Below are 144179 nucleotides of genomic sequence, written 5' to 3'. Positions count from 1 at the left end.
AAGTTTACCAGTCAAATGCTTTAAAAATACTTATTTCTCCAAGTTTTAAACTAATTGGAGCATGTTTTTATTGTTTGCATTATCTGAGTAACACTTAATCTAAAAAAGGATTGGTAACAATTTCCACATAGAAATTATTTATAATTTTTATTCTTACAATTCTCAAGTAAAGTTTATTTACCAGTAAGAAAAAAACAAAACATGCAGTTATCAGGCACAAACTAATAATGAACAACAACAAAGCAGAAACCGGTAAGAACAAGTTCAAGGGTTTTAATCAGAAACAGGTCGATACCTATAATCAGTTCAACAGGTAAAGGTATTCAAATGTGCAGGCAAAAGGTAGCTAACTGACAAGAGCAAAGGTCGAAACACACTAGGAACACAATACAAAAACAGTGGAACTCTCACACTAAGGGAAATTAGATCTGGCACCGAAGGATGGTCTGAATAAACTAGGAGAGGGAAGACGAGGAGACACAAGTGTAATACATTAGGATGGGACAGGCAATCACACAACTTGACAGGAAGTGCATCTGAAACAAGACAAGTGGTAAGTGACCAAAATAAAACAGGAAACACAACTAAATATTGAAAATAATATAACCTGACCTTATATGGCTGTACAGACTGACAGAAGTAACATACTTTTTAACAATAGCTGGTGCAAGAGGTGATAGGTGATTCAGTAGGTCAGACATATACAGTCTGGTTGGCACTGCCAGACTACATATTTCTAAATCAGTGTTGTCAAAAAGGAATTTTTAACAACTTTTAGTAAAACATTTGGCCCAATACCAAATCAGCCCCTGACCCCCCCCCCCTTCATTTGTGCGTTTATGTGGAGGTCCTCGATATTAAGGGCCGTCCCAGTCAAATTAGTGTTAAGTATAAGTGGACTGTATAACCCTGAAGTCATTCAGTCAGTCAATCAAGTCAAAGTTACCTCATATCACATCCTCATGGTTTTAGATGTTACATGTTTACAGGAAAAAGACAAGGCAGCTCATAAGGCTGTGTAAAATGTGTGAAAATAGCGAACACAGAATCTATCCATCGCCATGGTGACGGCTGCTTCCTTGTTCCAGTAGCGTGGCAAGGGCATCCCATAATTTGGCTATCCATTTACACCCTCCGCTTCATTAGAAGTGCCCTGCACAGCTGAACGTGTTAATTGAGTCCCATTTCCATTAAGGAAGTTCCAGGTAAAATTCAGCAGACAGGAACTTTACAGGAACGTCCTCTCACTCTGTCCTCTAAGCTGTTGTGTCTCCATTGCAGAGTAGGACCATATCAAGGTATTATTGGTGCAAAAGGGTTGAGCACCTGTAACAGTGGAATTTGTAGTTGTGTACAGTGATTGTGTATGTGTGTCAGTAAATTTGAGGTCACATACTCTATGAGTTGTGTACTTTCACTCTGCATGTAAACAAAAGCCCATCTCTGATTGGCTGTGGGACAAAAGCCCCTCTCCTCTCTGATTGGCTGTGGGATCAGTCGATCTAAGATCAGCACCCGCCTTTTGCTCCATAGACTGAATGCACAGATAGTTCTGCACCACATATCTCAGTGGAGGCTGATTTGTGATGTGTAGTTGAAGGAAACAGAATCTGTGACTCGTGTGGAAGATTCGAGCAGTTGTACTTATCAATTTGTGTTTGTGTTTTAAAAGAACACAAATATTTTAGTGAGAATTATTAGTGAGATTATTTTACATACATTGAATATTTATTGCACAAGTTCACATTCAGATTTGCACATATTCAAATTGTATCCACAACTTCACATTGTTTGATACAGGTACACAAATATGTTTTGCACCAAATATAAAAATAATATACAGTACTACAACAATAGGAGCAAAAATGTGAGCGTGTCAGTTTTTTAATCTGTGACTTGTAAAATAGGATTTGTGCACCTGTAATTAAGAATTTGTGAATGTGTAAGTGTTGTGTTGTATTTGTGGAGAAGTACACAACTCATAGAGTATGACTGACACACACATACACAATCACTGTACACAACTACAAATGTTTACAAGTGCTCAAACCTTTTGCACCAATAATACCTTCATACCTTTCTCTTGATGTCCTGCTTTGAGTATACCCAATCAGCACCGAACCAACCTCAAGCCCTACCCAGGAATTTTTCGTGGCCACATGGAGTACATACCCAGTCACTTTATTTTAGGTCTTTTAAACTCCTTCAACAATTGTATGTCACAATTTGTGTATTGCTTCAACCTGCAGTGCTTCAACGTTCCAGTTGGGCAACCATGACCATAACAGAATACACAAACCTGCAGCTGTACAATAGAGGTGTCCAAACTATTCCATAAAGGTTCATGTGGCTGCAGGTTTTCATTCCAATCAGCTGATCTCAGTCTTCACACAGTTGAATCATGTTTGCTCTTGATTGGTCGGAACAAAAACCTCCAATAGTTTGGACGTGCCTGATGTACAAAGTGGCCTCAGGCTCAACATTTGAACCACTTCTTCTTTAGCTTTTTCTCACCACCCACCGAGTGTTTCCTCTGAACTGCACCTGCAACACATTAAGTTTGTGCACAGACTGGATGTTCAGGACATTAAGCTTAAGAAAGAGCTTCTGAATTGCTTTATTTCAGCTTTGGGAGGTAACTCAAATTCATTTTAGATAAAGTCCATGAGTAGAAGGTAGACTGTAGAAGTCTTTACCACACTTCTACAGTTATCAAGAACCTTTTGTCCCTCAACGATGATTGACACATTGGCAGGGGTGAGGCCTTCCTGTTCTTGTGATCTTCAAAATATGATGAGCATAGTTGTCTTTCAGAAACATGTGAATTAGTGCTCAGAAGTCAATATTCAACATCATATTCTCTTTAAAGTTCCTGTATATGCAATAGGTGCTTCACTGGGTTGAAGAGGCTGCTATGTTTTGAGTTCAGTTTGGAGGGAGATTCATTTGGAGCAATGGGGGGTTCTTCACAATAAAATGAGCATTATTCCTGGACTATTGACCCACTAGACCTGTAAATATATGAATATACAAAGGTTAGAGTTAGGTTATTAGGTTGGAGAACAGATAAGTTTAATATGGTGAGAATAACCATCAGAAAATTACAAGTTTTCAAAATTACCTGGAGTTCCTCAGATGTTAACATAATAAAATAATAAATACTAATGTGAAGTTATCAATACTTAAACACTGACATTTGGCTGACGAGCCAATGGGAATGTACAGGGTTAATTAAGCATATAATCTATTTGCTCCACTTCCATGAACTTTCCCATTAGATGAGCGACTATCCCATCCAACAGTCAAAGTCTGCCATCTTTAAACAGGTCCTGCTGTTTCAGCGTGTCTCTGAAGGAAAAGAGCTAATTCTGCTCTGACGTCACCTGCTGAGCGTGCACAAGGTTGCCAGGTTCACTCCTATTACCCCAGTACATTTCGTCCAGGTCAGGTTGTACAGTCAATACAGCGCTTCAGTTTATATTACTTGGTGTGATGGATCAAATTTATATTGCCATGAGGATACATAATTACAAACACCAATACAAGGTGACATTTCAATGTAAAAGCACTGACATAATAATTTCTTGTAGAATTAAACAAATAATCAAGGCCTTAATTACAGGGCCAATAAAAAAACGGTAACATTTTTGATTTCGGTGTAGGCTGTGTTTGATATACTTGTGCTATTTAGAGTCCAAATCATTCATGTTATAATGTATCCATTTTAACACAGCACTAATTCCACATATAGCCAGTTATGTTCTCCAAATACTCCGAGGCTGATAAGTTCAGTGATATTTTCCTACCAGCTATAAGACACAAGATATGGTTCATGTTGAATTCAACAAACAGAGAACAGAGGCCTCGTGCCTTCAGCGATGTAGTCCAAATGTATACCTTCTAGAAAAGACAGTATTGATTTTCTTTTGAAATGAAAAACTCCTTCTAAACATCTGCAAATGTATCAGCATATGTTTCTGATGTCTGTAGTTCAGTTCTATCTTTACTATCTCATTTGGAATGACAGAAACATTAAAATACATCAGTGATTGTTTAATCCAGGTCATGGTGGCATGAGGTTGAGCAATGGAACCCAAACATCCTTCACCCAGTAATGCTCATCAGCTCCTCCTGGAGGATCCCAAGGCATTCCCAGGCCAGGAGAGACATGTAATCCCTCCAGTGTGTTCTGGGATGTCCTTCCAGTCAGACGTGCCTGGAACACCTCTAAAGGGAGGCATCCAGGAAGAATCCAGACCAGGTGCCCAAACTACATCAGCTGGCTCCTTTTGATGCAGAGGACCAGCAGCTCTACTCCTAGCCTCCTCTCTTAGGCTGAGCCCAGACACTCTCCGGAAGAAACTCATTTCAGCCGCTTGTATCCATGATCTCATTCTTTCGGCCACTACCCAAAGCTGGTGACTGTAGGTGAGGGTTGGGACGTAGATTGTTTGGTAAGATTCACCTTCAGGCTCAGCTCTTTCTTCACCAGAGTGGTCCGGTACAACACTTGCATCACTCCTGATGCTGCCCTGATCCGCCTGTCAACCTCACACTCCATCTTACCATCACTCGTGATTGTTAAATATGGCTGGTATTCATTGGGAGATATTTGAAAAGCATATGAGGGAATATGTTATGGATGAATGGTGTTCATCCATCCAGTAGAGCACTGGCAGCACATTACTAAGACACTTTCTGTTGGTTTTTCCTTTAATTCGTCCCCTGTCTGTATTTGTCCCTGCGATTAGCTTTAACTACTTTTATTAATCAAAAATGCATCAACAAAACAAGTCATTTTCAGCATTTTTTAATCATTGGATCAGTTTTAAGTATTGCATGGAATGATAAGATAACCAGTTTAACTGTGTGGAAAACTGCTCGTGCCATACACAGCATGAAATTGATCACAGTTTGATGGAAAATAGCTGATTACTGACTGACTTCTCTAATAAAACAACATGAGTCTGTTAGACTGCAAGGTATTTCTTCTTTTTCAATTATTTCCTTGAGCATTTTATGCATTTATTAGACAGTGATAATGGAAAAATGACAGGAACCAGAGAGAGATGTGACGGAGGAGCCAGGTTAGATTGGGCCCTGTGACGTTGAGGTGGATGATCATGTCTTTGATCCTACAGTTTATCTTGTCTTTCTGACAACAGTGTTCACTGCCCCAACAATTTTGGGACCAGTAGTATTAAACCCAATTTGCTGTTACCATGGCATCAGCCCTGCTAACTTTTTAGAGATTTTTTTCTAGGAGCAGAGATTTTTTTCATTGATGTATTTAGGGGGAACCCTTGGGTCTTGAACTGCCTGTACAACATTTGACCTAAAACGTCTCCTTGTTTCCTTTACCTGGATCACTTTTTTTCATTTTTGTTCCTGCACTGTAACATGCAAGGGAGAGATGCAAAGAAAAGAGGAAATCTGTTTCCTCTGAAGCCCTATGTGATGCCAGCGGAACAGCTGGATGAGCTGTCAGTCTGCAGGTGTGAAGAGCTCTTTCGTCAAATCAAATGTAACCTTGGTGGTGATGTAACACCTGAGTTGATAGTCATTTGCAGTTGCTTTAAATATGCTACATCAATAGACTTGATAAACTACGGTGTTATAAGAGAATTGAGATGCTGTTCATGATGGTGGAACAGAACCATTTCTGGGTTACCTGATGACAGAGAAGCAGCCCTAGCCTATTTAGTTTACCATGAAATAGGTTGGAAGTAACATTTTTGTTACCATTAGTGCCAGATGACCAGAAAATGTAGGAGGTGGTGCCATTTGTACCAGTTTTGTACCAGCTTACTGAAGACCCTGTACATGTAAGCCTGTCATGATAACTACTTTTGTTGGAAAACTAATGAATCAGAAATAATCGTGATAAACTCAGCTATCATGTCCTTGCAGGCTACGTGGGTACTGAGTGGGCATGGGCTTGAACTGGGCAAATTTTGCCGGTCACATGGTTTCAGTAACATGGGCCACACATGTGAAGCCTATGTGGGTTGACTGTATGAGCCCCATAAGGAAAGTAAGTGGGCTAAGTGGGCATGGGCATACACAGGGCAAATTGTATGGGCCCCATATTGTTTCAGAAACAAGGGCACTACATGCCAAACCCCTAATGGGCAAACACAGGTGGGGCCACGATGGAAACTGCAGACAAGCCCACTTTGCAGCCCAAATGTAAGCCTTATGGGGCCCACATGGTCATGCTGGCTGGGTAGCAACATATGCTGGTATATTACAATATATTTCACTTGAATCCAACACACATTAAATCTTTGTTAGTTAATGCTATGTAATTGATCCGGCTGCCATTTGGTTTTGGAAACGAGTATGTTTCAGCTACTTTAATTTTTGGTTTTCTTGAACTTTATTTACACGTCGAAAACAACATTGTGTTGTATAAATGTCAGTAAAGGTCTGCTTTCTCGTGTTTAATTGGCGTGAAATTGTTTCAATATATCAGAATTGACAACAGTTCAATCTCAGGCACCCTTTTAACTGATGGATGAATCTGTATTGATCCACTGTAGTCACGATTGAAAATCATAATAAGAGCTTTCATTGTCATGTAAATTCAATATTTCTGCCTAATAATCATTCACTGTTGATCTAATTGTATTTTACTATCTGGATGTTGTCTTGTTGTCTTGTTTTAATCATGCTCAGAGATAGAATCATACAGCTTTCTGACAGTCTGTCATTTCACTATTGAGGTGCAGGTCATTAATGCTAGCCTTATCATGCAATATTTTAAATCCACATTACACATCTTGTAATGTAATGTACACTCTAGGCCTGCGTCAAAGTTAATGAAGCAATTTTGATATGTTTCACAGCTGAATAAGCGCTACATTATGAAAATTCACCCTGCTAGGTTTTCTCTACTTTTATAATGTCCTGTAGTATTCTCTATAATATCAACAGATAGAGGATTTTGGATCCGTGGCAGAAACGTCTGGACAGGATTTAGTCAGACACCTCAACCACAGCATTAATGACATACTGATAGTTTTAGAGGTGTGATTCACTGTCATAATATCACTTAAACCAACACACAACTACTGCTCTGTTCACATCATTCACTGCCGCTCACTGTCATATAATTAACTGAACCTACTGACCGTGATTTTTATTTATTTATTGACAGCTGTCATTCTCCGGGCGAACATCTGGATCTATAGTCAGTGTATTTTTTATATTTTTATCAAAAATTGGATTGGTCCTGATCTTGATCAAGTGGGCATTTCATTACTTTGATTCCGTTTTTAGAATGCAGATTGTATCTTTTGTTTGACTAACTACATGACTGGAGTTGAGGACCCACTTGCACACGCAGTTGTGAGTTTCAAATTATGATATTTGCAAGGAACATAAGTAATTTGATAATAGAGAGCCAAGGTTAAAAAAGGAACCTCCGGACTCTGTTCCAGAAGTAGGAAAACCTCATTAAAAATCCCATTAAGACTTGTGGTGGGGCCATGTTTTGAGACACACACACATTGAGTGTTAGCTCCCTCTGAATTCAGTTGTGTTAAGTGCAACAAGTACAAGCACAGTGCTAGAGGGAAATATGAGTATATTAGTCTACAAAGAACATGGGAAGACAACAAGAATCTCAAAAATATGGATTTTAATTAGTCTCAAATCTGCACATATAAACGAGTGCACAGAACAGTATGTGTGAACAGAAAAGTATCCTCACATGGGAGTATTTCTGCTTCGTGTACATGTGGAGCCACAAGCACGGGGCTGTGGTGAGCTCTCACTCAACCCGCTGACAACCACTCAGATTTGTTGTTATTGTGGACCTACAAGCTAAGAACTACATATGTACAGGCTATTCCAACTGTTGATTACTCCAACCATGTACATCTGTGCTCCTCTCCATTTTTTCAACTGTTTACCACCATGTCCTGCATTGATGACGTCTTTTTTTCTGTTATGTCCTTGACGGGGACGCACCTGGACACATTAGTGTTTACACTACAGTACAAACGATATGTGGTCTAATGTGTCCCAGAAACACCTCGTCAAGTGGTTTGTTTGGCCCACAGCATCTAACCAGTATCATTCCTCCTCATCTTGGAAAATGAATCCCCTCTGTTAAAATCTCATACAAAAAAAACATGGTGTCATATTAGATTCAGGACTGACAACTTCAGATGATCCCAAAACTCAGATCATTTCTTTGCACTTCTGACCTGGAGAAAACCATTCAAGCCTTCATGTCATCATATCATTCATTATATCTCAGTTACACTTAGTCTAGTTTGTCCTGTCTTCGACTCATTCAGAATACAGCAGCAAGAGTTCTAACAAGATGGAAACAGAGGGATCACATTACTCCCATTGTTGCCTCCCTGCACTGGCTGCCTGTTAAGTACAGAATTGATTTTAAAATACTAACGATTGTTTATAAGGCTGTGAATGGACTTGCTCCCCTGTATTTAACAGAACTCCTGTCCCCAATCCACACTGGCAGAGAACTGAGGTCATCCGACTACGTCCATGCAGGTTACGTGCAAATACGTCCACAGGTGCAGGACTAAGTGTTATGGGGACAGGGCCTTCTCCACCAAAACTGTAGAATCCCCCCCCCTCCCCCATTTTAAGAACACATAAAAATTAAGTTTTACCCCCTGGCTTTTAACTGTTACTGTCACTATGTACTCTGTGACCATGTATTTCTATTATTGATGTTGTTGTAGTAACTTTTTTGTCATCATTCTGATATCTTTGACTGTGTTTTTAGTGTGTGTGTGTGTGTGTGTGTGTGTTCCCTCTGTGTGAAGCTGGTTGTTGATAAAATCATAATGCATCTTTAAGGTCATTTTTAGTTGTATTTATTGATCAGATGACCTGACACACAGGTTCATGTCAGGTCTAAACACAGTCTGAGAGTCAACTTGGAGACTGGAGTGAAAACATTCCCAATTCTTATGGAGGTGCTGCTGACTCCTCTGGACCTGCAGTGCAGATGAGTAAGATGGAAGCAGTCAGGTAACAGTGTATTGGAAATCTGTGCTACTTCTGTCAATGTTATTATGCAATATTTATTCCTTTATGAGACACACTTCAAACAGCTAATTACTCCAAGTCGTATATGTGAAAAATAATAATGGTTTAGAGGAGTGAATTACTACTGGACCCCCACCCCCACACACCATGATAAGACCCATCATATTGCTACAGTCTCATTAAAGGATTGTTTTTTCTCTATGGTTTGTATTTTGGATGGGAGAGTTAGAGGTCACTGCTCTCTGTCTATAATTCAACAGGAGCTGGGTACAATACTAGTAAACTACTACATTTTTCTGTTAAGAGTTCTTATATCCTTGATGTGTCTATTAAGCCCACATACGGGTATGCTATAAATCTAAAATAGTGATCAATTATTTTAATTGGAAAAAGGAATAGAGGGAAGAGGTGAGAAGGGGAATATGAGGTGGGAAGTTAAACTATAATGAAAATAATACTTTATGTCAAGTGTAGGTGTTTTTGCTACAATGTTAAAAGAATTAAACACACCATAAAAACAAAAAAGACTAGTGGTTAGTTGAAAACAGTAAATTGCTCAATAGTTTTATTATTATAGGAAACCCACTAGAGTGATGCTGAACACAAGAAATGAAGAAGAGAATGGGTTGAGCAGGTGTTCTGTGCTTTTTGTCCAAAGAAAGAGAAGAGCTGATTTCTGATCAGCTGTGCAGGACAGAATGAAGTAAAAGATAAAGGGTCTGATTTATTAAAGGTTAGCATGTGTAAAAACATGTAAACTTAACATCACCTGTATAAAACATGCAGCTGATCTACTAACACAGCGCAGTGAGGGTTGTGTCTTTCAAATGTGTAAGATAATACACACTGTTCATTTAGTATGTTAGCCATAATGAAAATGTAATATAGAGTGTGTAAAATAGAGGGAGGAGAAAATGTAAATATGTTATTTAACTGTGATTTACCAAAGCTGAAGGTAATTTTGCTGATGGTGACTGTGTCTATGAATAATAAGTTTGAAGGGCAGGTATTAACTATGGAGAGGAGAGACGGAGGCACAATGACAGAATACACAGAGAATTGATTTAATAATACTAACAGCATTAACTTTGTCACAAATACTCTGGTAATGTTTTTTTGCTGTTAACCTCTTCCACTAGAACCTCTAATTCCATGGATCACATTACATTTTGTGCTTGCAGGCTTTCTGCTCTCCATTAAGACACAAAACCCTCATTTAAATACTGCTGTCTGTACCTGTTGCACCGGTTGTCATTTATGCAGTTATTTTTAGTAGATCACCCGCAAAACGCACTGCTCACGCAATTTAGTACCCTTTATTTGTGATCTTAGTAAATCAGAACCAAAAAAGAGAAGATAGTAGTCATAGGTACAACAGGTGTGGTTGATCTGACCATCATCAATATCTGTACTACAAATGAGGATAATCCCACTTTTTAAAAACATACCCAGTCAGCATGTCCATGTGGGCCCCACACGGGTTAAATGTGGGCTATGTGCATACTGAGTGGGCATGGGCTTGAACTGGGCAAATTGTATGGGCCCCATGTTGTTTCAGAAACATGGGCACTTGTGTACCTCACCCAGTTGGGCCCCATCTGAAACCCAGTCAGAACCCACACTGCAGACAAACCCACTTGGGACATGCTGGTTGGGTAGCATCCACAAGGGAAGATAAAGATACCATAATTCTACGTACGTGGACTTTATATATGAAACTAGACATACTGCCCTTAGTAAGAAATCCAAAGCCTTCAATGCTTTTTAGTTTAGATACAGTGAAAACATGTGACAGGGTAAACTGGTGACATTTAAATTACACTATGAAACCAATGGAATTCAACTAAATGAATAATACTTTAAACAAAAATCCTTTATCTAGAGTTAGGGTGAATGGCTGCTGCTCTGAATTTGTTCAGTAAGGTCATTGGGCCTCACTTATTCTGTTCACTTTATGTATCGAACCATTAGCTGAGTTGATGGGGCGCTCATTTTACACAAAACAGCATAGCTGTTGGAGAGGGTGTAGCTCTGTAAGAGACTTTTCACACACTTTTTTGATTAGATTTTTATTAAGCCAAAAGTTTATTGAGAAAAGGTAAAAAAGGAACCAGGAGAAATTCTGAACTTTGAACCACATCAGTTAACTCTTGGTGATGTATCTCTAAGGGGGTTGGGGGAAAAACAAATTATATGTAGCTCTTGTGTAAACAGACCATAAAATGATTACAATAAACTGGTTTAAGCCCCACCCACCTACTTTGGACCAATGGACCCAAAGACTTAAGGCTGTGAAATGTAAATAGACTGCACCTCCTTCTTCTTCTTCTTGTTATATTGTATCTAGCAATGTGAACATACTGTCAACATTTAATTGGATAAGTTGGGGTGAATGTGAAAGTAAGCATATCCTGTCTTATCTTTTTCTAATATTATTTAATTATTATACCAATTGTGTATTTTAAGTTGTGTGAGTTTTAAATTGTACCTATAATACGTAGAAATCCACCTTGTAACGTAACCTTTCTCATCATTATGTCATCTGCCTTGCGTTAAAACTTAATGTTTTAATTAAGTTTATTTATTATTATCCTTCTTTGTATTTTATGTCATATTTTATATTTGTTTGCAGCCTTTAATGAGCATTCATTATTTCCCTAGTGGCAGCAGGCTAAACATCATGGCTTGACAGAAGAGATGAGTCCATGCATGACTGGAAGGGTCACAGCGAGTTTAGACCTGTCTGTAATAACAGCAGCTTTACACAGCACAGACTACTGATTACAATGACTTTAAAGGAGAGCACTGTAGAACTGCACTTGTAGTCCTTTTAATGGGGACTGTAGTTTTTTCCCTTTGCACAGAGAAAATGGTGTTTAACTTTGTTTAAATAATAAAGGTTTAAATGTCTATATAGTAACTGGTGAAGTGGAGCTGACATTTTGTTAGGAGTGTCATCGTTGTGTCAATTTTGAATTTCCCCCCAGGGTGATCAATAGAGTTTACCTCACTTATAGTGTATGTGGCATTGTATATGCAGGTCCAGGCAGTAATGTTGTCAGTGTGACATTATCATGAGCTGCCTTGGAATTGTGTTACAGGAATCATTTGTGTGTTCATGTCCATTCAATTGGTGACCTAATCAGATGTCGATGCAGACATACTGCAGACATACAGAGAAACTCTACTGAGGAAAAAGAAAAACATCTTTGACTTACAAGTGAGACTTACAGAGCAAAAACACCATATGTGCCTTTTACCGAAGACTAAAAAAAGGTGGGGGGGAGCCCAGCAGTGAGTGCTTTGTACCTATAACGTCTTTAGTTAGCTACCATATGACATGCTAATCCCTTTTTCCAGTTCTTCTTATCTATACGTGAGGTGGTGGAGAAGAATAAACACCTAAAAAGGGAAATAAGAATCCTTTAAAATACAACACAAGCTAAATATCCAAATATACAACCTGCACATGTGCAGCATGTATAGATAGATGACTTATAAAATACAATCACAAAGAAAAAGACAGTAATATAAGTGTAATTAAACAGGGATAAAACCGACTTACTGTGAAAAACAGGAGCATCACATAAAACATTGTCCAACAGAATTTAGAAATATTTAGAAATAAAATAGTGTCTAATTAAGGGAGTCCTGAAGTTTATAGTACATATATGGAGCACACTAGGTGAATGCAGTCAGTTCTGTATTTCTATATGGGATATCATAGGTAATGGGTGTGGTATCCCATATTTCTAAGTCTTAGAAGTGATGATAAATAAAATGGTAGTAAATTAAGGATGTCTTTATAAATAAAAAGAAGGCAGTGTTGTTCCCTATGAGTATTAAGTGATGTCCACCCCATCACCATTCTCATAGAGGATACAATGATGGTTCTAAAACTGTCACCTGTAATAAATCTAAAAAGGGAACAGTGATACGGGCAGCAGCATGCACGTAAATTACATCTGCATATAGTGAAGTTGAGAGGAGCCAGATGAGGTGGCTCTGGCATTTAGTTAGGATGCCTCCCGGACGCCTCCCTGGTGAGGTGTTCAGGGCACGTCCCATCGGTAGGAGACCCCGGGGAAGACCCAGGACACACTGGAGAGACTATGTCTCTCCGCTGGCCTGGGAACGCCTCGGGATCCCTCGGTAAGAGCTGGACGAAGTGGCTGGGGAGAGGGAAGTCTGGGCTTCCTGCTTAGGCTGCTGCCCCCGAGACCCTACCCCGGATAACCAGTAGAAGACGGACGGATGGATGGATGGATGGATATAGTCAAGCACTGGTAAAAAAAAATGTTGCCTATACAAACTGTGGCCTATTGGTTATTTCTAAAAAAGAAACCCAATTTAAATTTGAGCTTCTTTGTCAGTTACTCAACATGAGTTTTAAAGTGTAATTTTTAATCAAAGAAGATAAAAAGTTACCCCTTATAACATGGGATCAGATATTGTACTAATAGTAAAAGGTTTGAGTTTAATCAGGGTCTTTTGAAGAGCCAAAAAATCTGCCTTTAAATTAGACAATGCTTTGTCAATAGATTACGCCGATGAGTAATTAACTGTATTGTCAGCATAATAATGAACAGAGCTGTTACAAATCAATGAGGTCATTTATGTATAATGTGAAGAGAATCACACCTATTATTGAGTCCTGTGGCAGGCCTTTTATAACCTCAAGGAAGTGATATTGATGTCAGTAAGATGAAGGTGAAACCACAGCATTTGTGTCAAAACCAATTGATATAAACCTATCCAAAAGAAGAGTATGATCCACTGTGTCAAATGCTTCTGACAATCAATGAACGGGGCAACACAACGCTCCTTCTTTACATAGAAAAGATTATGTCATTTACTACCTTACATGCTGCTGTCAGTGTTCTCCGTCCAGGTCTGAAACCAGACTGGTGGGGGTTTAAAATGCAATGTTCAGATAAGAAAGTGACACATTTGATCATTGATTACCTTTCGCAAAGATTTTAGCCAATCTTGGCAGTTTGGCGATTGGGCGGTAATTGTTTGGATCGTTGGTGTCATCACCTTTAGGAACATTACCGGATACAAGAGTTAGATTAAAAATATGTGTTGAAGGATACGTCATTATATCACCTCTACCCTGTAGACCTAGTATTATATCATATAGCCACCTATTATGGGTGCAGACAGTGTTTGGAGTCTTGTATTTAAGAGTTCTGCTCCAGTAGACATTTTTGGGTAAATTGAGGCCAGGACACTGAATACCTCCTCAACAGAGAACTGTCTAAGGGGAACTCTTTCCAAAGAGGTGTTGCTATAATAACATCTATCTGCAACTACGGTAATTGTCAACAGATTAGGATTTAGAAAGGTGCTTGGGTAGTGAAGGTACCACTACAATCTGGGTATCAACAATATAACCTGATTTAGCATTTCTAATTGTCCTGTCACTGTCTGAAGGTGTGCCACTCTGTAGAGGACTCTGAGCCTTGTGCTTTTGTCCACACTTAACCTTAACATCTCTAAGATTCCAGGTGTGGACCAAGGATTTGATCTATTTTTTTTTGTATTTCTTAAAGGGAGCAAGTTTATTTGCTAAGTAGTCAAAATCATCTGTGAAATGGCTTCTGGGGCTAATTCAGGGTCAGGAGTAGCTCATAATCACTGAGAACTAAATCACGTAGAAAAACCTGCTCAGCAAAAATGTTTAACCTCTCTCTCTTAATATTATGTGAAGGATTCTTTTTGTCTGGAATCTCTAAGGCAGAAAATTGATCACTTAAATAGAGTTCAAACACACCGCTGGCTGTGAATTTATGTGGTTTGTTGGTTGGGATTATATCTATCAGGGTTGACTTTCCTGGATTTCTGGTGTCTGGCTGAGTAGGTGAAGAGATTAGCTGAGTTAAATTGAATTCAATACAATGATTTCTTTTTTTGCCTTTCAGAGAGAGAAGATAACCAGTCAAGGTTAAGGTCACCCATGAGCAAAACTTCAGAACCGTCAGATATAAGATTTACCAATTTATCAAAGGCCCTTTGATGAGCTGATGGTGGGGGTGATGGGCCCCAATCTCCATGGTATTGTTAGAATTTAGAGGGACATTTAATGTTAGGAGTGCAACACAGAGACAGAAAAAGAGTTTCTACCCGCCTTGTTGTTCAGTCCACCCTATATGTATTGTAACTGTCAAGTTAATCCTTAATTTTATGAGGCAACCATGTTTCTGTTAGTATTAAAACATCTGGATTTGTTTTTTGGACCCAGATTCCAAGGGAGGACAGTTTTGATACCACGCTTCTCACATTCACATGAATTAATCCAAGAAGTCAGCGGTTTAGGAGGTCAAGAAGAGTCAAAACTTGATTAGTAGTCTCATTTCTCAAGCCAGGTCCTTCGTCGCACAATGAGTCACAGTGAATTAGCTTTAGATTCTGAGTATTTACTTCTTTTTGGCCATGCTGGGTATGTGAGAAGCTTGTGTTCATCCCTGTCTCCCTCCCTCCCTCTCACTGTGTGGTGTGTTGATGATCAGTCTGACACACGGAGGCTAATTCATCCAGGTGATAAGGCGTGTCATTGGCTCTTTGTGCTTCGCGACTGTCGCTACTGTGCTTAATTTGACCTGCTGCATGTCGCCGAGCGCGCCGGTCAATATTAGCTCTGCAGCCACTCACTCAAAAGGACATGTTTGCTCACCCTGTACCCCCACCCCCTTCCACCGCAGAAAACAAACACACACTTCCAACACACACTCACTGGCAGGTACACACACAGGGGTGGTGATTGCCCTGATAGTAGCATGGAACAGTCACTCAGCAAAGCCTAGAGCCAACAACAAAACGCAGGAGCAGCAGATGTTTGATAAAGAAGTGCTCTATTGGTTGGAGGCAGGTTGTCACATGTTTTTTATGGCTTACATGCGTGCTTATGATTTTCTACATTCATACAATATTCCTCATCAAACATTTTCATAACATGTCTTAACTGATGGATGGACACTTTCTCTCTATGATTCTATATTTCACTCATCAAATAAAAATAAGCGTTTCAACCAATAGAAGTTAAACACTAATATACACAAATATTACAAGTGAACAAATACATAGAGAATAAAGTGCAAATTCAAGAGCATCATAGAAATTAATTACATTATGATGTAAGAAATGTAATCATCTCTCAGTGGAAAAATACATAGCAGAATCATATTAATCCCATAGCCCCTATATGAAATGAATACCAGTGTCTATCAACCCTCAGTAGAGTGTCAGTGTTATTAGGCATTTTTATGATGATGATTAATTATTACTACTGGTCCAATAACTGGGAATAATGTGCATGTGCCTCCCAAAAAATATGAGCCTAATCAGCCAGATGGTGGCGCTGTAATTAAAGCAAAAAAATTCAATTTTGGAAATGTGGCGGCCCTCACACTGTAACTTCACTTGACTTGAAACTTTATACACAAATCCAGCTCAGTGTTCTATACAAAAGGCATCTTGGACCATGAAAGTTGTGATAGATGTTTGCTAATTTGCATAATGTGAAAAACAGTAATGTGACATCTACTTTTTGGATTATTACTCAATCAGCATCAAATCTGGCACATAGCCAGATACACATCTTTCGATCATAAATGAGTAAGGTTGGTTGAAAAACACGGCTGCCATCAATTAAAACATCTTTGCGGATGGCAGGGCTTAAAGGATATTGACCATAACTCCTTAACCATTTGTCCAATCGTCATAAATCTTGGTACATAAATTCAGTCCGTGTTTGGTAATGGGTCAACCAAAGCATTTCAAGACCAACCCATAGGGGGCGTGTATTTGTATCTGGTGAACAGAATTTCACCAAAATTGGTGCTCAAGCTCTGGAGGCGAGTAAGGTGTTGCAAGTGAGCACATATATATAAATATGTATGTATATATACACACACACACACACACATATATATATATATATATATATATATATATATATATATATATATATATATATATATATATCACGTTTGCTCATAACTCAAGATGCTTCAGGCTTTTTAATGATGAAAAGTGTGTGATCGTTCACAGGCCTTCCTTAAATGAATGAAGCTAACTGAAGTGACTTCAGTTAGCTTCATTCACTTTGTGAAGCCTTCCTTCACTCATCTTTGTGAAGCCTGAAACCTGATTGTGTTTGCTTACAGCTCTAATTTTCTACAATTGAGCTTTTTCCTTCTGTTGAGAGCAAAAAAGGTTTGAACTTGTGAAATTGCTGCTTGCGGCATTAAGTTTTATATTATGTTTAATCGAATTTTGATATTGATATTCAAAGAACGCCTGATGCCTTGAAAATGTATGTTTCCCACACAAACAACAGAAAAAAGGATTATAAATCCTTTTTTCTCTAAAAAAAAATTGTTGTAATTGTTATATTGTTATATTTATTTCAAACATAATACAGCAATCAGAAATCAATCAAACTTGAACATGATATGGCACCACAGTGGCCCGAGTCCTCTACACACTCATACACATACAGAGGTAAACAATAATTTGGTGGTTGTCGTTACATGGCTCTCATATGTGTTAAAGTGTCTAAATCCTATATGAGGATTTATGGTGGGCGGGCGGGGGCGGACTATGTGAGTGTTTTAGCTCATATCCTGTTTGTTTAGACTGTGCCGCTCTGTGAGGGCAGCAAGGTAGCGGCTCACTGGGTTTAGATTGTTTGTCATTTGGCATTTCAAGTGGAACTAACAAGCCTATAAAATGGTAACGAGAGGAGGACGGGGAGGAGGCGGAGTGCAACCTGGAGGGACGAGAGAGACATTCAGAGGAGAGGGGAAGAAAGAGAGAGAGAGCAGGAGAGGAAGGTGGGAAGAGGTGAGCAAGGGAACGAGAGATGGATGGGTAGAGACAAAGGGTATGGGAGAAAATGTGAGGTGTAGATATGAGAGACAGGAAGAGGTTGAGTGGGAGAAATTTCATGTGAAATTGTTTGAGATTTGGTAACAATATCTGGTTATTTCATGCTTGCGTGGATCTGCAACTCCTCCTCTAGCTCCTCTCTGATTATTTCTCCTTTTTCAACTGAACAGCAGTGATAGAATGCAGAAATAACTAGTGTGCTGAAGCCAGCTCATACAGCAGATAGGGTCAGTGGAGATTCACTGTGATACATTCCTAGAAGCAAAAACCAGCAGGTATGACGATAGCAAGGCCATTGTCCGGCAGGTCAGACACTGGGTCAAATCCATAAAGATTTTGACATAACAACATTATATCATTAAATGGCATTAAATAATAACATTAAATTAAACACTTGTACAATGAGAAAGGTCAAGTACCATCACATATACAAACTCTATGCACTTTTTAGCTGATTTTAGCCAATCCAGTCTCACAGTGGTTTGTTAAATATTTACAAAACCAATCTGTAGATTTGTGTACATTGACACAATTTTCCATTATTTTCATGGCACCTCTATTAACAGGACGTCATTTGTCTATGCTTTCAAAAGCTGTCAGAAATCAGTGTTGGCAACCTTTGTTGTCATGGCAACAGTAAACATGACAATCATATTCACTTTTTAAAAAGAAAAGCTGCCCTGACTTAAGGTTGGAAACAGTCTCCACTTCTTCTTCCATCAGTTTGGATCTTATCGGCCATCCAACCTGTAAACGTTATGCTAATTGTCATGAAAAAAGGAAAGGAAAATTCACATCAATGTATACAGGTTTGATGTTTTAGAAAACTTTTTATCACATGAATTCCACAGTTTGAATGGCTGAGGAGATTACATTCAGTGAACTTGCTGCTGACATAACCATTGCTCCTCTGGACGCTCTGCAGTAGAGAAAAACACACTTCAGAAATGCCAAAACCAAGAAACAAGGAAATACTTTCATATGCAAGTAGTTATTACATCACACTCTACTGTCACCAGCATGTTTAACTGAATAGCCATGTTAAGTGGCTAATAATATCTGCAGTATGACTTTCTATTGTGAATTTATAGCTTCCGTGCTTATTATTATTATTTATTATCCCATTTGTTGACAGCAAACCTGGATATAGTGCAAAGTTTGAGTGTTTGTTTTCTACAATATAAGAAATGACCTGCAGCAAAAAAAAAAGACAAACTTTCAATCAAAATACAAAACAGTTTTTAACAGGTACCCACATGCTAACAGGCTAATAAACAGAGTCCACTGTACAGGCAACAAGTAGTCTACTGTCTACATGCTAACAGGCTAATAAACAGAGTCCACTGTACAGGCAACAAGTAGTCTACTGTCTACATGCTAACAAGCAGAGTCTACACAAACACTACTGTGAAGCATGTTGACATGCACTGACATTTGACATCTTTGACAGTTATTTTTAAAAATGCATTGTCTCTATTCTATGTTATTTAAATAATCATAGTAGCCACATAACATAACTTTTAATTAGACAGAAGTATTTTAGCATGGCAACTATTCATTTTGATCGACAAACTATTCTGTATTACGCATAAATGTCTAGAATTTTATGAACCCAAACTGCAGGAAAGTTGACAATTAAGTGAGTTACAGCTGTGAGACACAGTATATATGTATGTAGAGGGGCGACTACACCAGATCATAATCTATACATCAATACAATGACTAGCAGCACCCAGTGTGGTATCTATGTGTATATATCATACAGAGCAAGACATCTAACTACAGCATGTTATGTAAATGACAAACTCATGTTACTAGATAATGAATATCTGCAGCAGATTTTGTGCCAATAAATTCAGTAGAGATTTGAGATTTTGCTTTCCGAATTTGTTGCTGGAAAGGCCATGATTTCACAACCGACTGCAGCCTTTGTTTGCATTCCAGTAAAGTTGATGGGAGACATCTGGTACTGGAGTTATGAGCCAACCAGCAACACAAGGATTGGGACAAACCAGTCTGACTGCTTCTATACTCATTTCAGAAAATGGTTGGAACAGCTACAAGGTGTGAAAAATAAAATACTGTTGTTATTGCATCCCTAGTCTTTGGCTTGTGCTGAATCCCAAAATATATCAACCTTTTTCTTGAACACACAATGTATTTGTATAATATTATTGTCTTAATACTCAAATGATGAGTTTATTGCCTCAATATTACATTTTTCTCTCAGAATACTGACTTAATTCTTTAAAGCTGCAATGAGTTCAACATCAGCAGAAGTTGAATATGTCTGAAAAGTAGTGTAGAGATGGAACTCAATAGTTTTGGTTTGGATTTTATAATTTTATTGTTATCAATCCTCTGCAAGCCGAACCAGAAAGAGAAAAAACAAACAAAAGAGAAATGAAAATATGTCAAACAGTAGGAATAATTCAGATATAGAATAAAAAAGCTGCTCCATGGGCTAAGCAACAATGTGCCACACCAAATGTACTTCACACAGTTACAATTACTTGTCTACCCAGTGAGCAATCTTCCATTTGTGCCTTTGCTGTCAACTTTGTCACAGCCATAATTCTCTACATCAACTGACCTACAGCGCTGTGGGAATGTTATACGTATTTATTGACTACAAGAAATAACTGTCCTACATTGTGAGTCAAGCACAAGCCAATTATTGTAATTATTGTACTCATGCCACCAGCTGAAAATTTCCAGCTCCTTCATGGCCTTGAACTATGATCTGTTGTCCACATAAGAGACCATGAGAAACATGCCAAATTAAACATGTAGCCTAGAAAACAGATATGCAAGGTTGAAGTGATAACATGGTTTTAATCAGTGGTGAACTGCAACCATTAGAGCTGGACAATTTCTTTCATAAGATAAAATTCATTGATATTACCATGAGTATAAATAACAACAACATAAGGCTACTGTTTCAAAATCAAAGAATATTTTATTAATCAGAGCAATCACAAAAATCAGTCAGAATCAGCAGGTGGAGGTGTATAGAAACAGCTGTTTGCAGCTTGCAGCACTCTCTCTCTCTCTCTCTCTGACAAACAATTCTGCAAACAGCCGTGTGTGCTGTTATTATTAATGCATACAATAAAAGAATGTCTCCAAATATACGTAGTCTGCTGTGTAGAGCTTTAACAAATGCACTAATATTTGCAAATAGGTTTCCAGGTGGACTGGCTGACAGGACAGTAAGCCTTGCTGAGCATGATGCTAACAGCATATACATGATGGGAAATCCCATAGAAAAATGTCTCAGCCAGCAGTTAGTGTTACACTATTTAACTTAAAACAAATAGATGTGAACACAAGCCAGTCTTTATGAACTTTTAAGATGTATCAGGATTAGGCATGGGATGATAACCGTGTTCAAGGTATACCGCGATTTGAAAAACCACAATAACCGAAACCGACAAATTTTCTGTCATACCGTTCCTAAGTTATGAGCGATTTTTTTGTCTGGTCAAAGACAGAAAGTGCTGGTCAAAGACAAGAAGTGCTGGTCAAAGACAAGAAGTGCTGGTCAAAGACAGGAAGTGCTGGTCAGTAATCCCTCAAGTGGTGCAGCTGCAGCGTAGACTATCACAACCCCTCACACTGTCATTACAGTGTATATTCAGATTAAATTAACATGTCTGTCTTTATTTTTCTTACTTTTAGGAACTTTTTAGAGCTGTAATCGCAATACCGCCATACCGTGAAACCGTGATATTTTTTCTTATGGTTATCATACCGCCAGAATCTCATACCGGCCCATGCCTAATCAGGATCATGCCCAAACAAACTACATGACAAGGAAGCCTAGACATGAAGAACAGAACTACAACATGTGCTGTGTGCTAAATGACAGGTGAGCAGTGTTGCCAACTCCTCAGTAAGGAAAGTAGCTATTGGCTGTCCTAAAAGTCGCTAGAAGTCGCTAAATGACGTCATCGTCTAATTTGCATAATTATCATGTGCATGTTATTGTAATGGACGATGTAGGAGAGAGGAATAACGTCTTGGGAGAGACAAAAAGTGAGTTAAAAAACCCTAAATATGTTAAAAACTACAAATGAGCTTTCTTATTTTGATTCTTGGTTTGTTTGTTTTTTAAAATGTAAATACATTTTGATATTTATTGTTAAATGTTAGAATATCAAATTGAATCAAAAGACTGTTATGCAGGGTGGATGTGGAGTGGTGTGGGTCTCCTCTCTGCTCTGACTGCAGCTGTGTGAGGCTACAGTGAACCTGACCGCCTGTGAGTGCTTTGGGACAGGGGAGGGGCTCAGGGCAGCACCCACTACTCGTTGAGGACAGTAACGATACGTGCTTTCACTTCAAAGTCTCCAATAACACCAGAAAAAGTCGCTAGATTTGTCGCTAGTCGCTTTTGAGGAAAAAAGTCGCTATGAGGGTTTGGAAAGTCGCCAGATTTAGCGAGAAAGTCGCCAAGTTGGCAACACTGCAGGTGAGATACCTCTGACCGTTGGGAAGTCAGAGAGGGATGATTTTTGGTCCCACACTCTATAAATCAAAATGTGATTGGTTAATTCATCTGTCACAAACACACATGGGTATGACTTTATGGTTTAAGGACAGTAGCTCTCTTATTTCAGAAGCAAATCTAATAGAAAATTTGATAAAATTAGAATGAGAAGATACTAATTATCAAATGAAAGAGATTAAATATAACATTTAATGTGCTGTTTGTGTTAATGTATGTTTAACCTTCTCTGAAGGCATAGAAGGCACTAAAGGTTCCCCTCTGGTTTTTTGGATTCATGCAGAGATAAGCCAATGTCAGCCTTTAGTTTAGACTCAGCTATAATTTCTTTGGAAAAAGTCTGCGAGGCAAAGTTCCAACCTAGAAAGCTTTAGAACCTCACTGAATGGAAGATATCACGGTTTTATCTGAGTGTCCACTGTTGCCTTGGTTTTACAAAACATTGACTAAAAATGGCTGAAAGTCCACATTTCATATCCCTCGATCCACTACATACTGATCACTTGATTAGTGATCTACTTTGGTGTTGCGATTCATGCATAAAGCCCAGACATATGATGTCATGTGGTATTTACCAAGTGATTGTCATTTCATAATTAACCTGGACGTCTACAAGGTTTTTGGTAAATGCTCATTAAGAGTTGAAGTGAAATGTCATAACTTAACTCAACTCATGGATGTATCATGTATCGTAGAACTTGGCCAAGCTGACAACAAATATTCACCACTTCTGTTGGACATTTGTGGACAACCTCTTGGCTATGAAAACATAATAGTAATATTAACATAATAATTTGATGAAGAATGTCCAAACACACCATTGGTTCTGGTCTCTGTGAGGTGGAGGCAGAAGTTTGAGATGATTCTGTAGTGAATACTCTGTTGTATGTCTTATGAAGGAAGGTTTTGCAAACCTGCCAAAAAAAAAACAAACAAGAGTTGGTATGTTGTATGAATATTCAACTGCTGAACTGGAACACTTTGCTTTCATTCAGTGAACTTGTCCTGAACCAAAGACTCTGAGAAGCAACAGACATGCAGATACATGCAAAGGTTTGGAGTGACAGGCTTATGTATAAAGGTTAAACCTATACATGGAGCTTCATCACTTCATCAGACTCTATTGTGGACAATGCTTTTACCCAGTGTTTGTATTAATGATGTGCTGCTCATAGCTCATAATCTGTTTTATTGTGCTTGACTAAGTTGTTGACCTGCCCAGGGACTTCAGGTGAAAACTAGCCACACATTTACATTGTGGCATTAACTAAAATGTTGCCTGGCACTGCTGAACCTAAAAAGGTTCACCTACATTTCTTCAACCAAACCCCTTCTAAGTGCTAATCTTGATAAAGCTTCATCCTTGTTTTCCATGACCTGTCACAGACTCCCATTTTAGAGAGAGAAAAAAAGACCAAATGAAAAACAACACAGTGTAGTTGGTGTTGATAAGTTTATCAGGCTAATTCTCTCTACCAGAAGCTCCCACATTAGATCAGAATCATCAAACATAAAGCTTGACTGGGGACTGAGAACAAGACGCCATGAAGCGATGTCACAGTAGAGGAGGGAGATTCCTGTTGGGAATGTTTTATTTGTTTAGAAGTTTTGAGAGGACAGCATGTTTTATAGATGAACCACATGAAATAACTGAATATTAGCACACTCGTTACATAACTTGTCATTCAGTGACCCAGCTGATGTTCCTCATACTGTAGATGTGGAACATTTTCACTTTGATGTTTCCCAATCAGGGTCATTGAGTTGCATTCATTCCAATGGCAATCCAAGCTGCCGTATCCTGGAACCAACCCAATGACTCGCTCTCCTCCCCGTCCAAGTCGTATTTGCTTTAGCTTATCAAGGGAAAATTGGATGAATTTATTCATACTGTACACAGTGTGTGGTTTCCATTCAGCAGGCTACATATGTCTAATTAGACTGTATCATATGATTAAACATGTAGCAAAGCCTCTGTCAAGTTATGGTTAATCAGTACCAGCCTAAGAGATGAACAATGATTGATTGGACAGTCAGGCAGATTGTCTTATAGTGCATGTGTATACTTGGTTTTTAAAGGGTTAAGCTGTAAAAGCCAGACACAGTCAAACAATCAAATACCTCAAATTTTATTCATGTCAGCGTTTTAATAAACCTTTTTTTTTTTTTTTTTTTTACACGTTGGGACCTTTGTATTTTGCTGGTGGAATTGCACCCCACCACTGAATCATCCACCTTTATTTTCTTTGCTCAAAACTAAGCCTGTCCAATATCCTGCTGACTGTTGACTGTCAAAGTCCATAATGTCTTTTACTACTCAGCTGCAGAACCATTTATTTTTACAGTGTAGAATGATAAAGCACTAAAAGTCGCTTCCTGTATGGTTTACAATCAGCAGATTTAATAGATTTTGAATTTATGCAAAAATCACATCATTTATTGCTAAATACAGTGGTTGGTCCGCTTGGAAAGGGTCAAAATCCCCCTATAGAGATAGTCTTTGTCCGGTTATTTAGTCCACGTCAGAGACTACACACAGCATATGTGTGCTTTGTCATGGTTATTGTCATGGTCTGGGGTCTGTCTGTCTGTCTGGGCATGGCACTGCATTCTCCTGGCTGTTAATCAACCTGTGCACCTGTGACCAATCCACTAATGAAGCACCTCTGCAGCATCTGTACCCCAGCTCTCCTCTTCAATCTTCACCATATTGTTGAGTCTGGTACTGCCAAATTTGGCCAAATTCTGCTCACTCTTCAGCCTTTCACACCACTCTCTCAATCTACCCAGCTTCACCGGCTCCAGACTCCCTCTCTCCACTAACTTCGAGCCCCCTACTCAACTCTGCAACAAACTGCTTCAGTTACTTCAGCTGTTAGAGTCCAACTTCTGCTTTTTGGGTCAAATATGGGAACCTCACAGGAATGCATCCGTGTGCACAGCCTAATACGTATAGAAGTGTGTGTATGTTTGTGTGCAGGTCAGCAGCTGTTCATGTACATATTAGAATGTGAACCAAGCTTTCTTGTCTCCTTCCAATTTAATTTGATATCAAAAAATCATATGTCTGGCTCACAGTCCCTTTGATTTGCAAGGTCCATCTGAACCAGAGTGCAGACTGAGATCTGCTGGTGGATATTTGTCATTTTCAGGATGAGGCTTATTTATTATTCAAAGGAAATGAGGCAAGCTATTTATCTTTTTCTTTTTTCTTTCTCAAGTCTATTTCAAAACCTAACATTTTAGGCTTGCTTTATTTCTCTCTGTTGTTTTTTCGCTCAGGTTTGTTAATATTGTGTTCTTTGTTATTTTACTTTGAAATATGCATTCACTGATTCTTGATTTTAAGTACATTTGAGAAGCAAAGTACAGCTTATTTTTGAAAAGCAGAGTTCAATAGAAAATAATTATTTTATCAGTAGTGTTAAATACTTTGGTAAAGTGGTGCTAAGTGAAGGTCCAACTGTTTGTCACCAATGTGATGAAATGAGGGAACAACAAGTCCATACAATATATGCTAAAAAATGTTCTGGTTTGAACTGTTTCATCAGTATTTATTTATTTATTTTATTTAATAGGTTTGATGAATTCACTGAAATGTTTTTTTCACAAGTCACCGGTGTGCAGCCGGGCTAAATATAGCCGCTAGTTATTTGTTGAGAAACGCAAACATCATCAGAATTCATAAATATGGACAAATTCATTAAAATAATTACATTACAATGATTGCAGATAATTGTATCCTTTGTGTCAGTGGTTGCTTTGTTACACTGAGTATCTGCTGCTTTAAAGAGAACACTGAATAACAAAGGCCATTAGCATGAGATAACCCTGACACATGCACTGATTGGACTGGCAGGATTGCATTAGAGACTTGAGTTAAGGTCAACACGGTTCAACGTGTGTCAGAATACAAAAGCTGATATTAAAATTGTAATTAATTTTGAAAAAAAAATCTATTTTGTCATTTTTACATAACGCCATAGAAGTTAGAAACATAACTCACCCTGCCACTGTAGTCTAAAGTCTGTCTCACTCACTCTTTGTCTGTTGTAAACACACAAGATCAAAAACAAAAGAAAGAACAAAGAGGATGAATAGTCAAAAATTACAGGTACGGTAGGTTTTCTTTTGGTGGAGGCAAGCAAGAAATGCTGAGTATTTAAAATGTAAGAGGGATTAACAGCTTTGTTGTGAACTGAGTGCAACAATAACTCAAACATTTTATACACTGTCTGTACTCAGTTAATTTGAACAGTGCCTTTGTTAATAACTGATTGACTGCTGATACTTGTTTATGTTTTTATGGGGAAAAAACAACAACCCCAAAACAACAAAAGACAGCAGATTTTCAGAAAATATGTCAATAACAGTTTCCTCAATAAAACTCATACATTTTGATATGATGATGTCACTAGATGAAAAATACAGGTTCATCTAAGTAATACAGTAAATTTAGTCTGAGGGGAACATGAATGTCCAACCAAATTTCATGACAAGCCATCCAGTAGTTGTTTAGACATTTTAAACCATACATTTCAATGGTGGTACCAGATGAAAAGTTAGGACATTCATCTTCAGGGGATCATGAATGCCTGTATTCAATGTCAGCATTCTATCCAATAGCTGTCAAGATGTTTCACTAAAAAAAGCAACCTGTTGGTAGTGCTTGAAATAAAGTCATGGAACCAAGTCTGTAGCGTCCATCCTCTGGGGACCATGAATGTCTGACAAAATTTCACAACATTCCATCCTGTATAGTTGGTGAAATATTTCAGTTTGGACCATGGCTGAGAGGGGCCCTCGATGATAGGAGAAAAAAAGTGCACTAGGGTTAGAGGTTATGGTTATGGTTTTTTGAGGGGGTTTTTTGGTCAGGCTCTACAGAAATATTACACAAGGCTTGACCCATTCTCTTGATGTTGATAATTATGGTCACTGTCAGAAACCTAGTATATATGGAGTTTAATGGTTTCAGCAGCAGCGTTACCTAATCAGAATAAAATAAAAGTTGTTTTGGGGGCCCCTGAGGGTACTAATGCAGCCTTGATTTGGACCAAGGTCATTTCAGAATCGATAACAATAACCTGAAATTAAATTAAATTAAATTTTCTTACTTATCAGCCAATAATATACTGGTCTTTGTTTCATTGTACATCTCTATATGTGACACTGTACGATACAGTCATAAGGCCTGTGAACCAAATTAGTAATGGGTGTTAGAATATGAGGAAAGGTCTTTTAGCGGCTTGTGGTACATGACATCATCGCCATCACCTCCAACATGTCTTATCTACACCATCATCGGCACATGTTCTCTCCAGCTTGCTGACCTTACAGCCAGTTTGGCAGTAGACCTCCATGGTGGAGCCAGATGTGGTCACAAAGAAATGCTGTAACTCCACAGCCTCTATTGTGATGTCACAGCAGTGGTTATTTGTTGTGATGTCACAGTGCTCTTCACCATATGTCCCTCCCTGGAGAGAGAAGGCTCTCTGCTGATTAGCTGAACAGCTTGTTACCCAACAGGCCATGAGGTTAAATGACCTCTGGGGGTGAACAGAGAGGCATGTAATTTGCTTGATGGGACAAGGTTGTAACACTTCTGTGTGTGTGTGTGTGTGTGTGTGTGTGTGTGTGTGTGTGTGTGTGTGTGTATACATATGCATATAATCATTAAAATGGACTCCCTGATTGCAGTTTACGATTTGTACCTGACACTGAAAAAGCTGTTAAGACATGAACAAAAGCATCGGGCCTGTCATTGTTTCTCTAACCTCGTCGTTGCTCTGATGTGTTCAGAGCCGGCTGATCTCATGCTTATGATTCTGTGTAAAACAAAACCAGATAGTGTGGTTGAAAATTCTAATTCTATTATCTTGTTCCTCCTGTTTGTACTGAGACTAATCTGTGACACCCAGACATTCGTGTTTCGCAAGATGCTCACCCATATAAACTGTGTGCCAACTCGGCTGCTTCCGTCACTAATTATGGACTGTTTACAAGTGGTCCAAAAGGCTGCTGCTGCTAAACTCTTGACCAGGCCCTCCAAAAGGTCTCATGTGACACTTCGATTCTGATGCCATCCCATCAAATTCAGAATCAGTCTTGTGATCCCTATGAAGCTCTGCATGGTCGGGCCCATGCCTGTCTACTGCAACTCTACATTACCAGCAGGGCTCTAAGGTCCTCTGATCAGGGTTTGCTGGTTCTATAGGCTTAAACCTTACATAGTGTTCCCATTTTTACTTTTGGGAGCTGTACAAACCCTATAAACATTTCTTTTAACCAGACTTTTCCTAATGTGATGGAAATAACATGCTTTTCTTTTTTTCCCTGCAGCTGATACACAATTTATGCAAATGTACAAATTTGAACATGTTATATTCATCATATTCTATAAAATGTTCTCCTGGACCATAAAACAGAAACTGTCTTTTTCTAATACAATGCAGAATGCAAACCAGTGCAATACTCTCTTTATTTTTCTTCTTCTTTTTTAAAAATAACTGAATTATTGAAAGATTGATTTTATATGGCAACGATAATTTATTATGACTATTTTAGGGCAATTATTTATTTTAGGACACTTATTGATTTTAAGACATTATTTTTTATTTTAAGACAATTCGGATGCTGCTATATGGAATGCTGCTGAACTATATATATATATATATATATATATGTATATATATATATATATGTATATATACATATATATATATATATATATATGTATATATATATATATATATATATATATATATATGTATGAAGTATATATTCTGCTCTACTTTTTTCACACGAGTATTAATCAAACATGTATGTTGGGGCATTTGTGAATGTGAATTGGTGTAGAGACTAATTATGACTCAGAATATGAACAGTATGTAGTTCAAACTAAAGGAGACGGTGCTTGTTTGTGGCTCCTGAACTTTGGAGCTATCTCCCTCTGGACTTAAAATCTGTGGATACCTTTAAAAAGCTCAAGACCCATTTGTTCAGACTTTATGAATGTTCATTCTTCACTTCTTTTGTGAAGCACTCTGAGATGTCTCTACCATTGAAAGGTCCAATGTAAATAAAGTTACAGAAATTGGGTGTGAGAAAATTCAGAGTGGTGTCAGTGTGCGTGTGGATTTTTGTGAGTGCTGTGTGTGTGTGTGTGTGTGTGCGTGTGTGTGTGTGTGCGTGTGTGTGCGTGTGCTTGCGGCATGCTTCTTTGTCACTGCTATTTATGGTCGGCCAGCCATAAAAGTGTCTCCTCCAGCTCCTCTCTCCTCCATTTATACAATCATCCAGTGGAGCAGTGCACCTAACGGCCCACACCGCAGCGCTGTGTGTGAGGAGCAGCGCTGCCACGGAGCTCCTCTCCTCACCTGCACCTCTGCAACAAATCCAAACGCCAGCTATACACTTCCAGCAGTAATCACACTACAAATAACACACACTCTGAGCAACAGAATCTCACAAAATGTCTCATACACACTCATTCAATTTAAAGACTGCTCCTCTACAATTACATGATACATGAAATGTTATTTATTACTTGTAAAGGTTAGAAAATAAATAAGTTAATTGAAGCTATTTTAAAAAACATAGGTTATAGTTGAGGTTGGATAGGGTAAGGGGTTATTTTATATTAATTATAATAAGCATTACAGGATGATATCAAGTTTCTAAGCAAAAAGTGCATGTATCATACAAAAACTGATCATCTGAAAATAAAGAAACTTCTTTTTGCAAGTTTTAAATCACAGCTACATTCATCTATTTCAGTACATTACTTCCCAAAGCTTTCATAATGCTGTACATTATTGCTGTGTGTTTCAGGCCTCACAAACAGCTATTGGTATCCATTCATTTCAGTGCTGTATAAAAAAAATCACTTCACACAGATGTTTTATGGTCATGCCAACCCACGTCTCCTACACATAACACTAGTTTTTCAAATACATTTAGTAGAAAATGTAGTTCCTGTTCACTGGCAACAAGTGTTTTCATACAGAAGTCAGTCTGCTTCAATAGCTGGTTATAGACAATGTAGGGAAATTAAATACACTGACAGTCAAAAGGTTTTGTGGTGCATTCAATATGAATATGTATTTGGTCCTTAGATATATATGCAGTTTTAAAAAGTCAGGTGTGTCTTTCTAAATGTATTCGTCATTGCAAATTTGTAGACTGATTTCATTCTCATGTCATGTTTGTTAAGTACAGGGCTATAGTCAGGATGTGGTGAACTTAGTTTAGTACAACAGCTTGCTAGTTTCATCCATACATAAACAGAAAAACAACATTTTGTGGACTAAGGGGTAGGGATGTCCCGATCCGATATTGATATCGGAAATCAGTCCGATATCAGCCAAAAAAGTGAATATCGGATTTTATCGGACTGAATCTAAAAACTCCGATATAAACGCTCCGATATAAGCTGTCCATTTACCGCTCCAGCACTTCTATAATAATAGGTGACTCTGGTCCAACACAGTAGGTAGCGGTAATGCCCCTTAATTAACGTTGGTGCCGGCCGCGGAAGAAGAGCGTCTCTGATCCAGCATGCACAGCCCACGTGATCACAACAACGACAACGTGTGTGCCTGCAGCAAGGTGTAGTGATGTCGGCTGTGTGGAAGTATTTTACTGTAAACTCGGACAAAGACGTTGCAGCTAAATGCAACATTTGTCAGGCGCAAGTGTCCCGTGGAGGGACAGAACCGGAAAGGTTCAATACAACCAACCTCATCGCACATTTGAAAAAACACCACAAAAAAGAACATGAGGATTTTCGCGTGAAAAAAAAAATCTCCACATTATGCTCGGACTGCAGAAAGTGGAGGAGGAGGAGGAGTAGTAAGGGTAGTCAGCACTGACTGATTATTATTTGTTTTATGCTCTTGTTATTAGAGTGATATGTTTATTGTGTTTACACTCTATTCTTCAGTGAAGACTAAGAGTAATTACTACATTGTTTTGGGCACAGTCAGTCAGTGAAACTGGAGCTGTGTGAACTCTTAACTTAGAGCAGTTGGACAGTGGACAATATTGTGTTGTTGTTGTTGTTTTTGTCCCTGCCCACAGTTGTTTCCAACATATGCTGACAGTAAAAAAAATAACTGGAGTGAACTTGAATTGTTTGCACTTTAAAATTTAATTTATTCTATTCAATTGTATAATGATGTTGGTAACCAGTGGTTATTTTGCACTTTAAATATAACATTTTGTTTTTATTGGATTTGTTGAGGTAATACTCTTTTATTTATGTTGAAGGTTAAAATTTATGTAACCAATTGGTTAATAATAAATGGGTCAGTTTTTCCTATACCTACTGTTGCTGACTATTGTTTTCTGTTATATCACTACAACATCAGTAACAGTAACATAACTTTATCAAGCCTTTTCTAACATTCCACACAACAAAATAAGGAATAAATATATGTATGATTCGTGCCTATATCGTATCGTATTGATATCGGTATCGGCCAATACTCAAGGCTACAATATCGGTATCGTATCGGAAGTGAAAAAGTCATATCGGGACATCCCTACTAAGGGGTAGACTTTATGCCGATCTGATCGGCTATATCGGATCGGCCGATGTTTAGCATTTTATGCAATTTGTGAGATCGGCTGTAATATCTGTCCGATTAATGTCGTCACGTTGAAACTTTTTGCAGATGCTCCCGTTGCATAGATTGCAGATGGCTTGTGTTTTATCTGTCTTATTTACTCTGAAGAAGTTCCACACCACCAACATGTTTGTTTGAATCCGACAGCTAGTTTTGAGCCCTGTCACGATGTGACGGACAATAAAGTTGTTTGAATCTTGAATCATTAGCTGTCGGATTCAAACAAACGTGGGTGTTGTCGGCAGACAGATAAAACACTAAAGAACCTTGTAGGAAAGCATCTGCAAAATGTTTCAACACCACAAATGTACCTGGATAGGGAACACGAGGAGGAGCATGCCCAGTTTAAGAAACGGAGCGTGGACAAAGAAGACGTGATCGGATCGGTGATCGCTTTATTTAAACTCACTGATCGGTCCCAAAAATCCTGATCGTGTAAAGCCTATTAAGGGGGTAACGTGATGGGACTATTTCTTGGTGAACAAGAGCTGGCCACAGTGAGGTTGTCAGGTAGGCCTGCAATGGATCATCATTGGTCCGTGATCCGTTCGGACCATCTATTTCGGTTCGGCACACGCATGATACGCGGATTGATTTATGAAAAAAAAAAAAAAAAAATGTGCGCATGTTCAGTCCACACACAGCTGTAACCATTCCTGCTAGTTCCAGGGACAGAGCTACTTAACACGCTCTGGGTAAAAGTCTGCAACAGTTCCCTTTTCAATAAGCAAACTATGGCTCGTTGTGATTTATTGTCCTCAGTGTACAACATGTAGAACAGCATGTAGAACAGTGGGCATGGAAAATAAAAGTAGGCTAGACTTCGGTGACTACTGTAACGATAACTGCTGCCTCTAGTGCTACGTCTTTTTCCTTATACTCGCGCTCGTCTATTTTTTTTTGGCTGATCCGAAAAATGATCCGATCCGTGACTCTGATCCGAGGAACGATCCGAACCGTGAGTTTTTTGATTCGTTGCACCCCTATTGTCAGGTTTGGTACCATTGTGCCTGTACAGAGACCAACACCAAAACTTGTATTTACTGACTGTATCCAGCAGCCTGCACCACAGCTGGAGCTGCTCCACTCAAGTGCTGAAAAAATCTATCCGATGTCCAAAACTGTTGTTTTTATCCAAAGTCCAAAACTGTTGTTTTGGACTTTGGATAGATCCAAGCTTTCTGTTTACCTCTGCTTCCAATCTTTATGCTGATAGACAAATTATCTTATCTCACTCTCACAAACACATCAAATAAGCATATTTCCAAAAATGTTGCACAAAAACACAGATGTTTTTGAATGTCTACAGAAGAACTTAAAGATACTTCTTTATTTACGTTATTTTTCTGGAGTCTGCAGCAGGTCCTACAGATTTTAAAACGTCAAGAACTTCACGACAGACAAGAGAAACATTATCATACTGCAGGCAGCGAGAGTCTCATTGCATTATGATTCTGTTGTGGTCTATACGTGCAAATGAATGAGATGGAAGTGATGCTACAGTGGTTTAACAGGTGGAGCCCCTGCAGCCCACTAAATGACCCCACTTTGTAATCCACTGCTTTAAAGAGACAAAATAACTCTCAGGCTATATGTGGGGAAAGTGGTTCATTATTGCTTTATACTTCCAAAGTTGCCTCCTTTTATAGGTTCGACCTCACGCTATTACCACCTGAGGCCTTTAGAATGACTATAACGGTTCCCATATAACTGCATGCATATTTTGCCTATATTACTATGATATTCCTTTGGGAGTTCATAATATTTCTCTGCAGTCACTGGAAAAATGGAGGACGCATCTGTTGAATAAATTAAACTGAATCACATCTGGTCAACAATTAATTGTTACGGCATATAGATCATTATGTTGCGAGATAAAGTGAAATTTTATGTAACAGGCAAGAAATAGTTGTATTGTGATCAAGCAGCGACTACCACAGCATGAGGCTTTAGCCAGAGTGAAAGTACCCTAAAGTGCAATACCATAAATGGCCACTAGATGCTCCAACTGACCCCAACTCAAAAAGCATCAACTTCTCTCTAGAAATATGAAGTCAATGATTTATTCAGTCATTATAGTCTCAATAACAGTGTGCTAGTGGTCATTTTGGAAATTACTAGTCACACTGAGCCAGATTATTATCACAATATTCCATGTGTATTAGTTTAAAAGGCAGAAACATGGCAGTGCAACATGGCAGACTCTGTGGAGGAGGACTTGCTCCCTATGTAGATACAAAGTGCTCATTCTAAGGTAATGAAGATACAACGATTCTTATTTTCATGGGATTATACAGTAATTAAAACTAGGGCTGGAAGATTAATTGAATTTTAATCGCAATATCGATTTTGGCCTCCCATGATTATAAAAACATAACAATCGACATACAACGATTATTGTTCTGCCCGGCGCGGCACACCTGTGACATAAATCCAGCACCCAGTCTTTCCCAGCAAGTTCTGTGTCCCGCGCCTTATGTTAGACCCGCTGGAGGAACGGTGTGTTTCTGCAGATCTGGGAGATTTAAAATGACAGAAAGGCCTTTGGTTGACAAGAAGAAAGGTAGGACTGGGACATCTTCAGTGCTCTCAAGTTTCATGAAAAGTTTGGCGTGAGATCACACAGCTATCAGGACGCTGCGCTCTCACATGCGCTGCATTGATAGTCACACACACAAGCGCCCGCAGTCACTCTCTAGCGCGCGCTCTTGCTCGTTCGCTCCAGACTCCGGAAGATTGTGTCTCATTTGCTAGCATTAGCTTGGATGTGAGGTAGCGGGACTTGTTTCAGGAGCACAAAAGGCAAAACCTTGCACTTCTTACTATGAAGGACCTGACTCCAAACAGAAAAGATGGTGTGGACCATAAACTACAACTCTGAGCTTCAAACTGGCTACAAAGCAAACCATAGTTCTGCACTTGTCCATTAATTATTAACTCATACCAACACCAATACTCTTACATTACATAATACTTAATGATTAAACAAAACTGACAAACTGACTAAAATCACAGCAATTACCATTGTTCCTCCTACCAATGTGTGTATATTTACATGGTAACAACAGAGTACAGTCCACACCCTGTCCTGTTTTTACTCTGTACAGTGTAAGATTGAGAGAACAGCACATTATTATGGTTATGGTTTATGGCTTCTGCATAATATGCATATGCATATCAGGACATTACTGTATTGATAGTATTTTGTCCTCAGATGACAATACAAGCCTTCCATAGTTGTGCACTTTAGAGAGATAAGTTGGTGTGTTATGAGCTGGAGCAAATTTTCAAAATTACAGACACACTTCTTGACTTGCTCTTATAATGAAGAGCAAGTCAATACAATGAAGTAGAAGGCACAAGTATTATAAATCCCTTGAGTGTGAGTGAAGCCTGCCTGCCAAACTCGTATGCATAACAAATGTTTGGCAGAAGTGCCATGAGCAAAGGGCAAAAGTATTTGTTTTTATTGCACTTCATCCATATCTATACTGATTCATACAAGGAAGTTACACTGTAAGTTCCAGGAAAAATATTTCACATGTACAGATAAGGAAGCAAAACTGAAAGTGTATGGAATGTACACTGTAAATGACTGGATGACACTGTTAAACATGGGCTGTATTATAAAGTCTTACCAAGAATACTGCATGTAGGCCTCTTGACATAATACATGGAGCTCAGGCTTGCAGGACAGGAGGACACAGTATGATCATTGGCAATTGGGACAGCAGTCACCAGCTATGCTCAGCTCAGGTGTGGTGACAAAATCATCTCAAGAGTCCACTGATGACCTAACCCTTTCAGAGGAAAAATAACCTACCTGACAATCACATGCAGTCAATATTGTTACAATCTGTAATCCAGTCTATGTGTAGAGAAATGAAATTTAACATGAACCCATCTGTTTATTTTAAAAATATTCCCATGTTCTGATTTATATTGAAATGTGGTGATATTTGTACATATGAGGAGCCCAAAGTCCACACAGGCAGCGCTGCTCTTCTGTCCAATCAAAACATGAAACTTCACTTTATCTTCAGTCAAACACGTGCAGCGCCAACAAATATTAGATCTCATCTCTGAGACCAAATTATATCTTCCCAAGGAATTATATCTCATATCAAGACAGTATGGAGACACCAGAGTCACAGCACTACATTATGAAAGAGATGAGACTGTTCTCCACAGAATGTTGACAGAGTTTGACCGGCAAGTCCTCCCATCTCTCTTAGTTAATTTCTAAACAGGCATTATTTGGGTCAACTGATGCTATTGGAAATCTAAATGGATATTTTCTCACCTTAAAAAGCATCAAAACTCAACAAAGAGACATAATAGCAGTCATATAGTGGACATTATAACAGCTTTGCACCTTAAAATCTCAGCCATTGCTGCTGGTTGGTATGAAATACATTCTGACATACTTTGAATAGTTAAGACGCGTTTTAAGTCCATGCAAGTCAGATCCAGATATATCCTTGATTTAATGGACAGAGCAAGAACACCTCTTGTGATTTGGACTATACTTGGCTAGATGTTGACTTTGAATTGGAACAGTAGTTGGGCTGCGACTGATGATGTTTCATGAGAACACAAGTGCAGGTAAGAACGCGGACTGAGAAAGACCCTGTGGTTCTTGAGCTGCTAATGCTCAACTATGACCACAAGATAGTCTCTAACTTTGTCTGCTTTTTCTGTCTCGACAGGTAGTGTAGCTACAGTGGGTTTATCAGAGCATTAGTATAAGTATTTTTAATTAGTGTTTAATCACCTGAAAATAAGAATCTTTGTGCTTTTGTTACCTTAGAATGAGTATTTGTATCTATATAAGGAGCAGGCCCTGCCATGTTACTACAGTAGCCCAGAATGGACAAACCAAACACTGGGTCTACAGAAGACCTTTTGCATTTTTACTGAGTTTCATGGACACCATATTTTCTTCTACACACTGAGAAGGGGAGGGGAAGGGGTATCTAATTTGGTTCTACGATCTGACCACTAGATCCCAGCCGGCATGTCCATGTGGGCCCCATAAGGGTTAAATTTGGACTGCAAATATGGGTCCCAAGTGGGTTTGTCTGGAGTTTCCTTGGTGGCCCCACCTGTGTTTGCTGATTAGGGGGTTTGGCCAAAGTCCTTCTAAGGCAAGTCATCTCACTCAGCGGCAAAATTGGCCACGCCTCCGGGCAGCTATTTGGCCATAGGAAGACCAACCGGCTATCTAAATGAATAGGGAGAGAGCTGTATCTCCATGTCCCGAGGTCTAAGGGACATAAAAAACATATGTTTTGAAATCATGATGAAAATCAAACTATAATCACTGAAAGGGTTTGATGGTTTGGTATCAAATTAACGTTTTAAAAGCCTTTTTCCTTACAGGCATCTTGGACTGCGCATGCGCAATACTTCACGACAGTCTTCATTTACAGCAGGCACTGACAGCAAGACGTCATCTTACGCTCACAGCAGAGACAGGAGTTTGCTCACAGTCAACTTTCCCAGATCATGCCACAATTTTGGATAAAGCATTACAAAATATATGTACACAAAGTAGTATAAACTGCTGATCATGTGTTTTAAAATGTCGCTGTTGAAAATGACTTCCAAGTGTCGCAAAAACGTGACCGCGTAGGCCCAGCAAAATGATTTGAGCAACGGCACCAGAAGAGGCGGGACATGTGCAAACACCGGCCATCTTGGCGTTACGTAGTTTCCCTATGCATTTCAATGGGAGTGATATGTCTCCTCTTATTATAATGTCTCTGGTTTGGCATGCAAGGCTCATGTTTCTGAAACAATATGGGGCCCATACAATTTGCCCTGTTTATGCCCATGCCCACTTAGCCCACTTATGGCGCTTTTCCACTACACCAGAGGTCTTTCAGTCAGCAGTGCACACATTCAGCGACACACAGGAGCTCTTTCAAGCTGGGCACCGGTTCATTCACAACACCTGTCCCGCCAACGAGGAGGACGCGCCCCCATAGCTGCTGTGCCAATCACGAGGTCGTACCTTGCACATGCTTAAAATAAAAACATGAATATATGAACCTGTGTATAACAGACATTCCAACTCCCCCGGAAGTTCTGGGAGTCTCCCGCATATTGATAGCGGCTCCCTGACGCCCGCAAATGAGACACAATCTCCCGGAATCTGGAGAGAGCAAGAGCGCGCACTAGAAAGTGACTGCGTGCGCATGTGTGTGTTGGGTGACTATAAATGCAGCGCGTGTGAGAGCAAAGCGTCCTTATCAGAGACGTGCACATGATTATAGAGGGGCAGGGGCTCAAAGTCAGAAAAGGGCAACATGTGTGTGCGGAAACGTGCGCCGGATTTTTTGGCATTGTGCTGCAGGCATAATCAACATGAATCAAGTTTAAATACACATGGTAATATATAATAATAATAATAAGGTACATTTATACATGGCGCTATAGGACCGGTTTAATATAAAACACCATTTTATACAATATATAAAAGTAGGGGGTCCCCGCGCCATCTCTCTATCAGTTTGGGGGTCCTTGGCCTGGAAAACGTTGAAGACCCCTGCACTACACAGTTCCAGCACGACTTGACTCGCCTCGGCTCGCCTCGACTCGGTTTTTCTTGTGTTTCCACTAGGGATAGTACCTAGTACCTGCTCTGCTGAGGTTCCAAGCGAGCCGAGCCGATACTAAAATGTGACGTTGACAGACTGCTGGCCGCTGATTGGTCAGAAGAGTTGTCGCTGGAAGAGTCATGAGCCGTCCCACACAAGAATCAAACCCGGCATTTTTAAATACCGGCAACAGCGTAACAGCCATACGACTGTTACTGTTTTGTTGCTTTGTGCGTGACAGAAAGTCACATACAGCAGCAAGTACACCATCGCCTCCATGTCCTCCATTGTTTATGTGTCAGTTTCGCGGAGCCGTGCTATGACGACCCTGCCCACGTTGAGTAGGTACTTCTTTGTAATGGAAAAGGTCGTTCCTGGAACCAAGGCGAGGCGAGCCGAGTCGAGTCGTGCTGGAACTGTGTAGTGGAAAAGTGCCATTACATCCCTTATGTGGCTCATACAGTCAGCCCACGTTGACTTCACATGCGGGGTCCATGTTACTGAAACCATGTGGGACCACGTAGCCCACATTTAACCCATGTGGGGCCCACATGAACATGCTGACTGGGATCTTGTTGGTCTTACACAATGCACCTTTAAAATAACAAGTGTTTGTATATTAGATATTTAAAACAATTCATTTTACGACAGTACAATATATTAAGATAACACCAGTAGGGTGCGGTGGTGTTTCAGACAGGGCCAGCACCAAAATCCAACTCCCCCCCGGCCCAAAAGAAAGTATTGTATGCAAACAGAGCAGCCGCACACAAATAGGCCTATGTCCTTCAATACATACACATTGCAAATCCAATGTAAGGTCACTATTATGCAACAGTACAAGACCCCACTGTGCAGCATCCATCAGATCATGTGACAACATCAAAAACAGCACATACTGCTCGACTGCTCTGCACTCTTAGAGGAAACTTCTAAATCACTTCAAAAATAAAATCCATTTCGATAACAGACACAAACATGCTCCAAACACGGTTCTAAATTTACTTCACAAAAAAAGAGAGAGAGAGAGAGAGAGAGAGAGAGAGAGAGAGAGAGAGAGAGAGAGAGAGATTTGCCCAACAGCAGCGTCAATCTGGTCCAGAGAAAGTTAAAAAAAAAAAAAAAAAACACTCACCGATTACGTGTAGATTAGATGAAATCCATCCTGCATCCTTCATGATGAATCGCTTTATGACGTCCTTCAAATGTACCACAGACCTGATGTTTGACAGCAGCCCTGGTGAAGCTGTTAAGGCTGCTAAAATCACTTCTATTCCATGTACCTGGGCTTGTACTGAAGAGCAGACATGGCCAGCAGAACAGCTTATTGTGCGCTGAGCTAGCTGTCAACCAGTCATACCGCTGCTAGTTTCCCGCCGTAAAATGCAGCACAAATCCTTTGTTGGATTGAGTGAGTGAGTCCATTTTAGGCGTTGGTCTTCCTCTACCAATAATTTCCATTTTTTGCAGGTCCGCAATCATATCTTTATCTACCGATCTTGCTGTTAACAGTGGGCCATCACACACCTGTCCATGGGCCAATCAGCCGAGCTCATTTGAATGACAACGCCCAGAGACCAGCACTCTGCTTGACATAGGGCGTTCTGTCAATAGCACATCAAAATTTGATTGGCTGAAGATACGGTCACTCAACGTTACGCACCCAATAGCAGCGTCCAGCTCGATCAGAGGCGAGCAATGCAACTACTGCTGACCCAACGCGCTGTGATGCCTTTATAGGACATAGGAGATTTGAGCTCCACAAAATATAACCATTCGTTTTCTGGATAAAGTTGCATACTGAACAAGTAATTGACTCCAGATACATTTCAGAATGACCTTTTAATTATAGAAAAAAACTGAAAAAAACATTTTTCACAGGGCTAGCAGTGCTAGCCTTGCTGCCGCTGACTGCACACCAGTGGATAACACTCATATGTGGCAACAACACTGCTGTAGGCTATAAGTTGCAGTTAGGGAGCGACTCATGACCTTGATTTTATTTATACAATAATATTATTTAAGAGACTTCCTAACATAAAGCATCAAGTCTACAGATGTATGAAGGCTGCCTGATGTTTCCGCACAGAAAATCTGAAGACACAAAAAGCACTTTATCATGGAGTTTTAAAACAATTCATAAAGAACTCTTATCTGTAAGAGACTTCATTGATTTTGTTGGGAGTAGAAGGATTTTCTAAAGCGTTCAAACCATTAAACATGTTATTTAAATAGACTACAGCTGGATGGAAGTCATGCTTGAGAAGAATCAATTTAATCTTTGGGGAAATTATATTCAGTTACAACATAATACAATTTGTATCAATACAAATAGTTTATTTTTTAAAATTAATAAACATGTTGCCATTGGGTGCAATTTTCAAAAGGCTCATCAAATGCTTCAAAGGCTTCAAAAGAGTCTTTTGGGGTAACAGGAATTAAATTAACTAAAAAAAACTTACAATATCTACACACTTATAAAGAACACAAAACACAGTAGGGCTATTTTTCCCTTGGTAGCAATAGTCTACTATCCCTAAAGGTGGTGATGATGATGGTGATGATGATGATGATGATGATGATGATGATGATGATGATGATCTGAGAAGGAGGAGGAGGAAGAGTAGGAGGAGGGATATCACCAGTTAATAACCCCAGCCTCCTCTGCCTGTCAGCATCATGATCGCAGAATGTACCGGGACCCCTTCACCAGCGGAGCCGCGTCGTGATGACTGTCCGCGGGCAGAGCTGAGCCGCAGCCGGTGACGCTTTGACATTTCCTCCATCCAGTTAGTTGATTTCTCCAAAGCAGCTCGGTGTGAACAAGCTGGAGCCTTGGCACAAACAAAAACACATACACACACTCTCACACACACTCACAGAGGTTTGCCTCTCCGGCGCGTAATTTGCTCCGACACATTCCTCCGAGGCTTCTCCTTCCTTCCATCGAGGGATTTGAAACTTGAGGGGGACTTTACCGTCGCAGGCAGAGAACAAAAGACGGACAGACAGGACCGAGAGTGCCGGTGTGGTGAATGTAGCGGCAGGCTGGGTGTCTGTCTGCGGGGCGCAAAGTGGTGCTGCTGGACCAGCCGAGAACGCACCAAGTCCCGTCACACATCCCGGTTTCCCCCTCCTGCTGTCCCGAACACGGCAAACATGATCCTCCTGTGGACTGTGCTTGGTCTTTTCTTCACAGGTAGGTCCAAATTTTTTTGTTTTTTTATAGAAATGAACTGAAAGATTGAATGTTTGGTGAAAGTGTTATATCACACTCTTTGTCTGGATGGAACGCAACTTAAACGGAGATGATGATGATGATGATGGAGAGTGGGAATTGTTTCATTTGCTGCACATTTCACCCTCAAAGTAAACAGAGATATTTCTGCTTTCTTTTTTATTATCTGAGGTGCAGCTCTTTTGTTCGTTTGGATGTGGAGAGGTGTTTCTTTTTCCTCTCAACTTTCCAGCAGAGTGAAACATGTTTCGTACGGCTGCTTAAATCCTCCAGTAGGATTTATGTTTTGTTTAACAATAGTAATTCAGCTGTTTTCTGTAGTTCTGTGTTTTTAGTTAAAGGAAGATAATACTGTATATGTGAGACATTTTTCGTCACAAACGCCACTAGGCTACGCCCTTCCAGCTCCAAGCACTCAAACTTTAAACATGATGACAGATAGGTGTCAAGACCTCTGTGAGGATACGTGCTGGTCCCTTTTAAAAACATTTTTTTTATTGTTACTGAATATTGAATTCTCTTTTAATGAAGCGTGTGGCTTGATATGGAGCTTTAAAGGTCAAAGAATCCAGTGATTTATGAGAATAAAATACAGTTTCATACATACAGTGTTTTAAAGTAAGTGTGTTTAAAATCAGTTCTTGTTTTTTTTTAATATTGTGATTACTAAGTGACATATTTATGACACATTTGCACATTTGTAAAATCCAGAGAGGAAATTCAATGTTTTAAAAACCAAAAAGTTCATTTTTTAGGAGCAAAAAATGTATAAAATCTGATAAAATGAGTAAACACAAATGTTAGAATGTTTTAATCGTACACCTTAAAATATTCATATTAAATATGTCATGTAGATTAAGAGGAACATAGATGTGGTACGTCCTCAAATAAACAAACACAAAATTTGTATATTTGATCCTCCGTATTTAAAGACAAACCCTGAATGTAGCTCCTCCATCTGCTCTAATAATCACTGTGCTCATCCACTTTATTTCAGGTGCATTTGTTCCGTGTCTCTTGCGCACCAAGGGAAGACTCAGACATGAAATTGAGCAGGCACATCAGGCACGGTGGATTAAGAGACAATTAAAGCATAATTAATCTTTTTAGGGGATATTTGTCCCCTTCATACGCCTTCACAGATCCCCACAGAGACGCCTTTGCATTTGTCTTTACACAACTTCACAGTAAATGTAAATACAGCTGAACTACTCTTGACCCCAGACATTCTTTTTTTAAATGCCTTTTTTTCTCATTTCTAATGACTACGAGTCGTGACTATGTGTGGATGATGGGAGAACATTTCAATTCAAACAGCACTGAGAATGTGATTCTTGATGGTTTTAAAGTCCATCATAATTCTATAAATAATATCTTGTATTAGTTTGTGATTCACACACTGAGACACTTTGGTTGAAATCTCAAACCAAACAGAAATTGAACCTTTGCAGAGCTTGTGTCTCTCTAAGGCGGCTTCATGGTGATCATTTTGTAATCAGTGGACTTGCTGTTGTGTGTATGATGAGGATTACCTTTATTATAGGACCTTTCTTTATCTGTTTGCGTGTGTGCATGTGTGCATGTGTGCCTGTGTGTGTGTGCGCGCGCGTGCGTGTGTGTGTGTGGCCACTAAAAGCTTGTAAATGAAAAACCAAAAGAAAGACTTTTTATTTTATTTTACAGCACCATAACGTCTTTCAAAGGGTTGTTTACAGCACATTCAGCTGTGGTCAAACCTCCAACCATAAATGAAAAGGTCAGTGTGTGAAAAATATCTCTTATCACCCGCAATAAAGAGTTTATGCAAATCCTTCCAATGGATGTAAGATAAGATAAAAGCAGTAGATTGGTCAACACATGCTGGTTGTGGGGGCAGATATGGAAGTTTATTAATGACAAAAGCACAAGGCTCATTTTATGTCTTTTTTCATGAGATTTGGAGGGCTTGACAATGTGAGAGAGCACCTACCAACAATTTATGACAGACAGGACACGCCCATGTCTGGCTATTAGCATGTTTTCTTACTTCAACTCTGATGCGATGCCAAAAAAAAAAAAAAGTCACCTGACATGATTTCGGTGGAGGAGTTTAAACAGGATGATGCTTCAGTTTTAGTTAGTTGTGCATCCATACTGTTAAATCATTAAGGTAGGATATGTACAAGGCATTTTAATCTTTCATTGTCTTATTTTTGTGTTATAAGAGTTACATTGGTGGTGTGCCCTGTATATTATATCAGTGATTATAGTGTTACGATGGCTCAGGTTGATTCTTGACTTATGACGATCCTGGAATTGTTTGTCTCTTTATTTTCTTTTTGTCAGTAACTGCGGTCCAGTTTCTATTCATGTTACAAGCTTTTGGAGTAGCAGACACTGAACATTTATCCAGTTTTATCCAGCTTTTTGCTTTTTGTCAGATTTTTTCCTAACTGGTTTTTATGAGGTTTCAATGGCAGCGCTTGTTATTACGGAGGTTGTTGTGTGACTGCGGTCTTATTGTGCAGTCAACCAACCACAGCCTGTCATACCATTACATTAACCCTTACATACAGTACTGTCAAATTAGACCCTTTTTTACATTTGAGAGCTGTAAAAACACCATATACACATTTCTTTTAGCTCGACTTTTTTTACCCACAGTACACAAAAATGGAAATGAAGTACATCTTTTTTTTTTAAATTCTGTGCAGCTGATACACATCTGTATATATGCAAATGTATAAATTTAACCTGTGTTTATTTAAAAAAAATCAGCATTCAAACATGTTGTATTCATTATATTCTATAAAATGTTCTCCTGGACCATAAAATAGTATTTTTTCACATTATTAATCAAACAGGAAGATTATTTTAACATATAATAATGATTGATGAGGAATTAATGCATGTGAATTGGTCTAGAGACTAATTAGGAGTCAGAATATGAACAGTATATAAGGATTAAATATACTTTCAATTAGCGTCACTGCAATTTGAAATCATATTTGTGTGTTTATTTCCTTCCTAAACACACATATGTGGATATATTCTTTATAATAAGATCATTATTTCTACTTTTCAAGTCATCTGAGCTCTTCCACAGCAGAAGAACCCTCTGGGGTAAAAGCACCGTACCCCTGGATAGGAGTTGGTGAATTATATCAGTGCTGCTGTTGTAGCACTAATGAAATTCCCCCACAGTGGCTTTATGTGAGCGTGGTCTGTACGCCAGCGTGGCCCCGCTGTGTTCATTAGCTGTGTTAATGATTGTCCAGCTTGTAGTGACACTGTAATGTTGAGTGACAGGCTCATATATCTTGCTGTCTCTTTGCCTCAGGTTTGCCCAGCCTTCTCTAACCCCCCCCCCCCCATTCCTCCTCCTTCTTCCACTCCCACAAGGCTTTCAGGTCGTGTCTGATTTTCCTTTTTTTTTTCAATCTCAATCTAAATTCCCCCTCGGATTCAGCGGCGCGTCAGAATAAATTGTTCAAGTCGTTCAATGAGGAAGTGCAGTCAACCGACGCCGGTGTGCAAACACATTTGGAACGGCGGTGGTTGACGTCTTATCGGTGCAGAGGCAGGTGTGCGTGGTTGTGTGTATTTTTGGGGGTGGGAGGGTGCGTGACAGGGCTCATTTTGCGTAGACGGCACTTGTGGGTTTTTGAAGGCCTATACTGATACCGATACTTTGGAAGCTGCCCACAGGGAATATTTACTTTCTCCTAAAAACATCTTGTTCCTCCTGAAGTTGCTTCATGGCTGTTAAAATGACCTTAAACCACACCGTCTGACCGTATCATATAAAAATCAGCTGGTCCAGCTCCTAACTGCAGCTGGATGATGTTTCTACTGAAACATATAGAAGTATGGAAGTATAACATTCTTCATGTGTTGGTCATTATTTTATACACATTTACCAGTCTGATATATGTTGGTGTCTTAGGACAATTTGGGATGTTTCAACTTGACTCATTTATTGGCAAGAAAAAAAAATGCTATCAGTGTTTGTTCCAGAGTTCTGAAAGATCTAAAAAGCATTTATACTACAAGACGCTGTATTCCTCTTTTGAAATCAGGGAAGTAGTGGAGCAAGTTTGCAACATGTAAGCTGCAATTTGTAACATGACATGATATTTTCTAGTTGTGTGTAGGTCTGTCACGATATCTACTCTTATTGAATATTATATTATATTGTCTCAGAAATAATCACGATAAAAGATATTATTGTCATTTGAAGATCTGTAAAAACACAGACTGTCATTATGTTTGGAGGGTTATTTACCTTTAATTCTTCTACAGTCTCCACTCAGGATGTACACAGTGAGGAATAGAGGACACTACTAGCTTAAACAATGTGACATGAATAGCCTCTTAGCTGCTAATGTGAAGTGTGGCAATACTGAGGTCAAACAAAATGATCAAGGTCATGTCCATGTATGATATGATAAGTCCATATATAGACATGATGATGCTGATAATTATGTTATTGTAACATAAGTCGATAATGTCATTATGGTGACAGGCCTGGGTGTGTAACTCATTGATGAGCATGCAGATGTTTGAAGCACTCAGTACATTTATCGGTAATTAGCAAACAATCATTTGTGGAATGTGTTGGTGTAACCATTTTGCGATTTGCATGTAAGCACCGTTCTTGAATTACTTTGTGAAAGAATAAAGGTGCACTCCAACGATTTAGAGTTACACTTCCAATAAAGTAAAGTTGGTCAAAGGAGGAGTCAAAATCAAAGAAGCAGAAGTTGAGATGTCCTGACTTTTAAGCTCCTTTCAAACCTGAAATGTTCCGGACATTACACGGAGGAGCTGTATGTGTGAATGCAAATGTCTTAAATCAGTCAGAGCAGACTTTCAACAGACTTTACTCTGCCAGCTCCTGAGCACAAAGTCAATCAGACAGTGCATGTGAGCAAATGAGCTACAACTGCTCGCTGAACATAAGTGCTACAAAATCCAGCAGTGAGAGAGAAGGTACCAACACTTGCTGAACAAACAGAACATAAACTTAAATATATATAATATATTTTATTTCCAGGAGTCAACTCCCTTCTCATCCACAGCTGCTTCAGATACATATATATATATATATATATATATATATATATATATATATATATATATATATATATATATATATGTATCTATATATATATATATATATGTATATATATATACATCACATGCAACATGCAACTTGTGCACCAGACAGGCTAAGCTACATTGTTTCAACTGGACCTGAACGCTCGGTTGTGAAGCTAGTGCTAATAGGACAGAAGACTTCATGTAATTTTAGGTGAAATACATTATTTTTTATTTCTGATGACACTGTATTACACCCACACTGTACTTTTTGCATCATGTCTTGCCTCTTGCACCCTTCACTTAAACCAAACAGAGTATTTCCAGTAGGTGAGAACACGTCTGACATGAACAACCACCTGCTGTGTGTTATATGTGTGAAAGGGCAACTCTCATTGACACTGTCTAGAGTTCATGTGTGAAAATAGTTTATGATCTGAACATACTGGATCCTACATTTCCTATATCATCTTTACATTAGACTCTTAGAGTTCAGTTTGTAACCTGGACTTTTTTATTAAAGCGATAATTCAACATTGTGTGCTGAATATGAAGCTTAGCTTAGCACAAACAGCTCATCTGGCTGAGTCTGACGTTTAAAAATGATATAAATCCACCTTCCGGCTACTGTAAAGCTAACTAACATGTTATAGCTCATTTGTTTCATCTGTTCAAAAAACCCAAGTGAGAAAACATCAATTCGCTACACATGTGCCTGACTATTTCTTGGCTGGGAACAGTGTCTAAACAACTAATGGAGACTCCAGGAAGAAAACTGTAGCTTTGTATTGAACGGACAGATTCGAGCTTGGTGTTGATTCTTTCATCTCACTGTTAGTCAGACATCAAATACCCAAGATTTCAAGCTATGTTTTGAAAAATACTCTGTCTACAAACTCATGCTGAGATAATCCTTGATGACATCACTCTGACATCATCTGAGCTACTTTCTTAGCCTATAGCCAGAATCTCCCCCAGAGCAAAGAGGATATTATACTGTTAACTGCGTTCACAGGTTGAGTTGTAGTCTTCATGATGTGCAAACTGACCTTTATGTGAAAAATCTGTGGAGTTGAAATAAAAGAAAAACTATAGGCAGATGATATAATGATGTGACATAGTGGTCTATCCTTAGACATTACCTCATCTAAACGCACAAGCTCCATTTAGAGAAAATAGAACACACACACACACACACATTCACACGCACACACACAGAGACAGGTGTCAGGTGTTTCAAAGTATAGGCTGGTTGTGTGCCTATCTCACCGTGCTAACACACCTATTACTGCTGATTCCACGGCACTGCAGGGGTTTGTGCTTTGAACAACAGGAGTCCTTCCAGTAGGTAGGCACAGAGAGAGAGAGAGAGAGAGAGAGAGAGAGAGAGAGAGAGAGAGAAAGAGAGAGAGAGAGAGAAAGAGAGCGTCTTATCTGTATTGATCTCCAGTGACAGACGATGACGTCTATGAAGAGCAATGAGGCCAGAGAAATGAGCATCATAAACCTGCTTTGATGATAAGTGTAAAAAAACTGCTCGGAATAGGAGAGGCCATCATCCTGGGTCAGAGAGAGGGAACGAGAGGAAGAGATGAAGAGGATTAGAAGTGTGTGAGGTGAATGAACTTGGTAAAAGAAGTGAGGGAAATCCGTCTTTTTTCTTCTGTCACATTTAATGAAAAATGAGCAACTTACCTGGCCTCCATCCACCTGGTTTCATCTGATCTGAATGCAAAGGTGTATATGTGTGTGTGGTGCGTGTGTGTGTGTGTGTGTGTGTGTGTGTGTGTGTGTGTGTGTGTGTGTGTGATAGCATTCTTCTCAAAGGGAATGGTGTATCCAACGGGGTAGTTTGGAGGTCTTCTGTGTGTTTTGTTGATAACTGGGATTTGGAACTCAAACACAGGGGCGGCAGATGGTGTGTTGGCTTATGCTTCCTTGGCTATGTGTGAGTGTGTGTGTGCTAAGTGTGTGAACAAGCCTTAGATTGAGTGCTGCTTGTGTGTGTGTGTGTGTGTGTGTGTGCGTGTGTGTGAGAAAGTACGTGTGTGTGTGAAAGTACGTGTGTTTGTCCTCACCCAAACCTCAGTGTCGGACACGATTCAGAGGTCCCCGGAGGTACGGCTGCTCTCTGTGGTCAGAGCCTGGGCTGATCCCAGGTCAGCCGCGGCCTGACCTCAGGCCCATCTGCTATCATGATGACAGATGTGTCAGAAACTGGCTTCAGATCTGTGGTTGGACCCACAATCCCCAGTTTGTCTTTCCGACAGACCGCCCTCACTGTTGGCAGGAGGACCCCTGCCAGACATTTAGTTTAGCTTAGGTTGGGACAAGACTCTTTAAATCCTAAATATGTACAGAAACACACTGTATACTCTTTATATGGAGAGTTTGGCATTATCATAAATTTAAAAAGCACATTGCAGCACAGGATCACACAGGAATTCTGTGCTAAAACAAGGGGGAAAATATACATTTAACCCATTTCTAAAATAAACATAACTGAAATACATAAAGTTATACATAAATAATAAACAGCTCAGAAAAGATAAGGTTAAAGGTACTTTATTTGTCACACATACAGTTGTACAGTGAGATTCAGTCTCTGCATTTAACCCATCCTAAGTACTAGGAGCAGTGGAGCATCCTGGGACCAACTCTAGATCTATGTCAGTGCCTTCGTCACAATTAATCCATCAAACATGTTTTTTGACAATGGGAGGAAACTGGAGCACCCAGAGGAAACACATGCAAGCATGGCGAGAACATGCAGACTCAACCACATAGAAAGGCCCCAGTCAGGTATTGAGCCCAACACCTTCTTGCTGTGAGGCAACAGTGCTAACCATTGAGCCACTATGCCCAAGTAGAAAAATATATACATCTTGGATATTGCTAAAACTTTCAAAAACATGTTTTGAATGAATAAAAAAATGTTTGTCTTTCTTTGCCAACAAAAAATATATGTACACACATTTTCTTTCTTTCATGCCAGATGCACATTTTAGAGCTGGAGCCAAAGTGAGGAGTAAACACTTCCAGCCTGAGTATAGCTTAGAACCAAATCTAGATTAAAAATGTATTTGTTGTTATGTGGACAAGACTCAAGGTTTAAAGCTCTGCTTGGGGCTGCAATATTCATTACAACCCATAATAAACTGTTAGATGAAATGAACAACACACTGGCATTTTGCTGTTCTTATAGCAGTACCAACCATAAAGGTGGTGCTAGTAGAAGCCATGGGGTCATTTTAATCAAATATGCATGTATGTGTGTTTATTCTGTTGATGATCTGCAAATTTCATGACAATCATTACTTAATTTTGCCTGAAGGTGGCTTATTTAATGGAAATGTACTGTAGATGTTTCAGTTATACAAGAGTAAACTCAACCCTTATAGTGACATTAGAGGAAAGGTCAGAACCACTAAATCTTTAGGATTCCTCCGTTGAATATTTGCAGCTGGTCATTCTATCCAGTATGTTAGTGTAAGTAGCAAATAGAAACTGTCCTACCAAGAAAAACGACACACTAGATGTCAGTCGCCCAAAAACAACATATAATTACGTTTGAGCGACAGGTGCCATCTAGTGGCCGAAGTAGTTATGACCCAATGCAGTGGTGCAGTTCAGATGACGTCTATATACGTGTATTGATTTCCACATCCAGAGGAGGAGGGATGGATTTGATTCAGGTTTCCAACTGCAAGTTAGGACATTAAAACAAAAGAAATACTGAACAACGATCATCCTCTAACCTTAACCCTGTGGTTATTACTGTAGCCGTGACTACAAAGGTATCCTAAGAAGTAATAACTTTGAACCACGCCACGTGTCTCAAACCAAGTCATCATTTGAACCCAAACCATGGTCTATCCTTAAGTGTTTTTTGTGCCTTAACTTAACCAGACCTTAACCACAGTGTTGTCACGTCATAAAACATTACTTTTTAACAATGATCTATAATGCTTCAGAAAGCACAGATAAATGATGTCCTGATTACTGCTGACAGGGGCACAAGATTAGTAAAAACGCTCCTATGTGTTGTTCTGGAGTCACCTGATCAAACCACGTCAGTCTGGAGGTTTATTTTGTAGAACTTCAGTAGATAGCTTGCCCTGGTGGATAATGGACAGGATGCCGTCTAATACTCACATTAAGATTACTTTCCCCTGACTCAGCTACTGGTGTGCTGAAGTCAAACTTGACCAAAACAAATCCTTTTGACTTAGTTTAGATGTGTCCTCCACTGATATTAAACATCGCAGTCTGTTCCCAGGTGTTACAGGAACTGTGGTAATAGGTCATTTGTGGAAAGTCTGGCAGACCCCCACCTGCTGGAAAACAGTGTCACTGAGTAATTGAGAAGATAATGACTTGTTATGCCATATTAAAAACAACCTATTGTATCAAGCCACTGACCACAAATATTGGAATAATTATAAAAAACAGCAGCAACCAAGTATTTTATGTCATTCATGAACTGCTATGTGGAGACAGAGACACTCTCATAACTAGGCCTGTCAAGATAACTGCTTTTGTTGGACAATATATTGTCTCAGAAATAATCGCGATAAACAATATTATTGTCATTTGAAGATAATTTTATATTACTGATATAATCATATAAACACAGACTGTCATTATGTTTTAATTCTTCTACAGTCTCCACTCAGGATGTACACAGTGAGGAATGGAGGACACTACTTGCTTAGCCAATGTGACATGAATAGCCTCTTAGATGTGAAATGTGGAAATATTGAGGTAAAAAAAAGATCAAGGTCAAGTCCATGTATCATATGATAAGTCCACATATAGACATGATGATGTTGATAATTATGTGATTGTCCAATAAGTCGATAACGTCATTATTGTGACTCATAACATCAAATGCTTTGAGTACAGGAAAACAGCAATACATATACCCAAAGCCTTTGGCAATAAAAGCAGGTGGCATAATCTTGAAGCCACATGGGGCTTAGTGGAAGTTATGCTGGAAAGTAACTGCCATCATGAATGAAGTGGATTGTCTTTTAGAAAACAAATTTGAAACTCTGATTTTTGAAGGAAAGCTACTCAAACTGACAGCACATACAAACAGCAGCTACAGGATTTTAACAGTCGTCATTGTAAAGATGCTCGGAGGAAGAATGACCATGCAAGTTTTGAATTGGTGAGGGAAAGAATTAAAGTTTATATTGCTGTTAAAGCATGGCATGTATGTGTAATGTGATTCCATCAGGTCATTTCTCTAATAGTCGTGGTTGGATTTTATGGTGAATCAAAGGCTTGGTGCAAAACTCACTGCTGCTGAACTGTTAAATCCTGTGAATACTTATTTGCCTTTACTCATGCGGGTGTCTACCCCTGTTTCCCTCTTACTCCAGTCATCTTCTGCATTTCCTTCCTACAGTACATTTCCTTAAAACATATGTTCCCGAACAAATGCCCCTCCCTTCCTTCTCTTAACCTAACCTAACCCTCACATTGCCATAGTTTATCTCGATCTGTAGTGTCCTGTGTACGCTGTAGAAAAGTCTAAATATCATTATGTATAGAGGGGGAATATGAGGCATTATATCAAATTGTGAAATCATATAATTTTCTGGTCATGCCTGTGTCCAAAGCACTTGTTTCCACATAAAGACACCACTATGCAAGAGTACTGCTGCATGTATCATTATATCAGTGGTATAAAATGATCTTCAAATGAAAATAATATTGTTTATCGCGATTATTTCGGAGACAATTTATTGTCCATTAAAAGTAGTTATCATGACAGGTCTAGCTGCATACTGTACATGATAAAAGTGGGTCTAGAGGGAACTAAGATAAAAGTCGTGTGTTGGATGTTCCTGATCTTATTGTAATCTTGGCTGCCTTCAGCTAACAATGTGTCTCTACTGTCGTCACTGTCAGCTGGCTCTCATTTGTGGTCTGTGTTGTGGATGTTCAAGATGCCAGGTTGTAAATATTGAAGTCTTCCGAGTTCTGATATGTAGCCACCAATACGACTGGAGTTCTTGGGGATTTTCATGTGTTTCTTGCATTAGTGGAAGGCTTAACACTCGTGGTGGTTACTGTCTGTCTTAAAGAATGATCATGACCCCCACCAACTGTTAAAAAATGACCGGCTGGCTGTCTGACTGTGCGAGAGCCCTTTTTTCGTCATGATTGAATGTAATTTGTAAAAAAAAACCCACAAGCTGACGAGATCCCTTGCCAAAACACGGGGGAACAGAGGCAGCAACAGCTTTACTGTAACCCACATCGACACAACAGGAGTTCCTCTGCAAAATGTAAAGAAAATAGGAGGCATTTATCACTGTCTGAGACCTTTGCAACCATTCAGACAGTATCCATTATTGTGCTCTTTGATCATAATTACACTAATTATGCCTCCTCTATTACCTCAGTTTTTCATAAACAAGGAAGCGAGGGAAATGAGAATGTAGAGACTTGGTGGTTCAGTCTCTGATTGTCTGTGAAATGTGATTAGAAATTTGCAGGTGACACACTGACTGTTGTGTGAATTATTCTGGTTAATTTAGGCGAGGGAGGGAAGAGCACTGGGTTGCAGGCAGAAAGTAGCAGAGGGGGTGAACCAAAGCTCTGCTTGCATCGGTCATTTTCTGCAAACTGCTCCACATGCTCTCACTCCCACTGCTTTTTTAAAAAAAATATTAGATTGGTTGACCTACCCTGGTGCTGCAGAACTAATTTTACCAATATGATGAAGTTTTTTGCTCTGTTAAAAGGTCAGACTCCCAATTATTGGCTCTCAACTTAAGCTTTTACTATGGCGGCACAGAATAGAGAGTCAGAGTTCATGCTGTGATCCTGAGATGTCCTCTAATCACAGGCTGCCTCCACTCGGCTTCAGTTTCTACTAACTCCTGCCATCAACCATGAAGGGAAACCATCTCTTGACATCAATGAGTTGTTTTTCTAATTTATTGCTCTGTCAAACTATTATATAATTGGAGTTCGAATTAACAGGAACACAACCCTAATCCTACAACACCCCAGCCAGCATGTCCATGTGGACCCCATAACGGTTAAATTTGGGCTGCAAATATGGGTCCCAAGTGGGTTTGTCCACAGTTTCCATGGTGGCCCCACCTGTGTTTGTCCATTTGGGCTTCAAGTGGGTTCTGACTGGGCTCAACTGGGTGAGTTATACATGTGGTGCCCATGTTTTCGAAACAATATGGGGCCGATAAAATCTGCCCTGTTTATGCCCATGCCCGCTTAGTCCACTTACATCCCTTTCATACAGTCAACCCACGTGGGTTTCACGTGGGTTTCCATATGGGACCTGCAAAATTTGCACAGTTCAAGCCCACTCAGTACCCACGTAGCCCACATTTAACCCATGTGGGGCCCACATGGACATGCTGGCTGGGACATGGTAGAATCGTCTCGTTCTGTTGATTCGTGATGCCTCATTTGCCTGAATTTTAGATTTGTCATGGTTACGTCCATCATGAGAACCACTTTTGTTGAACAATATATTGTCTCAGAAATAATCGCAATAAACAATATTATTGTCATTTTATACCACTGATATAATGATAATATAGCCTCTTAGCTGCTAATGTGAAGTGTGGCAATATTGAGGTAAAGAAAGCATCAAGCTCATGTCCATGTATCATAAAAATTAGTCCATATATAGACATGATGATGTTGATAATTATGTTACTGTACAATAAGTCGATAATGTAGTTCTTGTGACAGGCCTAGTCATGGTAATGTTAATGCAGGAAGTTGATATTTTAAATGGCAGCAAAAACCCCTATGGCGTTGAAACCAAACTGTTTGCACCCTCCACAACATGATGTCATGATTATTTCATCAGCGTGACCTGCTGGTTTCCTCCATTTTGTTTTAGCAAAGATATAAAGAATGAAAGTTAATTCCTTAAACCTTAAAGTTATTACTTTTACCAAACAATCCCACTCAAGGTCCACTGATGAGCTTTTTGCTGACGACGACGGTGCTGACTCACTCCAGCGTTACCCACAGAATCAGGTTCTATTCGTGGTGGAGGGTGGTGGAGGTTAGTTTGCTGATGACAATCCGATAAGATTGTTTTAATAGAATTTTTAAAATGTGCTATGTAGAAATGGAATGTTGTTATGATTTTAGCATCTAATTATTAAAAAATGCTGCGAAACAACATGACGAATTATCACAGAGATACCTAGAGGCTCGTACAATAATATTCTGGGGTTTGCTGATAACTGCTGCTGCTAACAATTTGATTTGATTATTTTTATGCAATTTTGAGGAATGGAATCTGCTTTGCTATGTGATTATTACACATGCTAGAGTGAAAGAACAAGAAAATAATGACAGATATATGTATTTTAAGAAAGACCACCACCCTTGTTTCTACAGTCTATGACGGCTCCTTATAAAGTGATGTAGAGGCACAGTCCATCTTTAAGTGTTTACATTTTTAAGTGGAGATACCTCTCAGGTGTAGCTTCTGTGATGTGACTGCAGGGTAAGAACTCAGAGGAGGGTGTTTCTGCGCAGCAGGGTGGAGGTGAGTCATGACGCAGGTGTGTTTGCTTCTTTTTGGGAATATATTAGACAGAGAAGGCGTGGGAGAGCTGGGGTACTCAAAAATAGAACATCAGTTTGTGGCTGGCAAAGTTTTATTGTGGCGGAAGACACTGCACACTTGAATTACAAACTATAGCTAGTTTCAGATTGTGCTCATTATGAACTTCAACTGTTAATGGGGATAGTGTGATATAGTAAAAAAAAATGTTGATACCATAGAAAACATGCTAGTAGAAGGTGAAGGTAGAAGAGCTTGAGTTGGTATTATATTGCTCAGTTTATTGACAGGGGCAATAGGGCAAAACATAATCCATATGTAGTAGTGTAATAGTAATGGATTCAGACAGATCATTACAGATTGAATGTTACATTTGTTTCTATATTTCAGCTGTAGTTTGATTTGCTGAATATTTTTCAATATAACAATTCTAAAGAACAGAAAATAGTTGGTTACTACACTAGTTTGTGGTTGAATTGTATTAATTTCGAGTTCTGTGTGCACACAATGATTTTATAGCATAGTAATATCTAAGACAACTGGAATTGCTGTACACTCTTGAAGGCGTCTGACATTTTTATTGATGAGAAGTGAAATGTCCAGCTGCATCTGACTCAACATATTTAGATACCGAAGCTCTAATTTAGCAAGTGACAATAATATCATTTATCGTGATTATTTTTGAGACAATATATTGTCCAACAAAAGTAGTTATCATGACAGATCTAACGCTGGTCACTACTCTGGTATCTTTTCCTGGGTTTTTTTGTCTTGGATTCTTAATGGAAGTTTTTTTTTTTTTTTTTTTTTTTACAGATGGCTGTCTTTGTCTGTTCACTGAACTGCGGTTGCCACCACTTCTCATTCTAACCAACCAGTTATTCCTTTCTCTCATCCAAACAAACCTGCAATGTGAAACGCATCACTTCCATTTCTCATCACAGTGCTGGGAATACTTTCACCCAGAGACATCCCCCCCCCCCCCCGATTCTTCACCACAGTCTTTCTGTGAGAGGAAGATGTTGATACAGTGAGAAGGATAAGAGCTGATAACTGCATGTGATAACAGCCAGTAGACAGTATATTCAGACTAGGTAACGATAGAAGTGGAATCACATTGTGGATTAGGTGCAGTCATGCTTTATATTATAAATTAATCCAGAAGCTTTCACATTCAATCTAACCCTGTGGCACACGGTGTAAACACTGTGTAGAGGCCGGGAGGAGTTGGTGTGGTTTGTTTATGGTAATTATATTAGCAGCTCAGAATGAATGCGGTAATGATTTATTGATGTTGAAGTCCATCATTATGAGTTGACGAGCTGGTGTTTCAACTGCTGCCTGAAGTGGCCGCAGGTGTTGTATTGACCTCTGAATCACACTGATTGATTTGTTTGTATGTATTTATATTTGTTTAACTGGACTTCACACATTATCGGCTGTGTCAAAAGTCAGGGTTTCTGTTCTGGTGGTTGGTATTTTTAAAGAGAAAGAAATGTATTTTGAGATTATAGACTAAAATATGTTACACATGTAGTGCAGCTCCTGTAAGGAATAGCTCAGTGCATATACAAGTGTGTGATTGAGAGAGAGAGAGAGAGAGAGAGAGAGAGAGAGAGAGAGAGAGAGAGAGAGAGAGAGAGCGAGAGAGTGTGTGTGTGTGTGTGATAGTGAGGCTGTGGTGACACTGGTCTGCAGCACGTAGAGACGGGAGGATGAGGAAGAGGTCGACCAACGCTTAGAATAAGAACGGGAACAACCTGCCTGCCACACTGAGACACACTGAGAGCAGGCAGAGAGCTTCTACCGAAAATAAGCACTGAGACATGAGAGCAGCTGCCCGTTAACAGCTCTGTGTATTTACAGCAGAGAGCAGGAGAAAGGACAGATATCTCACTCTCCTGCGTTGCTGCTGTGGACAGTCATGGAGCTTCCAACTAAGTATTGATAACACGCTCAGTATTTCATAAATTCAAGTTTTTTTATTTGTCGAACATTGGTACTGATAGGTGAAAATGACCTGAATGGGCTTTATTTCTATTTAAAAAAGCAAAAAGATGGTGGGGGTGGTGCCTGAACACCATTGGCACTTTTCCACTATACAGTTCCAGCACTACTTGGCTCGACTCAACTTGGTTTGGTTTTGGTTTGGTACCAGGAACGACCTTTCCCATTACTATAGTACCTACTCAACGTGGGCGGGGTCGTCATAGCACGGCTGCGTGAAACTGCTGTGACTTAGTTTTATACGTGACACAAACACTTAAACAATGGAGGACATGGAGGCGATGGTGTACTTGCTGCTGTATGTGTCTTTCTGTCACACACAAAGCAAGAGAAGAGAGCTGAATCGCTTTAACACTGTTGGCCCGTATTAAAAAATGGCTGGTTTGATTCTTGTGTGGGACGGCTCATGACTCTTCCAGTGAAGACTCTCTGAAAAAAAAGCGCCTAACAACTTTTCTGATGGAACATTCCGATTTCAAATAGAATAATAAAGAAACATGGGGAAATTATATTAAACCCTATTTTCATAATTACACTGACCTAAAGCTGGCACAACAACTCGAAACAAGGTGACATATGAATATTATCATTTATGTTAGTGACATTTAGTGACAGAACTTGCACGGATGTGTCTGAACAGTGTTCACTTCAAATTGCCTAGTTCCGTTTTATTCCTAAACAGCCAATGTACCAAGTGTACAGATGTTCGATGTAACTTTGCCTGTAACTTAACTAACATCTGTAGCTAACATCTGTACACAAATACCTATATACCTATACATACTTCAGTTTCTCTCCTTTCACCTCTTGTCTCTCTGTGTCAGTCAACTAAATAGACTCATTTTCACCCAAGCTGAAACATTTGCAGCCTACGCCTTTATTTTGTGTTTGTGCTGCCAGCTAGCATGGTGCTATTTAAAGGCAACAATATCCAGCCACCAGCAACTCTAAGGCTCAATAATTAGCATGTTATATCTCATTTGCTTAAGTACAAAAAAGCCAATTTGCAGTTTTATGAAGGGGTGGGGGTTGGGCAGGGGACTTCCAGGAGTCTTGTCACCACAGGGGTTGTCAGGCACCCGGCCAAGAACTTGTCAGGCATACATGACCGTTTTGCTGGAAGTCTTGGTAGGAAACGTGACCCGTGCTTGCTGGATTGAGTCGGTGTTAAACAAACACGCTCCATCTGAATGGACGTGTTCCTCGAAAGCAGCCCTCCAGATTCTTCTGTGTATTCACCACAGCGCTGGTGTGCAGCAGATGGCAACACTGGATGTTCATTGTATTCAATATAGGAAAACAATGACAAACTCCACCAGCACTGATGGAGAGTGCTGCCTGCCGCCTGCAGACACAGTGTGGCAACAAAAGTTTAATCTTCCCTTCTGCCGTCTACTCTACTGGCTTTTTTTGGGGGGGGGTTTGGAAATTCAACCTAAATGGAGGCACGTACATTTATTTATCAATGTGTACCTCTTGTTCTTTTCCTGTGAAGATAAATTAGTGAAAAGCTTTCTGCCTCTGACTGAACATTTTGGAGTCTTGGAGGAAAATGGCGTACTGCCAAAGCTAGGTTTAGCTAAACAATTTCACTTTCATGCTTGGCCCTCTTTGTAGTCAGTCTGGCCCTCCTGACTTGGCAACTTGGGCACCGTGGCTTGGACTTCCTGTGGGAACACCTCTTGAGAAATAGTCCTCGGGCTCACATCGACAATAGCGAGGCAGCAAAATAACAAGGGCCACCTCTTTCATTTCAGTGAGGCTTACTTCGGTGCAGTGGGGGGTCCTGTTAAAAATGCTTTAGCCAAAAAGTCTAGAAGAGTAGTGCATCATAGAAGTTGATTCTGCTTCATGTAGACAACATAAGATAAGATCATTTAAGACAAGATAAGACAATACAAGATCATTTAAGACAAGAAAAGATATTCCTTTATTAGTCCTTAGTAGACTATATTATTAGTCTTATTATAACATAGTCTGATATTGTTATTGCACATATTTTAAAGTGAAAAAAAAGAAAACATCATTCAAAATCACCTTCTTTGCATTTCCATCCACCGGTTTTTATTCTCATTTTGTGTGTAATGTTATACACGTTATACACGTTATACGTTTAAGTCAACAATTACATCATGACTTAAACGTTCCCCTTCACTGAGTAGACAAAAACATCAGTGTAACTGGAAAATGAGCTCAGCCAGCTGTTTATCTCACAACCCAACTACTAATATTTGAAAAGAACATTCATTTTTGGGATATTTTTATTTGGTGACTATATGGTTGAAAACTACTGTAAATGACTAAAATCCAGCTTTATAGAGCATGATTGTACTCAACAGTATGTTGTATGGATCACTCCATCTGTCGAGATAATGATAAAATATTGTTCATTTAAAGTCCGCCTCAAGTCAAAAATATGTTTTTCTTCTTGTTGCTTCAAATGGATGTTGTTCTGTTCTCTGTGCAGAATGATGTATGCTCACAGTTAGTTTTCACATGAGTCTGATGTACGAGGAAAGTTGCTCTGAAAATCTGAAATCTGAGTTTAAGGAGGGAACCTACATTCATGATTTGTGATGTCACGTCTACTTAGAGCCAATTATGGGCGAGTATGCAGCATACAGAAATGTGATGTGCATTGTCACCTTTCTTGATACACTTTTAACACCTTATTTAAACTTTTTTTTTTAAAGTTTTTGTTTAGTGTTTGTATGTATTTGTCTGTATTTGTCTACTCTTAAGTTGTTATGTTGTATGTCTCACAATAGAAGGGCCACCTGCTGAGCCCTGATGGCCTTTATTGGCTCCTTCTGCACATTGCTCTTTTGTTAGTTATTCTTTTCTTTTCATAATCTCAAAAATCTGTATGCATTATTTTTTTTTGTATTATTTATTTCTTTTTCTTTTATGTGCAATAAAAATAAATAATACATAAAATAATGATGCAGAATTTTGAAACCTCCAGTGCACAAACACAGAATGGACTTTATGATAGACTTTACATTTGAAGAATTTTAACATAATAATGTTAATAACTTTTTTTGTGAAAAAAAACATATCAGAGAGAAATTATTATTCAAAGTAGAATATTTTATATACATCTCAAACATGTCTGCAGGGAGTCTTTAATACTTTAAACACTCAAGACCAGAAAAAAGACTAAATCAAATCACCAGCTTGACATTGTTGCTGTGATGGAATAATAATACAAATACAAGCACATACTGTACAGTACTCTGTGTCTTCATAGTGATAAACCTTCAAACTAGACTGTCTGAGACTAGATGTTGTTCACCTGGACCCTGCAGCTACATGACTCACACCAACATCTCTCTGCTGTTTGGTTTTTTCTGTACAGAAGCAAATTAAAGACAAAACTGAGAAAACAAGATGAGTTTCTACCCTTAGCAACAAATCTACCAAAAACTAAACTGACAGTATGTATTGCTTGTAATTGTCTTCCGAAATGATCCACATGTATAATTTCACCTTATCAAACACTCACAAATCACAATTATAAAACAATTCATATTAATGTCCTCTGATCTGTCTCTGTTATGGCAAATGATTCCTTTAATTGTCTGTTTTAGTATCATTCTTTGGCTCACAAAAGAGCTTGGCAGTCTCAGTGAGGAGTACCTGCTTAAATAAAGGTTATTAATAATGATTTTTCTAGAGGAAGATCACGGTTTGGGTAAAAATAAGTAAAATAAATAACATGGGTCTTAAAGAATGAACTGCTCGGTAAAGGTTAAGGAAAGATCACAGTGTCACGATCACGATTGGTATGAAAGTGGAAGAGAGTCCCACGCTTTGTGCATTATAATAAAACACAAATACATTCCTCTTTCACTTCTGACAGACATGAGTCATAATTAACATTAAAATCTGTGCAATTCTGCTGAATATTTTTTGCTTGTAATGTGATAGACAATATTCATTTAACCCTCACATACTGTTCATATTCTGACTGGTCACAGTATTTCCTCACATAATGAGTCTCTATAACAAACGTCTGAACCACAAATCATTCATAAAGAGCTCATCAGTCACACAGAAACATGATTTATCCTTAATGAAGCTCTCAGAGAGCACAGAGAGTTTATTCTTTAGTTTTTATGATAAAAAATAACTATATAAAAGAGACTATATCATGATCCAATGTTACATTAACCTTGAGAGCTATTTCAGCCAATTATATTAAATGTGAGATTTCCTTTTTTGTATATTGTGGGTTACATTAAGGGAAGATAACACATTTCAGATTAGAAGAAACAAGTTTTTTTTTTTTTTTTTTACAGCTCTCTGATGTAAAAATGAACAGTATGTAAAGGTTAAGATAACAACAATTGTTTTAAATGAATCTCAGCTCAGCCACATACTGTAGTTTTGCCCTCTGATATCAAAACACATATTTCCTCCTGTTAGCTCCTATGACTCACATATAGTGAAGCGTGGTTTTATACAATATGTCCAGTGTGTTCAGCTAATTACACAAAGTCACATTTGATTAGCTGAACTTTTGAAACTATTTTACAGAAAGAGAGAAGATGTTAAGATGTTAAAATACTGATTTTATGACATATTTGGCTACATTAGAGCAGTTAGGATGATTTATTTCACTGGATCTTAATATTCAGTTTTATAAGCAGCATTGTTATTAGTGGAAAACATTCTGCAGGTGTAAATTACATGTGGGCCTGGTTATCAGATAGCATTTAACAGTTATTTCTATACCTGTCACATCCTGTAGCTTCAAAATAAAATACGTGATTCATGTTCAACTACTGATCCTCTTGATTTGGGCAACACCTTACTTTGGTTGCTTTTTTTTACAGTGAAGGTTGTAGATGTGTCCTCTTCCATCTCTTTTTACCTTCTTCTATGTATTCTAGCAGAAGTTGAGTGAAGTCCAGCTGTTTTGATGTTTTGATGTGGTATTAGCTGACACAGTCACCGACCGCTCTCCTCTTTTCCTGCTTTTGGTCTGAATATGCTGGATCGGCTCGTCTCTTTACTGTAGAATAAATCTGTTTGATTAGTGTCATAATACAGAAATATAAATATCAAAGTAGTCACGATGTGTTGAGGAGAAACCTGTGAATGTATGACAGCGTGAGACTACTTTCTTTTCTCATCTCTCTACTTGGAAAATGTATCTTTTTATTCTTTTTTATTGTTCTTGAAGGTTTCTCATTCAACCATGACTGATGTGTGTTTGTGACTCTCAAACACATCAAGTTCAAATATAGCGATTCATTTGACTCCTACAGTAAAATCAAACACTTATTTGTCTGAAATCTAAATGTCAAAAACTCCACACAAAAAGGTTCAAAGGTTATGATATGATAAAACATATACATATATTTAGATTTCAAGCAGAATTGAACTTGCTAAAATGGTGTTGTCTGTGTTAGATTGTTTCCCACTAACAATTTAGGCTCAGTTTATATGTATGAGTTTATCTGCTCATTAAACACACAAAACATCATCATATATTTGTGAAAATGTGTGTGAAAATATTCAGAGTAGCTCAGTGGGCGATGTCGTATGATCTTTCTTTAAAAGTGTGGAAGTTGGAGTGGAAAGAGTCTTAGAGAAGAATATTCACCAAAAACGTGTCTCATGACTCATTTAATCATATTTATTTTAAGAAGAATACATATGCTGGTGACAGTGACACAAAACTTAAAAGCTGCTATTTGGGAATGTAAGCAGGTTGAGGGTGTGTACATAAACAGTATGCAGATATGTGTGTGTGTGTGTGTGTGTGTGTGTGTGTATGTAAGTAGATGTGCATGTGTATATGTGTATATATATATATATGTGTGTATGCATGGATATGTGCAGTGCATCCAAAAAGTATTCACCCCCCTTCACTGCCCCCACATGTTATGTTACAGCCTTATTCCAAAACAGATTCAATTCCTTTTTTTCTCATCAATCTACACACAATACTCCATCATGACAAAGTGAAAAGGCTTTTTTTTTTTTTTAGAAATTCTTGTAAATGTATTAAAAAATAAAAAACTGAAATATAGCATTGATGAGAAAAAAAAGGAATTGAATCTATTTTGGAATAAGGCTGTAACATAACAACATGTGGGGGAAGTGAAGGGGGTGAATACTTTCTGGATGCACTGTACATATTATTAGTTCTTTATTTCTTTTCTCTGTTTCTCTCTCTTCTCTCTTAGATCATTTATGTGGTTCTAATTGGTGCATTCAACATGGGCCTGTGATATACAATGAAAAGATTGTGATGATGAAAATGAAAATGAATAAAACGACAAAAAAAACAAAAAACTGAAAAGCTCTTTTGGCCATTCTCTTCTCATGCACTTTTGACATGATCCTTATCATTTAAAAAAAATCTGTTTTTGGTTACCTTTAGGCAGATCTACACTAGATATGATGACACAGATATAAATAAGAACATAAACTGGCTGGATCTCAACTCAGGAAATACTGAGAACCCCCCCCCCCCCCCCCCCCCCCCACCTCATCTCTCTCTCTCTTCTAACCATTGTCTGTCTGTCTGCTACCAATACTCCCAGAGGACATTACACTGTATGTGACCTGAGCATGACATGACCCCTTAGTAGAAGGAGCTGCTCACATCAGAAGGGTTTGTGTGTGTTTAAAGGGGGAAAACACAGTGTTTCCTGTGTGGGAGATTTGGGTTTTTTTGGTAAGTTAGATAATGTGATAAACGGCATGAGAGAGAGAGAGAGATAGAGAGAGAGAGAGAGAGAGAGAGGGAGAGAGAGAGAGAGAGGGGGGGGGGAGAGAGAGAGAGGGGGAGAGAGAGAGAGAGCCGGCGGCCATAGAGGCGGTCAGGATCGGGGGGCCGACTGGGGTTGATGTGTGTGGACAAAGTGAGTTGTGGCCGAGTGTGAGGATGCAGCGCTCCACAAAGGCTGTTTGTTCAACCCAACAATGTTTTATGTATGTGGTTAGTCTTTCATCAGCACACTCAGTATTCAATTTACATACTGTCTACTGATCCGGCACTGAATGTTAAGCTGTTTATGCTCTCTCAGCCACTTTATTCTGACACCGCGATGTTTGTGTGTGTGTGTGGAAGTCAATGCCTACGTGTGTGTGTTTGTGTGTGTGTGTGTGTGTCTTAGACAGATTGCTTTGCCCCCTCCGCCCCCTCCCCTGTGGTTGTGCAGTATTGTGTTCTGGTAATAATGATGGGTTCTGTGCCTCCCAGTCTCCCTCCCAGCAGGACACACACATAAAAGGGTCCTTCTCAGGGCAGCCATGCACGCGCCTATGTGTGTGTGTATGTGTACGTGTTGTTCTTTCGCTGGTGTGTGTGTGTGTGGCCGTGTGTGTGTTTGTGCGATTGGTACATGCGCGTCTTCGTGTGATTCTAAGAACATCATTTTCGGCGGTGCATGCTGATTGTGCCTCATACTGCGCGCGTGTCCAACCCATCAAGGTTCACATTGGTACGCTCGCTCTCTCCGTCTCTTCCTCTATCTCTCTCGCTCTCACACCTCTCCCCTTTTCCATCTATCTTTCTGCTCCCCTATTTCTCCTCAACATATGACATTTCTGCTGTCCTCACACAACTTCTCTGCACTTCCCCTGTGCGTATCAGCTATTGGATTTTTTTTTTTACCAGGGGATTCTCTCCTTTGGCTGCTGCAAATTGAAGCAGCCACACTTCAGAAAACAACAGTTCCTCTTGAAGAAACTTTGGGCTCCACCATCCAAACGCTGTAACACATAAATAAATCAATAAAAAAAACGAGCGTTCAGCTGTGAGCGTCTTGGCTGAAGATCTACTGCGGGTTTGCTAGAGAAAGAAAAAAGGTGATGGAAAGAGTAAGAATAGGATGTCGCTGATTGAAAGTTGGAACTCAGTTCATGTCTGTATAGGTGTGAAGTGTGGTCCTCACTGTTTTCTAACCTGTTAAGGTGCTGTCACACCTTACAGCGGTTCAAATTAATTTTTGGTACATTTCCCTGTTAAATTCAGCTGGTTTATGCTGGTGTGAAAGTTGTCACTCAAACTCTGGTGCAAAAAAAAAGAAAAAAAAACATCTTGAGAATACTTAAAAAGCTGCCTTTCTGTCAGCTTTGATCAGAACTCTGCTGAGCTTATTCTGTGTGTAAAACGGTTAGAAAACGACACTCCATAAACTACAGACGCAAACCTAATAATAATTCAGCTTTGTCCATTTCGCTCGTGCCTGTTCCTCCTCATTCATGACATGTGAGGTCCAGTTGCTGGCTCGAGTCATTATCAATTATATCTTGGTGAGCTCTTTGTGACACCAGAGAATATAAATAAACACATTAGTTTCAGGAAATTGCAGCTGTCAGTCGCCCAATTCAATTTCCCTGTGTGAGTCCGCGTAGCGCCGGTGATGCAGATGCTCACGACATCACCAAAACTGTCCAATGAATGACTTACCTGGCAGCCCACATGACTTCATGCTTGTTTTATTTGTAATAAGTCAGTACGCAGAGTAGACAAAGGTTCTGATATTTAGTTCCCAGGGTTTATGAGTCATCATCAGAGTACAACACAACAGTTAGTCATACAGTGAGAAAAACAAGACTCTGCATACATGTGGATCATATATTGTGTGTGTGTGTGAAAGTCTTTTTGCACTTGTCTGACAAATGAGTCATTCAGAAGTGACGTCTAATACATACACTGTGTGTGTCTGGGACGGATGTTGTGTTTTAAATCACTTGTGTGTAGTACACTGTGTGCACTCTGTACTTGTGTAGTGTGCATATATTGACAGGTTAGTGTCTCAAATCAAACACTGCTGTTGCACACTTATCAGAAATGATGATTAGCGCATTAGCAAGCTAGCGTTTATAGTCTCCATAATTCCATATCCATAAATGTACATTTACAGGTAAGAAACCATGCTTTATCATATTTAGCATTTTTTTTATTTATGTATTTATTATTTTAATGGATTTATAAAGGGACCATGTACAATATTAAACATAAATGTTGCCATTTGCTGTATTGTACCAGAGTTAGTTCAAAGCTTTACATCTGCAGTCCCTTGGCACGTCACAAGTACAACATAACATAATCACACAGAGCAGTACATTACATAGCTACATACACACACACACACACACACACACACACACACACACACACACACACACACACAATGAGATCAAATAATACATTAATTAAATGCAATCCTCCCTAAAACCAATAGCAATTCAAACTGTACCACATTGTGCTATGTTAAATCCACCTAGCATTCATTTAGAGTCGAGTTGTACATTTATTTTACATGGACATTTATTTTTTCTTTCCATTTGTTATATATACCCAGAATGTATACAGTTTTGTACATTGTGTACATATAAAGGTTTTTTTCCCTTCTTTTTTGTCAATAAAGAAAGCAAGCTAGTGGTAGCAGACTACGTTAGCAAGCTAGCGTTTGCATTTGCGCTATTGTTCATGGTACCAAGTCATTACAGACTGGCTTATATGTGACAACAGTATGGTAACTTTTTGACCTTTTTGAGTGCACCATACACGTCCATTTTTCCATACTTCTAAAAATATTAAGTTTAAGTACAGAAGTACGAGATTTGAGACACAACAACAATGTTTTTCAGGTGCTAACGCTTCAGAAAATCAGGCCCTCAGTGAGGTATCAGGCACAATGAAGCTCACTTGCTGTGTCTAACCCAAATAAATAATTCTATAAATGATATGATGTAAGAAGAGACACCTACAGTATATTGCCTGGAAAGCAGGGGAATTGAAATAGATCATTTCCTTTACCAAATACCTTAAGCAAACTGAAGAAAAATGAACAATACAATATGTAATCCTGATGAAAACAAAGCAAAAACTCTGTCTGTCAACTACTTTTAAGTGACCTTGTTTTCTTTCAGAGGATCTTTCCATGCGCAGTGTACCGCACATTCTTTTGAAACTAATTGTATAATTTGAATTTGCATTCAATCAGTTAGAGCTCATCACCTCAGGAATAGTAGAGATATTATGTTAAAGTGCGCAACGTAATGAGATTGAACTGTGAATTCAGCCCAGTCACGCGCTAAATGCTCTTCTATAGTTTCACAGTGAGGAAGAAGAAGTGCTAAAGGTTCAAATGAGGAAAATGTGTTTCATCAGCATCATATGCAAGCCTGGAGGTAAACGTAGAATGAGATATATAAAGTCACGCTGCATAAGCTCATACACACACACACACACACACACACACACTTAGATGCATACAGAAACACAATGCATTCAGAGACAAACAGTAGACCTTATCTATTATCAATTACAAATTCTATACTTAATAAAACTTAACTTAATTATGACTTATTATCTCACAATAATGAAATCCAATAACAGGTGTTATGGTGTATTATGTATCCTGTCAGATTCTGTGAGCTGAGTGTCATTATGTTTCCTCTGTGAATGTTTGTATAGTTTATAGCATACAGTATCTTGATAGCTGTTACCAAACATATTGCCAGCTTGAATGCAGGACTTTATACCCATAATGCATCAGTCCCTAAACTGACAGAGTGACTTGATATGCGTCATAGTGTTTTCCACTTGAACAGGCCCAAGGACTTTACATCCCTGCACAGTATTGACACAATAACTATTAATACCATCCACATCACTTTTCCCTAATAATGACAAGATCCAGGTCCCATCTTCACTTTTCTTGTAATGATGACATTGTTTGATTCATTTGTTTTGTGCATATATAAGACACAACAATGGCCATCCTGATATTTAACAATAACTTTCTATTTTATAACCTGTCTGCTGTCTGAGCAGATTTTATTGACCTTTTTAATCTCCTCAGTAGTTGTGGAAAAAACACCATCATCTCCGGACCAATCCCCACACTGGGTTATGGTTCTTTATCTTCATACCTGGCTCCAGTCTGTTTGCACAGCACATCATTTTGGTTTGATTCACAACTTTGACCTATTCTGAGAACTCCTCTCTGTGTGTACATACACATAGTATCCAACAACACCCCCTCATTCACTGTATATTCATTTGACTGTTATCATTCTATTAAATAGGTGTAATCAAAATTTCAGTGATCATATCTTAGTATTTTAGTTTTATAGTAGTAGTTGCTCTATCATAAGCAATGCATTAAGATTTCAGGCAGTGAATCATCATCCTGTATGAAGGTGTGGAGTCACACATCACTAATGTTTGCATCAAATGCAGAGTATTGTATTGTGCTATTGTACAGTACCATGAATTCTACCAATAATCAGGGGCAGCTGTGGCTCAGAAGGTAGAGCAAGCTGTCCACTAATCAGAAGATTGTAGGTTTGATTCCTGGCTCCTTCAGTACACATGTCGATGTGTCCTTGGGCAAGATACTTAACCTCAAATTGATCCCGATGGCTGCGTCAATGGTGTGTGAATGTTAGTTTCCTCCTGATGAGCAGGTTGGTACACGGTGTGGTAGCTCCTGTCATCAGTGTATGAATGTGTGTGAATGGGTGAATGTGACATGTAATGTAAAGCGCTTTGAGTGGTAAAAAGAGCTATATAAGTACAGTCTATTTACCATTTAACACTATAAATAGATACACCTTAACCTTATTTCACACTCAACATTCTGACACATTAAGGTGTAAATACAGTTCATACTGTATACTAGGGCTGTGTGATATGATGATATATAAAATGTCTATCGTTATATATTTTGCTCTATTGTCTATATCACTATGATGCAAATCACATTGTTAAATTACTCTTCTTTGTAATATGTTTAACTGTTAGCTGTTAACAGGGTGAGTGTTTTGGTCATATTCAGATGTCTATGATGTTAATCTCTTCAATTAAATCAAGTCTGTCATAAAAGAAGAAATAGAACAGTCATTATCTTGAGGATTAAGAAATCAAAAACATCCTTGCTGATTGTAATAGTCTGAGTCTGATATGAGCAGTTTATGATTTCTAATGTTTGCTGATATCAGCTAATAATAGATAGATATTGCAGTGTATCTGACATGACTGAGAAGCCTCATATTACTCACTCACATTTTACATGCTGTGTTTATTTGCTCCAAATATCCAGAGTGCCCACTGAATAAACATCAGCTCTACACAACTACCATGTTAAGCAGCAGCTCTATACAGTATGTGTGGAGTGGGGTTTTTGTTCAGTTATATCTGTTATTTTCTTCTAGTATCTCTCCATCTTTCCTGATCTCTCTATGTTCATGTAGTTCAGTGAAGCCCTGTGACACTAGCTCCAGTCTTGCTCCACATTCTCTACTTTCCACCTCAGTTTTGGCTGCAGAGAGAGAATTTCAGCACTTTTATCTTTCCGTTGATTTTGTATGGAGTTGTATGTACATCATCTAAAATCTGCATGTCATGAATTGTATTGATTGTTTTCCTGTAATCGTCACTTATGTCCACAATGGCAGCTGTTCAGGTAGTTACACTGGGCCGCTCAATGATTCAAAAAGTGAAAAAGGAAAGAAAGGAGAAAGGAAAATGATGATTCCATCCAGACACCATTTTTTGCTTGATGATGTACATTTTTGACTGTCTTAAGTGTTGTTTTTTGTTCCTACCACAGTAATATGGTCTATCTGATCACATTTCCTTCAACACATCTCCCTCCATCTCTTTTCTCCTGTCTTAGGTGCGTCGCCATTCTCAGCGCCCATCTTCCCCTTCCCTCCCTCCCCCACCGACTGTGTCGAGGCTCATCGGGTGTGCTCCATCGACCCCCAGTGCGAGGCGTTGTACCGGGGCTTGGAGCTGTGCGCGGCCGACGCGGCGGTGTCCCCTCTGGGGGAGCAAGCAGCGGCCGAGTGTCTGGAGAGACAGGACGCTCTGCTGTCCAAACACAGCTCTCTGTTGGCATGCAAGTGTCAGCGTGGCTTCCGTAAAGAGGAACAGTGTCTACGCATATACTGGAGGGTTCGCCTGCTGCCAGGTCAGTCACAGCTCTGGGGGGGTGGGGGGCGGGGTGGGGTGGTGAAAGCAGGTCTGTGTCATGTATAGCAGAGAGGCTTAATGTGAACAATGCAACATGATTGGTTTTCACATTGTGATTTAGGTTTAAGTGATTATCCACATTAATTCATATTAAGCTCCTTTTCTTTTTTATTTACAAAATTATGAGATATCAAGTCTTTTTAATTTTTTTTTTAACAAATTCTAATCATTGGATTCACTCAAGAATTTTCATTTTCCACCCATCCATGCATTACCAGTATCTATCCTGTGGGGTTGGAGTATGTATTTAGTGAGTGGTGGGTTACAGTAAGTATGTAAAGTAAACTTTATGTATGGAGTTCTTTTCACAGTCACAAGTCACAACATGCTTTACATAGGCAAAATAAAACTACACAAACCACACAATCCACACTTACACAAAATATATGCTTCTATGTAAATATACACAAATTCATACACTAAAATAATGTATACATAGAATAATAATGTTAAGTAAAAGTAATAAAAAATAAATGCTGAAGCTTGGTGTTGACAGATTACCCAATTTAATAATAATAAATGTATTTTTAGCAGTTTTTCAAATGAATAAAGAGAGTCAGAATCGGTACACTCTGGATAGGCTGCTAGTTTATCACATGCTGCATTAAGTAATTTCCTCAAGCTGTGTACTGTAGTTTTTAGAAAATGTCACTGAAACAGGAGGAAATAGTACATTTGTTGGGTACTATTTTCAGCAGCGGATGAATCCACATTTATGCTCTAGTGAGTATTTCTGGCAGCAGTTATGTGTGCGGGACTGAGTCAAAATAAACTTCAGTGTGTGTGTTCATGGTAATGAAGGAAGGATGCCAACCAGTGCAACTGTATTACTCACTGGTGTGTTTCAATAGATTTTGGACAACAAACCATGTGGAGCAGATGAATATCAGGCTCTCATACTGTACACACACAGTACATGTCAGTAGGATACATTAATAGTTGGTTTTCATAGGATTTGGGACCTGAAACACCTTACAGACAAATAAGTTGTCAGAGTACAGAGGAGCATATGTGATAAAGTAGGTGGAGCATTGATAAAAATATCCAGACACATTGACAAGATCCCACTTCTGTGTGCACTTACATAACAAACTATTTATTCAGGTGTTTTAAGGCACATCTTAAGCTGTCTGGGTGGTTATCAACTTCCCATTACTGTGGTTACAGATAGAAACATTGTCTGTGTGCTGAATCTTTCTCACTTTCATGCTTAACTAATTGTACATTCATTCCCTAAATCCAGAAACATTGTTACCCAACCTCATTTCCATTTTAAATTTAAACTTGTTTCCTTACCCCAACCAACCCTCGAGTAGAGGTGAAGGCTAGTTGGCACACACACACACACACACACACACACACACACACACACACACACACACACACACACACACACACACACACACACGGTAGCATATCCAGAATGCTGGTGTGATGTGTGCATCAGTAAGTGAGCTAACACTAGCCGGCGGACTCCTCCTCCCCTGTGGCCTATTAGTCAGCGGAGCATTAGTGTAATTACACACTCTTCAGTTTCTAACGCTGCTAGGCTGCTCTAGCGTGTCATTACCATAAATATATAGCCTGGAATAGGATTTACATACATAAACACTTTTCATGCCATTACATTCTTGATTGAGTTTGTACTTTGGAGTGTGTTTAAATAATTTGCAGGAACAAACGTCCACTAGTCAATCAAGACTGTTGTTAATGGGTTCCACAACTGGACAAAAGCTGCCCTCAAAAACATTAGCTCATGATCACTTTGGGCGTGTCGTAATACCATTTTTATGTTAGACCTCATTTTGTCCACGTTGATGAGATTTCCTGTAAATGACTGATGAGAGATTGAGGTAATGGATGATGAAGGTTGTTTTATATAGTTGTACTGCATGGATATAAAGCTTTCAGTGCAAATGTGTATTCAGGTTATTAAAAGGAAAGAAAAACAGAAGAGAACATTTTAAGAGTAACAAAAGTGAAATGAAAAATTACAGCAGTAAGAAAGGAAATTACACACATCATTTCTTCATAACTTAAATAACAATGTAATGAATAGATCAACATGTTGGGAACACACTTATTTCTCTTCTAAAGTTACATAAGAAGACTGATGTCATTCTCTTGTCTGTGGGTCAAGCACAAAGCTGGAGGTAAGAGGTGGTTAGCCTAGATCTGTGGTTCTAGGTACACTAAACTGACACAAATTAGACCACGGATAAGATTTTGGCCCAGGTCCCCCGTCTGATAAGATTAGGGCTGGGTATCAGTACCCAATACCTTTAAAGTATCGACCGAAATAAATTTATACCAAGTAGTATCGAAACGTCTCCTGTCAAATGATACCTGCAATGGATCCTTTTTGCACCCAGAACTAGACAATATGACTATTAGTATGGACTTACTCACAGCCAATCAACTCAAGTGTTGGCTCACTACTACAGCAGCTACAACCCGTCTGTGGTGAATTTGAGTTAGCCTGCTTAGCAGTTCAGCAGCCAGGATACCACCTAAAGGCTCTGAAGTGTAGCTACACTACATGCCTGTTACACTAAATGTGTAATGGGTGTCAAATTAAGTACTCAATTGGTATCAGAATCACTTTACGGGTACTTGGATTGGTACTGGTATTGTGTGGTCAGAGCTGGCTTGTCTGCCCTGGTTAGCCTGACTTTTAGTTCACCCTTCTTCATCTCAAAGTATTTTCAATGTGTTTAGTCAAAGTAGCTCTGGATGGCATACCAAACTAGAGCTTTCAGTTCCTCGCCCTCTGCCACACTGACTGGCAGCATATCAGTCTCAATCTTTCGGCACACCAACTGGGTGAGGACCAAATAACAAAGTAACATCTTCTCGGTGAGAAGCTCGTGAGAAAGTTACTTTTAATCAAGTTTTGGGACACATTTTTGGGACACATTGAGCCAACAACAACAGCCTACATGGGACCGAAGAAGACCATAGCAGTGGAGGAGGTCGAGGATATTAGGAAGTCGCTTGATTTTCTCACGGAGGAGATTTCTGCTGTCAGGCTGCAGTAGAAAAGTATCCTGGATCTGGTCGAGGAGGTGAAGGCTTTATGCATCCAAAATGCGGAAAAGGACAAGCGGATTGCCTACGTGGAGAGCAGAGTTGAAGACCTGGAGCAGTACACCCGGATGAATGATGTGATCATTACTGGGCTCCACGTGAAACCCCGGTCATACGCGAGGGTGACCGCTGACAACGGGGGGAACCTGGTGAACTGGACATCAGTTCAATGGAGCAACAAGTGGCTGCCTTCATGCAGACAAAGGGGATAAAAGTGATCTGTGATGACATTGAGGCATGCCACCCTCTGCACAGGAGAAATGCTGCCGACAAACCAACCATCATCATCAAGTTTGTCAACAGGAAAAGCAAAACTGCACTGCTAAAACAGGGAAGGAAGCTTAAGGGAACCAATGTCTTCTTGAATGAGCACCTGACCAAATAAAATGCTGACATAGCCAGGAAGGCACGCTACCTACGAAAGCAGGGAAAAATCCAAAACACTTGGTCTACTAACTGTAAAATCTTCATTAAGCTGAACGGAACACCTGAGGAGGCCAAAGTATTAGTTGTCAGAAATATGGAGGAGCTGGAAAAATAGCAATGATCAACATGAACTGGACAATAAGGTAACAAGTAACTGGTTTACACAGAACCATGACATACACTGAAAAAAATCGTTTTTCTGCATCTGGATGTATTAACCACATGACACAGAGAATTAGTGAACATGATCATCTGGAAATGAACACTTTTGAATACACTGATCATAATACATGGGATTTGGAATATGATATTGACCCGGACAACAATTTCTTCTCTTCTATCAACAATAACTGTGACTATTATACTGATGAACAGTTCAACAGGAGAATTAAGACAGATAGCAAACTATCCATCATCCACTTGAATAGCAGAAGTCTTTATGCAAATTTCATTCAAATCAAGGAGTATCTACATCAGTTCACAAAACCATTCAGCATCATTGCCATATCTGAGACATGGATTACTGCAAATAAAGGCTTAGACTTAGAGCTTGAAGGCTATGAATTTAGATATATAAATAGACAAATTAAAGGGGGAGGAGGAGTTGCTATGTATGTGGATAAAACTCTGAAATTCAAGGTGTTGGACAATATGTCTGCAGCAGTGGATAATATTTTGGAATGCATCACAGTTGAAATTTATAAGGAAAAAAATAAAACTGTAATCATTAGTTGTATATACAGAGCACCAGGCTCTAGTATTGATAGGTTTAAAAACTGGGTGGAGGAAACCTTTGCAAAAATGAGACACAAAACTATTTTCATTTGTGGCAATTTCAATATCGACCTGTTCAATCAAAAGAAACATACAATGACAGATGAATTTATCAACACTATGTTTAGTATGAGCTTATTCCCGAAAATTACCAGACCCAGCAGAATTACATCTCATTGTTCCACTCTCATAGACAATATATCCACCAATGACATACAAAATAATACAGTTAGTGGGCTGTTAATAAATGATATCAGTGATCACGTACCAGTTTTTACAGACAGAAACTATAGGATTAATAAGTCGGATGAGAAAAAAGAATATAGGAGTCTGAGAACAGAGGAAACAATAAATGCTTTTAAAAATGACTTACTGGCGCAGAACTGGGATGATGTATATCAAAATAAAGATGTTGATAGTGCTTATGAGGAATTTCCATACTATATAATAAAAACTGTCCCATAATGCAATATAGCAGGAAACTAAAATATGCGGAATGTCCATGGATAATAATGGGTTTGCAAAATGCATGCAAAAAGAAAAATACGCTGTACAGAGACTTCTTACGACAGAAAACTAAAGAATCCAAGAATAAAAGAATAATGTTATAAGAAATAGCAAGAAAGAATACTACAGGAAAATATTAGATAATAATAAAAACAATATTAAAGGAATGTGGAGCATACTGAACAATATTATAAAAAATGAATCTAAACAAATTGATTTCCCAGAGTATTTTATTGTGAAGGATCAAGAAGAATATCATATGGATGTTGTGGCAAATAGCGTTAATACATTCTTTGTAAATGTTGGACCTGATCTGGCAGCTGAAATAAATCTAGATAAGTTAATAAATAAAAATCCCCCTCCATGTTCCTCCAAGCAGTAGATGAAAGGGAAATTACTAATACTGTCATGAACTGCAAGAACAAAAAGTCAGTGGATTGTAATGATATAGATATGAGTGTCATAAAAAAGGTAATTGAGGGGATTTCTAAACCATCATACATCTGTAACTTATCATTCCAGACAGGCACATTCCCTAATAAAATGAAAACGGCAAAAGTCATACCACTATACAAAACTGGCAGCAGACACCTCTTCACAAACTACAGACCCGTTTCTTTACTTCCACAATTCTCTAAAACTTTTCAACAACCAACTGGACAAATTCATAGAAAAAAACAAACTCCTCACTGACAGCCAATACGGATTCCGGGCAAACTGATCAACATCACTGGCATTAATAGACTTAATTGAAGATATCACAAACTCTATAGACCATAAAAATATGCAGTTGGGTTATTCATTGATCTTAAGAAAGCATTTCACACAGTAAATCATGACATATTAATAAAAAAACTGGAACGTTATGGTATCAGGGGGTAGTTCTTAATTGTGTCAAAAGTTAAGCAACAAGCAACAGTTTGTGAAGCTGGGTGACAGTTGCGCCACATGTCTGGACATTTCTTGTGGCGTCCCCCAGGGGTCAGTGCTGGGCCCCAAACTTTTCATTATGTATATCAATGATATAAGCAATATATCAAAGATATTGAAGCTTATTTTGTTTGCAGATGACACAAATATCTTCTGTACTGGTGTTATTGGATGAGATTTCCTCTGAATTATGCAAACTAAAGATATGGTTTGACATAAACAAGTCATCACTGAACTTGAACAAAACTAAAATAATGATATTTGGTAACTGTAGAATGAATTCACAAGTTAAGATACAGATTGATGGGCTTATTATTGAAAGAGTTGCCGTAAATACATTTCTTGGGGTTATAATAGATGAAACACTCAGCTGGAAACCACATATACATATACATTCTAAAGTATCAAGAAGCATTGCAGTATTAAACAAAGCAAAGCAGTTCCTAGGTAATAAATCATTCTGCATTCTCTACGGTTCATTAGTCTCTCCTTACTTAAGTTACTGTGCAGAGGTTTGGGGTAATAATTTCAAAAGTACATTACATTTATTCTACAGAAGAGAGCAATTCCAATAATTCACAACGCTGGTTTTCAGGAACATACAAACACACTATTCTTACAGTCAAAAATACTAAAACTTGCAGAACAGGTAGAATTACAAACTGTACAAATTATGTTTCGGGCAAAAAATAAACAACTACCAGAAAATATTCAAAGATTGTTCACTGAAAGAGAGGGTTGCTGTAACTTAAGGGCATTGTTTAAATGTAACTGTGTTAGGGTAGCGTACGATGAGGAGAAGTTTTTGTATTCCTGTCTGTGGGGTGAGATTATGGAACAGTCTGAATCTAAAGCTCAAGGAATGTCCAAACATAATACAGTTTAAAAATAGGTATAAAGAAATGATTTTTATGAGGTACAGGGATGGAGGGGTTTAAGTGACTCAGGTGCCCGTTGTTTGTATGTGTGTGTATGTATGTTGTATGTATGTAAGTATATCTATTTATGTATGTATGTATATATGTATATAGCTATTTTTGATGGGAAAAAAATGGAAAATTTAGCAATGATTTATATATTGATAACAGTAAATATAGATGTAAATATTAACATTACATATAATTGTAGGATGTTATGAATTAGTAATTAAATTAGGAGCTAGCAAGCATTGATTTAAGAAGTAGGGGTGGTATTCAATAATGTGGTTGACAGTGCATTGCATCATATTTTTTTGTTAGGTGTAAGTTCACTGTTTTCAGTGAGAACATTGTGCTTTCTTTTTTATACGTTGTTTTTTGTTTTGTTTCTTTAGTTTTTTTCTTCTTTCACACATTCGAAATAAAATAATCTAATCTAATCTAAAATTATTACAGATAGACTGTCAGTTTAGCATGCCAGGCTAACTATGAACTGTGTGACTTTATAGCCATGGTGTGAAGTCTTTCGGAGCACACCAGAAACACCATAAACCCACCTGTCACCTGCCAGCAGCATGGCACGGCTACGCTAACCAGCCATGCTAACTACCTGCTAGTCACCATGCAGGCTGGTAAAATAGATCCGTTGGATCTCCTTGTATCTGCTGACTGGTTCTCCTTTCAATGTCAGGCCCTCCTTTTGGGGGTTGTCTGTCTCAGTACCCAACCCTAGTATGCACATTAACCTGTACACCTACATGTGTACCAGGTTAAAAATATTCTTGGTGGTGATAAACTGATAAACAGTTAATCACTGACATTCCTAATTTGAATGCTGAGCAGGAAATGTTTTCCAAGATTAATTGCTTAGCCTACCTGAGCAAGTTGAGTAGCTCTTATCAAATGTGAGGCACTGCAGGGTGACTGATCTCTGCTGGAGACTTGGCATGCAGAATACTGACTGATAGGGAAAATAAACATGGTCTTCTTATCCACTTTCTTATTCAGCTTTTAATATTTTTGCTTCATACAGACGTACACAGCTCAGTCTTTGAAGTGACAGTGACAGCCACCAATCAATGTCAGCATTCAGTCCAGTTGCAGTGGGCTGACTCAGACACAAATTGTCTGTTTTAAGCCTCAACACTATCTGTGTAGCTCTAGGGATGCCAGTGTTAGTCGGTTGGTCCACCACTGTGGTTCAAACTGTAAACTAAATACAGACACTCATGTTCCCCAGAGAATGAATCCTAACAGTGAACCTTTCACTTTCATTTTGTCCCACCAACAGGTTGACATTCTTGGGTTTAGAGTAAAATATCTCAACTTTGAGTTGACTGCCCTGAAACTTTCATGTATTGGTGTAAAATTGGGTACAGACATTTATGGTCTCCAGACTTCATATAGCACCATCCTGAGGTCAAAAGTGTCCAGTACTTTGGTTAATGACCTGCAAATCAGCCTCAGCTATACTTTGTGTTTAGTATTAATCAGGACATATTAGCACATTAAACTGAAATGGTGATGAACATAGTAAACATTACAAAAGTCAAAGTCTCAGACCAGTCATCTTTTGCTTTTTGATCTAGCAAAGCCATCACTGCAAACCCTCTGCTTTCTGTGGCTGGAATGAAAGAACATAAATATGACCCTAGCACTGTCACTCAATCAGAAAGTGATGGAAAAGATGTAAACACAAATATCATGGGGAATTTCATTAAAGCACTACAACCTGATCATGTACCATACAGCTTCTCTGGTGTTGCTATGGTGCAATCAGAAGGTGAAGTAAAGAGGCTGGAATATTCGAATGAGCAAAGGGATGGTTTTCCTTCAGGGACCCTTCTGCACTGCAGGGGAAGCAGGAGGGAGGCCTTTTGTTCTCCTAATTATCTTTTTGAAGTAAATGTCAATTTGACACAGTGAACTGTCTGAAAATACACAGAACGACTTCATTTCGACCTAGACTCAGCCTAGACACACCAAATAACCTGCTACACACACAGAGCAACATGCTAGTGGCCATAGTTAACTATGTTTGATTTGTTATCAAAGAGCATACTGTATATGTTGATGGTGCAGATGACGCATGCTCACATTGGTCCTCTTATCATTGAAGGAGTTTCCACCACTGTCATATCTCTTTCCTAAATCAGTGTGTCTCATAATTGTATTTACTCTCCTGTGTGTCATCTCTTACTACTTCCTCCCACCTTTATAAAGTGTTCACTTGAAGAAAGAAAGAAAGAAAGAAAGAAAGAAAGAAAGAAAGAAAGAAAGAAAGAAAGAAAGAAAGAAAGAAAGAAAGAAAGAAAGAAAGAAAGAAAGAAAGAAAGAAAGAAATATACTATATAGTTTTTAGTGGGCAGTCATGAGTCTGTACATGTTTCTGTGTGTGTATGTGTGTAAGAGAAGATGGAGAAGTTATAGATTAAGTAAAGAAGGTTAAATAAACTAAAGATATTACAAATGAAAATATGTTAAAAAATAAAAAAAAGAAGAATTGAGTGAAGGAAGGAAAACAGACTTATTCTTGTGGGAGTGAGGAGTTATGATTGGTGGGTTAGAGAGCCTGAGCCTGGGAGACTCTGCCCAGTCATAGGTGACCTGTCCTGAAGAGGGTTATTCTGTGGATTCTGTGGTTATATTACACAGGAAGTTAGAGCTGGGTATCATTTTTTTTAAAATTAAGGTACCAGTACCAATCCAAGTACCCTTAAAGTGATACTGATACCAACTGAGTACTTCATTCTATACCCATCATGTGAATAGAAGCATTACATTGCCACCACTCCTCCACATCTAAATGATTCAATTTTTACACAAATACATTTGAAAGGCTTATTAATATTTAACGCTTGCGTTGATTGGCTGTGAGCGAGTCCGTACAAATAGTCATATTTTCTAGCTCTGGGTGCAAAAAGAATTGATTGCAGGTATCGTTTGATGGGAGATGTTTTTAATACCACTAGGTATCGATTTTTTCGGTCAATTCTTCACAGGTATTGAGTACTGATACCCAGCCCAAATCTTATCAGAGGGGGGACATGGGCCAAAATCTTATCAAATGGGGGTCCATGGTATAATTTGTGTCAGTTTAGTGTACCTAAGAACCACTGATCTAAGCTAACCACCTCTTACCTCCAGCTTTGTGCTTGACCCACAACAATGGCAATAGTCATTATAATAATTACAATAAAATTATTCATGCACATTTGTTCCAATGAAATTAGTTAATATTGGTGGAGTGCCTCAAGGTTCAGTCCTGGGCCCCATTCTTGGTCATAATAAACACATAATAAACATTTCATGATTACACTGGTATTACTGCATTTGAAGGAGGTCACATTTAGTTTTATTGTTGTTTTTCCATTTTGATTTGCTTTCTTTTCCTCATTATTTCCCAAGCTAATTCCAATGTTTCTGTGTTTCTTTTCTCTAGAGGACTATGAGCTGGAAATATCTCCTTATGACAACACACTAATGGATACTCGTATGGCCTCGTTAGTGGCAGGTAAAACACACTCTGACATGTGTCACTCAAGCAGTCTTTGTTATGATTCAGTTGTTGAAGTCATTGTACATCACTGTCACACATCAACTATTTAATGGCAGCTCCATAGCTTCATCGCTGAATCAATAAGTTATGTATTATGGTCTGTTTAGACCAGGGGTTAAAGTGGGATATGGCAAGTGAGGGAGTCTGATGTAACCTCAAAATAACTCCTAAATTAATTTGTACTGTGAGCTCCGGTGTACTAGTTATCATTGTGCGTTGAGTGTGGGGGCGTGGTAACATTAGGAACAAGGAACAAGGAGTGCCAGGCTGCAGCACATGAAAAATGAGCCCGCTTGACATTATTATGTATAAAACTGCCAATCAGGTTTATCTGCTTATTAATCAAATGTATTGGACTTCTATTCTGGATCGTTCCATCCCACTAAGCCAGTTTCGCCATGCATTATTGACCACTAGATTATTTGTGTTTACTCGCCCCAGTCAAAATATGTTAATGTACAATAGTGTCTGATGGAGTGTGTCCAGTTCTTTCTCCTGTTAACCTCTCCTCTCTGTACATTCATAAAGCACCACAATACAGACAGCTGTTTCACTCAATTTAAAACAGTTTAATCTCATACTGTAATGTATTTGCATTGCCTGGTATAAATTCACATCTACTCATGTCTTTACAATGACTTTCTATGTGATTGCGCCACACCAAAAATTCCCTTTGTGTTTGGTCTGGACACACCATCAGTCAATATGTATCAATCAATACAGATTTAGTTACTAGTGACTGAGTCTCTTTTAATTTGTCTTCTCCAAAGTCTCTGTATATTAGAGAGTTACAACATGTTTTCGCCCTGCTGGCCTTGGGGGCAAGGAATTGGGTTGTCAGTCTTTCAGTCGTTCCATCCAACATTTGGTGCAGAGAAAATATTGACAGCTGCTGGCCAGATTGCAGTAATGTTTGAACACCCGAGGATGATTCCTAAATATTTGTACAGCCCCTAGATCTTTCCTCCAGAGCCACAGCCACTCCTAAAGTTCCCCTTGACCAATATTTCTAGCTTAGCAAGCAATGCAGTTCCTTTTGATATATTCTACATATGTGTTCATGGACACCAGAGAAAGAATTCATGCAGCCCAGAGGATGCTTTGACACTGAGTCTTCCTTCAGGACAAAGTCAACTTCTTTAAAACTACAAACTATAGATGCACTTTTTGCACACACCGGTGTTTTATGTTTATTAATTAAACATCTCCTCATCCCCTCAGCATCACCTTCCAAGCAACTAGATGGTGAGAACCAATGCTTGAAAGCAGCTCAGGACTGTGGTCTGTATGAGAAGTGTGGTTCCCTGCGTTCAGAGTATGTCCTGGCCTGCACCAAGCGGGTGCCTCAAACCAACCGATGCAATCAACACAAGTGTCACCGAGCCCTGCGCCGCTTCCTGGAGCGGGTGCCTGAGGAGTACAGTTTGGGCGTCCTGTTCTGCCCCTGCACTAACACCATGTGTGGTGAGAGGAGGAGGAAAACCATTGTACCCTCCTGCTCCTACCAGGAGATGGATGGCATTCAACCCAACTGCCTCCACCAGCAGAACTTCTGCCGCCGAGACGACCTCTGCAGGTTAGACATGAGGCCCAGACAATATATGGGCTACCACATATACACATTTGTATTGTTTTATTATGAAATTGTAACATTGCATGCATGTGTTTGGATATATATTTTATTAAAACATTTTTTTAGGTACATTATATCCACTCTCCCAAATCCTCCAATTTCCTTGCAACTCACTGTTGATTTAAACTCAACATTTTATTTTTGGTCCTACTGGGTCCTATAAAATACGTATTATTTACTGTAAATGGTGTTGCTTTGTTTACTAAATTGTTTGTTAAATTATTATTATGGTTAAGCTCTCGTCACATCATAAGTGCTGCAGCAAAAGTTACGTAGTAGGTGGTGCTGTAAACTACTAGCTAGCTGTCAAGGTACTGTAGCTGTCAAGCTAACCAGTAACATGGTAATTAGCTAGGAAATTGCTTGAGCTAGCTGGCCACAATAGCTCTCCAAGGGAGCTCACTCACAAGCTAGGTCGCTCACTCTTCATTAAAGCAATGTAAGCTTTTTGTATCATTGGCTCCTGTCTCAGAAAACCACGTCTTATTTATGAAGCTGCTTACATTCTGCCAGATGAAGGATTAAATAGAATTGGATGACTAATCTGATCGCTTCTATTTTGGACCCTGTGTCTCCCTGTTCCTTACTATCAGGACGGTCTTTAGGTGATAATTATGATGATGCGATAAGGAAGAAGAGACAACTATTCATTTTACCATCCCACAAATGTTTAAGTGCTTTTCCAGTCTAATATGTTTAATGTATGGGGTAAATAGTGAATACTTGGCACAAAATATGAACTCATTCATTCTGGTACTGATGAAAAAGGCAAAAGGCCCTCTCTAGAGGCAGTGTTTGGTTTTTCCATTCTGGGCTACTGTAGAAACATGGCGGTCTCCATAGAAGAGGACCTGCTCCCTATGTAGATATTAAAAGGTTCATTTTAAGGTAACAAAAAAAGCAACAATTCTTATTCCAGGTGATTATGTTCCATTTAAAACATACTTATGAATATTATATTCAGTTTCTCCCAAGTCTGTTAATCTAAATGCCACTAAATTCTACACACTGCACCTTTTAATAAAATAGGAGTGAAAAGGACTGTAGGAACAGTGAATCAGAGCAGATATAAAAAGAAGATGGAAATCATGAAAGGACAGAGAAAAAGGCAAAAATGTGTCAGTACTAAATAAGAAAAAGGTTTTGGATTTACAACCCCCATATCCTTTGAGCTTAAATTTACAGGCTCGCACACACACCCCAACATACCCACCCAAATTTCCTTCCCACTTATTGTGTTTGATGTTGAGTTGTTGTTCTGTTTTTGCCAGGTCCAGACTTGCTGATTTCCTTCAAAACTGCCAGCCGTCTCCTCTGAAGGCCAGCGGCTGTCTGAGAGACTCAGCTGGCCTCTGCCTCCGAGCCTACACCGGACTCATCGGTACGGGGAGGGGGAGCTGTTGGGTGGGGGGTTGTTATGGAGAAAAGATGGAGTAAGAAGTTGAATTACATAGCTTAGGTCACTGAACAATTTGGCGTTGATTTTGAATTTATTTAATCTACTCGTCAGCCGGTTGATTTCTGTTATTTGTATGTATAAAGCAGGCTACATTGTTTTTTACTTTTTCATGTATGGAAAACCATTAGGAAAAAAAAACGGATCATTTTTTATTAGGTAACTAACTGTATATCTGTACTTTTATGCCCTACACTATACCCATTTTAAACTGATTTGTAGATAACTATCTAGGTAGCTTAGTAGCTTATCTCATCAAATATTTAATTATAATAACAGATGCTCCTTCACATAATAGTATATTCGAAAATGTTATGGGAATAAATCTAGAACCGTCTCTCCTTTCTCAAAAATTAAGATAATACTACACATACCAAATTATTTGAGTTGGAGGTAGTAATACAAAAACTTTATTTCTTAAAAAATTGAAGATGTGAATAAATAGTTTACTTGGATGCTTTTAAAAAAACCCGAGAAGCTTTACTTCAATTGTGAAACACTTAACTACTCTTAATCATTTGCTCAGCATCATAAAATGCTAAATGGGGCAGTCACATGGAAGCTGTGTACGTAGATTAATTAATGACCAAATTAGACTGATTAACGTTCATTAGGGCACTTTGATTTTAATTGACTTTTGTCATTAATATACTTCCGTACATGAGCTTGTCTTTAATACAACAACAGCACAAACATGCTGGCTGGCATGAAGAGAGGGACTGAGATGAAAAGAAAAGAAGTGATGGTTAAACCTACAATTGTTACAAATGAGTAACAACTACATGAAAGACCTGGCAGCATGTTAAATATGATGTGTTTTCTGTAACAGAGCTATAATGCACAGATGTCAGAATCCTGTGAATGGATGGGTGGAAGGATATATGGCTGGAGTGGAGAGGCAGGAAGTGTAGGTAACGGGGTGATCAGAAGAAGTGGAGGAGGAGAAGCAGGAAGATATAGAAAGTGAGGACACACGACAGCTGACAAGAGATGTGGATCGAGAAGCGTTGAGTGGCTATCTGCTCGCTCTGACAATGATGGATGACTTTTCTATAAGGCTCATAGCTTTCTTAAAGGCACAACCTGCATAATCCACATATTTACAACAGAGTAGTCTGCAGGTAGTTTCATTTTTTTGTGTTTGGCAGTCCTCATGAGTTCCTCTACCACTGATGGTTAGAAGATGTTGAGCGTTCATAAAGCCTTATGAGATACAGGCTGTAAAACTACATTATATCTGTAACATAATGCTGACCTAAAGCTTCACTATTTCCTATTCTAAGAAGGTTTATCCAAGCATTATTTGACTATTTATGGTTCCGCACTTACTCATTTTGGTAAGATTGTGTTCTTGGTTTAATAAAGAAGTCTACAGTGATTGTGTTTACTCTATTAGCATGCTACTATAGCAACAACCTTGAACACACTGAACTTGAACCTTAACTTTATGCACTAGAAAAAAAACTTTTCCTGTGAATGTATTCCAGACAGCAATAATGTTTTCAGACACAACATAATAGAGAAAACAAATTGATATTATATAAATGTAATGTCTAGGAGACTGGGAAGGTCTGCATGGTAGAAAAATGCATTCAGTCAGTCATGCTGTTTTCTCACTGACTGCAGCTCAAGATACACAAAAACAGTTATTCTGAGTGGAAATACACACAGAAGCAGTATTCTTCATATCTGTTCATATTTCACTGTTTCTGCTCGTAAATGACTTATGGCTTTATTTATTTCATTATTAGTTATTGTGTGTCTGAAATATTTGTTTGGTTTTTATTTTAGGTATGATAATTAAAATGACAATTGAGTGAATCTTGAACCTTGAACTTCCTGCCACAGTCTGGGCATTGAGCTGAAAAAGACAAACTCCAGTTCCTTCAGCACGTTTTTTTTCTTCTTCAGCTCAGTTTGAAGTAAAAGGACAGTAACCTCCTTCTTTTTTGTGCCATAAAGCAATTTATCTGATTTCCTGCCAAGCTGCTCAAAGTAAAATCCGGTGTAGAAGCTCATACTGTAGAGTCTGCCAGTCTTATTGGCCATGATAACATTTGTTTCTATCATGTTTACATCTCTGAAACATACTGCTTCTTTGACTTGTCTAAAGCTAACTTTTCTACTCCTGACTCCTGACATGCAGGTACCATCATGACCCCCAACTACATCAGTAACAGCTCTGCAGATGTGTCGCTGTGGTGCAACTGTGAAGGCAGCGGCAACCAGTGGCAGGACTGTCTGAGACTGCAGCACATGTTCACCCACAACAGCTGTCTGCGTGAGTCTACACTGAACAAGTCACACATATATTTATTGTCTATCATCTCTGAATCTGTGACAGTTTGATCAGATTCCATGCACAAGTTTATCATGTTTCTTGGTTGCTTGTTAGTTTTGGAATACAGAGACATGATGATGAGGCTAATCCACTCTTGATTTCAGTCAAACAGTTATTGTCAAGACTGAATTACCAACTGGTCAAAGTTACCAACTGCCCCAGGGCCCCAGACCTCCAGGGGCCCCCAAAGACTTCAGTCCACAGTGTGTCAGTTGGATTCATTTTATTAATTGCACATTTGTTTGGGAGTATGCATCACTATAGCACACTATTAAAAAAAGGTGCAAATTCCCAAATGAATATGTTCTTATATATACATCGGTAACCACATTTGTTTCCTCCGATCAGTAGTCTAGTTCCCGGTAAAATTTAGGAGGCGGGAACTTTACAGCTGTTGTGTCTCCATTGCAGAGTAGGACCTTGATAGGACCCACCAGACTCTGGAGGTGATGTAATCATTCTACAACAGTTTATTTTGGCACTTTCTGTTGATGTCACATCCTGTTTTGAGTATACTCAGTTGGCACCGAGTCAACCTCAAGCCCCTACTATGAATACGAAAGGAGATTTTCCTTCAGTGCTGCTTCCTGACACCAATGGTCATGGCCCTGTAAAATGACCCCAAAGTTCCTGCAATGGAGACGGCCCTATTGAGGGCCCCTTTCTGCTCACTTGCCTGTTAGGTAGATCTAGCCTAGAGAAGAGCAATAAATCGATATTACATTGATATTGTGATATTTTATAGATATCACCTTAGATTTTGAATATGGTAATATGGTGATACGGAATAAGTCCTACTTTTAAAGGCTGTATTACTATTACTATTTGGTCAAAAATATAGTGATATCTGGTTCTGACCATATCACCCAGCCCTAATCCAGCCATGTGCTGACTGCAAACATATTTCTATGCATATTGTTTCAAATAAATATTTCAAATAAAGCATCAGAGGAACAGATGTATTAAAAAAACTGAATTAATGTGTCACCATCAGCGTCAAACATACTGCGGGGAACAATTCAAAGAGAATTAATGAAAGAAAAATGACTTTGACAGAATGTCTGTAGAATCTTGTGGGGTGGTTGGCTCCTGCAGAGATGTTCACAGCATGAACTGAACTCTATCTCTTTATATGTCAGCTACAGTACATCCTACATCCTCAGCATTCATAAGAGTCTTACGGTCTGTATCTACAGCGTGAGCCGGCGGCAAAAAGCTCGAGAGGTGTGAAGAGAGGGAGCCCAAAGCGTAACCCCCCCCCCCCCCCCCCCCCTCCAGCTGTCACTCAATCACAGCAGCTGTCAATAAGGCCGTCGATACACACTGAGCCTGTATGTCCAAACACTAAAGCCAGGATCGATGCGTCGATGCACTTCCCATAAAGCTCGGTGATTTATCAAGCTGCTGACAACTCAAACAATAAAGCTGCCAAATAGATATGTAGGTTCACGCCTACTGGAGATGCAGCGTTGCAGCGCGCACACACACACACACACACACACACACACACACACACACACACACACACACACACACACACACACACACACACAGAGGCAGTGACGGGGCCTTGTGTCTCCATGCAGGTAACTCTATCAGTTGGATGGAGAACCCCTCCTCCCTGCCCGCAGACATCACCCCCCCTCCCGCTCCCAGACCCTCCCCGCTGGTTCAGGAGGACGAGCTGCTGAGCAACAACCACCTGCCCGAACACAACGACATCGTGAGTACACTCCAGCTCATCACTGCACGTTTTTAGATTACCTTTCACACTTTTTATCCTGAGGCCTTTTCTATTATCTTTTAAGGTTGGAGCTCATCTCGTCACTGTCACACTGAGCCTTGTTTATTTATTCTGTTTGTTTTATCTGCACTGCTGGGGCTTTTTTAAATCTTTTGACTATATTCTTTAATTTATTTTTCCTTCAGTTTTAATTTTTTGCGAGCTCATACTCGTATCATCTTTCAGCACTGAGTTAAGGGTTAGATGTAATGTTTAGATATTTGCCATAATGTGACCATCATCTGTCTGACCCATACTGACCAATATTTATATGTTTATTTACATGTTACGGCCTCAAATCTGATCAATTTTAAAACAGAATACAGTAGGATGTAAGGAAAGAGTTAAAATAAGAACGTGTGACATATTCTTAGAGTAATTGATATTTACATATTTTGTTATATTTGGTGAAGATTACAAAGTAATTGCAGTTATTAATGAAGTTATATTAATTTTTTGACATTCAAATGAAATATAAAAGGGACTTAATTATTATCTTATATTAATAAAAATATGTCATATTAATATTACATATTATATTATATAATATAGTTATAGTATTTTATTTTGGTCATTAAATTCAATTACACATGTGTAAATAAAGTAAATAATCATATGTCCTTTACCCTTTTTACATGAGTCATTCAATAGATCCTGATGTACATAACAAACACAACACATTTATAATAATAGGCTAATAATGATAATTATTATTATATATAAAATACAATACAATAAAACAGCAGCAGATAAACACATAAAAATGAATAAATAACATAATAAAAGTTTGTAATTAAAAGCCAGATGTTAAATATTATTATTTAACATTGGGAGAGAAGAAAAAAGCAGGAATAAGAGCAAATGCTAAAACACAGTGTAACAGTAGCAGCAGTAGAGAAGTGCTATAAAGTCAGTAAAGTGTATTATTATGCAATACTTGATTGATATATAATTATAATTGATAACATTACTCACTATAAAGTCATACCAGAACATGAACATCTGTAGCACAAGGAATGAAACACAGTAGGATTTGTTACACTGATTCATTTTTAAGAGGAAGAATGTGCTATTTGTTCTGTGAGAAGTTACATAGCACTAATCAATTAACATGATATTGATCATGTATAATGTCAAAGGAGTCACTACCAACAGTGACTTAGCAGCTGACTGCAGTATGAAGTCTTTTGGTGCCTTCCAGCTCATTGTTTTAGTTAGACAGCCTGTTACTGTCCTAACCCCATATTGAATTTATTGTTGTGTGTTGTGTCATGCACCAGAAGTGCCCAGCCCAAATGGGCTTACAAGACACTGAAACAAAAGAAGAAAAGCACAAATAATAACAAATGAAAACCAGATAACCAGATAACGGTTTATAGCAACTGAACATATAGACCGTCCTGATGCTTTTTCCAGGCTTCAGATTCATATTTAGGCAACTTAAAAACATTAGAGTTAAACAGCCAGTCCATTCTGTCATCATCAGAGCACCAGAACATTTCTGGGTATTTAACACACATTTCAGTAAATAAAGGAGTTCTCAGTTCATCATACAAAGGACAGTATAAAAGAAAATGATTCATTTTCAACTTCATTGAGTTCACATAATTCACATAACCTTTCATCTTCCAGCATATTTTTAAATCTACTGACTTCAAGGTTCAGAGGGAGGATTCCTGTTCTCAGCTGAGCCACTAAGGACCTTTGATTTCTTGATAAGTTTGCTTTAACATGAGGTTCAGGGCCATAATTATGCTTAATTTGGATATATGTTCGTAATTTGGGTTTTAATAAAATATCATTTAACCATTTTGTCTCAAATAAAGCAAATACTTTCTCACTAAATAGTTAGATAACTACCTAAGGTAGTAATATGTAGATAAATACTGTATGAGTACATTTACTTTCACTCAAGGAATGGGCTTCCTCAGAGAAACTTGCTTCCACTGCTTACTGTAAATCCATCTATATTATTATGGAATTATTATTATACTGTAGAGGTTTAGTTGATTTACTCTTTCAACTGTATCAGCACTAGAATATACTGCTTCCTTACTTTTTTTGTGTGTGTGTGTGTGTGTGTTTGTGTGTGTCAGAGCAGACTGACAGCACAGTGACAGATAGAGAGCAGCTTTTCCTCCCATCATCACCAATGTGTCTCAATCTTCAAGTCAAAAGTTCAGGCTAGAAACCAACCACATATTTAGACTCTACTCCTAAACAGAAAGTTGGGTTCACAATCCATTTAACTTGTATCATTTATGCAGCCGGTAATGCTTTTTGGTGGGTCAGAAAGCCTGTCAGTGACGCTTGTCATAAAAGGTCATACCTCTTAACGGTGGAACACAATAGTGAGTCAGCATTTGATTTGAAGATCAAAGGAGTCGCTCTCGGGCAGAAGTTCTCCGAGCACTTTGGCGAGCCTTCAAAAGATTAACAGTGTGATCCAACAGCTCCTGAGGCCATGATGACAGCACTGACTTCATGAATACAAGTTGACTTATCCACAACTCAACAACTATCTGATTTGAAACATTAAAACATGAATTGAAAGAGATGATGAATCCCAGCATGTAGATAAATGAAGCAGAATAAAGGAGAAAAAGTGCTTAGCAATGTGTCCTGATTAATATGACGGTTGGCTCAGACCTTAATCAAGTGTTGAAGCTGTTTTTGTTAATTGATATGTTTGTTTACTGCTTGTGAAGTGATGTGTAATTCAGACTCACAGCCTAACAAATAATAGATTATTTAGGCCAATACAATCATGACATTTGCTAAAATTAGATAATGATATATTGTATGATATTCTTTCTTCTTTTTTTTTTTTTTTTTTACATTTCTGATTAACCCCTTAAAGTTTAAATCCTTAAAGGGGACCTATCATGCTATTCCTTATTTTCACCATATTTTTACCATAATTACTGTAGTAGCAGCACAACTAAACAGCCCAATTTGAAGTCTCTTATATTGAAAATAGATTTATATGTGTGTTTATAGCGCAGCGTAGTGGACAGTCACTTCTGAAACGTGCCACATCGTGACCCGGTAGAATCAATCAGTTACAATGTTGGATGTTCACATTAAACGTAGCCAGTACTGTCAAATAGTGAGATAAACGTAGAAGTGATCAGTGTGAGGAAGAATCACCAGCTGCTTTGAATGCTCAGTTTCCATCAGTTTTTTCTACTCTCAACCCGAGCTGATGTCAGCTTGTGACTGATTTCTTTATATGGTCATCTGTACTAACATTATGGCATTATGGGTAGTCACACTGAGCCATGACTCCATTACACAGCAGGGCAAAGTATAATAAGTAATTTACCTGCAGCTCTTCATCAAACATCATCATCATCATCATCATCATCATCATCATCACTGTGGCTGTACCTGCTAGTACTGTTCCTCCCTGGAATATTTCTAACTGACCTGCAGAACTAACCCAGAGCTCTAAATATATCAATACTTTTTTTCAGCACTGCTAATGCTCTGCTAATTCAGTGTGTGTGTGTGGGCTCATCAGGAGGTTGGTCTTAAAGAGACAGGAGCTTAAACTGCCTGTTATAGACAGAGGCTGAACTGAGGGACTGCATGAAGTGCCAGTATGTGAGTCCTGGAATGAAAATATAGAGCTGGAAATGAGCAATAATAGAGCTCCCCTTTATGATTTGGCAACATTTGTGGTCAATAGCAGAAACTCTAAGTGGAGTTTAACAGTAGAGCAAACACTCTACTGGCTATGAGCAGCTGCTTTGACAGGAATATAAGAGCAGAGCAGCTGGTGTATGTGTTCACATCGCTGCCAAACTAATGTGGACGAGGAAAACAGAAATGATGGAGAATAATCACCTAACTGACAGAACATGAAGCAAATTTTCATTTGCTCCAAACTGCCAAAGTACAAACTGTACATTAGCAGTAAGCTAGTTAGCAACGGACGGAATAGCTGTGCCTGAGGGAGTGTGTCTGGAGTGTTTGTGCTCAGTTTAGTCTGTGACTGAACTCACAACTCAGCAGAGACTCCACTTCTTTCTTTCATTTCCTTCCAGTCTCCCTCCTTTTCCCTCTAGTTTTAGTATTCATCATGGATAAAAAGCTCTTAATGAATATGAGTGTCGTTTTTTTTTTGTTGTTGTTGTTTTTCAAAGTAAAACTGGTGGTGAAGGTCAGACCTTAATTTAAACCAAAGAAATGTTCAAACTGTTTCATTTCTCCGTAGCAATTAATCAGGCGTCACATGTGACACGCAGACAAGCCTCGGCCCTGCAGTGTTTTCATTTCACTCGTATCGGATCATGTGTGAGTCTGCCAGCCCAGTAATGTGCACACAGTAACACACACACACACACACACACACACAGACATGCAGAAATGTGCTGCAAACACACTCCTGGCTGCCCTTGTCCCACACACTGACCATTAAATGTGGTCCAATCCAATCGCAGTGCTGGCTACTGTAACCTTGGCCAGACCACAATCTGCCATGGCTGAGGCTCTCTGGCTCCCAGCATGCCTCACTGCCAGAGATAATCTGGGCCGCCAGACAAGAGGGGATTCCAACTCTCTCTCTCTCTTCCTCGGTTGCCCTCCTCCGCTCGCTCGCTCGCTCGCTCGCTCGCTCTCCCTCTCTGTGTCCGTCTGTGTCTCTCTCCCAGTGAGCGGATTAGATGAGGTGTTGGTTGGAAGCAGTGCATCAGTCAGGCTTCATTAGTATGAATTTATTCATGCCCATATGTCTCCCCCCACCCTCTTTCTCCTCTTTCCCCAAATCCCCTCCTTCCTCCTCTTTTTACTTCCTTCTGTACTTTTCTTAGTCTTCCCTTCTCTTCTTTTACTCATTTTTTCTCTCTGTTCTAAGTTGCTTCAATCTCGCATCCCCGAAGCCTTCCCTGCACCTTCTCCTTCGCCAACACCCCCTCCACCCCTCCACCACCCACACCTACTCCACATCCACTCATCCGTCCGTCATTCAGCTGCTTGTCTTGTCTCTACGAGGAGCTTTCGCTTGTTTCTCTAAAGTGATTTTTCCAGAAATTGAAAGGTTTCACTTCAAAAAGCGGAGTATCCGCTCTGGCAGCGAGAGAGGGAAAAAAAAAAAAAAAAAAAAGGATAAAAAAAGAGTCACCTGATGTTCACAGCTTAGCATTTAGAAGCACAGATGACTGGTCCTTATTTTTAAATGTTACATTTCCACAAGGAATGCAATCAAATATGTATTGACCTGAGGTTTTGATGTCATGATGGATACCAGTAGTCTATTTATTTTGTCATTTACAGAGATGTGCATTCTTGTTTTATATAACTAAAAGCTTAAGTGACTGCATAAGATAATTACATAACTTAGAGTTTTAAAAAAAGCATTGAGGATCTCTGAAGTCAAACTGGAAACAACACACACATTTAAGAATAAATGGACAGATGGTATGTATATATATATATATATATATATATATATATAATTTTTTCTTTTTTTTTCTGCCATTTAACCCTTCCATACTGTTCATATTGTACAGCAGTGGTCACCAGCCCTGCTCCTGGAGAGCTACTGCCCTGCATGTTTTGGGTACCACTATAACACAACTGATTCTCATAATGAACTCGTTATCAAGCAGCTGAAGCTTGTCAAGGGCTTGATAATGAGTTCATTATGACAATCAGGTGTGTTATAGTGTGAAGGGGGGGGGGGGGGGGGGTTCCTAAAACATGCAGGGCAGTAGCTCTCCAGGAGCAGGGCTGGTGATCACTGTCCTACACCCTCACTGTATGTTCTGAGTCAATTTGAATCCCCTTGTCTAAGAATCTGCTCCAGTCCATACCAAATGTTGAAGCACATGTGTTTAGAAAGCAGTCTTCACTAACCCTAACCCTAACCCTACATCATAAAAAGAAATCATTATTAAAACTATTAACTATTCATTTCACTAAAACACATGGATATAGATATGGAGATCATTTGACAAGTCACAATTAGTAGCACCTATACAAAAGTATAACATTTTGAAATATTTTCATTTTTGGGTCAAAAAGTCATCAAATTTCACGTTAAACACTTTTTTTTCTCCTTTTTTTCTTACAGCTGTCACATGTCAGAATAAGTCAAATTTGACTCAAACAGTATGTAAGGGTTAAAAATACAGTAATGTGTCTTTTCTTATCCAGATAACATATTCAGATATAGCTGGCATGTTAATATCAGGTGGGTCTAAAGAAGAATACAGTACTAAACAACAGCAACACACACTACATTAAACATGAGTACACAGTATGTATAAGTTCTCTGGACATGCGCTCATCCTAAAAAGAACCAACCGCTCTCTTTCACTCCAATTATCTTCAAAGAAATATTAACGATGTTCTTCAGGCTCTTTCTGTCCCTCACCAATAAGTTATAAAAGCAGCAGATCAAAGGAAAAGGTCACAAGACTCTCAATAAAAGATAGTGACTAAGAATAGCTGTGCAGACTGGAGGAAGTTAAGCTGAGACAGAAGGTGTTATCTCTGCTGGTCATGTCCCACCTAAACTGTTTGTTACGTACAATCTATTTGAACTTAAATGAACAGAATCCTGAAGGAGATACAAATGTAACCGAGGTAAGTGTCTTGTTTACAGCCTGGGCAGCTGTCAGACTGGATGATGGAAAGCTAAAAATGAGTCAAAAACACCAGTCAAAAAAATCCCCCAAACTAAAGTCCTTAAACAAGCAGGTATCACAAGCAGTATCTCAATGAAAGGATAGGAACAATCTACACACACTAACCTAGCATGGGCCTTGGGCTTCTCCAGATGTTGATGCATATTATTGAGGAGGAACAGCTGGGCGTCTTCAACACTTTTAACACTGCAGTGAATCAGACTTGCAACAGCTTTAAAGTTTTTAACAAAGACCGCTTTTGATTAAATTTTAATATATGAACTCGGAAATCAAAACACAACCAAGTGACATATAAAAAGAAAAGAATGACTCACTTATATGTAATAAAATACATGATTCAGCGGTTCAATACCCGGCTCCTCCAGTCCACATGTTGATGTGTCCTTGGGTAAGATACTTAACCCCAAAATGTTTCCGATGGCTGGGCCAATGGTGTGTGAATGTGTGTATGAATGTGTTGGTTTCTCTCTGATGCAGGTTGGTACTCTGTGTGCTAGCTCCTGTCATCAGTGTATGAATGTGTGTGAATGGGTGAATGTGACATGTAATGTAAAAGAGCTTTGAGTGGTTGAAAGACTAGAAAAGTGCTATATAAGTACTATTCTAGTCTATTTACCATTAAGGGTTTTTTAAAAAGTATGTTATGGTCTGATCTCCTGCAACCTCCACATCCTTACTTAAAGGACATTGTTTCAGACAGAGCACTGAAATCAGGTTTGCATGAAGTCACAAGCTGCTTTATTTCTGCTTTACCATCACTGACTTATTTGACTACCAGCTGAATAGTAATGTTCAATGTTTATAACTTGTAACGCAAGATTGTTCTATTCAATTCAAAACTGTATTAAGGATGCAGCTCATGGAGGGGTCCATATCACAATAAAACACAAAATAATATGAAAGAGAGAGAATAAATGAATATACAGACAATATCTAAGAACACCAATAGTTCCACATTGTAGGCGAGAACGTGGCAAAACTCAGCTCAGGGTTGCTTAAAGCCAAAATAATACCATCAGCAGAATCACATTATCTGCATATACATCTGTATATAAGATTTCATATTACAGCAGAGCAGGTAGGTACACAAACAAACAATAAAACAATACAACCATGTGCTGCTCTGATATGCACATAATGCTATATGAATATCATTTCTAGTGATACTGGTCTGGATAGTCTATATTCAGGGACTACCATCTTATTTTAAACCAGTCATAGTAGGAAAATCTCAATCCTGACTTGAAATATAAGGTAACTAAACATCTGCCCACAAACAAACACATTAAAAGTGTGAAGTCATTTGCTGTGATTCACAATGTTTTAAAATTGATTTTTCATAATAGACTTCCCATTTTTCTTCATCAGGAGAAGAGGTTATGTCAGGGGTCTAATACATTTTTTATTAGGGCTATACAAATACTACCAGTCCTGGAAATCAGCTGTATACCATCCAGGTCAGGGTCTGTGTAATGTGGATTTGATGGGTCAGATTGGATTGGTTCAATCTGTCCTTGTTTGTTTAGTCCTTCAATGTTGTGTGTTGGAAGTCGAGGATCTTAGATTGGCTGCTTTACCTGAATTTTATTTGACTTCTCCAGCTTTTTAAACTTTGTACAATGTATAAATATCCTGAATTAATAGCTGAGAAAAGGCCTGACAAATTTCGTTCACACTGTCTCCTCCTTGTCAGGTGGAGGAGACGGAGGAAGAGGAGGAATTACGGACGCAGATGGAGGAGGAGACTGATGAAGGTGGGCAGTTTGACGTCATCCCTCAGTACTCGGAGAGGGCTACCATCTCTAACCTGGGCTCCTCTGTGGCTGGAGGGGCTGCGTCCCTCACCGCTCGCCCCCCTAAACCCATCCTACTGCTGCTCCTGCTTCTATCTGCCTGCCTCAGCTGGGGGTAGAACAGAGGATACAGAGAAGACACACACACACAGAGATGCACACACACACACACACACTGGACCTGCCAACGATCCTGGACTGACTGCTGTAAAATTATAAGAAACATAGTGAAGAAACGGACTTCACCTTTTGTCAGTAGCATCCCCGTTGATTCCCCTCTCCTTTCCTTCGCTTCTCTCCCTCCCTCTTTAATTGAAAATGGCACTTTGTTTAACATCTGAGTGCAGCTGCAGTGGTGCGTCTCTGTCAGGAGTAGAGGAGAGCCGCTCGTATTAAAGTGTTCACATGCTGCCATCGACCAATGAGCATAATGTAGCTGTTAATCTCATAGGTCTGGAGAAATGTCTTGGTTTGAGTGGTTTGCACATAAATACTAGTTGGCTAAAACATCCAGGCGTGGAATGGAGAAAATGTTGCCTGCTAGCTGTTATTATGATTATAATCATATCAATTTCTGACAGGTGCAATAACTCCCAAAAATAAAATAACAAAGTATGAATAATATTGAATTAATAAATATTAACGGTACAAAATGATGCAACTATTGAGAAACTATAGTTTGTACACAGTTTGTCTGGTTTAACTAGGAACTAGAACTACCTGCTACAAATATTTAGCATAACAATGGAAGCTCATTTAGGCTACATTTTGGTTTATCTGACGTTCACCAAGGCTAGCAGTGGAAGTCTTAGAGGAAGTGTTAGCAAGTCATAACAACTGGAAGTTTTCTGTTCTTCCCATTCTGAACATACTGAGAACTCATTATTTTGAGTAGCTTGTACCGTTGTTAGTGCATAAGTACTAGTTGGCCCACGTGGGTTAGCATAAACACATACAGAGGTGAAATGGAGAAACTGTTCATACTTGTAGCTGTTATTATGAGTAGCATCATCAATTTCTGACAGCAAAATCAACTCCCTAGAGGCAACAATAAAAAAAACATTTTAACACTAAAAAATGATGATGCAACTATTGAAAAAGTGACTACAGCTTACACAGTTAATAACTAGCTGCTACAAATATGTAGCATAACAGTGGAAGCTAATTTAGGCTACATCTCAGCTAGCATGAACACACTTGGAGGAAGTGTTGGCAAGTCAAAACAACTGGTTTGATTTGTTTCATGTTCTTTCTATTCTAAACATGCTGAGGACTTATCACTTTAGAATAGCATACTTTAGCGTGCTAAAATATTAGCGTGCAAACAAACGTAGCAAACATTTTAGGAAACAAATATTAGCCTATTAGTAACAAACAAACACAGCTAGTATGTTTACTGCTAGAATCTTTTATATCAGTTCATTCATCACTTTGAAAATGGCTGCTTTTTGTGTAAAAAAATCTTTTTCACTCAGAATAATAAACATTTTTCAAGCTGACTAGCTAGCCATACAGTTGTGCTACATGTTCCAGGCTCTTCATTTGGCTCACAACATAGAGGAAAACTGAAATGGTTGCTACTTTATGCTGCCAAAGAGCAAACAAATGTAATATGGAAGGCTACAAATATTTTACTTTGCCTTCAAGTTAGGATAATAAAGATATGCTATATAGAAAAATAAAACTTGATATAGACTGTTAGTTATGGCTACGCTGATATTGTCCAGTACTTTTAAAGGTAAAATACTAAAATGAAAATAATGAACATTTCCAAACACTGAATACTACACTGAATTTAGCACTTTAAGCTCTTTCATTTGACCAATGGAGCAAAAGCAGCACATATCATATTGCTAGCCTACGTGTCGTCATAGTGACTAATGAGTCAGAAGACGCTTAAAGAAAGGACATGAGTGGTAGTCCTGTGCTCTCATGTGAACACCTTATACAGATGTGCTCCACCACCGCGGCTGCAGTCAGACCTTCTTGTGCGTCTGTGTTTCTTTTAACTTATTGACGGATGATGATTTGTCCCGCTGGTTGTGACTTACCTGTCCATGGGTCATCCTAACTATGACTGAAGGGGGGGAAAGGGTGTTGATATATGAGGCATCAGTCAAACTTTATCACCGTGATGTATGGAGCAATCCACCTGTCCCTGCCACCGCCCCTATTCTACAGCCACGCTGAAATGACAAATTACACACTTGTCTCTCATTGTTTAATGAACATCAAGTGCCAAATGTGTGATGTGTGTGTTTGTGTGAGCGCACGCAGGGATCTGGCAGAAAGACTGCAAAGGAAATTGTGTAAAGCTTTTTGTTATAATTTGAGTCTTGCATCGTTTCATCGTTCCCACCCACGTCAGCACAGCCACACATACGGTACCGATTTCACACACACACACACACACACACACACACACATACATTTACACACATACTGCCTGCCACGTATTGAGCCGATGCAGCTCTTTCTTGCTTTATTGCTCTATCCCTGTCCCTATCGCCCTCCCCGGTGACTCAGGGCCGGGACCCAAGCTGCCACAGGCAGCCATATGAATAAAGCCGTCATAATAAAAACAACACACCAGAAACAATATGAGCTCTAAAACGGCAGAACAAATCAAATAGCTCCCCAGCAGGCGAAAAACACACGCTACTTCTGACACCGACACAGAGACAAAATGAAAAGAGTTAGAGAACGAGTGGGAGAGAGAAAGAGCGAGGGAGAGATGTATAGAGGACAAATTAAGAAAAAAAATAAGGCCAAGTCCCTGTGTGGTCTTTGTGCGTTTGATGTTTTACTTGTTTTTAGTTGGGAGGCTGATAATCAGTCCCTGACAACATCTCTTTATCATCTGACAGGCTCCTGGGGGAAGGTGTGTGTGTGTGTGTGTGTGTGTGTGTGTGTAAAATGTATGTGTGTGTGTGTGTGTGTGTGTGTGTGTTTGGGGAGGGGGGGGGGGGGTAACAGGCAGTGATAGAAATAGTGCGCTATTGCAAGAACAAAAAGGACCCTGGAGCACAAACATAGCAGAGAGAATCGCCAGCTCTTGATTTTCTATGTCTTATAAATCTTTTGCTGACACTAATTTTTTTCCTCGTTTCTTTCCTATTTCTGGAGAACATGTAAAATTAACTTCCATCTGCAGGGGCGCCAGTGATGGTGGTGGAGGGCAAGGAGACGGAGGGAGGGAGAGAAGGATGGAGTGAGAAATAGAAAGGGGAGAGAAAGGCACAGAGGGAATGGGAGGACATCAAGTTAGAAGAGGCAAGCAGGAAGGAAGAAGGAAGGAAGGAGAGGAGGAAAGAAGAGAGGAGGAAAGAGAAAGGGGGAAATTAAAGATAGGCAGAAGTTGGAGCGGAAAGAAGGAAACACATTGAAAAAGTAGCAAGGACAGGAAAAGGAAAGAAGAAACAAGAGGAAGGAATGAGGAAGGAGAGAAAGAAAAAGCAAGGAAACATGGAGAAAAAAGAGGAAAGCAAAAGATGGAATTACAGGAGCTAAGACAAGGACAAGGAAAAGACAGCAAATGGAGATGCAGAACGAAAGAAGGAAAGAGTGAGGAGGAGGAGGAGGAGGAGGAGAGGAAAGAGAGAAAGGAGACAATGAAAAACAGAGAAAGAACAGAAAAAGAATAAAAGGAAATGGAAAAAAAGGAGAAAGAGGAGTAAATGAGGAAAGGGATGTTTGCTTTGTGAAAGCACTAAGGAAACAAACTACAAAGGGAATGGAGGGATGAGGAGAGAGATGGAGAGAGAGGTGACAGGTCTGCGCTGTACTTTAACCTCTCTTTCTCTTTCCTCAGGCACTGCTTTTGCGCACAACTGCTGAGAAACACACACACAGAGACACACACAGTCACACACACACACACACACACACACACACACACACACACACACACACTCAATCTGGAAGGCCTTTCTGTCTGAACACACCCCTCAGACAAAGCGTCTGTCAATCAGTGGAGCAGAGATAAGAGACAGAGTGAGGCTCTGTCTGCTCACCTCAGATACTTCTATTCAAACAGTGAGCAGACTGAACAGTAAACGCTGCTGTTCTGTGAGCAGCACTTTACTAAAGTGTTAATTATAAGAGTCATAAACAGCAATCAGGCACTGTAATCTAAAAAGATGATACTGATTATAATGAAACATTCATTATATGTGCATCAAGTGTTTTCATTAAGCTTCACAGGTCATGACATATCTATAGAGGTTAAATACTTCAAAACACTTTATAATTAGTGTCAGATTCAAGATGATCAAATGTAAAATGATGAGGTGAAATTCTATAATTTTCATATGTTGACAAATTACAGAAGACCCAAACCAAAAATGAATTTATCCTACTAACAAGTATTATGTGTGTATCATCTGTAACATAGAGCTCCATTATTGTCCAAAAACTATTAAAAACACATCATTGAGCCACACTGTTGCACTGTGTGACATGTTGCTTCATTACCACACACACACACACACACTGCAGTTTATTTTGACTTATTACTGTACATACACATGTCAGAAATACTTACTAGAAAAAACCAAATGTGGATTCATCCACCGTTGAAAATAGTCCAGTGCATATTTTTCTTGTATTTATTTTTGTATTTATTTATTTATGTATTTATTTATTTATTTGACAAGGACAGTGCACATTATATAGTATTGCTGTAAATATGTTAGAGTTAACCGAGTGATTAGTTTTCATCTTCAGTCCTTGGCCAGATGTTACGATATGCTCCCTAAAAGTATATATTTTTAAAAAAGGATAAAAACACAATCAATCAATCAATCAATCAATCAATCAATCAAAATCAAATCAAGACAGTCCATGGCCAGATGTTACAATACGCTCCCTAAAAGTATATATTTAAAAAAAGGATAAAAACACAATTAGAGAATGTTAATGTAAATGTTAATATACAGCTTAAACGTTGAAGCAAGCAGGCAGTAGCCAAAGAAGCATATAGTACATGAAGCAAGCAACAGAGCAACATAAAGCAGAGCTAAGCAAATATTAGTTGAAGCATGAAAGCAGTGCAGAGGCATATAGGACATGAAGCAAGCAACACATACATATATGTGATGAAACATGAAAGAGAGAGCTACACAAGAGTCACAAACCACAGCAGACAACACAAGTACAGTAGTCAGAGAAACAAGGTGGCAACAGTGGAGAGGAAGTGCTTTTTAGTGCTGACAGATTGGACTATCAGTGAACCAGCATTTAGATATGTGTTAGAATACAGTTTCAGTCCTGTGAGGCTGAGACAGAAAAAGCTAACTGACTAAAAGCACTTCTCTGAAGTGGAATAATGCAGTCCCCTCTTGTAACTCCTCTCATGATATGATATAGGGAGGAGGGGGGGTTTACCATGTATGATTTTAGCAGCGGAGCCATACATTTATACACTCAAGCAGGTTTTCCCAGCTGAGGAGGTTATATCTTCCTCAGAACTGCACAGTGGTGGATATTATTAGGTTATTTTAAGTGTCTGTTTATGAGAATACTATAGTGGTTTCAATATAGTGTGGTTGGCCTGTAACCAGCTTGTCAGAGAGCAGGTCATGTGACAGGAAACCATTGAGTGCATGTACATCTTGGCTGCCTCAGTGGACATGTAGTTTCTTATGAATATGAAACGGGCTAATTTGATTCATTAAGGTTGGAAATTGGAATCAGACTTTGTGAGTTTGGCAGCAACTTGTGTTTTCATGTACATACAATAGAGTGTCATCAGTGTACAGTCGTATGTCACCCTTTGGAAACAGAGATGCCAAGTCATTAATATAGAAACTATATAACCAGTCAACAAACAAAAAGTATCTGATTGATGTATTCCAACAGAATGAGATTGGTTGGAGAGGTATGATACCGATTCTGCCAAAATCCACTGTCTCCTTCTGTTTGAGTGACAACTACAGTAGTCAGCAGCTTTTGAAAATAACTCAGCCTTTTTTAAAAATTAAACTATATAATTAAGATTTATGTATAAGTGAGGTTGACACATTTTTGGTTTTGGTCTCCTAATGGAATTTGTTGAATATGAGACAAATAATACAACAAAAGCCTTTATCTTTTAACTGAACAGAATGCTGTATGGGTGTTTATTTATAATACAATGTGTTTCTAGTGTAGTTTCCCCTTTTTTCATGTCATTATTTCAGTCTCACTAGGATTTTGCTGTTTCCAAGTGATAATTGTAAAACACTTCAATTTGCTTCCTTTTCAACTGTTTAAAAAAAAAAGTAACGTTAAGTTGTAAATCAGAGGAGGGAAAACTGTTAACTGCTTAATGAGCTCATTAACAATCATAATAAGTCATTTGTTTTATAAGTTTTAGTATAGAAGGTGTAATTTGTAGGCTCAGGTTAGCAGTCTGTGCAGCAGCACTGTGGAAATGACTAGACACTAAATTGAATGTAGAGTTTTGCCTCAGGCTGTGTGGTATAAACGCCAGAGCTGATTTCAGGTGTATGCTTAAAGATGGCTCAATTGAGAAAAATAGTCAGAAAGGGTTTGTTTTGAATCGGTGGAGCTTGTTGGAGGCTGTACGCAGCTCTGTCTGATCATTTTATTTAAAGTGGTCTCACATCAGTGAGTCTAAAAAAAGTTATTTTAACTTGGGAAAGTCACAAATTGGTCCAAGTTGAAAATTGCCATGTCTGCATTTAACATGGACATAGAATTAAATATCTCAAATTCTTAAAGGGACTGGGTTATGTATCTTATAAGCTAGATAGAATAAAAGCCTGGAGACATCAGCAAAATCCTGGAGGGACATCAGTTAATTTTAATGTCCACAAAATAAATCTGCACCAGTTGTATGCATCAAGTTTAACTTTGAACTTTGAGCTTGAACAGTTAGGCCAAAGTGAGACCAAAGGTGTTGCAGCGCACCACAGAAAACAAGGTTTCATTGATCTGATTCATCAGCTTGATCATTAACACCGAAGCCAAGCAATGTCCAGACTATTCCATAAAAAGCAGAGACCCTGCAGGTTTTTGTTCCAACCAATCAACTGTCTGAAGACTGAGAATGGTTGATAAAATGAGTCAAGCCTCCAGTACTCAGTTTGGTCGGTTGGTTTGGTCTTGGTTTGTTTGGAATGAAAACCTGCAGCTGCATGGTCCTTTATGGTTTGGACATGCCTGACCTAAGCCGAACATTTAACATGATCAAATAAAGAGATATGTCCTCCTCTTCGCCTAGTAGGATCTTTGTACCTCCTCATGGCTGGGTTTAGCTCTGATCACTCAATCTCTGGCTGTGATTGGCCAAGCCTTCAGCCATAGTGACATCGGCTTGCGTTTTTCCAGAAGTTGACTCTGGCTCAACTTTCCAGCTGAAACACACTACAAACCCACATTTAAATGAATGGGAGGATTGGCATTTTCATTGCCCCATCTGATTTGGTTACTATGTCAACAAGCTTCAAGCATCACTTATTTTAATTGAAAGCCTGGATGAACATTTCCATGCCACTTTCTTTTCACTTTTAAAAAGATAATCAATGCCTGATTTTGCTTTTTAGGGAATTTAAGACATTACTGGAATAGACAAAAGTTGCACAATCCACTCTCCTTGAAACAAATGAAGTGAAGCTACTTGAAGCAGTCATCTTGAGTTTACCCTGACACTCACATGACATCCTCCTCTCACTGCAACGTAAATCCAGTGCACCCTTTTGATCACGGTGCTGGACTTAATCCGGCAGCGCTCTGTGCTCACTCTTTGCCGCATGCCTCTTGCCACAGCGCTCACCTGGAAGATTTGTCGCTGCTGTTCACAGCATTTCCACCCAGCATCCACCTGTAAGCTCTCAATCTATATGTTACCAAACGGGTGAACTTATTGTTGTCACTCCTTGTTCCCTGCTGTGCTGAGCTTGGTTAGCAGTCAGAGGTTATATGCTGTATATTCCACATTTACATAATAATTCATACATATCAATGCCTTGCTTAAGGGCGAGCAGTCTGTGCTTATATTGCAATATGTTTAGTAGCTACTGAGCTTTTCCTCTCTTCTAAATGTGGACAAAAGTGAGCATAGTGTAGACTAAATCACCTCAAAAGATGAAGAACAGCTTCCTCTGAACTCCTCTGCATTCTCTCCCCTACATTACACAGACTTAGATAGCCAGGTCAGAACCCCCCCCCCCCCCCCCCCCACCACCACCACCACACACACACACACACACCCCTGCTTCCTACCACCCAGTAGTGAGGGTTAATTGAGATCAGCAGGGGAGGGCGGACGTCTGATTGACGTAGCCGACGGGGCCGGAGCACTGGCCTTTTACTGGGCCCTGTTGTTCATTTTAATTGTTGCCACGGCTGTTTGTCGTCGGGGCCGACACCCGGTGGCAGGACGACAAGAGGGATGGACAGAGACAGAAAGAGAGGAAGAGAGAGAGAGGAGAGAGGAGAGAGTGGACACCGGTGATTTACATTAATATGTACTGAAATAAACAAGCGGAGAAGCCATGCGTTAAATCAACTCGGAGAAAGAGAGAGATAGAGAAAGAAAGCCTCCAGGGTGAGAGAGGAATAGAGAAGGAGTGTGTGTGTGTGTTTTTATGTGTGTGTGCTCGGAAAGAACTGCTCTTCTTTTTTTTCTTGTATTACCGTGTATTTACACACACATAAGCGCACGCACGCACACACTCACACACACCATGTCAGATTTGAGCGTCTACTGTGTCTGCTTTCTCTCTCTCTCTCTAGTATTTTAGTATTCTAATCCATCATTGGCCTGACATGGGGATGCTGTCTCTCTCCTTTTTCTCTCCGTCTATGTCTCTCTCTCCATGCTACTGCACATACACAGCATCCAAACGGAAGATAAAGGCAGAGCAGGGGGGAAAAACAAACTCCACAGCAGGGATAGCTTTATCCAGAGAGATAAAGCAGCGGAATAAAGCGGCGACGGAGAGATATAGAGGAAGTGGGAAAAGATGGAAAGAGCAGGGGGGGAATAAGGGAGGAAAGAACAGGATGGGGATGAAAATGAAAGTGGGAAAAAACAGGGAAGGAGAGGAAAATGAAGGCAGGGAGAAGAGAAGAGAAGAGAAGAGAAGAGGAGTTGGGGGTGGAGGGGTGAGTGAGCAAGAGATAGAGACGGAGAGAGAGATGAATGTGTGTGTGTGTGTGAGTGAGTGTGTGTGTGTGTTGCAGTGTCGCGGCTGAAGCCTGAACCTCCCTGCTCCATTTCACACTCTGTAGGTCCTGACGCATCGGCGCTCAAAGACACACACATACACACACACATAGACACACACACACACACACACGTAGACACACACAGGCTCTGTCCTTTTTTTTCGATTTCTAATTCACAAACACGCACACACACACACACACACACACACACACACACACACACACACACACACACACACACACACACACTCATTCTGCACCATTTCTCAGTCATGCACGCAGATAAACAAAGATGCACAAACACAGTCACAGTCACTAAACTGAAATTCCTGCAGCTTTTGCCCTTGACTCTCTCTGCTTCTTGGATCCCTGCTTTCAGTCTATTACACTGGGTTCAACAAAAATTAAAGGAAAAGTCCCCTCTAAAAATGTAGCTGCTTTAAAAAAAAAAATAAAATAGTGTGGCGCATTTTCCTTTTCAGCTTCCCTCCTGCCATTTTTTTTTTTTTTTTGTTTGCACTGATGAAGACTTTGGTTCACTTAGAAATCTATCAGAGGAGCACAGAGGCAAGTCAAGTCAGAAAGAGCTAATACATCTAAAAAGTGAGAGAAAAACCCCTCAGAAAAAAACTGAATGTACTGAATGTCACTGTACACATGCCACATATGTACTGAGACATCTTCCTTTAAAGCAGTTGGCTTCAACTAAGTTCACCTAAATTGCCAAAAGAACATATTTTCTCACTTATCACTAGTGGTATCTAGGTTTTGGGATATCTGTCTCTGAGAGTTCTGCCTCTGCTTTAACGCAATAAAATGATTTTATTGTATTGGAAAATGACATTTAAAAATGCATAAGCAACTTCTCTATTCATCGATAGCACTTATTCCTATGAAAACTGTTACTCTTCCTCAAAACCTGTGCAGAAATGTCAGCTTTTTAACTTTTTTCTCAAGCTATTACAAGTTTTAATAATATTTTTTGCTAACAATAGCCCCAAAAGCCTACAATGGTAAATGAGAAAATGTGTTTTTATTTGGGTGAACTAACCCTTTAAAAGAGTTTATTTCTATATTCCTGAGGTATTTATAACATTTTTACTTAAACGTGCTTGTAATTTTATCCTGAAACAAATGGCAGGATATCAATTTCATGTTTTATGCATCAGTTGCTATAAGTAGCATGTATTCATGTTGTATGTAGCCTAGCTTAGCACAGAGACTAGAAGTACTGTGTTGTGCGGGGAAATGGAACAGCTAGCTTGACTTTATCAAAAGCGGGGCAAACAACACCTTCATTCAACTCTAAAATGGTCTTATTTACACATACATTATTGTTTAAAGACAGAAATGTAATAATAAAACATTATGGTTTTAGTAACACAGCAGAAATTGTATCTTCTTGACTGTTATTAGCAGAGCAAAATGCTAAGCTGCTAATTCAATTCTGTACTCACCTAGCTTTTAACACTATTAGAGGTGTTGGACTGTTGAATATGTTGTCAAGTGAACTAAATAATTCATAAGACAGTCGGGAGTTTAATGAAGGCTATCATGTTTGTGCTAAGCTAGGCTAAACACTATCTGTGTTCTGTGTGCACAAATCAAACTGCTTACAAACTTCTTGTCAAATGAAGGGTTGAAAACATGTAAGTGTTCCTTATATGGACTTGAATTTGGTCAGTTATGATAAAATGTAATCAAATTCATCACACCAAATTATAACAATTAGGCTATTCAGTTTTAGCTACACCATTTTCCCCACTGACTTTTATCTTCAAGACCAACTCAAAGACATACAATAGTCAAGACTATAACACTGTGGCCACAAGAGATATTTTTGGGATAATAACACATACTAACACATGGTTTAACAGGAGAACAAGTAGAGACACATCACAGTCAGCCAAGCTAACGTTAGCCACAGTTAGCTGTCGGTCAGAGTGAGGCTGTATCAGAAACAAACACTAGTGTATTGAATCCAAGTTAGGGGGCGTAACATTTCCTCTGAATTCAAGTTTCCATTTTTAAGAGGAAGAATGTTGTTAAATCTTCTTTCAAATATGACAGAGTCTCACTTTAAATGGGTTATCATCTTACCTATCCTTTAGGTAAGATATCTTTAGCCTACCACTGAGTGTACCTTTGATATTAGATTGTCCACATGATACAAGCACAAAATCTCTCATTTCCATTCAAATGCAGCAGTGTTGAGTTTGATGGTGCAGTGCTTTCATGTGTTCAACTGTGTCAAAGTGTGTGTAGTAAGGAGACTTTGTTAATGTCTTCTCATTTGACAGTTAATGAGCATTGTTTTGTATAATTCCCAGATCTGTGTGAATATATTTATTTGTTGTATTCAGTTGTATAACCATCTGTCTTTCTTGTACGCTCTCTGACTGGGATTTTTCCTGTCAAATTAAATATGTAGAGAATGAATTGTTGGGGACCTCCCGGAGTTTACTCGAGGACCCCCCCCCCCACCCCTAAATCTATCCTCTCATGGACTGTCTGGACTCTCTTGGAGAACCACTTTCCCGGCAACGCACATCAATTGAGTCTTTTTGTTTTTAGACGAGCGCTTCTTGCAAAGTGTTTTTTTTTTTTTTTTTTTTTGTCTTAAGCTGAATGTCCCCCCCCTCCCCCGGCTGACACACAGATGCACGAGCTCGTCACCGTCGGCATGCGTTGCCACGGTAACCCAGGTCTCACCCAGAGTCGCTGCACCCTGGGTGATCTCGGAGGAAAAAGGTAAATGGAGCTGAATGATCTCTTCGGATGTCTGATTCTTTTCAAAACGTGCCAACACCTGGGCTAGGGGCGCGGCGGCCATATTGATGCTTTTCTGTCCTGCTTGACTGACTGACGGACTGAACAACCCCCCCTCCACCCTCTACCCTCTCACCACCACCCCTCCCTCCTATCCCAGCAGGTGCCTGACTGAATGGGACATCATCGCCATGGAGATTGGAGGCGATGTCACTCGAACACACAAACACACACACAAACACACGCACACACATAGACTCGGAAATGAGACTGGCTTTCATGAGCGAGCGGCAGCACAGTCTGACTGGATGAAAAGTTGTCTCTCCAAAGGGAAGACAGGCGCGTGGATTGAGCTGTCACTTGAAGGGAACTCTGCTCTGCTCTTTCATCCCTCTGTGTGAAAATGGACGCATCTCACGTCCTCTTTCATCCTGTCAAAATGTAAACCTTTCCTTTGGGTAATTCCACACTAAAGCTCGAGAGGTCCGGAAGACGAGCAGGTGGAGATAAACGTACTTCACCATTTAAAGAACATTGACCGAGGCTGAAACCCCCCTCCCCCCTTCACCTACTTACCCATCCCTTGCTTCCTGTCTAAAGCATGTCAGTGTACAGTGCGTACAGAGTGAGGGAGGCACATCACCACAGGGCTTTCCCTCTCTCTCTTTCTCTCTCTCTCTCTCTCTCTCTTTCTCTCTCTCTCTCTCTCTCTCTCATTTTAGTGTGTGATCCATCCTAAAGCTCTTTCAGTCTCCAGGTAACCGTCCTGTGCTTTTTTTTTGCCTGTCGGACTTGGTGAAACTTTGTAACTCCAACCAGGCTTTCCTTGTGCACACAGTACACAAACACACTCACATACACACACGTTACAAAAAATATATAAATAAATACATAGAAGTAAATATTGACTGCAGTCGATAGAAATCGGTTTGAAAACTGTGTTGGTGAAAAAAAAAAAAAGCGATGTATCTCCGGGGGGCATATATGTGGCCTCCCGCATGAAAATATTTCTATTTCTGATCATTGGTTGACATTTTTTGCCCTGCTGAATGTGCCCCCGAGGGGATATGAAACACTCCATGCCTCTGCTGTGTTCACCTGTGAATAATAAAATAAATGTACAAGCTGACATTTCCTTACCTTGACTTCCAGTGTGTTTGTTCTCTATAATGACTACTTATAGATTCACAAGTATTTATTTATTTATTGGACATAGAAAGGTTTTACAGTGGAATGGTGAAATGTTCTTAATGGGCTAATTCAGTCACCTGACCTCACTGCTGTTGAGCATGTGTCTAACTGATGAAGACCAGACAGTCATTCTTTAGTCACCATTCATCAACAAATTTAGATTAGATTATACATAGTGATGATGTGGAGTCAAAACAACAAAACATGTGTTAACCCTGTAACGCCAAGTGAATTACATTTGAACCATGAGTTTTAGAGAGCTCTACATCATCAGTGTAAAACCCTGATGTATATACGATCAGATACATGTAGTACACAGATAAACCACCAGGGGACCTTTTATTTGAGGCATCCAACATGGACGTGAACAATCAACGTGTACGTTATCATATTATGTGTACGTATCAGATTAGATACAGCAGATATAGAAGCTCATTTATCTGTTAATCTATCAACTGTCATTTTATTGTATTTCATGTTGTGGCTGATATGAGCTCTATACAGGCTTAAAAATGTTTTGTTCTGTATGTTATTGTTTGTTTGAAAGAAAAATGTGTTGAGCAAAAAATATATAAAACATGTTGGAAGTGGAGATATGAGCATTATGCAGGACCTATAAGAGCTTAACAAATGTTTTACATTGAAAAAATTCCAGATCCATCAAATATAATACAAAAACAAAACTCATACATGTAAAGTGTTATATGATTATTATTTTTTTATGATTTGTCAGAAGGTCCAATAAACACTCCGGTTTCAATTTTCTGGCAATTACTTGATGGTTCAGACTTTACAGGGTTAAAAAAAGACTAGTTTTAGTTAGATTTCGTTTTAGTTTAGTTTTCTTTTTCTTTGCATAATACATATGTTGGTTGTGTATGAGTGTAAATGTGTTGTAGCAGCTTCTAAGGCTCATTCTATATGTTTATTGAAGTGTAACAAGCACACAGGTGCACATAATAAGAGAGTCCTTGTTGTTCAGGGTTAATTGTTCAGTTAGGTTTAATTGACCAAATGCAGTCTGGGAGCTGATCTTACATATAGATGTCTGGGTCTTTTTCATGCATGGTGTCTTCTGCAGTCACACCATGTTTAAAGTGATGTTGTGTTTGATATGAATGCATCTATCCTGTTTTCTTTCTTAATTCTTATCTTTATATCTCATGTCATTACAGATGGAGCTGGAGATTCCACAATATTAGACATGTGCTTCTTATTTGTTTTACAAGCAAAGAGTTGAACAAAAGTTTATTTCTTCAAGTTGTTATCCTTTAGATTCCAGTTCTGTTTGATCTTGGCTACACCTGTGGTTGCCTTGGTAACAGCAAATTCAACACAATACTACAGTACAGCAAATCAAGATACCTTGAGCAGCTTTATCAGTGCAAGCAAATAATCTCATGCTGGTTTAATAAAGAAGTCAGTCAGTAGTAATTGCAACTGTGATGTGACTTCATGCTGAGCACAGTGCAGGTAGTTTTTCAAACAAATGCAGAGCACAGTAATGATCATCTCTTTGCTGTTCCTCTAAGCTTTATGGAGCGTTTTAGCAGCTTTCAGCTCAATCTTTCAGCTTTAGTGCCTTCACTGTTTTGGTTGAGTCTCTTGGCTCTCATCAACCTGGTTTCCAGCAGCAGCAGCAGCAGGCAGATGTTTGCAGAGACTGTACACTAACCTGCTCAACACCAATCAGCACACAGACACAGTTAGAAACTAGCTGGTGAACATAGTGGAGCATTTAACAGCTAAAAAGATAGATGTTTCCTAAAGGAGTTGGTGAAGGGCAAAAAGCTAAAAGAGAGTGAATATCGGACACCTAATGAATACTGATGTTCTGTGTTTGCTCATTATGTAACAAATCTAGGAAATGATCATTTTAATCCATTTTTTCTGTTCATAACTGGTAACTGTGGAGACAATAAATACATGGATGCAGGTTTAACTAAAGGTTTAATAAACAGCTGTTTTCATGGAGATTGTTTTTTTTCACTAATAGTTATTATTCCATGTTCACTTTGTTTACATCAGCATATGTCATACACATCACTCCAAAGTGTGATTTTAATGAGCTGAAGAGTGGGATAGCAACTGCTCCAACCTCTCAGTCTCATCAATCAGATAGCACTGAACATGGCTAGATCTAAAATACAGGCAATCTGGATAAGTGCCCAGGGGCCCTTGAGCAGAAAAGGGCCCTCAGTGATGGGAGAAAAATTGCATTTTTTTAAGTCTGACTCCACAGATATATGACACAAGGCTTGACCCATTCTTTTGTTGATAATTATCATCACTTTCAGAAAAACTAGTATGACCAAATGAAATATAGAGGTTCCTACCTGACAACAGTGTTAACCAATCAGAATTAAAGTTGTAAAAGTTGTTTTATTTGTCAATTTGATAGCTAGGCAAGTGATGACTGGTTAGCATTCCACAATGCCAAATTGTGCAAATAAACCATTATTTGCACATTTACAAAATAAAAGTCAGAAAAAAATAGTAAAATAAAAAGTAAAACACATGTGGGTGAGGTAGAAACCCACTTATCTTAAAACCTCACCTATAACAAATAAAAGTGGCCACGATAATAAAAAGAATTATGTATGAATCAAGTAAATATGATGTATGTATATAAGGTGTATAAGTAAAGTGGTTTTATATGTAAATTGTATCAAATTTAAAAAGGAAACTATGCTTTATTTATATGCTTTTTATAAGAATGTTATATATCTGCAAATTCAAATTCCAATATCAGTATAAAAATCTGAATACATATCATTACATATAGGTCTTTTGCACAAGTGTATATAAATAGTAAACTCTGCTTTCTTTCTTTTTTTCTTATACGTTTCCAAATGACATAAGCTTCATATTATAAAAATGTAGTAAGGATCTTATATATGGTTTGACGGTCATATCTATTTCCATGATCTGATAAAAATTGATCTCCATCTTTTCCATATGGCCAGGGGCCCCTTGGGGTCCTAACCCAGCCTTGGCACTTAAACATAATATATCTGTTCTCTGTTTCCTTAAAAAGCTGACAATTAGGAGGTACAGTGAACAATAGCGATCTACAGTATGACACCCGCTGGATAATGAGTGTGACAGTTACACTAACTGTTGCTCTGAACATGTGAGGCTCTGCGTGGAGCCTGGAGCGTGCAGATGGACGGCAGGCCAGCACACATTTCTCTGCATCTGCAAAAGTCTGCATTGATCAAGTCTCCAAACGGCAGAGTGAGATTCACACTCACAGGGGAGAGCGTTAGCACCAACATATGGCCGCAGTAATAAGCATGCACATACATAATGATGCACACGTACTTACACGCAGGAATCGCTGTCATTTGAATTGACTTTACAGGCGGATTGATTTTCCTTCAGGCGCTAGTTTTAAGCACAGGACAGATTGCAGCCAGCACAAATGGCCTGATACAGCAAGATCTAATACTTTCATTCACTGCATTCAAATCTACTAAACTTCTCAGCCTTCTCTTGCAGGTTAGATCAAACACTTTGCCTCACTTCTCCTGTAGCTCCCATTTACCGTGTTACACATTGGGCCGATGTGGTAAATAAATCAAGTTCAATAAATATACATTAAAATTGGATATGTGTTAACTGGTGTCTGCTCTCCATCTCTACCATCCATGGAAATTACTCCTGTCAAACTGTGATGAGAATGAGTCCAAGGGTGTTTTTAATAGAGGCTGTCAGTGTGGGACTGATGAAAACACACTGATATCTGAAAACTCATTTGATGCTTGGCACAAAGGACAACAAGCCAACATCCACATGCAAACACTGGCAGAAAATGTGCTCAACTTGCAACAACCATATTCACTTGTTTATCCCTAAACTACCTTCAGTCTTTCAAAGATGTATCATGCACATTCCCAGGTATATATATGATTTTTCTACTGGAATATCTGTCCTTATTTAAGTCATACTGACTTAAAGCCAGGCTGTATAACAGTGGAAGGTAGAAACAACATGAGCCTCTTTGGAAAAAAAAAGAAAAGTTGAATTTAAATGTGGTAAAACATCGTCACACTAAGGGGCTGTGTTACTGCAGCCTTCCTTAGCTCAGTGTGACCGCTCTCTACTTATACTACTGTTATACTCAGCTTCAACACCTACCATTATGCAGTAATTGCCACTTGCCGAAGCAAATGATACACAGGCTGGCTTAAATCTGATTCTTATTTAAATTTAGAAAACCCTTCAGTTTGACTATATTCAAACCCCAGACTGTATACACAGCCTCTCGTTTAGCTGCTTTGGGTTTTTAACTTTTTTACTTCATTGTATTGTAATGTTTGGTCACTGTTCTGGTAATTCATCTCAAATGGCAATTTGTATTTATTTGTTTTGGGGTTTTTTGCAGCAGAAAATCATTTTAAGTGATTGATATTTTTTTGGCAACACTTCAAAAGAGTTCCTTTGGGCTTCAGGGCTCTGAGTACACAAAATAAACAAAGTTGCACTTGTAAATGTAGCTTGTAAACCAAGGACAGACAGCATTTTACTAGCAGTGGTGTTGAAGAATAAGGCCTTCATCGTTTAGCATTGAAACTGACCCATCTTGACATTTGCAGGCCCGTTTTTACACTTCTCAGCTCTCTGCAACAGACTAGCACATTAGCTATTCACTTCTCAAACTTTACCCAGGTGGATGATTGGTTGGCAGCCTATCAGAAAGCAACACAACACATTTCTCCATGCTTGCTTAAAAAAAAAGGCATTTGCTAGAAGGCTACGACACGATTGCTCTACGTCTGAGAAAAAAGTCCTAAAAACAGTCAATGTGCCAGCAGCACAACAACTTTATTAATAGACCAACACATTTCAGCCTGCGGCCTTCATCAGAGTCATCATTAAAAACACATTACAAGCAGCATTTACATAAAGTATTTAAAAAACGTATACAAAATATAACCAATAATGTGCATCAAGACACGTATCAGCCAATGGTTATGGTCATGTGACTTCAGGCATATGCCAAATTCAGGTTACTGTACATGTATGAATAAATGCGCACACACACACACACACACACACACACACACACACTCAAAGTCTGAAGCCACTTAGTGTCTCAGGTTGCTGAGTCAGCATCACCAGTGATAATAACCTACAGCATTACTCAAGCACTGCACTATGAAGTATTATTAAGTATTATTTATTTATCTTATAATGCACTGTTATAAATTAAACTACCCAATAGTTACAATCAGCACCACCATGAGCATTTAGAATTGTACATGTTATAATGCATCAGTGATAGAATCAGTAATATAATGCAAACACATAGAAGGATCCACTCTTCATGCACATTGAGTACTTTTATTTTTTGATACTTTGAGCACATTTTGCTTATGTGCTTTTATTTTGGTAGAAATCTGAATTCAGAACTTCTCACATTGTGGTATACTACAATTGTATTAGCTCTATGTAAAGCATTTGTCCATGTGTCAATCCACCTGGTTAATGCAAAGGTAGGGAATGTCTCCTGGAACAAAACTAAAATATAAATGTCTCCTTTCTGTGTATTTTCTTCTCCAAATAGAGTATGGAACCTATAATTATAGAGCAGATCAATATAATGTAGCAGCAAAGATAAAACGTTGGGCTGAGAATCATTCATTGACATGTGTCATGTGCTGTGAATTATCTCCACGCACAGAACACCATCATTAAGTGCCACAATGCATGGAATCCAGAGATAGTGACCCTCCATCCTCTATTAATTACCATTTGCTACATTTAGAAGCGCTTCTCCTACGACTGGAGCAACACAGTGCAACTAAATGTTCAAACTCATCAAAGGATAATTAATTTAAAGTACAGTGGCACTTGTGCACATCCTTCTGTAGCCTACGTTTACAACTTTATCAGATGGCTCCACTCTGCTCTGATAGGGCGTGTGCTTTAAAAAAAAAGGGAAAGAAGAGAAAGAGAAAGAGAGAAAGAGAGAGAGAGAGAGAGAGAGAGAGAGAGAGAGAGAGAGAGAGAGAGAGAGAGAGAGAGAGAGAGAGAGAAAGAGAGAAAGAGAAAGAGAGAGAGAGAGAGAGAGAGAGAGAGAGAGAGAGAGAGGTGATACGGTTGGTCATCGCTACACCAGCTGTTAATGTATTCTGACTAATCCCATGCTGTTTGCTTACGCTGTGCACCTCAGGCCACAAAAATTACCACAAATCACTCGCCACACCCTGCGCTCTTGTGCTGTGCACCATTGATTCACAACGATGGAGCCCCAGGTGTTTGGTACAGAAGATATAAAAGCTTTCATAAAAGTGAGTTTGTTGCAGCAATTGGTGATGAAGAGCAGGAAAGTGAGCGTTCATTTATATGTCATGGGCTATTAACCTATGGTATCTTTAAACCTTGAAATCCAAATGCCAAACCAGCTTTTGAACGATAGGCTAAGGCAGATCTTAAACTTGACACACACACACACACACACACACACACAGATAGCGAAAAAGAGAGAGAGAGAACCCTGTGAGGTCCATTCTAAGGCCTATTAAATAATCAGACGGGTTTCTTCCCCACTGGCAGGAATCAGAAGCCGTCGGCTGCTCCTCTGCGTGTGTGTGTGACAGAAAATAAGAGAGAGCGCGTACGTGAGAGCAGGCAAAATTCTTTATATGTCAGTGTGTAGGGGTGCACGCACCAATCCAGACGTCTGTGTTGTTTGTGTGTTTGTGTGTGTGTGTGTGTGTGTTTGCGCGCTGCCGCGTCTCCTCCAGCGCTGCCATTCAGTCTCTGAGGAGCAGCTCCAGAATTAGCGCCGAGTATTTTCAGCCTCCACGGCTCATCTCTCACCAATGACCCTGTTTGAATTCAGGCCTCAGCTTCTCTTTACCGCCACACTCCCCCCATCCCCCCCCACCCCCCAACCCCCATCTCCATCCCTTTGATCTCACACCACCATTACCCCCACACTTCCCTTTCACATACACATCTCTCACTCATTCTCACTGTATTCTTTGAAATACACTCGTTCACTCACCTGTTTTGTCTTGTTCTCCCTTTATATGATTGTACTGATAAAATGTGTATGAACATTAGGTAATGATGGGAAGAATGAGGTAGCGGGTACGTGCAGCCAAAATGAGCTTCCTTCGCGAGGTAGCAGAACTCAACCTTCCATCGTAAGACAGATTCAGAACACGCTGCAGGGATTACACACATCCCATCTGCCCTGGGAGCATCTTGGGATGGATTCCCCCAAGAGGACAAGAGAGACAAAAGGTTGAGTTACCTATTTTTAGCCTTCTGCCACCATGATCCAGACCTGGACCAGTGTGCAAATGAAATGGTTTACATGGGATCCGGTCAGTTGAAGGATCTGAAGGAGTGATAGGCTAAATGTCCTGATCATGGAACAGTGGAGCACCTTTTCACTCTTGCGAGGGTTCTGCAGGAGTCATTGGGAATGTGTTTATCTCTTGTGCATGTGTTTCGAGACACTTGACGAAGACTGATGACCATGTTTTTCAGGGTGTCTTATAGAGGTACTACAAGAATACAAAGTACTCCAAAGCATTAAGTCCTCTGAATTTCATTATTTTCAGTCATATGTATTCATGTCACATGTTCATGTTATATATATGGCCATAGCATCAATTATTGAGGAAGACGATGGCGGTTCTGCACTACGATCAGTCATTTGCTGTATTACAGCGCCTGCTATGACTGTATAGTCCAATCTTTGATGGACAGGCTCTATTGCATTTTGTACAGGTGTAAACAGGTGCAGACTCAGGGGTTGCTGAGTTGGTGCTCTGGCGTCTGTGTTCTCTCCTCTCTTTCCACCACTCCTCTAGTCTCTCCTCGCCTTTTTAACAGCAGCTGACACAGCGGCTCTCCAGACACAGTGGTCTGCAGCGAGGGCTTCCCAAGCTGCTGGGTCAATGCCGCCTGTCCTCATGTCACGTTTGTCTATGTAACGCAAAGCAGGTCGTCCACTGGGTCTGGAACCAGTGGCGAGCTCACTGTAGATCATGTCCTTGGTTTTGTCCGTTGTTCATTCGCCTGACAATGTCCAAGCCAGCGCAGACATCGTTGTGCAAGCAACATGAACATACTCAGGATACTCACTTGTTTGAGGATGAAAAACACCAGCCTCAGGGCGCTTTCACACCAACAGCAGTTGGTGCGCATTGAACAGTCCATTCAGACCAAAAGCTCTTAGTACGGTTCGTTTTCGTTGGTGTGAAAGCATCAATCACACTCAGGTGCGCTAAATCAAGCGGACCGAGACCTCCAAAAAGAGGTGGTCTCGGTCCGCTTGACTCCCCACCAAATGCCAACCTACCGGAAGATGAGGGAACATCAATCGGACCAATCCTGATTCATTTGCAGGTGTGAACGCGGACCACACTGCAGCCTGTATGCTACATAGTAACAGTTTTACTGCCTGATGCGGACCAAATAATCAAATTAGTGGTGTGAAAGCGCCCTCAGACTACTCTGAACACTTGGTTTCCAGTGTTTTGTTCTACTTTCAGCCTGAGCTGATGTCACCTCGCAACAGATTTCTAAATATGGTCATCTGCTCCACACACATAGCACCAGTTTACTGTTCTCTTACCACTCTGCTAACATTATGGTATTTTTTCCGTGTTTTGGGGGTCGACACACCAAGTCATGACCGGAGTCTAGCTTGGCATGTTGTAAGCATTACACAGCAGTGCAAAGTTAAATAAGTAGTACCTGTTGGAGGTGTTGTCCGCTGCTCTTCATCAAACATCATCAATGTGGCTGTTTCTGCTTGTACTATTATACTTCCTACCTAACTGAGCCACCTTTTACATTTTTTGTGAGATTTGCGTCCACTGTAGGCTGGATGGAGAGGAGCCATAGCTTCAGTTTGTTGCAATCTGCAGCCTCATGTACACAAGCCACTAAATCTACACCTTGTACCTTTACTTTCACACCTTTGCACACCTGGACAACCACTGCTCAAAATGGGCTTGTTTGTCAGATTGATGGTTCCTACTGGTTTCAAAGGTTCCCATTCAACATTAAAACAGTCTGCAGGCAAAGGATTTCAGACACCATTCAACCCCATGAAAGCACTTCATTTGAAGCATACTGAGCTCATTAGTGTCTTGTTCTTGAGTTAGGGTAAGATGAAGCTTAACGTTGATCGGCAGATTGGTGTATATAGTTTCTTTTGATGGTCTGTTGGGTTAAAGAAAGAGCTAAGCCTGGAAGCAACGCTCTCAATGTACCAGTTGATCTACTTTCCAACCCTCACAGGTGGTCACAGGGTCTGGCCAGTGACTGAACAAAGGGGCTCATCTTTAAGGACAAGGACCTTTTGGGAAATTCTTGTGTAGGTATTCTGGACATGTCCAACAGAAGGAAGACCTCAGGCTATTCATACTTGTCTGAAATGTGTTCAATTTATCACTTTTGAATCAGTTAGCAACCTCCCATCAAACAGTAAGTATTGTTGCATTGTATCAGGCGTGAATCAATTGATTCAGATGTGAGGGTTAGGGTTTGGGTTTAAATAAAATAATTACATCAGACTCATATATGAACAAATCTTTTATCTGTACACTCCTGCTTTCCTATTTTATCCCTCCTTCTTAGCCTCCTCTTGTCTAATCCTTTCTTCATTACCATCATCTGCCTAATCAAAAATGATTCTCCAGAGCCCCGGTGGACAAATGCAGAGAGAGACATGATGGTGAGCGAGGGGAGGATGAGTAGTAGGTGGAGGAAACAAAGTAAAGCTTTTAATCTGTAAATGGAGAAGGGTAATGGTCATTTAAGCATTAAGATATCCCCTCTGTCCGTCTGCTCTGTTTGCGTCTCCTTAATGCTCCTTAAACATTTATGAAGGCTGATAACAAAGAAAAGACCGTAGCTACGCAGAGTAATCAAATCACTGCTGGTTATAGGGCTGTACTCGGAAGAGGGAAGGAGGGAGGGGTGGGGGAGGTGGGGGGTAGAGAGAGTGAGACAGAGGGGGAAGAGGCTGGGAATTAAGGAGAGAACACAGAGTGACAGTGTGAGAAATAGAGACAGAAAGGGAAGAAGACAAAGAAAAATATATTAGCTGTTAAAAAAAAATCTTGCAATGAGCAGATAAAGTGCAGCGTGTTGCTGTCAAGCAGAATATAACATAGTGTGTATTAAACTATCCCTAAACACATCTCCCTAAACATCATATATTCATTTTACCGAGTGCGTTCACTGAAATTCATGAGTCGTTACTTTCACAGCTGAAAATAGTAGGATTTTAGTAGCTGAGGTTTTCAGGTAGCTATTAAGTTAGATAATACCCTGTGGTAAGTCTTCTATGGTTGTATCGTGTGCTACGTTTCTAATATGATAGTGTCAGAGCAGTGGAGCACTGGTGTTCAATCATGTACCATGAAGGACAAAAAGTCTAAAGCCTCCGTTTTTACCCTTCAGCAGCTGACTTTTCTGTGAAGTAGTCATGGTGTCCAGCTTCTATCATGTGACTGATGAAGTCTTGGGATTAATTAAGAAGGAATTATTTCATTATGGTTTAACCCTTACATACTGTTCATATCTCTTTATCAATTCACATTCATTCTCTATCAATCAAAATAAATGTTTTGATTAATCAGAGAGCAAACCCAGTGCATTCTATTTATTCATGGAAAAAAATGAATACAACAATATTAATGATTTTTTGAATTGTATACATTTGAATATATAAAAATGTGTATCAGCTACTAAAAGTTAAAAGTTATGACTTTATTTCCATTTTTATATACTGTGGGTCACATTTAGGAAAAGGCCAGCTAAAGGAACTGTGTGTAAGGTGTAAAATGGGTCAAATGTGACCCTGAACAGTATGTTGTACAGGAGCATAGAGGTCTCATTTTTTCTGTTCCTTTTGACTGCATTTCATGGTGTCACATGACCTGTATACAGCATACATAACCACCTTTTTACATGTTACATACAGTTCTCAACATTGAACCAAGTTCAATTTGCTGAAGGATGACTGTGTGATATGGTGAAGAGGCTAGTAAGTAAACCTTGAGTTTGTTGGCCTTTACAATACTTCTTGGTAAACAGTATAACTACATAAAAAAAAATTTAACTACAGTTATAAAATAGTATTGTTCATTTCACAGCCATAAACAATAACATAGGTTACCATTCTAAAAGAACAGTGTACCAGACAGCTGTGGAGAGGAGTTGTTGTGTGGTAAACTGCACAAAAGGTGGAAAATGTTCAATATACCAAAAGAGAGAGACTTGTCTTACAGCACATTATTGTACTCCTCCAGAGCTGAGACATTAAGGTAGATTTCAAAAGAGAAAGGAGAAAACGATCAAGAGGATCAGACAGTCATAACAGCAGAGGCAGTGGCAGTATGCAGCCAGAGGGATCACTACTGGCAGGGGACAATGCTGACCTTGGAGCTGGGAATAATAGCCAATGAGATGATGACGGCTAATGTGGCACTAGTAATCTCATCTCTCAAACATACTGTGTGTAAAGTATACTGCAGGAGAGGTATGAATATGTTTGGTAATGCATTGACTGTAGGTTTGAGGGTGAACCAGTCACTTAGTTTAGGCCAGGCATGTCTAAACTATTCCATAAACAGTCATGTGCCTGCAGGTTTTTGTTCTAACCAATCAGGAGCACTAATGATTCGACCAATCGACTGTGTGAAGATTGAGATCAGCTGATTAAATGAGTCCACAATGAGTGTGTTCCTGATTGGTTGGAATGAAAACCTGCAGCATGGCCATGTATGGAATAGTTTGGACATGCATGGCTTCGTTAGGCACTACCTCAACCTTAAGTTGTCCAACCTATGTTAGAAATATTATACATCAACATCACATGGAAGCAAACAGGAACAGCTTCATCCAATAGATTGAAAATGTTAAATATTATGAGAAATGTCACTAATGTTAACATACTGTCTCTAAGATGATTGCAAACCCAGTGGTGCTCCAAAAGATCCAAATTAGCGATTAGTTGGAGTGTGTGCACGATGAACCATGCTGGCTGTTTGCAGACCACAGTTCATCCATTTCATACCAATGCATGCGTCAACTCCAGGAGTCCTCTCAAAAACCATGTTGAAGTCACCATTGTGTATTAACATTGGTACACAGTAGCATCAGGATGAGCAGCATTCTTATCCAGATGGTGTCTACAGTGCTCCAGTTGTCTCTCTTTTGGGGTCACCAGCAGAGGTAAAGAGTATTTCAAAGGTAAGCAAAAACTAATTCCCATTCCATAAGACTTGAGACTCCAGGATGCTTCTTGGGGTTACCATCATCCTCATATGTCATCTGACCAGAAAGCATCTACTGCTGAAGTGAGGGGCAGCTGTGTCTCAGGAGGTAGAGCAATCATCCACTTATTGGAAGATTGGTGGTCCAATTCCCAGCTCCTTAACATGTGGATGTTTCCACATGTCAATGAGTCCTTGGGCAACATACTTAACCTACAGTTAAGTACGACGCGTGTAGTAAAATCGTTAGTACAGACATTCCCCTTTTGCACAAAACTAGGTCCCTGAGGAAAGCAAAACAAATCTTATCCGACCCTAGTCATCCCCTAGCATCGGAATTTAAACTGCTCCCATCCGGACGCAGATTTTGAATGCCCAGATGTAGGATTTGCAGATTTTAAAAGTCCTGGGTTCCAGCAGCCATTGGCCTTTTAAATAATGGATGATTCTTAGCCATTTTAAGGGGTGGATTGCACGCACTGTGGTCACTTAGTCTGTATTGAACTTTTGTGGATTGTTTCTTTTTAAATTGTAACTGTAATTGCTATTGTCATTTCTATTGTTTTGCTGCTGGCTGCACCACAGGGACAATAAAGATATCTTGAACTTGAACGGTGTGTGTGAATGTTAGTTTCTTCCTGATGAGCATGTTGTCAGTCCCATGCCATCAGTGTATGAATGTGTGTGAATGGGGGAATGTGACTTTGAGTGGTCCAAAGACTAGAAAAGTGCTATATAAGTACAGTCCATCCATGAGCCATAGCTCCAGAATGTTTTCTATATCTACTATTTTCAATAATAAAAAGTCAAGCTGGAGGCCTTAACAAATGATCTGTTTCGTCTGTTATGTATGAGGACTCTTGCTTCGTTGTCTGTGTATATTGTGTGTTCTGGTCCCATGTCTATCAATGTGTGGCAGGCTGTAAAAATGTATTGAATCCTGGAATTAAGTGTCTTGTAGTGATGTACTCCATAAAAAAAATATAATATTGTTTTTCCTACATGTAGTGCTGAACCTAAATGCTATCATGAAATTATAACAGCGTGTTTTTCTGCCCTCCGGTTGTGTGCAAATCCTGGATAGATTGTGAAATGGAATCCCTCTCTTTTTCTAAGACCGGTTCAAATTTGGTTATGAATGATCAGTTCAGCATGACTAATGTTTAATCACCCACATTCCCCTGGATATTAATCCCGTCTGAATACGACAGCTGACAGTGTAGGCTCTCCTACATTTAGGAAGAAAAAATAAATAAATAACACCTTATCATACTTTTTTTCTTCTTTTTTTTGCTTGTGGCTTTACAGAATTGATCTGCAGCTTCACCACAACAACAATCTCTCTCCAGTATTTCACTTGTTGTAGACTGAATGTGATACATTTATGATATCAGACGTGGATAATGGGAGATATTGTGTCTGGCTTGAATGTAATAGAATAGAAGTCACTTTATCCACATGATGGATCTGTGCGATGATCTTAGTTTGGAAGCATTTCTTAATTTCCAACTCTCTCTCTCTCTCTCTCTCTCCACTTTCTCTTCTTCTCTCCTCTCTTATCCAAATCTCCCTCTGTGTGACCAGGGGTTTTGGGTTTGTGCTGATTCACAGTAGATGTGGCTGAGGCAGCAAGGCCAGGTAACAGCGAATGGGTCAGGACAGATAAAGATGAATTTCCTTCCCAAAAAAAAAGCAAGTAGAGATAGCAGCAAAACTCCACTTCCTCATATACAATCTGTATGGCCTATAGGTTGCCAGCAGCTCAGTCATCCAGCTGGCTGGCAGAGGAGGGGGACAGGGTAGGGGGTGGGGGGGATGGGGGGTTACTCAGGGTTAAATGGAGCCAATCACAGACAGAAAAACAGCATTACACACCACATTAGGCATCATCTCACCGCTCTCTCTCCTCCTTTCTCTCCCGTTCTCTCTTGCCCCCCTCTCTCTTTCTCTCTCTCCAGGTGTGCAGCCAGCTGATAGTGTCGGCTCTATTTGCACATTCACTTGAAATTCTCCAGAACTAATAGATTCTACCAGATTCAACTAACTCAATACTGCTGATCTGCAGCTTATTACAGCCAACCAGCCAACTAGCCAATCATTCAACCAACCAGCCAACCAAGGAAGTGAACTGCAAATATAATATGGAGATGAGGTCTGCATCTGGAATGTAATCTATAAAGTCGGCCCTTTATTATTGTTTTACGATAAGCCGAGGCGATGCAGAGAGCTTAATAACGTCTCCTGGATGGCAAACACACTCCATCTCAACAAATGTATAAATCTTGTATATTGCTGCGCTCAGATAAACGTAGACCTTACTTACACAATGCAGAGGGAAAATCACTTCAGGTGTGCAGAACAGCAGTAGATTCCACCGTTCATGACTCAACATAAATATGAATGAGTGCGTTGATCCAAAGGAAGTCATATGTTGCAATCTATATGTGTTTTTTTTTAACTGTATGTGATTGTGTGTTCTGTTTCCTAGATGTGTGTCGGTGGCCAACAGTGTTAGATCCAGAGCTTTTCTTTGGTCCATAAGGTTGCAATAATGGTAAAAAGTTATGTGAAAGATAATTATAATAGTTAAGGGTTAATAATGTGATCCTGTTCTTTCTGTTGGAAACCGGCAATATACTCAACAACAAAAAGCCCCATTTCACTTTGTGTCAATTGGTCATTTACTTAAAGACCGTGTAAAGTGAATTCAGACATTTTCTTCTAAACACATTAAATAGGTCATAAATGTATTTCTAAAAAAGGTGTAAAAAGCATTTCAACCATTTAGATTTGAATTGTGGAGCAAGGCTTCACAAACTGTGTTTCAAGATTTCTGTGTTCAGGATTTAGTGGGCGGGTCTGAAAATCATAAACCCGCCCCTGCTGCTGTAGAGGTATAAATACATTCAGCACATACTACTACTACAGTCTACAGTTAGCCAGTTAGCTGTGTTAGCCGCTGAGTTAGCAGCAGAAAGCTCTCAGATGTAGATGTTTCGGGTAGAGGTGGTGACTTTGATTGACAGGTGACACTTGGTAGGGGGCGGGGGGGCTTCAGCGAACTCGGCGGGCACTCCCACAGTGATTGGTAGCAGAGAAAGAGGCTGATTTTTACACAACTTTGAAGCCTAATTTCATATATTTGGTGATTTTTTTAATCATTCAAATTTGGCAGGGTGGTTAACAACACACTTTTCTGTGGTATGTCAAACTCAGAACACATATTTATTCTTACTTTACACAGACTTTAACTCATACATACTGTTCAGGGTCAAATCGGACCCATTTGTATATTTGCAGAGCTGTGAAACACCCTCAATATTTTATTTACTTTTAACTAAACATTTGATGTCCTCTCCTAATATAATCCAGAATAAACAAAAATGAAAATATTCAATTTATTAAAAACACTTGTGTGCAACTGATACGTGTTTAATCTATAATTATTCAATCATTTAAAAAATACTGTTACATTCTTCATATTTACACGTTATTAGTGTAAAAACTGAAGAATAAACTCACTTCATTCATTAGGTTTAATCTTGCTGTTCATCTATGACTGAGGAGTTATTCCTGAATGTTTTTTGTTGTGCAGAATTTTGCTTTATTAGAGATAAATTATGCAGTGATACTGTGAATAGTCTGAATATGAACAGTGTGTGAGGGTTAAGAGGGGACTGTTGTCAAATCTGCTTCTAAAATTGTTATTTAGTGTGAATTTGAAGCTTAGTGAGGATGAAAACTCTGCTCAAAAACATGTTTTTCTTCTTGTTCCTACAGTTTGGATGTTTGAGCTTCACTGTGCAGAAAAATGCAAGTGCAGATTTAGTTTTCATGTTCATCTGCCTGCAGTGGAAAGTTTCTCTGAGCTCACTGACAATGCTATTTTAAGGGGTGGGGCCATGAGCAGGATTTGTGACATCACAGCTAGTTAAACTTTATTGAGCCCTCTAGGGCGAAATTCTAAATTGATACAACACTATTCTTGCAATAAGTGATACAACATAAAATAAAATATACAATAGACAAGGTTAGTCTCTAAAATATGCTACTTATACTTTCTTTTCTGTATCTTCATAATCATGAGTTATGCAAAAAAAAACTGGGCTGTTGTTGATGTATGATTCATGTATGCTTTTATGGGGTGTGACGATACACTCGCTCACGAGACAAGACACGATATTGGGTTCACGAGATCGAGACGAGATGAGATTTGAACTCTATTTTTAAGAAAACTTCAATGAGGAAATACATGACTGTTCTTTTATTTGAAATTCACAAAATGGAAATTGAATTGAAATGTTTTAACTAATCATCTTGTAATGAATCACTTTAGTTCTACTTTCTAAATATATAATTATCATGCAGCATGCAGCACTGTGAAAGGTTTCCTCATATAGATATTTTATAGATGGATCATTTTGGTATTTATGGAAATAACAACCATAAATATGAAGGTTAGATACAATCACAAATACTAAAAAGTAAATTATAAAGAGTAGAAACAATTCTAATATATAAATATAAATTAAATAAAGAATCCAATTATCACAAATTATATATAACATATTGCTAATAAAAAACACAGAAATAAAAGTAAATTGCACAAATGCTGTATCACATGAATACACAAGTAGAACAACATATAAATGTGTTATAATTTGGTAGTGTGACTCATTTTACTTTTGGCATCATTAGGCTTCCATAGATGCTCCTCCTACTTCAGTCTCTCAGTGTAGAGACCTGAGGTTAACCTGTTCCTCTCCTCATCTCATCTCATACTGCTGACTGAGATCTTCTCAGCAGGTAGAAGTTGAAACAAGGTTAATGATCAACATGTAACATTATAAAAAGAAGACATGACGAGCGAATGAGCCATAGAAAACCATCGTCTTTTATTTTGGTGCGCCCCTTAATTATAGACAATATTCACTTCGACGAGAAATATTGTTGCATTTTCGTCTCGTGAGATCTCGTCACACCCCTAATGCTTTGATTTTTAAAACAAAGAAGAAGTTGTGTTTAATATAAGCATCACACAGTTACAATATAGAAAACCTGGTTTATAGGAGTACTGGTTTGATCTCTGACAATTATAGCATGTTGTGTTTCTTTTTGCCAATGTCTACCCCAGACCCCACAAGCAGGTTCATCTGTCCATGCACAGACACTACTGTATATCTTTGTCATCATAACATTTTTCTAAAATTGCTAACAGCCTTTTTTTCCAATACTGATATGACTTTTTTCAGACCTGTTCACACAGCTGCCTTCAGCTCAGCACAACAGTTAATCTCACATCTGCAGTAAAATGCACCAATGCAACCAAAACACTTCCATATTTCAGGATCATCCTTCAGAACACTGATAACATCTGGCTTTATCACTGCTCACACACTGATCTAAATAACACAGCACAATATTCATTATACACTGTTTATTTAGCATAAACCAAGTTTCTATTACAACAAATAGAATAGCACTTCTTTATTTATTACATTGATGGTGCAACCTTACTGTACAGGAATCCTGCTATCTGGTTTGTACTTTAAGTATTGAGCTTGAGTTTTTATTATCTTAGAAATATTTCCAAAAAAAACAGTCTATTTAAACTTTTAAACACACCTTCATTTCATCTCACCTGGATTATTGCAACAGCCTTTTGACTTGCCTGAACCAAAAATCAAACCAGAGTTATAAATAATCCTGCTTTTGTTTCCACCACAAGAATATTTCCAGGAACCTTTGTTTTGACCTTTGGGCACAGGAATTATTGCAGCAGAGCTTCCTGTGATGTTTCTAAAATTTTCAAAGTAAGCTCAAAGCAATTTCTAAAAGTAAACTTCTGGGTTTTTTTGTTCCTTATGTGCTACACACTGATTAACATGTAGATTCCCTGCAACTCTTCACCCAAACATCATCCTTAACGTTTAAAGGTACAGAGTAGAGAGCTAAAAAGATACTAATAAATAGAGTAATAATAAGACCTGAAACCTAAAAGATCTGCTAGCTTTGTTGTGTTTCACATTATAGTGGAGAGCAGAGTTCCAGCATCTCTGTATAATAAACAGAGACAAACCTTTCTGCTCCAATTTACAGCATCAGTCTGTGATGAGAATGAGCAAAGCTGCATTAGATAAATAGTCATCAGTCACATCCAAAATGAAGATGATATTTACTGGTTTTGAAGTTTTACTGTAAATATCCGGCTGGATGCAGATTTTGCCATTGTGTATGGTTTCAGGGAAGGATTTTGATTGGCTGTCAGTGTTTTTATTGTTTATCAAATCGCTCTGAATGTGATCCAACGATATTTTTACCTACTGTCGTGGTTATAGTTGTGGTGTGGACTCCACCATCCACTTGAATTAGAATGATATATAAACCTATATCTAGTTCTGGTTCTAGTTCTAGTTCTAGGTGTGGACTGGCCTTTACAGTGTTAAATGATTGTATTTATACACATTTCCATGTCTGATTACACTTGTAAAATGAACACTTAGCTGGAATCCCTTAAAATGTATGTAATGCAGTGTTTGCCATAGAATTTTGAGAGACTACAGTAGTTGGACCACAGACCAACCCTCGAGGAGGGTCCGGTTGCCCTAGAAGAACATTTTGTACGTTAAGTTTAGTACATATGTATCATGAATACATGAATGCATCATTCTGGTGCACTCTGAGCACACAATTGAGAGATTATATCTATATAAAAATATATATAGGTAGGTATAAAAGGTCACACCCACAAAGCATGGGAATGAAATTTGACCAGTGCATAAATGTTCCACACAAACTATCAACAAAAACGTATAACCATATTTCAGCTCTGAAACAAAGATCAACTAGTTCATTAATCAGAAATATATTAAAAAAAAACAGTTTCTGTATAATATCAGTCTCTGTAAAATACAGAGTTTCTGTATTTGTTCCATTTAAATTGTAATGATTTCAGAGTGTATAGTGCTCTAGAATATATTCATACATATATATTCATGTGTTGTTACAGCAAACCAAGAACTATCGTTGCTGTTCTTAAAGTCTTTTTCTTCAAATGTTTTACTATGGCCTGCTTACTCATCCAAGCAGGAGAGGGGGGGGGGGGTAGCAGCAGAGAATTTCTAAGGCTCTGGTCTATGGTGAGAGGCTTTGCTGAAGCAACTGGTCCAAACAATGTAACATTGTGTGGAGTGTACAGACATGTTCAGTTCACTATGAAACTGTGGCAGCATAAATTAGAGCATGGCAGGCCGCCACACTCTGTAGAATTAATGAGAAACGCTGGAAATGAGTCAGCAGTAAGTTCAAATGTAACAGCATTTAGAATAAAGTGATAAAAACATTTCTTACTTGAGCTTAATTGACTTTTACAGTTTCACTTCAGCTTTGCAAATGGTCAAACTCGTTCTTTTTTTATTTATTATTCTTTATCATCATCATTTAATTTCATGCATTCTGCGCTTATACATTCTGCCTCACAGCAATGACAAACCTTTTAATTGATAAAAATAAAATGACGCAATGCAGCAATTAGCAAATCGGCAAAAAATCGGCAACAGTATTTACAGTTGTGGACATTCAAGTTTATAGAAAGTTCACAAAAAATACACAAATATAACTAAGTTGTTCTGCTGCCATTGTTCCTAGTTCAGAAAATACACTTTCTCATCTTGTTTCAATTCAAACTGCCTCTGAATGGTTGAAACAGATCCATGCTGTCAGTGGATCACTCAGCTTATATAAATAGACTAACATACTGAAATAATAATGTTGTTATTAAAGTTATTAAGTAAAAAAGATGTGATATTTCTTTGAACTCTGTCGGTGCTTGTTTTGAAGCTTGTAAATGAATCCCACTGAAACAAACATATCTGATGAGTTAAACATTGTGTTCAATTACAGATAAACCAACACTGACTCATTAGCTACACTCTGATCCACTGTGACTGTACAGACCTCAGCTGTCTGAACCAGGAGACACAGCTCGCCTGTTTTAGCCTCTTTAAACTGGTTCCCAGTGTGTTTGACAATAGACTGATTACTTTAAATGCTCTCTCATGTCTTTTTCTCTGACCTCTTAATACTGTACAAGATCCTGAGACAGAAGTCTTTTCTTCTATTTCATACTTTTATCAGTTATATTTTTTCTATTTTCTCTTCTGTTTCATATTCTTGCTTTTTCCTTCACTGCTTCTTTTTAACTAACCACATTGTTTTTATCTGTTCTTTTTAAAACTGACTCATCTGCTTTTGTGAAGCACTTTATAATGCTAACAAGCATGTACCTATACTTTAGATAAACTCTCTTAACTCGTAATACAGCAGCACACCTACATCACACAATTAGCCAAATAATTAATTTCTGCTCAAAACCACATTTTTTTACATAAAAAACCAAATCTACATTTCAAAATGCAAAAAAAATAATTCTTTCAAAACACTAACCCACGTTCTCTATCCAAGAGGAAAATTAAGTCAATCATAGCACAGCGACTTTCAAAATGCTGGCAGCTGATGTTATAACAAAGACTGCGTTACTTTTCATGTTTCAGTAAGGAAAGAGACAGGATAGCTGCAGAAAAAGCTTCATTAGCAACATGGAATTGCTGCCAGTAATTACAAAAATTCAACATTTATGATCTTTGATTCACAATTACAGGGAAAAAAGGCACAGAAGGAAAAACCAACATACACAGTCCTATTATAAGCTGTACAATCTTCAGCATCACATATCAGCATCAAATCTTCTGTGGTCTCTCACCATGCACCTTGGATAGAAACGCTTGGCATGGTTTGCCCACCCTCTGCAGCTGGCATCCATTGCATCCAGAAGGGACATTTGGCCATGTGGCAAAAGATCAGACACTTCCCACCTCCAGAAAGACAGGAAGAAAAAAAAAAACTCAACGGGGTTGAAGAAAGGTGAGTGGGGGAGGAGAAGAGAAACCATTCTTGGATGGGCAGCAAACCAATCCATCACATTGGATGTGAATGATGGGATGCTAGATTGTCCGATTTCCTCTCAACTGTTCCCTTTCTGCTCCTGGCACCAGTTGTTGGTATAGACGTCATCTAAAAACAAAAGGATGGGTTCGATCTGACATTTCTAAAGGACTAAACCAGCACTTGAGATGGCTGCAAACATTGTGATATTTGCTCCTCTTTGATCATCAACAGTGGCCCTTTTCCCGATCATGTGTCTTCCTGGTTGAGGTGTTTTGGCCAGGTTAAACCCTGCCTTGTCTACACGTCATGAAGGGTGTAATGAACCTCCAACTTCATGACACTCAGAAAGAAATCAAACACAGCATGTGTAAAGGCTTTTCAGTACGTCCAACTGTAACACATATTTATATGTAGAGTAGCATAGTGTCTCACTATAGAAGGAGAACTATTGGATAGAGACAAAGGGGCCATTTCCACTGCAGGATCTTCAGGGTCATTTTATGGGGCCTTGGCCGTTGGTGTGTGTCTCCATAGCAGGAACCACACTTGAAGGACAATCTCCTGGAACTTTTAAGGGGGCAAAACAAGTCCCTACCTCTGGGTATGTACTCTGTGCAGCCCTGAAAAATTCCTGGGTGGGGCTTCAGGTTGGATATACTCAAAGCAGGATGTGACGTCAACAGAAAGCACCAAAATAAGTGTAATTTTTAAAACCTAGCAGAAGAAGAGTAGTAGTAGAAGATGGAGATGGACAAGAAGACGTATGTTGACCTCATTGTGTTCTTTGTTGAGTTGTTGTGGTTGTGGTGTGTCGCCTTGGTGATGTCACAGTCAAAACTGTCGCGAAAACGATTACGCGATGATTGAAACTGTTGGAGAATGATTATGTCACCTCCAGTGGGTCCTATCAAGGTCCTACTCTGAAATGGAGACACAACGGCTGAGAGGATCGAGTGAGAGGACGTTCCTGTAAAGTTCCTGATCTGCTCACTGTTCTTTTGAAAAGGAACTTGGTACAACTGTATTATTCAAACTCTATCCTTGGTCAGAGTCCGATCAATGTTAGCCAGGCTGATGCGTTCCACATTGTGAAAAACCAGGTGGTCCTCTACAATTCTGGCCCAAATTTCTCTGTTTTATTGCATCGTCAGCAATGACCTATGTCAAAATGGCATGTTTTTGGTCATCTCTACACTGGGACTGGTGGTCAGTAATGATACGTAGAAGAAATTCAGTAGTTACCTATTGGTTTGTTGACAATTCTGGATTATGGAAGTCACGGTTGACCATCTGAGATTAGGCTGGACTCTTTCACCAGCCCCTCTCAGGGACAGACCACGGTTTATCATATTATATTATTATCATATTATCACAACGGTGACAACAGCTTTTACTCTCCTTTGAACACCACCATGCATCCTTAGTCCTCTTCCCTGACCTCATCTTCTCCATTGTACTGATCCAAGTACTCTTCTGCCTGCTTCTACCTCTCCTTTATCTGGTCCAGCTACTCCTCTCTGACTGCCACATATTCTTCTCCTTTGTCCACACACATATTTTTTTTTCTCTCTCTGCTCCTCTGTGTTGTTCTTTATCCACACTGAACAAAAGCAATCCAAAAAGTCCCCTTTTTGTTGTGTATGTCCAAGTAATTGAAAGAACTTCAGCACCTGGCTGTGTCTCTGATTGAGATTGGAATCAGCTGTGGTTGGTCTATTTTACACTACTTAAATCAGCGACAGTATTTCAATCATCTGTTCATTCTGAAATACTTATCTGCTTTTGAGCTGCTGCTGTCAGAGAAGTAGAGCCTTTGTACTAGATTCTAGGTTTTGAACATTAGGTTTTTATTTCTGGCAGGCTGTGTGGAAGCATTTGTAAATAAGATCAATCATTTTAGTTTTGGGTCAGCTTGTGTTTAAAGAAAATTGAAGCATTTTAGAAACGAGTTAATTCACTGCATATTCCGTGAAAACAATATAAATTGTGTTAATGGTATAGTCGACAACAGATGGATGTTATGCTAATCGTGTTAGTTATGAATATGTGACTTAAGATTAGACAGAAGGATGTTAATGATGGTAAAAATGATTATTATGTCACAGAACTCAGTGGAAATGCTGCAATATGCTTAATCAGGCTTTTTATATTTGTTAGTGTTTCCAAGTACAAGCAATAATTCAAGTAATGCCATACAACATTATAGATATTTACTACACATTCAGTAAATGTGTGGCTATGTATTGGATAGAAACAGACCTGGGGAACATTTTTTTGCAGATATATCTAGACATCTGATCATGTGGTTGGTGGTCATAAACTTTTGACTTCCTTAGGGAGAAGAATTCCTCTGTGGTGTTTAGAAATGGAAAGTGAGGTGGAAGGAGAAGTGTAGCATGCTGGGATGGGCTGCAAGCCAATCTGTGACTGGGAGAGAAGGTGAAACGCCACATCGTCCCATACAATTACAAAATGTTCTGGATTCAGCACGCCTGCTCCCTGTCCTCACCTGGTACAAGTCTGTCATGGAGTTCATCTAGGAATGAAATAAGGTGTTCAGTGTTGGATGTCCCAGTTGAGAGTATGTGCATTATTTTTTCTATTTCTTTTTTAGTGTGCATGTTACGTCCACTTGGTGACCCAGTCAGCAGACAATAACACGACAACCATAAAATCAAATAAGTCTCAGTGGAAGTGAACAATGTGGTTTATTAAAACAAAAAGACACACTGAAGTGGGGGAGGATGGGATAATGTGATTGTGCCAAAACAAATGAAATTAATATAACAAAAGGAGGCCTACCTGAACTACCTCTGAAGAAAATAAAGTGCAAACAAAATGCCTAACTGGCTTATGTAACAAAAGAACATCTCAAAACAGTACAGGAGTGGCACAACCAATAAACCTAGTGAGGTAACAAGTTTCACCTACGTGTGTGTAAAATGTAAAGGGTACCCCAAAACCTCCCACCACATACAGTCCAAAACCAACTCCGAGAAACCACTAAGCCAGACAAGGGTAGCAACATCACAAACAAAAGCCAAGAGAGAGAAGATCTGGGATTTCCTCCGTTTTAAGGCCTCTCCCCTGTTACTATAGGCCAGGTGGGAAGGTAGAGAGCCAATGAGCAGCCGAGCTTGCCTGCACAGGTGAGCAGCGTTTCTGTTGCAAGCACCTGAAAGAAACACACACAGGGGAGGACACACACACACACACACACACACACACACACACACACACACACACACACACACCTGCCTGGCATGTAACAGTGCATGTAGCAGAAAGCTGCAAATTGTGGTTTAAGTTTACAGTCATTGTATTACATTGGCTTTGGGACTGTAAATACAAATAGTTATGGTTGTGGTTCAGTATAATAACTGAATCCCTTACACTACTTGTTATTACATTACTGTCACATGTTACAATATATTGTGTTACTGCCTAACACTGATGACAACACAGTAAAACACAGTTATAACATGAAATATGTCTGTATAGGCAAAGTTATGATTCTTGATGAATAGGCCTACTGTTAATTATTAAACACCATTTATCAAATGTGTGTATACTCATTATAAAGGCTAAATAGTGGCACATGGTAACGTGTTACCATGTTGGGATGTGCATGGTGGGTTAATACTAAGATTCAGTGGAGCTTACTGTACAGACCAGTAGATAAGTTGCACCAGTGTATACAGTAAGACTCTATTTTAGGGGATCTCATGTGAGGAAAATGCTTTTCTATTAAAGACTGGTTTATTTGAATGCACCAGTAGTTATTCATTTATAAATACAGAAATTTATAAAAGTTATTCCAAAACTTTTTCAATTAACTTTTATTTGAAACACAATTAAAACAGTTGAATCAGTGTGTCAGGTTAATGGTTAATGGTCCGGTAATGATTTAACTGAACTGGACCAGTTTATTAACTCAGACCAGGTTCAGATACGGCTGAGTTTCAATTGAACCTTTTAAAAATAACCAAATAACTTTACATAATTGATATTGTATTCAGAAGTGTGGATGCTCACACCACTGTCATAATTATTGTTATAGTTATCGCTCTTAGTGTGGACAGCGCTTTACAGACCTATAATCATATCCAGATCCAAACTCTTGCTGCATTTTACTGGTGAATAGGACACACTGGTGTATAAGACGCACCCCACTTTTAAATGAAAAAAAATATGTATTAAAGTTGAGTCTTATACGCCGTTTTTACAGTAAATGAGAAATCCAATGATTAACAGCAACAAAAAACAAAGCAGAGCATATTACTAGCGCAAACACCACAGAGGATCTGCATAATCTCCATTTCAAATTTGTAGAAGTGGACTGTGGATAAAGAGATTTTACATGCTTTTAGTCTGCATCACACCCCTGTCACAGCCTTAGCAGCAGAGAGTCTCTTCATGTAAAATTGTTGCAGTTGTCCTGAGGGGGGTTCTAGAGGACTCATACTGAGGTCATACAATTCAACAGGGTTTATCCATAGGGAGCATGAATGCACTCAGTAAACATTACACCTTTTATATGGTATGACACTCTATATTGTGTGTTCATCACCTGGTTACTGTCAAACTGTTACTACAAGAGCTTAAAAGGTGTATCTTCTGGTTATCATACGTGTCCATCAATCAATCTTTATTTATATAACGCCAAATCACAACAAAAGTCATCTCAAGGTACTTTACACATAGAGCAGGTCTAGACTGTACTATTTAATTTAATTTAAAGAGACCCAACATTCCTACACGAGCAGCACTTAGCGACAGTGGCAAAGAAAAACTCCCCTTTAATGAGAAGAACTGGGCTCTCAGTGGGCAGACAACAGTGACTCCATACCTTGACATGGACCAAAAGTTTGGTTTAGAGGAATTTTAGAGTGTTCCCTCCACAGGGTCACCCCTATGTTCCCACAGCCCTACAGTATGTTTCCTCAGCCCTATGTTCCCTCAACCCTGTGTTCCCATAGCCCTATGTTCCCACAGCCCTGTGTTCCCACAGCCCTATGTTCCCACAGCCATATGTTCCCACAGCCCTATGTTCCCACAGCCCTATGTTCCCTCAGCTTTATGTTCCCACAGCCCTGTGTTCCCACAGCCCTATGTTCCCACAGCCATATGTTCCCACAGCCCTATGTTCCCACAGCCCTATGTTCCCACAGCTTTATGTTCCCACAGCCCTGTGTTCCCACAGCTTTATGTTCCCACAGCCCTATGTTCCCACAGCTTTATGTTCCCACAGCCCTGTGTTCCCACAGCCCTATGTTCCCTCAGCTTTATGTTCCCTCAGCCCTATGTTCCCTCAGCCCTATGTTCCCACAGCTTTATGTTCCCACAGCCCTGTGTTCCCACAGCCCTATGTTCCCACAGCCCTATGTTCCCACAGCTTTATGTTCCCACAGCCCTATGTTCCCACAGCTTTATGTTCCCACAGCCCTGTGTTCCCACAGCCCTATGTTCCCTCAGCTTTATGTTCCCTCAGCCCTATGTTCCCTCAGCCCTATGTTCCCACAGCCCTATGTTCCCACAGCCCTATGTTCCCACAGCCCTATGTTCCCTCAGCTTTATGTTCCCTCAGCTTTATGTTCCCTCAGCTTTATGTTCCCTCAGCCCTATGTTTCCACAGCTTTATGTTCCCTCAGCCCTATGTATCCACAGCCCTATGTATCCACAGCCCTATGTTCCCTCAGCTTTATGTTCCCTCAGCCCTATGTTCCCTCAGCCCTATGTTCCCTCAGCTTTATGTTCCCTCAGCCCTATGTTCCCTCAGCTTTATGTTCCCTCAGCCCTATGTTCCCTCAAGGATTTTCCACCAAATTAGGCCCTATGTTTCCTCAGGCCTGCAATTCCATAGTACAGGTATGGCCATTCCCCTATGTACATAACATGCTGTTGCCCCCCCTTGCTTGAAATACAGGTGAATTTTTTTAATTTTATTATTAAACTGAGGAGAACATATATATTAAAATGGGGAAACATAGGGCTGAGAGAATCAGTGGTTCAATTCCCCATTCCTTCAGCCCACATGTCCACAGTCCGATGTGTCCTTGGGCAAGATACTGAACCGCAAATTGCTCCTTTTGGCTGGCGAAGCACCCTGCATGGTAGCTTGTTGCCATCTGTGTGTGAGTGTGTGTTAATGGGTAAATGTGTGTCAAAGTGCTTTGAGTGGTTGGAAACCAGAAAGGCAGGAAGTAAGTGCAGTCCATTTACCAATATCATAAAGATCTGGACCATCATTGGAAACTCTGTGCCAAAGTGTTGGAAGGATGGACCAATCAAGTAAGTAACCAACTATCATCAAGCTCAGTTATGCTACTACTACTAACAACCAATGTGTATGTCCACAATGTCTTGTATTGTATTTATTTTCTGCATTTTGGCTTTGTGTCAGCGGTGGATGATTAGGATGGAAGCACTTGAAGTTACATCATGTTTTATGGCTGAATTAATTGAACTTTTGAACCTTTGAGGGGGTTTTACATGCTGCTTCCAACAGAAAAAGAAACTGTAAGGACAATGAAAAGAGGAGAAGGAAGGACTAACACGATTAGAGAAAATCTGTGAAAACATGCAGATGGATGGAAGTAGAAAGCAGCTAAAAAGGCCAAAATGGCACAAAGACTGGACAGATTGGTGTACTCAGTGTGTGAAGCTGTAACTGAAGAGGATTTGAAAGTGCAGTGGAAGAAATGAGAGAGTTAGAGAAGGAGAGAACAGACGAGTGGTGAGGTGAACATTACATATTTTTCTGAAACATAAATGTCAATTCTTAAAGAAAGTAACCGGCTGATGACAACGTAAGGCTCGATGGTTTAACGTTTGGCTGGAACCTACACCTTTATACAGAGAATTTATTCAAGAATAAAGCCGAATGGACTCTCAAGTAATCATCACCATCAGTCTAAACTCTTCTCTCTCAACTATCATTTGCTCTAAAACTTTTCATGTAGCACTAAAGCTCTTTTTCCATAAAGTCCAACATTGTCGATTTCAGCCAATTCATTCAGCTGGCTATCTGAAATTTAGCCAAACACAAATGTTTTGCATCTTCTCCCACATATGTGATTCAATTTTCACCATATGTGAAAGAAAGCTTCTTTGGACACTCAGACTGCTCAGCCCTGGCATGCCAGTGGAATTGGCAAGAGTGGAAGTGAGCCGTATTGCTCAATTGTTCTGCTTGATCAAGATAATAATTACTCAGTAACAGAAACAAAAGTCCTTAATCTAGCTGTTTGCACATTTAGAAACACTATTAGGCTTAAGTTAAGGTTACCTTTGGTCTTCTTTTGCCTGGTTTTATCTATCAAAAACACTTCTACCACAGGATTCAGATCAAGATCAAACCAAAAATATGCTACAGTCAATTTCTTTCAATAGATGATAATTGTAGTGACTTTCAGCCAATTTGCCCAGGATCTAAATATATCTAGCTCTAGATATAAACCTATAGAACATGACTAACATTAAATGCAATGGATCCAATGCAAGAAATGGTCTGTGCAATGCAGTGGAATTGTTTAGTTGTCTTAATATAACCATAGCTTAATCTCTTTATAGAATGTATGCTGATGTAGTAGGAATAATGAATTCATATACAGTCACGTTAGCAGCTCTTCAGTGAAAATGCCCACGCAGGAAACCCTCTTTAGCTTTACATACTATAGCTTTTATATGAAAAGGTTAGTAGCATGCGAAGAGAGAAAACTGTCCTTTTGTCTGTTGTGGTGATTCACGTTAGAACAAGGCTCAGACTTTACCATGCTAGCAGCTCTGTGAGGCTCTAGTGATCACCAACCCTGCTCCTGGAGAGCTACTGCCCTGCATATTTTATGTATGTCTCCACTCTGACACACCTGATTCTAATAATGAACTTGTTATCTAAGCCCTTGATAACGAGCTAATACTTAGAATCAGGTGTGTTAGAGTGGGGCGATAGCTAAAACATGCAGGGCAGTAGCTCTCCAGGAGCAGGGTTGGAGACCATTGTGCTAGTGGAATAGTTAAGGGAGAGTCATCCTGAGGGAGACATGAATGGAAAAGCATCTGTAACTTAAAATCAGCTGCAATAATATATAAATATGGAATACAATGACAATACATAATATATTATTAATAAATTAATGGTGAAATGTGTTTCTCTGACTTTTAATGGATGTGGAAATCCAATTAGAAGAAGATAAATAAACAGGAAGGAGGCACTGCAAGTTAAAGCAGGTTGGGGAAGTCATATGGTTCCTAGCTTCCAAGTAAATGAAGATGATTTTAGTTCTTTTTTACAATAAAAGGCTGGCACAGACCTAAGCGTCACGTCTACAGCAGGTTCCTCCCAGCATTATTCATTCTGACCAAGTAGGCTTTACAGAGAACAGGTCTTCATCTGACAATGTCTGGACAGTATTACATTTGATGTAGATGAGTACATCTAAACCACTTAACTTCAAATATGTTCAGGAAGGAATGAAATACCTTGAAATTAGATTCATTCAGGATCTGGAAGAAATGTCCTTGTTAAATTTGAATGCATTGTTGCACAAGATTAAAACAAATTTAGATACATGAGAGAAATTGGAATTCATATTATGGGGTAAAATCAGTAATGTAAAAATGATTACAGCTCTCCGGTTTAATTAGATATCAAGCATGTTACCAATTACAATACCACCCAAGATTTTTAATAAATGCCAAGGTATGATGAAGCAATTCCTGTGGAAAGGGAAAAGACCAAGAATCAAAGTGAGTGAACGATGTGCTCCTAAATAAAGTGGAGCATTAGCTGTGTCCAAGCTTACAATGCATGTTTTATCATTTGAAACCGCCAAACTAATGAAACACTGGTAGCTGAGAGAAGACTTGTTAACCAAATGTGGGTGTATTTATCTCTGAGGTTAAATACAACAAATCTTGTTTTGTTACATTCCAGAAAGGTTTGGACCAAAATTCATAAACTGCCCCTTTATGCACAGAGATATTCTACAATCCTTCATGAAGCATTGAGAAAAACGGTGAATTGGAAGCAGTAGCATACCATGTGTTGGATATCTCCTCTGTACAATCTTGGAGATTAAGATAATTATTATTGATTTTATAGAGATTTAATTGAGGAATTGAAAAAATTGAGAAATAAACTGTTAATAATATCAGGGCCTTCACACGATCATTATTATCAAGTCATTTAACACTCCAAACTATTTATTAGTTAACATGATGATGTTGTTTTTAGATTATATTGATCCAAACTCTATTTTATCAGATTAATGCAGCCACATAATCCAAATTCCACAGTGATCCTCTGCAAATTAAACATGATTTACTTTTTCATCCACCCCATTTAACGAACACATGAGAACGTGCAAACCCATTTATGTTTTGTGGAGTGATATGAAGACAGCAGGACAGTTTCTCAGCTTTATGAGCAGGAAATGCTGTGATTTCATACTGCTTGCATACGTTTCAGTTTCTAATTTGTAGTGGGTCAATTATTTAAAGTCTGAGTGTTCTGAGTTTGACATACCACAGAAAAGTGTGTTGTTAACCACCCTGCCAAATTTGAATGATTAAAAAAATCGCCAAATATATGAAATTAGGCTTCAAAGTTGTGTAAAAATCAGCCTCTTTCTCTGCTCCCAAACGCTGTGGACATGGCCACCGAGTTTGCTGAAACCCCGCCCCCTACCAAGTGTCACCTGTCAATCAAAGTCACCACCTCTACCAGAAACATGGACGCTAGGTCTGAGAGCTTTCTGCTGCTAACTCAGCTGCTAGCTCAGCTACTAGCTCAGCGGCTAACTCAACTGACTGGCTAACTGTAGACTGTAGCAGTAGTTGTGTGTGTTGAATGTATTTATACCTCTACAGCAGCAGGGGCGGGTTTATGCCTTTTTACAGCACTTCATGTCATATTTTACCTTATTTAACAGTTGTTCTATTTTGTGTGTGTGTGTGTGTGTGTGTGTGTGTGTGTTTTTGACCGGAGTGAATGGAAAGTTTTCTTTTATGAGAGACAGCAAATTTCGTTGTATGTGAACATGCAATGACCATGAAGCCATCCATTCATCCATCCATCCATTCATTCATTCATTCATCCATTCATCCATCCATCCATCCATCCATTCATTCATTATGCAGGGTTTGGAAGTGTAGGTTATATTAACTGGTACTGCATTGATTAACTACAGCATCATGGATTCACATTGACTTGATTCATGTCAATGGAAATAAAACCCACAAGGTTGCACTGCTGCATCGCATTGCTTCTGGTACCATGAGTTTTATTATATTTTAATCATTTAAACAGATTGTATTGGTTTTACACAGTTCTACATGCTATTTACCTGTTGGAGTGTCGTGTAGCTGCATGTGTAGCAGCTTCAGTTGATTATAATGGACGAGATGTTGTGCCGCATCTATGCTCCGTCTATTTAGGTTCAGACACGTGAGATTTATGTCTTGAGTTTTTTGGCTACGGAACATTTGGCAGTAAAAGCATAAACAGGAAGTTGGCTCCATCTCCAAATTGTTCAGTGGGTAGTAAAGTCTTATTTGTACCTGTGTGCAGTGTACATGCTTTGATGCAGCTATATTTGTATTGAGTAAAGACGGACAGATGCAGGTGCACTGCCATGGTAACCATCGCGAGCACTGAGCAGCATACACATTCCAGCTGCTGTCTGCTATATTACTTTTATCCTGAGGTGTAGCCAGTATAAAACTAACATGGGTCAATAAGCCTATTATTTTATCTGTGTGAAGGTACAGTCACTGCTATGAGCGTAATAGCACACACTTGGCATGACATTATTCACCTCACAGAGGCACACAAACCACACACAACTTCTTCTCTCTCTTCTCTTCTTGGTGATACTGCAGTTGATTCATCTGAGCATGTTTTAATACACAGATTAGATGGATATTAGATAGTGTCAGCTTTGTTAAAAGATCTCTGGTGGGTTGCTCTTAAAAATCAAACAGAACTTGCCGTCAAACAGTGAAAAAGACTGTAAATACACAGCAGAATAACAGTGTGACGACATGGCATAGTTCCTGTCTTATGTGGTTAATCATTGTATATGCTTTCTTTTCTTTTATTATTATAATAACTTTATTTATATAGCATCTGACACACAAAGCAAGGCAGTACAATACAAAGCAAAGACACAACAGAGAGCAGTAGAAAGGCCAACATTAACTAGAGGAAAGTAGAAGACGATGAATTACAGTAAGGACATGATGGAAATTTAAAAAAAGAATAAAAACAAAATAATATAAAATGAAATAAAAGACACTAACAGTAAAGAAACGACATCACATGAAAGCAAGTCTGTATAAATGAGTTTTAAGAATTGATTTAAAAGTTACTGATGCGGGTATAATTTGACCCAGAACAGCATCAATGGGCAAACATTTGTAGCACCTATACAAAAATATAACATTTAAAATATTTTCATTGTTGTGCATTAGGGGCCACTTTAGGAAAAGTCATCAAATTTCAGAATAAAATACTTTTGGGGTGATTTTACAGCTGTCTAATGTCAAAACGGGTCAAATTAGACCCAAACAGTATGTAAGTGTTAAATAAATTAATGATATTTCCTCTAATCTACTAGTTTTCTGTCATCTTGTAGCATTAACTACTGTTCTAATAGTGGATTAGTTATATTGGTGGATACTTCCTCTAACTTGGAACAACTGTCCGATGAGATCGACCACCTGCTGTATCTATTATCCAATCAAACCATAATCATACTGCCAGTAGACTAAATATGCGTACTACGCTGATAATGAGACTGTGGAAATGTTAATGTGTTATCACAATAAAAGGCTTGTACATTAATTAGCATGCTCCAGTCCATTAGTCCTTTCAACAGACACACGAGCTAAAGTGAAACTAACCCGAGCTGAATGTTGCCTGCAGCTTAGCCTGCTCAACTTATCATTGTGACTGCTTTCTATTGGTGGAGAAAATGACAGTGAAGGAAAAAAAAACGCTTGAAGTGCCATCATTTTTAGAAGTAAACCCCATCGGGAACTGCAGTGGTGTTTGATATATGTTTTCTCTGTTGAGGAAAGGAATGAGAAGAAGGAAGGAAGGGAAGGGAATAAGAGAAGAGAAGGAGGGCTGCAAAGGTTGCGCGAACACGAATGAACGGTGACAAAAGTATGAAGGGAAGGGAAGAGAGATGACACGGAATTAAGAAGAGAGGGAGGAAAAAGAAGAAAGAGGGAGGCGCAGGTACAAAAGGCCAGAGAAGAGGAGGAAGACAGTGAAGACAGAGAGGTAATGAGGGGGACAGCAGAGAGAAGAACGACTACAACGCTCATTAAAGAAGAGAAGAGCTCCATTAACCAGCAAACCGTCTGTGTGTGTGTGTGTGTGTGTGTGTGTGTGTGTGTGTGTGTGTGTGTGTGTGTGTGTGTGTGTGTTCGCGCACTCCAGTGGCTGCAGGGCTGTTGTCTGTACCTCATAAGTATAATGATGGCACATAAAGGAACTTCATGGCATTACACACACAAGCGCACATACAGACACACACAGACACACACACACACACACCCACACACCCCGGTCCAGACTGCAGAGGCTCCTAGCTTCTAATTACATATTGATACAGCAAACAACACAAAGCTAGTCTCTGCAAGCTGATCATAAATGAACAGAAGTAAAGCTTTAACTGAAAGAAAGCTGGAGAGTCAGCCTGACACACACACACACACACACACACACACACACACACACACACACACACACACACACACACACACACACACACACACACACACACACACACACACACACACACACACACACACACACACACACACACCAGCAGCAGCAGCAGCAACTATTATAATGCCCAAAAATTAATGAGCTGAATTGTAACTGTAATATGGATATGGCTTTGCATCCGACGAGAATTCATAAAGCAGATCCTTTATTATGGTTTTATGAAGAACTGAAGCATTGCAGAAAACTTAATAACACTGTTTGGCTGACTGACTGGCTACGTGCCTGACATCTTAGCTGCATGGCAAAAAAAAAAAAAAAAAAAAAAAAAAAAAAATTCTGATTGAACTACTTGTATTCAATCTCAAAATCTTTTTTTTCCACCCCCCCCCCCCCCTTCCTAAAACAAGTGAAGCAAATTCCGAGTGAAAATGCAGCTGTGACACAACTTTAATTTCTGTGATGCCGATGGATGAAGACTTAAAACAGCCAAAGCCTTTTATCTTTTTTTCCTCAGAAATAATAATGTGATTGCTCAGAATGGATGAAATGATGGTGAACAGACCCCTCTGTGGGCAGTTACGAGGCATGTCGATCGTTATTGGTTGGTGCCACCGCTGGATTTGTTTCATATTATTTTTGCCTTAAGAACATTTTAGGTTCTTTTGTACTTTTAAAAATG

General features: G+C 39.1%; 1 protein-coding gene across 1 annotated transcript; it reads left to right on the top strand.

Annotated features, from left to right (window-relative positions):
- The first annotated feature begins 41731 nt into the window (after positions 1-41731).
- gfra3 (GDNF family receptor alpha 3) lies at positions 41732-96546 on the top strand. Its single transcript, XM_053324503.1, has 8 exons — positions 41732-41862; positions 70210-70506; positions 80652-80723; positions 81990-82344; positions 83673-83782; positions 86004-86138; positions 87785-87921; positions 96328-96546. Exons 1-8 carry the CDS (start codon positions 41823-41825, stop codon positions 96544-96546), a joined length of 1365 nt encoding a protein of 454 aa, XP_053180478.1. The 5' UTR covers positions 41732-41822.
- The last annotated feature ends 47633 nt before the right edge of the window (positions 96547-144179 follow it).

Source organism: Scomber japonicus, chromosome 8, assembly GCF_027409825.1.
Source record: "Scomber japonicus isolate fScoJap1 chromosome 8, fScoJap1.pri, whole genome shotgun sequence".
NCBI classification, from domain to species: Eukaryota; Metazoa; Chordata; class Actinopteri; order Scombriformes; family Scombridae; genus Scomber; species Scomber japonicus.
This window is presented reverse-complemented; position numbering and strand designations above follow the sequence as displayed.

Bases quoted from the DNA above. Each gene is read 5' to 3' on its own strand.
- gfra3 (XM_053324503.1), top strand. From the start codon at position 41,823: ATGATCCTCCTGTGGACTGTGCTTGGTCTTTTCTTCACAG. The intron at 82,345-83,672 runs GTTAGACATGAG...TGTTTTTGCCAG, and splicing joins CGCCGAGACGACCTCTGCAG to GTCCAGACTTGCTGATTTCC. The intron at 86,139-87,784 runs GTGAGTCTACAC...GTCTCCATGCAG, and splicing joins CACCCACAACAGCTGTCTGC to GTAACTCTATCAGTTGGATG.